The sequence below is a fragment of the Python bivittatus genome, unplaced genomic scaffold (genome assembly GCF_059951505.1).
Source record: "Python bivittatus isolate LINGU-HERP-01145 unplaced genomic scaffold, Pbiv_v1 ctg000040_np1212, whole genome shotgun sequence".
In the NCBI taxonomy this organism is placed as follows: domain Eukaryota; kingdom Metazoa; phylum Chordata; class Lepidosauria; order Squamata; family Pythonidae; genus Python; species Python bivittatus.
In genome coordinates, this window is record NW_028277032.1 from 2,427,873 (window position 1) to 2,571,446 (window position 143,574).

The 143,574-nt window shown below is 44.5% G+C and overlaps 3 protein-coding genes across 9 annotated transcripts; 2 read left to right on the forward strand and 1 right to left on the reverse strand.

Moving 5' to 3' along the window:
- Window positions 1-853: 853 nt before the first annotated feature.
- On the reverse strand, window positions 854-54,135 carry PTP4A2 (protein tyrosine phosphatase 4A2). Of its 3 annotated transcripts, none has more exons than XM_088153543.1 (6): window positions 53,995-54,135; window positions 22,393-23,074; window positions 18,205-18,297; window positions 8,461-8,591; window positions 6,822-6,896; window positions 854-3,279 (listed from the first exon to the last, which is right to left on the reverse strand). In XM_088153543.1, the coding sequence occupies exons 2-6, from the start codon at window positions 22,486-22,488 to the stop codon at window positions 3,171-3,173; spliced, it is 504 nt and encodes a 167-aa protein (XP_088009669.1). In that variant the 5' UTR covers window positions 22,489-23,074; window positions 53,995-54,135; the 3' UTR covers window positions 854-3,170. The 3 variants fall into 3 exon arrangements, with proteins under 3 accessions (XP_088009669.1, XP_088009656.1, XP_088009660.1); XM_088153530.1 differs by lacking the exon at window positions 53,995-54,135 and adding an exon at window positions 34,504-34,774; XM_088153534.1 differs by lacking the exon at window positions 53,995-54,135 and adding an exon at window positions 34,055-34,200.
- On the forward strand, window positions 53,534-87,803 carry KHDRBS1 (KH RNA binding domain containing, signal transduction associated 1). Of its 3 annotated transcripts, XR_015798374.1 has the most exons (11): window positions 53,534-54,067; window positions 64,442-64,566; window positions 66,785-66,901; window positions 70,475-70,621; window positions 72,849-72,982; window positions 74,002-74,215; window positions 76,569-76,636; window positions 79,453-79,511; window positions 80,883-81,074; window positions 83,971-84,020; window positions 87,360-87,803. XR_015798374.1 is itself a non-coding variant. In XM_088153523.1 (9 exons), the coding sequence occupies exons 1-9, from the start codon at window positions 53,731-53,733 to the stop codon at window positions 80,978-80,980; spliced, it is 1,299 nt and encodes a 432-aa protein (XP_088009649.1). In that variant the 5' UTR covers window positions 53,534-53,730; the 3' UTR covers window positions 80,981-82,182. The 3 variants fall into 3 exon arrangements, 1 of the variants encoding a protein (XP_088009649.1); XR_015798375.1 differs by lacking the exons at window positions 83,971-84,020; window positions 87,360-87,803 and adding an exon at window positions 81,376-82,182; XM_088153523.1 differs by lacking the exons at window positions 83,971-84,020; window positions 87,360-87,803 and having other exon boundaries at window positions 80,883-82,182.
- A 1,604-nt stretch (window positions 87,804-89,407) lies between these two features.
- TMEM39B (transmembrane protein 39B) lies at window positions 89,408-105,527 on the forward strand. 3 transcript variants are annotated; one of them, XM_088153552.1, is made up of 9 exons: window positions 89,408-89,557; window positions 91,327-91,515; window positions 92,933-93,152; window positions 96,984-97,076; window positions 97,901-98,055; window positions 101,209-101,545; window positions 102,333-102,520; window positions 103,567-103,687; window positions 105,032-105,527. In XM_088153552.1, the coding sequence occupies exons 2-9, from the start codon at window positions 91,388-91,390 to the stop codon at window positions 105,266-105,268; spliced, it is 1,479 nt and encodes a 492-aa protein (XP_088009678.1). In that variant the 5' UTR covers window positions 89,408-89,557; window positions 91,327-91,387; the 3' UTR covers window positions 105,269-105,527. The 3 variants fall into 3 exon arrangements, with proteins under 3 accessions (XP_088009678.1, XP_007436898.1, XP_088009687.1); XM_007436836.3 differs by lacking the exon at window positions 89,408-89,557 and adding an exon at window positions 89,566-90,736; XM_088153561.1 differs by lacking the exon at window positions 89,408-89,557 and having other exon boundaries at window positions 91,353-91,498.
- Window positions 105,528-143,574: the final 38,047 nt, after the last annotated feature.

A 143,574-nucleotide genomic window follows, 5' to 3' on the forward strand; every position in this document is an offset into this window, starting at 1 on the left:
CCTTTTAATTACATATAAAGCTATTTTAAAACTACACATAAACATTTGCTACACAAGATTTTAAAAACTACAGTATACATAGAAGCCACATAAAATTCTAAAAGCCAAAATAAAATTTAAAAAAGCTGAAATTTTGGGAGGCTCTAAACTGTAGGTTGTTTAGCTTATGCCTAAATCCGACACTGCGTGTGGTTAATTCATAGGCCAGTTCATGTCTTGCAAACACAGCAAATATTTTTTGCAACAAGTCAGTCTAGTCTAAGGGTAACTAGTGAATGCCCAGACCTTGAAGTGAAAGCTCAGCAATTTAAGACAGGGCCTGTCTGGGTAACACCTCAAGCTGATAAATTCCTCTGGGTCGCACAGCGTTTATGGGGCTCTTGTCATTACGTAATGGTTACGACTCACCATATCCTGAAAAAAGAGGTTCTGACAGACATCCCATACGTGCGTATTCCTCCTCAGGCAAAGAGATTAAGGCAGCATTCAAATATGCGCACACAAACCGCCTTCTTCCCCAGAGTCTTCTGAAGACCAGGTGATAGCTATCCAAAAACGTATCACGTTGGTTCAGAACCCTGGGAATTAAGAGAATTGATTGCTTTGCAGTTACGTAAAAGCAAGCCTGCAAGACCAGAGATTTGGAGTGGATCCATTTTCACTGAAATGCACGTTTGGCATTCAGTTATTGTTCAAAATATCTTCTCCGCTGGGTCCAACACAGAGAAAAAAAACCTTGAGCCTTATATATCTTCCAGAAGGAGGCAGCAAACCCTTAAGCTCTTTCAGTCTCTGGACTTCTGCCCTAACCCAAGAGCTGATCCTTGGAACAAATTCACTAAGAAGCAGGGAGGAGACTTTACAGTAAGAACTTTATTGCACTTTGTTTCGAGTGCTAAACCAGAAATTGTGCCTATTAAGCTCGGCTCACGTTGAAGCTCCAGCATTTCTATTCTATGACAGAATGTGTAGCCCTGTATACTGAACCGCCCCCTTAATCCGCTCTGTTAGGTTTGCAATACAAGCTAATATACTATAATACAACAAAGTGAAACTGAAAGGAGAGGGGAAGACAAAACTATACATAGGGAAAAGAAAAGAAAAGAAAAGAAATCCATTTATTCTACAGCCTTAGGGCAGTATTTTAGGACTTTTTTTATCCGGCTTCAACACATTATGTTGTAGCTATTACTTTTCTGTCAAAAGAACATTTTTGAGGAAATGAGATTAATTACAAGGATGTGCACTTTTATGGGCAGGAAACGAAGAAACAAGGAAGACAGGTCTAATTTTTTCTTCCTAGAATTATGCTTCCAGATAAACATCATCTTCCTCAAATGCAAGACATGCCACTCTGAACACTTGTATGTTTAACAACAATGTGAAAAAACAAAATATCAAGCAATCTGACATTTGGGGCTTATAGATTTACAAACTGAAACCGGTCAAGACTGCAATCTTACAAACATTCATGGGTGTCAATCCCACTGAATTTAAAGAAGTTTACTTCTGAATCAACATGCACAGGATTGCGCTCCGAGTCACCCATATTTAGACTGAGTGGCATATCATCGCAACCAGCTTTAGCACAAGTTTGTCAGGAAGCTTTAATGATTTTAGATTCAAAATGTTTAATAGGACTATGTCAAGTGATTCAGCACAATACACCATGAGATACCCTGTTTGGAGAGCTGGAAGGCCTTGTCTGTGTTCACTGACAGCAGCTGGAGGAAGAGGAGAGAGCCTGATGCTCTAGACTGAAGGACATAAATTAAAAATCTTCAGCAAACATATCTTCAAAAGCAAAACTGAGTTGGAAGACAAACAACTCAGTTTAATTGAAGCAATTTGGCAGAGAAGTCACTTAAAATGAACAAACTCATAAGCAAAACCTCCTGCCTTTCCTAATCAAATATAGAGCACAGTTCCCTCTATTTTCCTCTAAGACAACATAAACATATGAGGCATTGACAGTGTGTAATCAGCAAGTCTCCCTTAAGAACCCGGTGAAAAGTTATAAACAAGGCAATCAGTGGTTAAGGTGAGCTCTACAAGAGGCCGTTCTGGAAAAAATACCCAGAGGCATTGGGAGCTCGAGATGCCAATGGATGGAAAAGCTGCATGAGAACAAGACTTCATTCAACCGTATTCCTTGCAGAGTGGTGAGAACTCTCCAGGTAGGAAACGTGCCACCTATTCATCCAACTTGGATGATAGTTGGTGTTTTAACTGTTTTCATCAAAAACATTCCCAGTCTCTTTCTTTGCTGGAAGATTTTTTTTCTGCTTAAACTGCAGGAAGTTAATGTCTAACTCAAAACATTTAGATACAGGTCACTGTAGACAAATGTTGAGCAATATATCTCAGCACTGAAGACAACATTGGAAATACCTACCATCATGTAATTTGGACATCTGCATAAGAAGAGCATGAAGCTTTCCTGTTAAATGAATCACAACCTCCAGCATTATGAAACGAGCTCACGCCCCAGCCTTCTTCCAGATGCCTGTTTAGGTGTACACTGAATGATGCTTGCAGACGCCACCTGGTTAAGGGCTTTAACCCAGAATATGAGGTTTACTAATGCTGCCTCTCCCTCACTGGTACAAACAACCTGTTACCAGCAAACTTAGATACATACATATATCACACTATTTCTAAGAGCACCCCACAGGGTTTAAGGCTGCTGCTCACTCACATGTACCAAATGAAACTCCAATTCTATCTTCCAGGTTTCAACAAAATGAAAGAGAATTCATTTCTAAAACTAAACCAAAAAAAAAAAAAAAATCAGGCTAGAACCTAATTAGGGCTCCCCATCCTACTCCACAATTACAAGTTCTGCACAGCCTGATACGCCGCTGTTCCTCAAAACATAAAATCAATTTATTAAGGGTTTTTTCTCCTCCTCCAAAAAAGTTAAAAATACAGAAAGGAAACTCCCATTGCTTGGCAGATGATCAGACTGTAACATGAGAAGACAATCCTTCACTGAAATGTTTTCTTTTAATTTTATTTTTTTATCACAATCATTATCATTAGGACAAAGGCAGAGGAGCACTGACTCCATGACGGTCAGGATGTCGCTCAATTCTAGAATTACATTTCCAGGTTCCACGAGTCCAGAAAGACAGCCATGATAGTGTCAAGACGTCACAAAGGGACTTGGCTTACTGCACGATACAGTGCCCGTTGGCATCTCTAAAGCGTAATCGCATCTTCGGTCGGTATTTCTCAAGATAGAGCAGCTGTTTAGAATTGAATGCTCCTCTCCTCTTCCTGAAATACAAGAGCGTTCCAGGCATTAATATGTAAATGCTGAGCACACTTCTAAAAGAGAACAGCCCCAAGTGTGGACAGCTGGAACCTACTTTCTATCCAGCCCTTCCGCTCTACGCCAACGACAGCAAGACACGAGACAAAGCGAGTTAGACGCATGCGTGCACACAAGGACACATATATGGATCCATGGATTACATTAAGCCTGCTAATTACTTCTTGTGTTATCCTGACAGCAGGGGAGCCACGGCAGTATCGTTCCTTCTGCACTGTGAAGTAGCACAAAACATCCTTAACCACATAGGAGTGACCCCCCAACCCAATAATACTTACCCATGCTATCCCTGGGAAAACTGAAGTAAACATTAACACAGGAAGACATGGGTTTATCATGAGCCCTTTTTCTTTTGAGAGTCCCCAAGTTTTATGTGGTGGAGCTTGGAAAGCAGAATACATCTCTCTACTTTGTAATTAGTAAATCTTCCCCTCATTCAGAAATTTCAAGATTATAAATTGAACTCTCTCCCTTAACAAAATTGGAACTGGAAAGGAGAAGAGGGTAGGTGGCTAGACAGGTTTTGTCCATCTGCCAACAGCAGCTGCTATTTGGTGTTCATTTACTTATCTAATAAATTTATATGGGCACCCATCTCATATACATGACTCTGGGCAGCTAACAGTAAAAATAGGATAAAAACAGAGTAAAAAACAACCAGAATTAGAAACAACATAAATAATATAAAATAGCAGCTGAGAACACTCACAACATTACGTCTTCAATATAACCATGACCGAGAAATGGACTCGCCCATACTATCAGGGCCCCAGGGTGGATAGCAGAACCAGGTTTTTAATGCCTTGCAAGGGGCCAGCAAGGATTCCTTTGGAGACATTTCTGGTCTAATATTATGCCCCCAAGCACCAGGTGTGCATGTTCCCCCTCTCCTCTACCACAGCGGGGAAGAAAAATCAAGCACAACCTTTTATTTAACAAAGGGCTATTATGCCTGAACCAGAAAATCTGGTATAAAAGACTTCAGCTTGTTAACTAAAGCAGCAAAACTGCACAAATTTTTAAATTATCTTTCACTACTGATTGGAATTTATTTTAAACCATGATTCCTGGTTCACATGTTATAAGCCAGCAGTCTGCTAAAGTGAAACTGACTTCTGTCTGCTGATGTGGATGGAAAAAACCACAAGGCCTTTCTGTTTTTGCATATAATACTAATGATGGCACAGCCTTATATGCAAATGCAGTGTTAAGAGGCTCGGCTGCAATTCCAGTATGCAGAGGTAATCAAGGAATGTGGTCTGCATAGGGCTGGCCAAGGAAATCTCAAGATGCACTTTTTAATACACACATTTGCACATTCAGCAAAAGGACAGATGAGTAATAAGAACATTGGTTGTCTCAGTTGTTATAAAAGCTCAATTTTCCTCATTAATGAATTACACCACTCCTACTCAAAATCAGCACCTTTCCCATTTCTATGAAAAGAAAGTCTTGAAAGTTTGGAAGGGTGACAAACCAGAGCAAAAATAGATACAGATGGATATGCTTCCAAACAAGAGTCAAGATTGTTTATTAATTACATTTTTTTTTCAGAGTCTTCAGGACGCCAAACATAGCCGAGCAGTCCCATTTTGCATCCACAGCCACTTGAGGAGAGAGTGTATTACAAAGGTATCAGAACTGGCCAAATATAATCCATCGTGAATTTAATGGCTCAGAAGATTGGGAATCTTCATTTTCCCCATCCTCTATTATATTCCTAGGCAACTAAAATATTGACAGGTAAGTTTTAATCCAGTTCAAGTCTTCACACTCAAATGTTTGTTCCTTTTGCCTATTTCTTATCTGCTCTATTTCCAATGCAATGGAAAATATCAATATACTCTGCAATATACTATTTCACCTGGTTCGGGGCCTAAGCCTATCTCACCTAAACAAACAAACAAACAGCTCATGCAGGGATTGCACTGTAGAAGCTGTGACTCTTTCCAGAGAAGGCTAATCTTGATGGATTCATATGTAATTGCTAGTTTAGTGCTAGTTCTCACAGAGTCAGTAATAAGCAAGATGGGAACAAATCTGACCGTTGTTAAAACAAAGGACAGTTGGAACAAGCTGGCCTGCTCAAAAGAGGAAGCCGAGTAGTCAGTTAGCTAGGGCAGGGCAGAAAATGAAACATTAGAAGTTTGTAAGCTAGTTCTTGAGTAACTGAAGTTGCTGAAATTCTTCAGTAATGGCTTCCTAATCCCTTCAATAACTATTTATTCTCAGTTCTCGGATACAAGCTTGTCTAAGTGGTTCCAGTCCTGCTTCTAGCTGAAGCCTGATAATGGTCAGCCATTTCTGAAATCTCCAGTTTTAGAAATATTCTACTTATAATTTTCTACACTTCCATATGGTTAATACATTGCTCACTTTAATCAAGTACCATATATTTAGTTTCTTTTAGTTTGGGGGGGGGGGGCTTCTTTATGATCGGTTCAACAAGGAATAGAAATGGGAATTCCCACAGTTAAACCAAAACCATGTTTTGTATCCCTCCTGGTAACTGGTTACAGTTGTACAAACCAGTTCCCAATAGCTAAATTAAAAAAAAGAAAAGAAAAAGAAACCTCACTTTGAGCCAATCTCTTCTCTTTGCAAGCAGAAGGGAAGAGGAGAAGAATCTACAAGCCAAGCCTAAATAAGAATTGTTAGGATAAAATAGGCATGTTGTGGGGTGACCTCATTTATCAAACTCCTTAGAGCAGTGTTTCTCAACTTTGGCAGCTTTAAGATGGGTGGACTTCAACTCCCAGAATTCCCCAGCCAGCATAGCTGGCTGGGGAATTCTGGGAATTGAAGTCCACCCGTCTTGAAGTTGCCAAAGTTGAGAAATGCTGCCTTAAGAGGAAAGATAGGATGAAAAATAAATATTTTACAGGCAAGCTTGACTGCTCTGAGATGAATCCACAGGTTACGCAGCATGTGGAATATTAAGAGAGAAGCATGCTATCTCTGCTAGCACAGCCTTTTTCCTCAGTTAAATGCAACAGGAATTATCTCCTTAAAGGACACCTGCCTGCTCAGACAACCTGGGTTTTTCTGGAAAGGATGTATCCTGTCACCTGGACCAGGAATCTTAAGCAAGGAAGCCTTCCCAGGTAGTCTGGTTATATTGGCCAAGCATTCCAAGGGAGTTGGTCAAGACCCCAAGGAAGCAAGAGAACAAGTCAAGGCGGAGGTTCTCTTTTGCCAAAGCTTTAGAGGGCATCACCCACCAGCAGCCAAAATCCCAAGCCCAATCATTTTTTTCTTAATCACCAGCTGGGAGGAGGGTCTGAACCAAGGCTTTCCACAGCTGCCTCTGTCACAAGTTCAGAAGCAATAGCTTTTAACCAACCACTGTGACAAACAGAGACTTCCTCAAGATGAAAACTGCAACAGAAAGCAAGCAGGAGGAGACAGAACACCCCAGAAGATCAAATTAAATCATTATTATGATCACAGACCAGCATATCCCAGAAGATCAACCCCACTCACTTACTGTCTTATAAACTGCACAGCGTCCTCATACTTCATTCCACATTCAATGAGCGCGAGGGCAACCAGAACTGGGGCTCTGAAAGGGCAAGAAGTATCAAGACAGATTTAAATTTGGTCCAGTAAATCCTCAGAAATAAAGCCAATTAGCGTAGCCATTGGCCCAGGACAGCTTCTGTCTTGCAGCTACAGTATGCCACCTGTCTAACGGTGTCTGCCCTGGATTCAAGTCCAAATCAATAGCTTTGTGGGTGCCAAACAGAACTGATATACTATAGTTTGTATATTTTGCTGAAATAGTGCATTACAAATAAATGAAACATGAGGAAGAATATAAAGATGCCTTTGCTTTGCAATTAGTTAGGAACAATTTTTAATGAGCTGATTTAACAGCTTAACACTGCAACCCACATGGCAATCATCACAAAAGAGCACATGCTAACAGTTGCTGACACCCTGGGCTTAGCTGATCCATCCAAGATAATCCATCCACTACCAAGCACTCAGATATTGATATCTTAAGATTGCAGTATCATATGTTATCAGCATAAAAAGGCACCTGGGAAGAGGCAAAGCACTCTAATACCAAATCAGGCAACCCTCCACCAACAGCCCAAGGCTCAACACACTAACACAGATGAAAACTCCCAATTCACATATATCAACAGTGTGTAAAATGTTACACGTCTGAAACGTCCCAAGCTCAAAATGGATGTTTCACGTTTGAAACAGGTTGGTCTGACTTTACCAAAAATGTTCTCACCAGTCTAGAGTGTTTCAAGTTCTAGAGACCTGCAGTAACCTCAGACCAGCCTGGTTTGAAGCAATTGTTTCATGTTTAAAATATTGTCACACCTCTAATACCCATGCGCACCTAGGGGTACCTACTGGGAGCAGGCAGATTACCTAAAGGGGTACCTAAACTAAACTATTTTCAAGTTGCGCCCTGAGAATTATCTGTGTCCCCCTGAGGAGTATCAGGGGCCTGTACTTCAGCATTGGCAGATTGATTCTTGTGCTTTAGTATGTAATAAAAGATGGACGTTCTGATAGAGAATAAACTGGAGATTGAAAGACTTTACATGGCTGACCATTAGCTTTATGAAGGAGAAGAAAAAACAATGTATGTATGCCTCACTGCAAACCAGGTCCCAGAGCACTTCAAAGGGAAACCTCTTTGCCAGGGGAATACTGCTGTTCAAGTGGCATAGCTTGCCATTAGTTATATGAGCAATTGCTCAGAGGGCGGGCAGAAATGCATGGAGCTGACTGGCCACCTTCCTGCAGACAACCAAATGCCTACTGACAAACAGCTGCCTTTACTCAAAAGAGACTGGGCTACTATCATCCAACTGTCTCCGACACAAGGGCTGAGCAAATTTTGACAGCTTAACTGACAAAAGTGGGCAGGAATGTTTCCCATCAAAATCACAGTAAGTCCCAAATGGCTGGACCCATTACAAAGCAAAAGACCCCCCTCCCTCAGAAAAGCACACAAATAAATCTCAGCTCTGCTCCTAACCCAAAACACAGCCTCACTCAATTTGCCTCATTGCTCTGTCCCACCTGCCTCCCCACTCAAAAAACAAAAACAAAAAAACAGTATTACAGTTAGTTCTGCTCTAACCTAAGGCAAGGTTTACCTTCCCAATCCTGCCACGCAGTGCACAGCGACACAGCAGCCTGGCTCCTCACGGAACTTGGTTTTCAACAGGTTGAGCCAGTCCTCCACAATTTCACCAGGGGGTGGGGCTCCATCATCAAACGGCCAGTCCTTGGGAAGAGAAGAAGAGGAATGTGAGCTCCATCAAGGCTAAAGAGAAGGGAGATGCCATCCAATTTCTTCTGAGCAGGCAGAACAGAGTCAACGCCCCCCCTTTGTTCAATGCTTCCATCAAATTCCATTTGCAAATTGATGGGAACAACTTCAGACAGGAGGCACACGCTGTGAAGAGGAAACAATCAGAAATATGAAATTCACAGGTGAGATATCTCTGGGTAGGAGCCTCTCTAGCTGCTTCATTTCTTAGGCCAGGGGCAGCACAAAAATCAGCACCTGTTGAACCTGAGATCTCAAGTATGTATTTTATGCCCTGTATTTCATTCTGGTTCTGACCTTTTACTACAATTATAATTTACCTTTATTTATATGGCATTGGAGCAGATGATGTGCTTTATAGGGTACAAGAAGACAGAGACCTGTCCTAGTTTTACAACCTAAGATATGATACAGGAGAGGAAATGGATGCAAAAGTAAGTTGGGATGTGCTTAGGCTGAATTACACCAAGAATAGGATTCCAGGGAACTACAAGTTTTGAGGAGGGAGTTGGAGTGAGCAAGGTGGCCTCAAGTGTTCCAACATCCAAGGAAGCAATGGAGAACGGATGAAGTCCCAAGAGAGATGAGCTTCAACTGGTGGAGTAGAAGGAGTGAAGATTGTAGACAGGAAAGTATCAGGATATGAAAAAGGAAAGATAATGAAGGTCTTTGAAGACAAGGACAAGGGCTCGTGGCATAACCTGGAATGAACAGCAAGCCAACTTAGAGATTTAAAGGAAAGATAACTAGAATTAAATGGCTTTTGGTAATGGAACATTAGACAGAAAAGGAAAAGAATGTGCAGCACCAGAATGCTAAAGGAAAGGCTAGGCTAGGCTAGGCTAGGGATAAAAGGGGCATTCACCAGAGTTTCTGTCATTGAAAAAGAGGAAGGACTATTTTTGTTCCAGTTCTACAAATGGAGAAACAGTACAAGTAGGACTGGGACTAATCCTCCCAGATAGCAGAAGTCTTTGAAACCAATTTAATCAATGGAGAAGGTAGAGTTGAAGCCTCCAGCCTAATTTAGTGGGAACGGCATCTTTGAATTAATTACTGCATGACCAACAAGAAGAAAAATGGGATACAGTATCTTTAAAATAGCCTTGTGTTTAATTAATTCAATTAAATTAATTCAACTGTATTTCATCCCTAACAAGGAATTGAATACTAGGTCAGAAGCCTAGTCAGCCAAAAGAAAACGGGAAAAAGTATGAACCGTATAGCCATTTTAACAGAATTACATTCTTTTATTTAGCTGATAGTATCGTTAAGCAACCAAGGTTGAAAGAGCAATCAATCCAAACCATAACCCAAGAGTGCTCTCATCCAAATCAAGGATTACCATGCTGTCAAAGGAGCCCTGGGTCTATCTGTAACCTCAATCAAGAAAGGAGCCGGTGTGGTGTAGTAGTCAGTAAGCAGGGAGATCAAAATCCCATTTAGCCATCAGGCATCCTTGGCCAGACACTTCCTCTCAGCCCCACGCAAGATGTAGCACAGGAATAGCCCACGTGGCGTCTTGAACTGCTTAAGTAAAGGCGAGGATACATGCAAAGAGTGATGCCCTTTAAGTGCAATGCCACAAGACCCGGCCAGGAACAAGCTTCTGTTTCAGGTACTGCCTCCATCCCTCATACTGTTAAACAGAAATTTATTATTTACTGATCCGCACATGGAACACAAACTACAGGCTTCTCATGCAGATGCAACACACTATTCTAAGAGCATTAAGGAGAAGACAGAGAAGGGGGGATAGGTCAGTTGCCAAAATCCATAAATTAATGCCTGTGTTCAGGCTTAATCTAAGACATGGTACAGAAGAAAAAGGGATTGATATGGAAAGAGAGGAAGCAAATGTGGGCACTAGTTTCCAAGCCCAAGAGTTTTACCAAATCTCCAAACCAGACTGCCCTGCTGCTTGTGCTATTGACAGTACAAAAACAGGCCCCTAACGAATAGCCACAAATCCCACCTTGCCAAAAACAAATGCAGTGAAATCAGAAACCGTTGGCTCTCCAATGTAGGGCCGTGGCATTTGGAGGCCTTCCTGGAATCTACAAGCATCTGGACACTCCCATAATTGAACGAATAGCTCACCGAGTCCAGATGACACCCATCAAACCCGAAGCAGATGTTCCTGTTGCTCTTCCTCACAAGGCAGTTGATTCCAATGATCCCTATCCACCTAGTAAAGACAGCAGCAAGCGGAGATGGCCAGAAAGCAGATCTGCTTGATTTTCAGGAAAGCAGTTTCAAGCATTTCTTGTCAGACAAGACCTTAGTCAGGCATTGCAAACTGTTAAGTATTTTTTGTCCCTTCCTTCAAATTCTGAAAAAGGTATAATCCGTATTTTAATCCACCCATATTTAGGTCACTAGATCCCAAAAGTTAACTCCGTGATTATAGCTGTAACAGAGATGATTGCCCTTTGTACACTATGCTGCCAACAAAACAGCTGCCAATTTTTAAATGTTTAATTTCCAAAGCTTCTAAGAAAGGCATTCAATGTCACATTCCTTTGTTTTAATCCACGGAGAGCAAGAGATTTGCAGGAGTAGGCCAAAGGCAACCAAACTGGATGAGCCAAGATAACAGGCAAAGGTATGACAGCAAATAGGACAGAAAGACAGACCCACATGTCTTTTGTGAAGCACCATGAACAAAAGTCCGTGGAGAGGTCAAAGGGAAAAGCAGCAGCCTTGATGCAGGCATCCCCTGCTGAAATACATCCTGTAGAGCTTGTTTCATGTGAGCAACATGTTATCGGCAAGAACCTACCGCATACCACTGCTGGAAGTAAACCCAAGCACCGCAATGAATCAACATCTGTTCAGAACGCAAAGCCCAGTTTTTTTCACAGGTTAACAGCTACACAAGACCGTTGCTGCAATGGCTTATCAGAACAGATGCCAGCACAGAGGGACTTCCAACCCACAGAGAGTAGTACAAGAGCTGCGGTTCAGGGCAGAGCTACCAAAATGAAGCTGCCACTGATAAGTTCAGCTCAACTTGTCACGAGGCAGGAACTGAGACTTCTCTTAAGCCGCAAATGAAGCTGAGTAAGTTGCAAGGCTCATAAAATGCGCCCTTCAGTTGAGCAAATTCTGAAGGGGCCTGAAAGGACTGGAGCTGCATTCATTGCTAGTAGGAATATATTTATAGCTTGCTAAATTTGTTTCATGTTTATTTTTCTTCCCAAGTAGCCCAGGAACTGCCTGCTATTATTCCCCATTTTGCATGTTAGGGAACAGATTCTAAGCCAAGAAGAAGGGTTTTTAAACATATTTATTTGTTAGATTTATATCCTGTCTTTCCTTCAGGAACTCGAGGAGGCATATGTAGTATTCCTTCTTCCTATTTCACCCACAACAACGAGATAGGTTAGGCTGAGAGAATATGTCTGCTCGAAAGACATCAAAGAAGCTTCTGGGGAGACAGAAATCTAGACCAACACCTTTACCACTATACCATGCTAGCTTTTCAAGGCCACAATAAATTTAGGTATAAAAACCTGCAAATTAGTATCTGATCTTTCAGCCAAATTATTAGGCTCAAAGCTTGCTCTCAGAGCCTGCTAAATATAATTTACAAGCCTTTTCAACTAACCCACAACCATCAGAAGCAAGATATGTTTTGCTCCAGACACAGTGACTTCTCTGCGACACTTTCTAATGAACCCATTCTTAGAAAAGAATTTTGTTATCTTTAACCATGCCTGCTTTTCAAGCACAAGCTATTTTTGGAAGCCAACATATGAACTTGTGATGTTTCAGCAACTGCCATGGGCTAATCTCGATAAAACCCCATGACCACCCCCTTGTCTTTTCCTTTACTGAATGCTTTCATTATACTACTTTTAATGTACTACAATATAGTATACTACATTTAATTCCAATGCCCTCTTTTATAATCTGCCAAGGCAAGATCAGTGGATTGTTCTATAAGCACTTTGGGTCCATCCTACTTCCCAAACATATCTTCAAGACTGCAAGGGTAGTTTTTAACTGTAATTTTTAAATTGTTTTAAATTACCTTGTAATTAAGAAAGTGGGGAGTAGCAGCAAGGCCAAGGTCATCTGGCGGTTTGGAAGGATTTATGTTTGGGTCTCCCTGGCCTACATGTGCTCTTTAGAATTCACTGGATTTTCCCCACCTTAATGTGTATTATGTTCTGTCAAAGCTACATGATATACAAACATATCTCCTTTAATATGTTTTGTAACAATTAACTAACTTTAGATAGTGGCAATATAATTGGATCAGCCTGATAATTAATTCAACTCCATTCTGGAAGGTGGTAAAATATGTGAAGCCTCATTTGGGATCAAAGAAATGACCCAACTAGCGGGCGGGGGGGAGAGAATGAGGAGGTGAAATAAACCTATTCTTAAACCAAACTCTCTTAGAAGTCAGAATAGTCCAAAAGACTAAGAAAAGTGGGGGATGTCAATCTTGTCCTCTTTTCTTCTAATGGATTCTTTCCACATATTTCTGTACTATTTCTGTAAGTTCCAAGCAGATGTAAGACATCTGGGGGTACCAAAGAACCAATCCTTATACGTTCTGTGGATGGTTCTTTAGAGACTATCAGTGGTTGAAAGCCTGTGAGTACAGGACTGTAGGAGGAGAGAAAATGACCAAAATGTGGTGGACTGGTTCCTCTAGTTCTCTCAAGCTGGGGTCCCCATGCCCTTTTCCCCAATGCCTGTTGTTGTACCCACCAACCACCTTAGTGGAGACTGTTTGGTCACTGCCACCACTCTTTACAGAGAAAATTCTTCACTCCCCTCTGCTCTCAGCTGTCTCAACTTTCTGTAGCCCAGCAGAGTTGTCTGGGTGCTGGGTAGGTTAGGATCCTGGTCAGAACAAGACTGCTGACTTCAGAACAAAGTTGTTTATTCTGTAAATAAAGGAGCTGAGAACTGAAGACAATAGGAGAAAGGGAAAAAGAAAACCTCATGGATTCTGTAGGTTTTAATTCACAGCTGATCTGCCCAGGCATGTAGAAACAGTGCGGGTAGAACAAAATAGGACTAAGGAAATAAAGAAAACAGCACAGATCAATCCATAATATAAATTTAGAAGCTGATCCTAATTTGCATTTAGCTCCACCTTTCCATGGATAACTATTTCCTTCTTTCTCCAACCTTTCTCCAGATCAGGGTGTGTTTCTTACTTGGCGGGAGCCATTTTTGGGAAGCCAGATATTTCCCCATGGTGGAAGGCAGTCATAAGGTGCTATCATCGCCCTCAAGAAGAATGTGATAGAATGTGAGGGTGACCTTGGAAGGGGGGGACGCTGCCTAGGGAACGATCAGATAAAAGAGAAAGGAGTCCACAACAGAGTAACAGCCATAGAAAGAAACTTAGAAAGGACCCGCCCTAACTACTCAGGCAGTAAACAGAGAGGGTAGGAGATTTGTACTTTCAGACTTGCAAGATTCTGTTAATGTAGCCTTACAATTAAGTAGAATTAGCTCATCTGGTCATGTTTCCTGTCTGGTCTACCTGGTAAGGCTGACAAAGAATGCCATCAACCAGAAGATCAGCCACACTGCCATGCCATCATACCATCTATGATTGTTTGCCACTCAAGCTAAACAGCTCTCACCTATGAAATGGTGAGATAAGCCTGATCAGATAATTTTACAACTAAACTAAGCATTGACTAAAAATTTGCTTAGGGAGAGAGATCCACAGAATCTAATGACAAAGGCAAGAGACTGCTCCACAGAACAGAAACAAAAAAGTGGTTGCTTTACTGGAGAATCAACATGAAAGCGCATCAACTGGATCAATCTCATCTAAAATGGGAACGCATTTATGTACTTTCACTGTCTGAATAAACATCTCCAAGGAAGGTCAACATTATAAATCTCAGCCTCTTTATAAGAAAAATCATCAAATAAAATTCTCAAATACATTTATTAGACTAGACAGGATTTATTAATGTCTATGTTAACGGCACTTAAATGTAGTTAACTTAATGCATGCTAATTGAGAAGGATTTTTTTTTTTGATAAATCAGAGGCTTCTGGTTAGTATTGAATGTACTTTTTGCACAGTACAGGTAGTCCTCGTTTAGCTACCAGAGTTTGGACCAGCAACTTGGTCATTAAGCAAAGCAGTTGCTAAGTGAAACCGTAACTGTGCTTACAATCTTACTTCAGCTTTCCTTTGCTTTAAAGACCTGTGAAGGTTGTAAATGCAAGGATTGGTCACGAAGTTACTTTTTCATCACCTCCATAACTGCAAACAGTCATTGTACGAGGCAGTTGCTAAATGAGGACTACCTGTACATTTTAAAAACATTATTTTAACTTATTTGTAAAGTTATATTAATACTTAATCAAAATTACACTTTTTTTGAGCTGTAACACAGAGCTAATTTTCCTCATGATTATTTAAACAGAGTCTTTAGCATTCCTATGTGGTCTCAATGATATCTCAGGTTTATATTTAGTCTCTATGCTGACAATACTCTGTTTTTCTTTATTTAATCCACAAAACAAAATTCAACTACACTTGAACTATACTAACTATGGTTCAGTTCCAGAATAGAAAATGAAATCCCAGAAGACAGAATATGGTATTTAGCATCAATCAAAGCACAATTCTCGTGTCATATTTGGATATATAACTATAAAAACAAACTGTAAAAGGGTTTTGTCATATAATATAAATGTTTCATCCACACTTTTAGCCTCTTGTAAAAAATACTATAAATAATCTGAAAATACATTCTACTTTGTGTATATTATGACGGAGGAAACTAAAAAATTATTGCTCCATGAACCTTCTTACTTACTTTCTTTTGAAAGAGTTGTCCTTTCCTTTTGCATACAGTAAAAACATATCCACTTAAAAAAAAATCCACTATGTGAGGAGCAACGAAAGCACCTTCAAGTTTAGGAAAGTGAATTAAATTAAATTGCAAACAGTAATTTGTTCCACAATGATTAAATAATTCCAAAACACTACAGAGGGGGGGTTGTTTAACTGAGCAGGGTTGCATTAACTTTCCTTTGATTCACTTCCTATAGTAAAAAGACACATTATTAAAAACCCTTCTGCGGTCATGGTATTTAACACTGACATTAAACATACAACTCATGTGTACTGAAGCTATGTCTCAAAGATGGCAGGTTCCTAACAGACATTAGCTAAGTCTGAAAGCAAAGCAGAATCAGCTCCAAAAAGAATTTAGATGGGCTATTTCTAGGAATTCCAAGACTGGGAATTCCTAGAAGTAGGGAAGATGCAAAAATAGTCCTGGAAGCAAGCAACTGCTGCCCATTTTGGTAATGCTGACAAGAAAACTACTCAAAATTCAAGAAAGCCCCAAGCTGGGAATAGCTTGGATCAGTGTGGGTCCTCGCCTAACAACCAATGGGATTCATTAACAACAGCAATGGGGATTGCCAGGATTGCCGTTGCTAAGCAATGTGGTCACATGACATTGCGCGTTACAACCGTATCACTTAGCAACGGAAATTCCGGTCACAATTATCATCATTAACTGAGGACTACCTGTATACATAGACAGAGGAAGCCGAGCGTGAGCCCAAAGACAGCCTGCACCAGTATTACTGATCCCATCAAGACAACCGTAAGAATTCTGGAGTATGATACTGTGCAAAGAAACTCACTCTGACAAAGGAGAGAAAGGAGATTCTGGGAATCCTCCATATTAGAAGAGATGAGATTTTTATACGGGTGTTTTTTATTGGGCTGAAAAAATAGGCATACTTTGATCTGTTGAAATGAGAGATTTCTGCTTCAATGTATTGTTGATAAAATACTATTTCACTTATTTATTGTTCTGTTTTATAGTTTCTGTATTACAAGGTTCCATTTTGTGTTTGTGAGAGAGAGATTGAAGTAAAAATCCACTGCAGAGGCTGGAACAAAATATTATGTGACATTCTTGGATGTTACCACATCACTGATTAAGAATGATCCACAACTTTGGTTCTTGGAACAGAAAATTCAAATAATACGCTCCATACATGCATGAAGGAGGGCTCAGTCCATCCTCCTCTGCAACTTGCTGGGACTCCCTGCTGTTTTTCTAGCATCAGCATATAAATCAGCTCTGGCATTTATCACTCACTCAGGCAAGTATTTACTGACTATGATCAACCATCAGAGTAAGTACCCACCCTTCCTCTTCTCAGGTGCCACAACAAAGACTCCTTTTCTCAACACCAGGATATCACTATGAGATAGCCAGGATGATTTATAATCAGATTATGATATCCTGCCATGGCAGCTGGGACTATGGTGTCAGCCCTACACGGTAAACCAAACCAAAAAACTGTGTGCCTAAAACTACTTTGATTAAGATTGGCTATAGTAACAACACCTTGCATGTCTGAATGACCTTCTCCTACTCTCCCTTTTATACCTTCATATGAATTTGAGGGGGAGGACTGTCTGAGATGCTTTCGGATCCCTCCCCCCTCATCTGGGCTTCTGCAATGTTTATCTGCTTATTGCCTCAGTAATGGAACTTCCCTCTCTCTGTCATGGTCCTCCTCTATATTCCTTCACTAAGCCATAGTCTTCTTTAATCATCAGTCAGCAGCAAGTTAAACAAATCACATTCTGGTTTAATATAGTATATGACTTGAGCCACTCTCTCATTCATACCTGTGGGCTGATTTGCATCTCACAGCACATCCAAATAAGCTCAGCAGCTAACAAGCAATATGCTAGTATACACTACTCAGATCATGCCCATGATCTGCTAGTATAATATACATAAACAGTGTATATACAGTGTATATGCTAGCTAGCTAAACATGATCTGCCAGTATAATATGCTAGTATATGCTACTCAGATCATACCCATGATCAGTAAGCAGGCAATTAACCACCTGCGACTATTTCCTTTGTGGCTTCTTTACTTTATCCAAGAAGAACCAAGCTAGAGACACTGGTTCACACGGTGTGCTCAACCATGGCTGAGGAATCTGCAGCCCATCAAATGTCCACAATCCCTAACATTCCTCACAGATAGCTATACTGTTTGGAGTAGCTCTGAACTGCAGTTCAACAACATATAGAGAGTTACAGGAACCCCATTTCTACACTAAACAAACATAGGTAATCGGCAGCATCTACTCATGAAAAAAGACAATGGGTACAACTTGAGTATCATGCACCAGCACCCTGCCTGTTTGCTATGAGCACATAATGGTTCTTGTGACATATAAATATCCTCTTTCTCTTTAAAGAACTACCACAAAATTTTTTAAAAAAAGTATGTCTGCTGAACCAACCAATTTGCAATGTTTATCTATTTGTTTTGATGTGCACATGATACTACTTCTAGTTCTTCCTCTAAATGACTAGCTGTCAAAAGCTTGACTGGTTATAGACCTAAATAGAGAAAAATGCAAGCTGCTTTATGGCTCAGATTCCAAACCCATGTTACACGAGTGCAGTGTTATTCCACAGCATTCAGATACTTAATAATGATACTGAAAGATTGCCAAATCATTCAGAAATCAGTCCCATTCTGTTCATGACTGTATTCTTCAAAGATTGAAAAACACTTACCAGAACTTGGATTCCTTCTTTTTCAACAGGTGCTTTATCATAGGTAGCATCACAGACTCGCACCAAGGTTGTCACGCCGTATTTCTTCAGCTCCTTTTATGAACAAACAGGAAACATGTCCAATTTACTTCCCAAAGCATGGAGACATGCAGCTTTATTAATAACTATTAACAACCACCTACCAGAAGACGCTACTTTTGCTGCAACCTAAGATTGCTGTCCTGGTGCATGCATGTCAACAATGCATAAAAAAGAATATTGTACAGTGGCACTTAAAAATTGTGAACCCTTTCGAATTTTCAATATTTCTGCATAAATATGACCATTATGATCTGTTCTCCATACAAGTCCTAAAACTAGATAAATAATACCCAGTTAAACAAATGAGCTAAGAACATTGTTCATTGATTTACTGAGGAAAATTATCCAAAGCTACATATTTGTGTGTGGCAAAAGTATGTGAACCCCTAGGATTATCGGTTCAAATTAGAGTCAGGTGTTTCAATCTATGGAATTATATTTTATTTATTCATTTATTTATCAAATTTGTCACTGACCATCCCATTAAAGAATGACTCTGGGCGGTTTACAGAAAAGATAAATATTAATTAAAAATACAATATAACAATTTTAACAATTTATCCTAAATAAATAGTAAGTAATCAGGTATAATGTTTTTGAGTCATTTGTTTAATACTTGTGGAGAACAGGTCACATTTTAGGTCACATTTAAGGATTCACAAACTTTTAAGCACCACTGTAAATGTTGTTAGTTTTTCCTACAATGGTGCAACAGGCTGTTGAACCTTAGGAATGTAGTATCCCTTCATTTTTGCTTGTTTAGGAGAAACAGTCAAGTAACTTTTTACTTGAAAATAGAACTCTGAAAATAGAAGAAACTATCAGTCTGGTAGTAAAACAATTTTAAAATTAATATATTCTGGACTTTATCCTCCATCAATAAAGAAAGAACTAAGATTTATAACCAAACCAAAGAAAAGGGGTAGGGAGAAAGCAATGCGGAATACATATTTTGCTCCATTCTCTACCTTCTTAAGTGGTCCTCTATTTCCTGATTGGTATGAACATTTCCAGACAGACTAATTTCTTTTATATCTTAAGTATTTTAAATTCTTTTCCATTTTTAAAAAGTCTTTGGGAAGAAAGAAACAGAAAATCAGGAGCAGGGATGTTCTCTAAATTGCTCCAGGGTTTTTTTCTGAGTCTTTACCTTCTTAGGGGTTGGTTATATTTTCACATGGAACATGCTGAAATGTAGTTGCTCTTTTAACTGTAGTGAAAAGTAACTTGGATTATTTTAAAGGGGGATTAGACCAATTTATTGATAAGACCATCAGTAACTAATAACTACCACATCACTTGAAGAAATACAAATCCCTGCTTTCTGGTCCATGGTAAAAATAATCACATAAATACCTGCACTGTACTTGGGACTATAATGAAGAAACTGGCTTTTAGATAATTATATTTTACAGGACATACACACTAAAGCAAAGGCATTAGCTTTTCACCTGGAGTAAACTCTAACAGATGGCAAAAACTGTTTAAATAAATACCAGCCAAAAAGCAAATAACAGAAGCCAACAGGTTACAGTGACTTTATCAAGGCAACTGCTTTGTTTTAACATTGTTTACATTTATGGAGAAGGAAACAGACAAGCAGGCTTCATCAGCAGCCTAAAGGAAAGAATCTTTAAGAATGATTTTTTTTTAACCAGAGGGAAGAAAGGTAACAAACATGAAGTGTCCCTAACATAAACAAGAACCACATAATGAGACAAGAACCACACAGTGAGGAAGAACAAAATTAACACAACCACCTCCTAACCTCCTTTACGTGGAAGTGTGTGGTTGTCCTTTTGGACAGCCATCAAACTTTACTTGTCTGAAAGACTGCCTTGTTTTCTGACTTTCTGGTAATGTAGCAATAGTAATCTAAGGCAATGATTATTAGAGTAAGCAAACATTTTAGTTGCAAATCTTGTCATTAAAATAAATAAAGGGAAGCTAGCATTCTACAAAGCAAGCCATTTGTCTCAAGTTTGTTCTGCATTTCCAGCAATGCCTTTGGACCCCATTAGCAAAAGGAGATTCTTGCCGACGAACAAGTCTATGCAGTTTTCTTGGCAGCATTTTCAGAAGTGGCTTCTTCTTAAGGCTGAGATCAAATCAATTTTATTACAGCCCTAAGGCAGATACAATCAAAATATCTAATAATAGAAGTATTATATCTATCTATCTATCTATGGATATGGAAAAACAATAGGATCTAAAAATAATTGAGAACAGAGACACTAAAATAAATCAAAATAAAATACCATTATAAGAAATTCCAAACTTAAGGCTGAGAGAGAAAGTGACAGGCTCAAAGTCATCCAGCTGGCTTTTGTGCCTAAGGCAGGACTAGAACTCGTGGAGTTTAACTTTAACACCAAATTGGCTCAAGGCATTTTTAGAACAATAAAATGGCAATGGGTCAATGCTGCTTTCTCCCATATGGGCATATGGCAACCATTTTGTGAAATGTCCATCACATACTCTTAACATTCAAATCTATCTACCAAAAGGTTTGGGGAACTCTGAGCTGCAGCATCTGACCCAGAGGCAATGGGAGAAAACAGGGAAACATTAGTCAGTTTTGCAGAGTATTTAGGTATTAAACACACCGAAGTCAGGAAAAAAATCAACTATTTTCAGTCATACTCCCCTATTATGTAAGCTGTCAACCTCTGACAATTATGCAGGATCAATAATGGTCTCTTCTCAGCAAGTCAAAAGAATGGCACAGTTTCTTTAATTTAAAAGCTGAAACTGACTGACCTTTTTTTACCATTGAATAGTTAAGTGACTAACCTGGATATGGTGAAGTGCAACTTCTTATTCCAAAAATTGTACAGGTAGTCCTCACTTAAAGACCCTAGTTGGGATGGGCAACTCTGTCACTAAGTGATGCAGTCATTAAGCAAAATGTCATATGACCGCCCCGCTTAGCGACAGCAGTTCCAGCAATCCCAGTTGCTGCTGTTGAGCGAATCCCACATGGTCACTGGTGAGGACCACCCAGATCCAAGCCATTCTTGGAAGAAGGTAAGGGACTGCCTCTATTTCAACTCCCCCCAGCCATCTATCTCCCCCCCATCTCTGCCCTTTTGGCCACCCACCTACCCGCCGCCACCAGCTGTCATTACCGGCCAGGACCATCTTTCACGCTGACCTTCTTTTGTGAAAGGAGGACCTGACTAGTAGCGGCACGTGACACGGCACAAACACACCTACCTGTAGCTCTCACCCACCGGCACATGGCCAGGATGGTGACCCTAGCAGAGGGGAGGCAGGCAAAGATAACAAAGGTCAGCTGGGAGGGCAGTGGCAGCGGGGATGGTTGTCAATGCAGGCAGGCCTGAATTTTGTTCATGTGATTGTGGGAGGCGCTGCGACAGCCAGAACTTCGAGGACCAGTTGTAAATCCCGTCATTCAGTGCTGTCCTAACTTTGAACAGTCACTGAACAAATGGACGTTGAGCGAGGACTACCTATATTTTTTAACAGCATAAAACTGACAAAATCTCAGAAATAACATTTCTCATCCTTCTTGCAGAAATGTTCCAGAAATACTCTGTCTTAGGAAAGCTGGAATAGGTCAGGCAAAAGAACTGTCTTCCCAAGAAGCAAGCACTCACATTGTAATAATATTTGTTAAAATCTGTAGATTAATGGAAAGGTGATAATATATTTTTTTACCAGCCAACTGAAAGTTAAATTGGAAGAAAAAAACTCTCTACCAAAGATCATAATTCAAGCAACACAATTTACAGATCACTTATGGGATATTCCCTGTACCAAGTTCTTTTCTCTGTATTCTGTATCTTCTCAGTCTTGTTACCACTGTGCTTATTGGTTTCAGCATACCTATTATCCACTCCATATAGTTTCTATGCAGGAATGCCTTTTTTTCTTTTTTTAGGAACCCATGGGGGACCGGAAACAAGGCTGTACTTTTTAAAGAATTATTTTCAATAATGCAATCTGTGAACCAAGAGCATGGGGACTTTCATGCACGCACTACATAAAGTTATTCTTTTTTCTTCTTTTGATATTCCCTTCTCTTCCCCCTTCCCATTTCTAGTGCTTCAAACTTTATACATCATAGTTGGATATGCCTCTTACCTCTGTGAATTTGGTGAGGGTTGCATTGGTTGGGTTGTGGGTAATCAGGAAGCGCATAGTCTCATAAGTAATCTCCACTGGAGCAGGACGGTTCATAATGGCGAAGGGAGAAAAGTGTATGAGGACTAACAAAACAAAAATTAAAAATCAAATCTTGCAATGTTTCACAGCAGAAAACATTAAAGACCACTAAAGTGGGGACTGATGAGATCTTTCCTTATTTCCTTGGTTTGTTCTTCAAAATAACTTTTCACTTTAAGAAATACTGGCTTACTTGAGCATCTGCTGGAATTCAACTTCAGCCTCAATCACTGCAGGTGGCACTCCTTCAGATTTTGCAGGTTTCTACTACATGCAAAAAATAGGCAGCCTTGACTACATTTAGGCACTGGTGAGGCACAAAGAAAATGTCAGGACAAGTCTTCTCCCCAATGGGGCTCAGCCAGGCTTTGCTTCTCTAGTGTCACTAAGAGGAAGAGGTTTCCAATGTGCAGAAGATAACCCCATATATTTGAGGCTTACGTCTCAGTGTGTTGAGTCTTCAAGGCCAAGTTTAGTTACCGCACGTGGGACCCCGGCCTCCAGCTCACTTCTCAGCCAGGATGCTGTGCTGGGCCCGGCAGAAATCTGCCCTGACGCTCAGAATCGCCATAAATGTGTGGCGTGGATTCAAATGGAAAACCTAAGAGACAAGGAAGAAAGCATCTAGGCTTAGAAAGAATTATTCAGAGATTTCCAAAGAATATTTATTTATTTGTTTGTTTGTTTGTTTGTTTATGTAAAATTTGTATATGCATATAATATTTTATATTTATATATATATATATATATATATATATATATAAAAATAAAAAATTTGTCACCGCCCACCTCGTTAAAATGACTCTGGGCAGTTTACAGCAGAAATAAAATTCATTAAAATACAATGTAAAAACAATCCTAATAAATAGCTTCCAAGAAAGATGGAGAGTTGGCGAATAATGCAGGGAGCATCGTCAGGGCGCTAACCACCCCCAAGGACGATTAGAGCTCATGTCGCCCCATGCACACTGGTGTGCATGTATGAAAGAGCCAACTCTCGTATTACCTGACACTTATAGCCTTGTCTATAGCCCCAGATGACACATTGTACTATTCTCCTTGCGTGCAGATTCAGATCTGATTTTGACTTCCTCCAAAGCTTAATACAACTCCATGAATGAAGCTGCGGTGTTGGCAGATATATTGCTTAATGCACTGGTTTAAAAACTGTTACCTTTCACAGGCTGCTTATGGAAGATATAGTGTCAAGATATGAGAGCTGAGGGCTTCATTAAGTGCTCTGTTTGCCTCAAGCACATGTACACCAGTCATGCCAGGAGGAAGCTGAAAGCCAAGAACAGTTCAGCTCACATTTTCACAAGACAGAGTGTTCCATGACGCACAACGTAGAACAAATACCAGGAAATTCTAACCTGCCTCACTTCAGTGTTGATCTTTACCAAGGTTATGACGTACATCACCCAAGACAATATACTAAGGAAGGGACTGCGCTTCAGTAGCCTGTTTACACATTCCCAGGTAAACACTTGAATCGTGTCCTTAACCCCATTTGAATTTCTTACAGAGAGGATTTTTAATCAGAGACAAAAAGCTAGCCATGTCCTGGAAATGCTGGAAACACCTGATCTTTATGGATTGTGCATGAAAATGATTTAGCCCTTACAAGTGACTTCCAAGAACAGAAATGTCTGCAGCAGTTTATCATGCTCATCTACTTGGGAAATAAAACCAAATGGATTCTGCTCTCCTATAACCCACCACACATTACGGAGAAGATGGTACAAATATGTGCTGTGCTCCTAAGGGTACAGGGCCTTTCAGAATCAAAGCCTACTTTGAGGGAAGGAAAGACCCACATGCCAAATCCATGTGCCACAGAAAATTTCCCTCACATTTTCCAGCTTCATTACTACCAAGATTTAAAGCTCCAAATCATTAGATGTATGGGACCACAGCTCCCATAATTCCCAGGTAACATGATCTTCAATTGTGCTGATTACAGATTATAGCTGATGAAGTTCAATACATAGAAAATCCCAGACTGGCAAAGGTAGCTGTAAAGGGACACAGTTTAATAAAGGGTTGCTGGCAGAAAATGTTGGCAGGGTGAGGGGGGATTTCAAGGCATAAAGATTTCTTTGCAATGCTGTTGTTTAATTTTCTCCCTGCCTATCACTATGTGTAAAACATTCAGCTCCCCAGGGAATGTAAAACTGTCCAATAGCCACGGAAACTATATGAAGGGAGGTGAAGCCATTTTCTAGGCAAACAGCTTGAAACAACACTGAATGCAGAGAAACTGTCAATTGACGCTAGGGAATCAATTAACAATATAGTTACAAGTGAGAAGAGATGTATAGAACAGCTACTGCTAGCATAAAGGAATAGTCTTGCCGTAGCTCTCCTTAACAGTTCCTAAGGGATTGGACTTCTAATGGGTAGTTACACAATAGTGCAGAATATTAACCTCTTCTACTTTTCAGTTTTCCAACTGGCTGTGTCTCATAAACAATAGCACAGCCTGCATCTATCAAATATTAAAAAGATGTTTAATTAACGATAAAAATAAGAGCATGCCTCAAACCATAGTGACAGAGGAGGCCAATAGTGACCGAAGAATCATATTTACAAACTATAGAAATGTATTTGTTTTATATGTGACAACTATGTAACCACTACATAAAAGTACCACAGGCTAGCAAAGGAAACCCATAACATTAGAAACACTTCAGGAACTGAGATGGCTTTATAAGTTTTGTGAATCTGAAACTGCACTAAAAAAATACAAACTGGATAAACTACATATGATGTAACCTCAAATAGATTAGTACCCTGTGGAAAAAAATTAAGATGACTATTATACATATATGATTTTCAAGACCATCTCTGAGACAGAGATCACAAATTTTAGGAAATACTGGTTGGAAACCCAAGGTTCTATATTTTTTAATTTATGGGGATTTACTGTCTAGTAAATGTCAAAGTACAATAGAATATATAAAAGAAAACTATGTGCATAAAGGTCTTTCTTTTTTTGATCCTTTTCAAATACCCTGATTTCTTTTAATTTTGTTCCTTCTTTGCCTATTTATTTAAAATATTGTATTTTATTCTTCTAATAAGAAGAGTCATAAAGTCATTTATTTTTATACCAGATAAAACTAGCAGACTGGATTATCAAGCTTGATGAGAAGCTGAAACTATTGTTTCTGCCCGCCCACCCCCAAACTGTGATCATTAGCACTTTGATTAAACTCCAGGCTGGCCATAATCAAAAGAATGGCAGGAGAGCAGGAAGCAATATTTCCTCTTTTCTTGCTTGTGTATTAAAAGCAGCAAACTTAACACTGTTATAAGAAACAGTTACTAGGACAAAAATTATAGCAGTAAACAAATTAAATTTGAGGAGCAGCATTAATGAATTGGTTGCCTTCATCCTATTCTTCTCTTGGCTCTGCTGAGCAGAAGTGGCCTTCCTGCCATTAAGAGAATGTGCACGTGGCTTGTGTGTCGGCTGCTGAAGGAGAGATATGGAGAAACATATTTCCATTTTCTTTGGAAGTTTATTATTATTTTATCTATATAAAAGATTGTAGTATGTTAGCTTCTTTTGTCAGGCAAAAACCCCAAGAATTTGGAGAAATCTGAAATATGTAATACTTAATACTGTAATACTTATTTAATTCCTTCATAGATGGAAATTTATTTCATTACTTCTAAAATATATTATGAAGAGTTCATAATATATTTTATTATTTGCTTGTAAAAGTATGTTTGTTTATAAAACTGACCAGTAGGGTTTACTCAGACCATAATTATAAATATACAGATTTAGCATACAGGTAGTCCTCGCTTAATGATCGCAATAGGGACTGGAAAATGTGTTGTTAAGCAGGGCAATTATTAAACAAGTAGTGCCCAATTTTACAACCTTTTTTGTAGCGGTCATTAAGTGAATCACCACAGCCGTTGAGCAAATCGCACGGTTGTTAAGCGAATCACACAGCTGCCCGTTGATTTTGCTTGCTGGAAGCCGGCTAGGAAGGTCGCAAATGGCAATCACATGACCCCCAGACACTGCAACCGTCATAAGTGCGAGCTGGTTGCCAAGCACTCAGATCGCAATCACATGACTGCAAGGGTGCTATGATGGTTGTAAATGCGAGGACTGGTTGTAAATCCCTTTGTTCAGCACCACTGTAACTTCAAACAGTCACTAAACAAATGGTTATTAAGTGAGGACTACCTGTACTTCTTTACTGAGCATGGAGCTACAAGCTGCTAAACCCTAAAGAAATGTAACATCTCTTCATTTTTGCTCATTTAGGGGAAGCAGGCAGGCAAAAAAGCTTACTCTAAAAACTCAAGAGAACACCAGTTTGGTGTTGTGGTTAAAGGCACCAGGCTAGAAACTGGGAGACCATGTGTTCTAATCCTGCCTTAGTCCCTATTCCTAGTGCAGTACCTTTAACCACTCTAGACACCAGTACTTTTATTAACTATATGGGAACTACAGTTTCAAGTGAAAAAGAAAATCTTCAAAAATATTTTTTGTAAATTGTTTATGGGTCTGGCTGTAAAAAAAGCACACCTTTAAAATAATCCCATTAAAAAGAAGGGTACTATCTTAGCCAACAGCTTTTCATTTCCCCAATGAAATTATAGACAGCATTTGAATTAAGCTGCAGAGGCAAAGCATACAATCATCCAATCAGAGCTAAGTATACTGCTTAATCAGGATGACTTATTGAAGGAACTCTGAAAGATTAGTTTGATTCAACTGTGAATAGTTGGTCACCATATTCAGAATACCTATTAAAATACTACTTTTTCAAAAGAGAATTTGGAGATGGCTTTGTTTCAGTTATTTCACAGCAAGATATTTATCCTGTGATATCTATAGCAATAATGGTAGACCAATGCTAAAACAGTTTTAGTTGGTAAAATATTTGGAGAAAGAAAGACATTTCTTTGCTGCTATCCCTTTTTTCTCACAACATGAAATTGCAGATGTGTACGGTCAAGCAGAGCATATGGACAGAAGAGGTTGTATTTTCTTAAAAATTTAGTCACTGAACAGAAATCTAAAGTCTGCTTGCATAAAGGGAAAGTTACTAGACCTGCTTCCTAATTTCTACACTCGGCACATCTTTTAGAAATAAATGCAAATATGTTCCCATGGCCTACTATTAAGTAATTGCAACATTTAAGGGTCCCAACCTCCTGCCACGATTTGGGAGTGATCTTAGATTCACACAGCAGGTACAGGTAATTCCCGGGTTAAGAATGCATGGTTTAAGGACAACCCATAGTTAAGAATGGAGCCTACTGCAGCAAAATTCAAGTTAAACACACAATGATTCAAGTTCAATATACAATACTACTTATATAGTATTATACAATAATACTGTTCCAGCTTAAATACAAATTCGAGTTAAGGACAATCTTGGGAACAGAACTCATTCTTAAACTGGGGACTCCCTGTACACCATACAACTTTCAAACGTGCAGATAATTCCTGCGTGCTCACTTTTCTCCACAGATGAGGGCCCAAACCTGGACGTGCAGTCCAGGCTTTATTACTATTGAGCCAGAGTATAAATGAAGCTGTCTACAGGTCACCTGATATTTCTGGAGAATCCAGGATTTAAAAGTCACATTTTAAATGCTAATAGAAAACATGGGGCTCAAAGAAAGACTTCTCAGGGCTTTGAAAAAAATACAGTTCTGTTTTCACTGGAGTAGGAATGGAGATATAGTAGTTTTGGAAGTAGTAGATCAGGAAACCCAAAGCATGGGGATGGCATGACACGGGGATAGGAACATGGTTGAAACATTACCCGCTAAGCCATTAGTCTTACCTCATTACACAGTTTATCCCAAAACTGGACGGCCTCCAGCTGTATTGAAACTACAACTCAGAATTTCCAAGCAGCACAACCAATGGCAATACTAGTTGGAACTTTTGGGAACTGTAGCCCTAACACATCCTACACAGAAAAAGGCCAAGTTGACTAAAAACACAATCTAGCAAAGTCCTGGGACAGGTGCCGAGTTTCACTGCTGACAAGACAGAAAGTTAAACCAGTACATGTCCATCTAATCCAGATGCTCTGTACTAGTCACTCTGCACCAGTACTAGTCACTACTTTTTTTCTGCCCCTAACTTCTAATTCAGTCTTCCATCAAAACACCAATTACATCAAAATGTATTCCTTGCTATTAAAGACTTCTTTGGAACTTGTGTTTCAGTTTCTTGCCCCATCAGCTCTGAGGCTGTAAGACAGGCTGCAGCAGCTGCAGTTTCCGAAAGTTTTCAAGACACACAAACTTTGGGGGGGGGGGAATTATTCAGATCCCCTTTCAATATTACAAGTACAGAGCATCAAGGTACAAAGTAAAACTTGCTAATCTGTCAGCCAGTCATCGAATATTACTTTTCAGTATGTGTGAGCAACACCTTTAGCTTATCTGAACTCATTTTACTCCTTGCTGAATTCCACACTTCATTATTTTCCATGTGGGTAGCATGTCACATGAAATAGTGACATAAAAATAATTGCAGGGCTCTTCTTCTTGTCAGGGCAATAGAAATTTTCAGGGACATACTTTGAATAATGTCTTGTTTCTTGGGGAAAAAAACTTTGATATTTTAGAAATGACAGCAGTAGTCTTTGGAATGCTGTTAAATATATGAATCATGATCAAGCAGTATCACACATCTCAGCAAGTCCAGAATAAGTATGCACTTATGTTTGCCAGGAGTTTAAGCAACAGCCAGCTTTCCATCAGTTTCACACTGCCAGTTAGCATATTCTCATTGCATTCAGGCTCTCCTCCACCCAAACTTCCTATACACAATAATGCAGCCCTTTCGTGTTCAGAAATAGGTAACCTTTGCTTTGTTTCTCTTTTTGGAAATCTGACAAGTACTTGCCTTGTATGTGGACAAGACTAATACATTCTACTAGCACAAGCTGGAGAAATTCAACATTTCTCCATACTGTAGTTTTGAACTTGTGATCTTAGTGTAATTTGAAACCTTTTAACTTTTGTTACAAGGTCTGCTGTAGAAACCTGCAACAAACCTTTACAGTATAAAGATGCTGTTCTGCAAGAAAAAGCAATTTAATCATTCATTTCTAGGCTTCATGCTTCATATTCTTGTTCATTTCTTTTCACCTTCTCTGCCATGGTGTCTACCCTCTAGAATAGCATCCCCTGGATGCTATTCAAGCCCCAGTCCTGCCACTCTTTAAAAAGGCGTTTAAGCTGGCTCTTTCCCTGGGGGCTTGGTTAGGAAGTATGTGCCTTGGTGAGAATTGCATTACTGTAATGCGTTGGGTGTATTAGTCCCCAGATTATTGCCTTCTCTTTGTTTTTATTCCACTGAATGTATTCTTAACTTATACACTGCTCAGAGTCATTATGAACTGGGCATAGATTTGATTTATAAATAAATTTATAAACATCTTGGAATCCAAAAACAATATTATTACATAGACTTACTCTGCCCAAGTCATTCTAGATTCTAGGTGACTTACAATCAACAAAATAACATACAAATTAAACATTCAAAACTGCCTAATTTTACCCTTCAGTACAGAGGATGCTACTTGACTAGAAGCACCATTCAGTGGGGGCCTGATTGGTGTGAGGTGATGTTATGAAAGTTGTCCTATATTAAACAAAACTCACTATAGTGAGAATTTCACTGAGTATCCTTTTTCACTGGCTGTAAACACTGAGAAATTAATCTACATTTAGATTAATCATTAATCTAGATGTCAAGTATCTATAAGACTGAAATATTATCCAATAGTAGCCTGAAAGCAACTAGGAAAAAACAAAATACTGAAACAGAAAGCCTAATGTTACTGAAAAAAACAGGGGGGAGGTATACATATTCAGGGACTTATTAACACCTCAAGTTTCTAGGCTCCAATGCCAAATTTCTAGGAACCCAGATGGGTTAGGTGGTAGACTGTTAAGATCCTACCCCAAAGATAGAACATAACTTGTAAAAGAAATATACAGAATTGTCCCCAATATTTTTACACACATACCACAGCAGTGATGCATATTATCTACAAAGGGCTGAACTGGAAAATATTCTGGAAAAGTACACTATGCAAATTGTTCAGGATAATTTGCATAAGGCAATTTTCAGATTGCACTGGAAATTTTTATGATGCAAAATACCCTATACATGTAAGCCACATCAGTGATGCAGAACAGAAAATTTTCCATGGAAAAACAAAACACTGGAGAATTTTCCACAACACAGTAATCTCTGATTAATGGCAATTTATTTTCAATATATCATCTATATCAGCAATTTATTTTCTGTTGATCATCCATATCAAGCAGAATTCAGCAAATCCTACCTGATGTGGAGAAGCTGTGGAAACTGCAAATACAGAAGTAATTTCTGAACCCACACTAAAGACAACGGAAATAACGCATGCAACTAGTTCTGCTAATGGAGGAAGTTGGCGATTATGTGGCATGCTCCCTAGAATTTGCTAAAGGGATCCAAACAAATTTGATAACCAAATTAATTTAGATTCATAGAGAAGTTACTATAGGATATCCAGTTAAATACCCACAGTTATGAGGGAATGTAGTTCCAGTATATGCAGTTCCAGTTTGCAGAAGGGAGAGGTATATGGCAGAATGGAAATAGAATATATTTACAAAAACAACTCTATCTCAACATGTAATGCCTCAGGCATATTTCACGTGTCAGCCTCTAGAACCTGATGACCCACCATCTACAATTTTCTATGACCTATGTCAACAATTCTGTTTACCCAAATGACTAATTATTTGACATCCCTCCAGATCACACAAACAAGTTAGTATAATCTATTTTCAGAAATCAAGTTTACTGCTTTGAGAACTTTGTGAGATAAAGGTCAAAAATCAGCATTATAAAAGGCCATATATTTTTACTGAACAAGGTATTTAGCATCAATTCCATATTAGACAAGGTATCATTCATCCCACTGGCTAAAGTACATTTAGCTCAGCAGTATGATTATAAGAAGCCAATATGATACAACAAAGGAACAAATTTCCCCTCTAGTATCCTGTGTGTGGTAGTTAGAGATAGCAATTTTTTAAACAGATTTCATGCATCCAACTATCACCATCAGTAGCTCCAAAAGGTGAACATAATCTTCTATAAAATCATTATTCCAATGTAAAAATTATAATGCTGTATTTACTTCAAGATATACCTACTCTCTAAACAGAATTTTGGCATGCTATTTTTAATAAATCAATTTTCTATCTATATTTGTGCTGCTTTACCCCCATTTCTTTAGCAAAAATCACATTACCCTCCAATTTCAATAAGGTTTCTTATTCCCAAGAAAACACAGAGGAAATTGCGGCTTACCTCCTCCCCTTAGTAACAAGATAAAGATAGAACTTCTGTGCTGTATGATGAAAGGTATTTCCCCCACAGTTTTCTGGGGAATTTTTTAAATGGCACAAAATTTCTCAATTTTAAGAAATGATCACAGTAATATTCCACTTTCAAAAGAGAAAATGGAAAATTAAGCTGAAATTTCAATTCCAACCCCTCTCCCAAAGTTTGAAAACTGATATTGGATTTTTTTTAAAAAAAATAGTTTTTAGTATCAAACTAAATCAATTTTGTTATTATATCTAAGGCCAAATGCAATCAAAATATCTAATAACAGTAGTATTACATATAAAAACAGAAAAACAGTAGGTATTAACAGGATCTAAAAACAATTAAGAACAGAGATACTAAAATAAATCAAAATAAAATACTATTATTATATTTTTAGTACAGTACCTACAGATCAAATAAATTACTTATTGGTAAAACTGTATCATAGCACGTTAAAAAAGTTTAGCACCTTACTCCAGAGAGAATCACAAAATTAACTTCAATTTATTTATTCAAATTAAAAGTGACTTTACAACCATATTCTCCACCTTTCCTCCTGGCATCTCAACAGTTAACCAGCACAACATTCCACGGTAGGGCAAAGTACAGAGGCAGGGACAGAAGATAGATTATATTCACTTTAGCTTTATAGGAACAACTTTTTGTGACAAGTGTTCCTGTTGAGTCATACCCAACTCTTATAGCTTAAATCATCAATTCTCAGAGTTTTGGCAGCCCTCTTAATAACTTACACTCCGTTTTTTAATTTAGGTATACACTTTGATTTGTGAGCAAAATGTTTAAGTAGCTTAATGAGACTCAGAGGTTTTTGACAAACTACTTACACATTTTTGTTCCACAAATTAAAATATATGGGTAACTGATATCCACGTATTTCCTGTGATTATAGGATGATTACTTTTAAAGAAACATTTTCTCTTCAACGTCAGTGTCAAAATGAGTACCATATTAAAAAAAAAAAATCCTAACCTTTAAGCAAGCAATTGAAAATAACCCATTCAATGTGTAAATGTTAAGAGGGGAAAAAGCAGACTTCACTATTTTTTAAATTATAAACGACAAGGGAATTTTGAGCCAGCACTTTATCTGGTCAAAACAGACTCAGTCTCTATTATGAAAAAAGAATAAGCACAGAGTAAAGTTCAAATATTCTTCATAAACTTTCAGCAGATCTCCGAAATGAATCAACAGGCCAGTGTTCTGAAGATCCTATCATCCTCTGTTCCAATCTCACAGAAACAAGCATCAAGAGCAGACCAAAGCCCATTTCTGCACTTTGAGTCACAGGAGGAGGTGCCTAGTTTCCCTTACTACTGCAGTTCTGAGTCACAACCAGTTCTGCTCATTCAACAGGAAGTGGGCAAGTGTTCTCTTCATTTTCAATTTACACAAGAGTGAGCTGAAAGTAGTAACTTGTTCACGGACACTGAAATCAACCTCAGACAGACATCTCCCAAGAGAAAAAGGAGTCTGAAACAAGCACACCTGGGAGCCAGCAACTTAGTACAAATACTGAAGGGTTTATGCGCACGTTTATTTCCGGGCTGCTAAAAGACCCCCATCCCTGGGGACGTTTAGCCCTACTAGACTGCCTTCTTGAGTCCCCATTAGCTGACTCCCTCACCCATCTTTGCGATCCCATTTCTGACCGTGCAGGGCAACTACCGCCCCCCAACCTCAAGTTCTGTTTCCATCCTCTGCTCCCCGGCCTTTCCATTCCCGAGGAGCACGTGCACATACAGCCAGCGCTCACTTCCTCAATGCCTTAAGCTCCAGTCCCGATCTCCTGTTACATAACCGCCATCGCCTCTTACCACACTGCTCCAGAGCTGCAACTCCCCTGTTACACAGCTGTGTTTCCAGTTAGTCTGCAAAGCTCTTCCTCAACCCCGCGGCCTCCTGCCCAGACCTCCATTTTGTCTTCCTTCCCAAACTTGGATGCCGTGCCACAGGTGTCTCGGTCAGGATCTGGGGGCTGCTGGCCGCCGCTCCCCTCGGAGAGCCCCAGGTACAACGCCCCTCGGCCCGAGCCACCCTCGCCTCCCTCGTTCGAGCAGCCCAGGGCACCTCGGCTTCCCTGCTGACCCGGCTGCCATCTTTGCATACACGGGCAGAAGCGCCGAGAAAGCCCGGCTCTCGGCCGGGGGGGCCGGGGGGTCACTCGCGCACATTTACCGGGCCTTCCGTCGTCCCAAACTGTTGCTGTGCGGCCGGTTCCCACACCGGCTCCTCCGCCACCTTCTCCCTTCCCGCGAGGCTGTCGCCCCCAGGACTCCAGCAGCGCCTCCTGGACCCCCGTCAGCCCCTCCCCAAACAGCCCCCGGCCCCTTTCCCCACCGCGGGGAGAAGCCCCGGCCCCTCCGAAACAGGGAAGCCGAGGAAGGAAAGCGCCGCGCGCGAGGGGCGTCCCGTCCCGGGCATGCCCCCGCGGCCGCCGGCGGGCGTCCCGCCCCCACTCCTCGCGGCGCCCGGACCCCGCGCGCCCTCAATGTCACCCCGGCGCCGCCGCGCGCCGCTCGCCCCCGCGCAGCCTCGCCCCACAGCGGCGTCGGACCACGACCCCCCGGGCCACCCGCCAGGCCCGCAGCCCCGCCAAGGCCTCCGCGCCCGCCGCGCTTACCCACCGGCAGCATTGACGGGCCAGGCGCTGAGCGGGCCGGGCGCCTCCCACACGGCCTGGGCGGGGAGGCCCCTCTGCCTGCGTCAGGACGCGGACACGGGCCAGAGCCGCGGCCGAGGAGGAGGAGGAAGAGCCGGGCCGGGCCGCCTGCCCGCGACGCGACGTCACAGCCCAGCCTCGAAACCGGCGCTGGCCGGCGGGAAGGCAGCAGCAGAAGCGGCGGCCGCGCAGCGCGACTCCCCTCAGCCGGCCCAGACAGGCAGGAGGCCGCCCACCAACCACAAGGCCCGCCGGGAAAACGGCCCCGCCCGCCGCCCTCGCGCAGGCGCGCGCGCCGCGCCCCGCCTCCCGCGCCCCGGCCAATGGGGCTGCCCGCTCGCCCCGGCGCCGCCCCCGCCCGCCTGCGCGCCACGTTTCACGCGGACTCCGCCCACCCCTGCCTCCTTCTGCCCGGGCGGAGGCACGTGGGCGCCCTTGGCCGCGCGCTCTCGGAGCGGGCAGAGCCGGGCGGGGCTTGGATGGGAGGCCACCCGGAAATCCTGGGGCTGGGAAGTCGGGAAAGCATCTTGGAGGGAGACGAGGTCGAACCTCTTTGCAACTGAGACTCGTGGTTCCTGATCTCCTGTCATAGGGCCTCCTCCATCAACCTAGCCACGCGGAAGTCATTGCAGAGGGAAGCCAGGCTGGTCATCTGGGGCAAAAGGTAGTCTTGTGGCACCTTAACTGTTGACCGCACCTGCAAAGTTCTGGCTGACATAGGCCTCTTCCCCAGGTGCATGGAGTAACCCTGTGACAGGAGTATTTCTAGAGCTGTAACATTCCCAGAAATGCTGAAACCCCAGGGGAAAAAAAAAAAGAAACATTTGCAGCCTGGGTGAAGAACGGCTTGGGCTGCCCAGCTTCCATCCCAGTACTGAATTGTTTTGTTTTTGCCCAGCACAAAAAGAGCCAGTTTGGTGTCGTGGTTAAGGCCCCAGGCTAGAAACTGGGAGGCTGTGAGTTCTAGTTCCGCCTCAGACATAAAGCCAGTTGGGTGACCTTGAGCCAGTCGCTTTCTCTCAGCCCTGGGAAGCAGGCAATGGCAAATCACTTCTGAAAAACCTTGCCAAGAAAACTGCAGGGACTGGTCCAGGCAGTTGCCAGGAGTCAAGACTGACTCAAAGGCACACACACACACACACACAAAAGCCTCTTGACGAGAAGACATCTGCTGCTTTCTGCTACTTTAGGAGATGCTGCCACGATGCCTCCTAACCCAGGTGTGCAGACCCCCAGGTGCTCACCCTCCAGTGTCCTTCTCTGGCCCCCAGAGTTGGTGGTGGGACCAGATGTTTGGACTAATGTATTGATCCAAATGTTTAGGGCAGTGTTGTCCAAACTTGGCCACTTTAAGATGAGCTTCCTTCTGATGTGGTCCCCAAGTAGGACCATACCTTTGGTGGAAACTTAGTTTAAAAACCAATTGATCTCAGCCCCACTAGGTAGACCTGACCAGGAAATCAACTCCACAGAAGACCAGAACGGTATTTTATCGAGATTGGCTACAATACAGAATCTTGCAAGTCTGATTGCGCTTCTCCTCTCCCTCTTATCCCCAGCGTGGTGTTTCTCAACCTTGGCAACTTTAATCTGTATGGACTTCAACTCCCAGAATTCCCCATTCCCCAGTTGAAGTCCATACAGATTAAAGTTGCCAAGGTTGAGAAACACTGCCCTGGTGAGTCAGGGAGGTGTTTGGGTGAGCCACTTCTGAATATTATCATCTTTCCCAGGGCTTAAAGAATGTTTCAGCCCCCTTTGCCTAGGGAACGGTTCTTGCGTATTTCTATCAAAGTAACCCCCCTTTACTCTCTACACCAGGTCAAACCTCTAAAGCTTTTGATATAAGAACAGTATACTCTTATGACAAAATATTTAAAAGTCTTTCAAACTCATTATTATGGTTGGTCGCACAGTCAGCCAGAGGTTTAGACTGGATTTGGCATTTTCATCCAGCTACCAAGTCCTTCCCAAAGACCTGGGATAGCCAGATGTTGTGGTTTGATGGTATTAAAGGTGCCATCACAGGATGGAAGCTGTTCCAAGTAAAGCGGCCTTTTGCAATGGACCGATGGTGATTTTGTCAATGCCGATGGTGTTCAAGGGGTGCTCCAGATGTTTTGGGATTGCACCTAAGGCACCTATAACTATTGGTGGTGGTGGTGGTGGTGGTGGTGGTGGTGGTATTATTATTATTATTATTATTATTATTATTATTACCTCTCCCTGTTAGAGTGCTTGTTAACACCTGCTCTTGGTACAACCTGTAAAACAAGAGATAGGTTGCAAAAGGCTCTCCCTTGCTGAGATACACTACATAAAAATAATCGCTTTTCCAGCAGAGCACCATAAATCAACCACGCTCTTTTTTTTAAAAAAAAAAACAGCTTATGTGTGAGAGAGCCCAGTTTTGTTGGTTTAAGATACTAATGGCTTAAAGTGCTCTAAATGAACTTCCTAGGGGATATGGTCCATCAAAGGTAATGAGACAAAATACATGAAGGATTGCTAAGACAGTTGGGTATTGGATAGCCTGTTCAAGGCAGCCATCCACACGGCAGAAAAAGCTTGGCACATGGTTGAAAGGAAAAACAAAAAAACTCTCCCCCTGCAGCGCATCTGTTTGCAACACTGCCAATATGACCAAAATCCAAAGAGCCTCCTAAAGCAAGACTGGCCAGGCCATTAGGACAGGGCCAGACCACTTCCCGTTGGCTGGAAGGTCGTTCTCGGCACATCCAGGGACGTGCTGCAAAAGCGGGTGGAGCCAGGGGCTCTGTCAGTGGCTTCTCCCACCCTTTGGAACACTTTGCGTCACCCACCCACCCTCCCTAAGGTAAGGAATGCCCTCCAACCTCTGTCCCTTTTAGAAGGTCCTAAGACATTCATGTACCCCTGAGCATTTGATCACTGATGGTACATGGGTGCTGCCCTGAGGCTACAGTGCTGGCACAACTACTATAAGGTGCACAATTGGGGCCGGTACCAATTTCGCCTCAGTGGAGAGGGTGCGGTCTAGACTTTTACTAAGATCAATTCTGTGGGTTCCTACACGTGTCTCCAACGTTGCAGTAAGATTGGAACTGGGCATTGCAAGACTGGAGGCTCCACTCTGGCTGTCATGCTGGGGCACTGGTTGAACTGACACATAATGGTCTGTGGGAACGGCCTTGGGAGACAGGAGGGAGAGCCTCAGACTGGCATGTAAGAGATGTCTCAACCCACAGGAGGAGGGAGGCCATGGGAAAGGTTTCAGAAGGGACCCTCCCTAGTTTTCCAGAGAGCAGAAGGAAGGGAAGGGAGAATTGCAAGATTCTGTTAATGTAACCTTACAATATAGAGCTAGGATTCATTGTTGTGCTTCCTGTTATGGACTACCTCGAAGGGCTGACATGATGTTTAATCCAGCAGGGCTGGGCTCCGTAATAAGGAGAGATGGCTTTCACTTACAGTGGAAGCCAATATGAGGGAAGTATGGCTCGTCGTGGGTAGCCCTGCGATGACTGGGCTGTGACCAAGCCAGAAAGATCATAAAAGAACCTTTGGCGTAGAGCAGCGTTTCTCAACCTCAGCAACTTCAAGATGGCGGGACTTCAACTCCTAGCATCCCTGAGCCAGCATGCCCTTCCTCTTGTAGAGGGGTATGATAAAGATTTCATCTTTAAGTTCCTGAGGAATGGATCCTTGCTTCCAAAAAGACTGGAATAACTCGAAGAGTTTCTCTATAAATACAGGACCACCGATTTTGCAGATCTCTGCAGGTTTGGCATCCTGGCCCTGGGGCTTTGCCACTGGATAACCGGCTGACAGCTTTCGTGACTTCAGCTGCTACCAGGAGATCATCCCTGGTGCTGTTGATGTCAGCCTGGGGAATTGCCTCATCATCAATAGATGACGGATGGTTGAGAAGTGGGAGATTCTGTTCTGTTAGCATTATCGTATGACGAAGAGCATCTTTCTCTTCCTGGTGTGGTAAAACTCGACTTTATAATCTGGGACAGATTGTTTCCTGTCTGACATCAGTGGAAAATTACAGGAGGCACCTGCTTGTGTAAATAAGTAGAAAACAAGTTTGCCCTAAGGTTTAAAAAAAAAAAAAAGACTTTCCTTTTCCAAGCTAGCACATCCTAAGCGGAGAGAGAGTGGATCAAAAAAGGGTTTCACTTTCTCTGGTATTTCCTAAATTCAGCTGCAGGATTTAATGTATTTTAAGAACTTTTCTTGGCAAGGATCACTCATCTCACCAAGTTTCAAGCTTAAGTTGTGCGACACCCTCCCATTGTGGTTTATAAACTCTAGTTTATACTGTAAAAACCCAGCTTATATTGGTTATTCGGGAAACTGTGCTTAAGTGTCATATGGGTTTTATTTATTCATTCATTCATTCAATCAATCAATCAATCAATCAATTTATATAGCCGCCCATCTCAAACCAGTGACTCTGGCTGGCTAACAACAATAAAAACAATCAACATTAAAAACAGTACAAAAAATTAAATATAATATAAATGCAGCCAAGAGATCTTATAAAACCATCAGTACCAACACAACCATGAAATGGGGCCCTTCACACACTCGGGACCCCAGGCTTGGGCATAATGCCAGGTCTTCAAGGCCTTCCGAAAAGCCGAAAGGGTCGGGGCCATCCTAATCTCAGGAGGGAAGATGTTCCAGAGGGCAGGTGATAGCAGAAAAGGCACGTCTCCTGGTCCCCGCCAGCTGACATTCCTTGGCTGACAGGACCCGGAGCACGCCCAACCTGCTGGACCGGATTGGACGGGTAGAAACAACTGGGAAAAGACGGCCCCTAAAGTAATCCGGTCCCAAACCATGAAGGGCTTTATAGGTGACATCCGGCACCTTGAATTGCACCTGGAAACACACTGGCGACCAGTGCAGCTCCCAAAGCAGTGGTGTGACATGTGCCAAGTAGCTGACACTATTGACAACCCGGGCAGCTGCATTCTGTATCAGCTGAGGCTTCCGAATGCTCTTCAAGGGCAGCCCATGTAGATCGCATTGCAATAGTCCAAACGGGAGGTCACAAGGGCATGAGTGATAGTGAGTAGAGCCTCCCGGTCCAGGAATGGCACAACTGACGCACAACCCAAAGGTGTGCAAAGGCCCTCTTAGCCACGGCTGCCACCAGCTCTTCCAACAGGAGCTGTGAGTCCAAAAGGATGCCCAGATTGTGCACCGGTCTGTCTGGGGCAGAACCACCCCATCCTGAACCAGAGATGGAAGAACTTTGCTACTGGGAGGCCCAAACACCCAAAGCCACTCAGTCTTGCTTGGGTTGACCCGAAGCCCATTGCATCCCATCCAGGCCCCTACAGCCTCCAGGCACGGCGATAGGACATCCACAGCCGGGGAAGAGAGATGAAGCTGGGCATCATCAGCATCCTGATGATACCTTACCCCGAACTGTCGGATCACCTCACCCAGCGGCTTCATGTAGATGTTAAATAAGAGGGGCGAGAGAACTGAGCCCTGTGGCACCCCACACAGTAGGGGCCGTGGACTGGACCTCTCCCGTCCTACCAACACTGACTGGAACCAACCCCAGAGGAGCCAGCACAACACAGTGCCGCCCACCCCCAACTCCCAAAGCAGTCCAGAAGGATACCATGATCAATGGTATCGAAGACCGCCGAGAGGTCAAGAAGAGCAAGGATGGAAGCGCTGCCCCCATCCCGCTCCTGCCAGAGGTCATCCAAGAGCGCGATCAATGCCATCTCAGTCCCATATCCCGGCCTGACTGACAGGGGTCCAGATAATCCGCTTCATCAGAGCCCGTGAAGCTGCCGCGTGACCACTTTCTCAACAACCTTCCCTAAAAAGGGGAGGTTGGAGACCGGACAAAAACTATCCAGATTAGTTGGGTCGAGCGATGGCCCCTTGCGGAGGAGGTGTACCACCGCTTCCTTGAGAGCTGGCAGGACCACCCCCTCCCTCAAAGAGGAATTAACCACCGCCCAGACCCAATTACACATCCTCTCCCGAGCAGCCTTGACCAGCCAGGAGGGGCACGGATCTAACACAGACATGGCCGAACTAACAGCTACAAGAACCCTGTCCACTTCCTCAGGTTCAACGGGCTTGAACTCCTCCCAGACAACTGTGCAAGATTCAGCCCCCGTAGCCCTCGCTGGCCTTGCATCAAGGCTGGAATCCAACGCAGAGCGGATGCAAGCAACTTTACCCACCGGATGCTCAGCACATTCCTCACAACAGCCTTGAAGGTAGACCCCCGAAATTACTCCCTCCGAGGAGGGTCCGGGTCACCCGGAACAGGGCCACTGGGCGGCTATCTGCAGATGCAATAAGGGTGGAGAAATAATTACATTTTGCCACCCTTACCACCGTGAGGTAGGCGCTAATCGCAGCTCTAGCTCGTGTTAGATCGTCTTCGCTCCCCGTCTTCGGCCGGCGGCGCTCTAGGCGTCTCTTAGCCCTCTTAAGCCTTCTCAGCTCTCCCGTATACCACGGGGAGCTACGGGAGCCATGGGCACGGAGAGGCCGCTCAGGCGCGATCCGATCCAAAGCCGTGGCCGCTCTCTCGCTCCATGCGGCCACCAAGGCTTCGGTCGGGCCGTGCAGCAGACTTCCCGGAACAACCCCAGGCTCCCTCTGCAACCCAGCTGGCAGTTAGCAACTGAAACCCATCATGACGTTAGTTTATTTAAATATTTCCATCATAATTGACATTTGACTGCCTTTAAGTTTTTACGGTTGGGCTTTTTACACTGCACTAAGACACGGTTGCCTTGGGTCCCATTTTGCACTCAAAAGTCCCAAACACCACACCCCCCTGGAAAGATTAACCAAGAAAGAACACTGTGTTTTGTTAAGCCACTGTGGCCTCCCATCTATGTGCTGGAGAGAAGCAACACAGCCAAGCAAAGGCTTAAAAGTTGGAGGTCACAGCGTCTTCTCCCCCAAATTCTCTGAGTTCTGCTTTCTGCCTTGGTGTACTGGTTTGAGAGTTATTTATTTAATATTTATTTATTTATTTATTTATTTAATAAATGTATAGGCTGCCCATCTCATATACATGACTCTGGGCAGCTAACAAGTAAAATTGAGTAAAAACCAGAATTAAAAACAACACCTAACTCCCAGGGTAGGGCCAAGGAGCTCAGGTAGGGAAGTTGCTGTGCAGCCGGGAGGCTGGTACAACAGCAGCAAACTCACCTGATCCCTAGAACCCGACTTAATGAGCTTAATGAATGAGTTAAAAGAAGGCCCAGAAAGTGGCCTGGCCTTTTTCTTCCTAGGGCTGAAAGCGATTGACTGGCCCAAGGTCCCCCAGCTGGCTTCATGCCTGAGGCAGAAGAACTCATGGTCTCCTGGCTTCTAGTCCAGCACCATCACCACCACACCAGACTGACGCTCATTGCTTTCAAGTCAAACTTGACTCCTGGTAACTACATGAAGAAGTCTCTGCAGTTTTCTTGGCAAGATTTCAGAAGTGGTTTGGCCTTGCCTCCTTCCTAGGGCTGAGAGAGAGGGACTGGCCCAAGGTCCCCCAGCTGGCTTTGTGCCGAAGGCAGGACTAGAGCTCACAGTCTCCCAGTTTCTAGCCTGGTGCCTCAACCACGACACCAAACTGGCTCTCACAATAATAATAATTATAATAATAAATAACTAATACATAAACACAAAATAAAATCAGCCCCTCTTCCTTTGTCCTTAATTTCACAGCGTATCAACAGAATCAAGCTTTAAAAGAAGAAGGAGAGAGAAAATGTAAACATCTCCTTCCAGCTCTAAGTAGTCCCATGTAAAATATTCAAGGGCAAAGGAGATAAAAATACAGAATTGTTCAAAATCATGAGTTAAAAGATCTCCCATAGAAAATCTATAAAGTACAATATAATGCTCTGGGTGGAACCATGACAACTACTTCCCCCAAATTTAGAGGCGTTCTGCTGAAAAGATTCCAAGTTGCATAAAAATACAGAATTCACCGAGCATGAACAGAGAACAAATGCCAGAAAGAATAATCACCAACATCAACAGACTTAATGCAGAGAAAAAGAAAAGTAACCTTATGCAATTGTTCTGCTTAAAGGTTTTTTTTCCACCTATGCTTTGAAAGATAGTCATTTTTCCTGAAACAGATTTCCCTCCGTCTCAATTCTTCCTGGACTCCCCACAAGTTCTCTGGGGGTTCTGCTGGAGAGGTGGAAGGTGCCTGTTTCAAAAGGACAAACTGTTTTTCTCTCTAGCAGAAAGGGAGGCGGTTGGGTAACATCTCTTGGTTCAACTGTCTCTTGTCCAAATCTGTACAATATTGAGGAAGTCTGTCTGTGAGGATATATATTGAGACAAACTTGAGTTCTGCCAGCTGGCATGAGATCCTGGTCTGCAGCCAAGCCACAAGAGTCAATGTGAGCGTCGGGCTTGCGTGTCCATTCGCCGCCACTACGCACCGAAGTAAACCACTGCCTGGGTTTGCATTACACGCTGAATCATAAACTAACCACATTAGCTGCATTCACACAGCACAGATTAACATTTTCATGTTTTATTGTTTTCAAGCGTTGCTAGAGTCATTGGGCTGGTTTTATGAAAGACGGATCTTGTTACTGTCTTGTAAACTGCTTTGAGTGGTAGAGGAGAAGGGAGGAGGAGGAGGAGAATTAGAAGGAGAAGGAGATATTAATAAAGTGTGTAAGAACAGAACACTGAGTCACAAACATGCATTTTTCTGCATGCTGTGCTAATTATTCTCATGCAGCTTTGGAGAAGGGTATTTCCAAAAGCCTTTTCAGAGTCTGGCTACAGCATTGTCTACCAAATCTCTCCTGCCCAGAAGTTTCAGCTTGACAGTTTCATTTGAGCATGTTTTCCACAAATTAACCCAGAACACAACATTCAGCTCTTTGTAACCTCAGGGATCATAAAGCTAAACTCGGGTGAGAGCAAGAGCCGTGTACCACTATATACAAATTTCCTTTGGAGTTGGGCAGCGCCAAAATCAAATTAAATCAATCGACACATACTCTGAGGCCCTATGCAAAATACACAGATAAAAAAAATAGAATAGTGAACAAAAGAAGACCTCTGCTGAATGAGACTCAAGACCAGTCCACTTCAACATCTGTTTGAAATAGTCATCAGCCAGTTGCTTCTAAAATCAGAGCACCAGTATGAACAGGTGTCCTCCAGAAGGCTTTATCTCACCCATAGCAATGGACATTTAAGGAACAGCATGGCTTGGCTCTCCTCTTCCAGAGGGACCCAGCCCATCTGAGTTTCCTTGTCCTAGCTGGTTGTGCTGAGAATACCTGGCTTATGACTTCTGGTGAGGAATGGCAAGCTAGCATGACTGGAGATGATGTTGTGGCCACGACTGAAGGACTGGCGAGTAGACCGGTCCCACGGAATCTCTCCAGCTAGAGAGGATGGGAGATTGCCCACTTGTGTCCTGGATGGCCACTCCTTGTGAAAAGACCACAGGATAGTGGTTTCCCACAGGTGTGAACACCAGGAGACAAAAGGAAATGATCACGTGTCAAACGCAGTGGAGCCTTTTAAAGGACACTGGGCTTGCTAACCTCACTTTCTAATCGCTTTCAGAAATTACCTATTTAACTCTATTAGAGATCTTCAAAACAACAACTTTGCAAAGCCACCTGGTGAGTTTACCTTCATTCCAGAATAAAAGAAAAATTAACTATAAGCTTATAAGAATTTAAAGAATTTGAAATAAACAGCAAAGAATAAACAAGACTTTAATCCAAGAAAGTTATAAACGAATGAAGGGGCCAGACAATTTTGGAATATTAGGACTTTTGCTATAAGGTTTTGGAAATATAATTATATAAATAAACAGTGCCTTTGTGGGAACTAAATTGTTTAGTCTACCTTAAGTCATAACAGAAATTCAAGACTTCATGATTTTAGAAATTGGACACTGGAGGGGACTAAAGATTCCAGCCATTAAAGGAAAAAGAAAAAGAGGGAAAGAGAAAAAGAGGGAAAGAGAGGCTTGTCTTTTGTCTTTAGTCAGCCTGGAGACAAAATGACAGAGAGTGGCCTGACATTAGAAATACTCCAGGAGATATTTGAGGAATGGGGACAGAAACTAGCAGCTACAGTGTCAGCAACGATGTCTGTCCATAGTCTATGGATAGGCTATGTCCAAAAGATGTTAAAGAAGAAATGACAGGTGTGAAAGAGAATACCTTGGAAGATCTCCAGGATAAAGAGCTGAAACAAACCTCATCTGAAGCAGAAATATTAGAATATAAAGAAATGGTTGAAAGACTGGAAAATTTAAAAATTGTGGACTATGAGACAGAGATGACAGTTAAAGTAGAAATACAAATGACAAGCCAAGAGAATGACCTGGATAAGGGCTCCCTACTGGATTTGCAAAAGAGGTTTGCTAAAGCCTTGAAGAAGCCTTTGAGATGGGAAAAAGAAAAACTGAAGAGACATCAAATCCTACAACAACATCTGAATGAATTAAAGATCAAGATTGCTAGAAGCAAAAGGAAGGGGTATGAAGTTGGTTTGTCTGACCAAGATTAAAATAAGACGTGTTTCTATAAAATTCTGGGAACCCTTTATGGGCTTTTTGCTGATACCAGGGCTGCAATGTTAATGATTTATGGATTTGCATATGGATAAATGATGGGTTATGGGAACAAGAGATACTTGCATGTCACCTAGCAGGGGGTGAAGAATTACTAAGTTTGTTTATATTTGTTGTGATAAAGATTGGAAGTCACTTCTTTAAATATTTCTTTTCTCTTTTTCTTATCTTTTCCTCTTTCTCATCTTTTTTTCTTTTCTCTTGCTCTTTCTATTCTTTATTTTTCTTTTCCTTTCTGAGTTTAGTTTGTATTGCTTTTTATTATTGTTGTTAAAAATTTGTCAGTAAAAATGATTTTTTAAAAAAAGAATACAGTACCAGGATTACATGGGGCGGGGGGACATCACCAGGGCCCCAGAAGTTGTGCTTCTCTTTTGGGGCTCCCACTTTGTGGCGTAGACTTCCACCAAAGGTCAACGTGGCAGCAACGCCACCATCTTTTCGGAAAGGCCCCAAAGCAGAGCTCTTCTGCAAGGCCTATGAAAACCGAGGTTGCCCAGCGCCAGGGTGATGCTGCGGACTGATGGATTCAATTTATATAACTGCCCAATCGACATGCAATTCCAGGTGGCATATACAATTAAAAAAGAAAAAGCCAATCAGAATTATAAAAATAAAACCTAATACTATATAATAAAAAAATCTTGCACTGGGACAGCTCAAGATGCGCTCATAAAACCAGTGACCCAGTGTTAGAGCGACTGGAGTGTTATGATTAATGTTTTATTTCCACTTCTGCTATTCTGAAATTGCGCTGGCATTTTTAATGGCTTCTGTTTCAGTGTCTTTTATTAATATAAATGGCCAACAAGTTTATGGTTTTGAAGTTTATGTACATGAAATCAATAAGTAGATAAATAATGCCTGCCAGCTGGTTTTGTCAAATTTTCCTCCTCCACATCCTGGCCAGAAACCGTTAATCTCCAAAATCAGCCTAAAGGTTCTGATTAATGAGGTTTATTAGAAAGAATGGATTAAGTTACAGTTCAAGAATACCAGTGATTGATTTACTTTCAAATAAAGCCTCTTTCTACCCTGGCAGCAAATCTTTCTCTGTTTGTTTGTTTGGATTTTTTTTCGGTGCTCTTGCGATGCATCGAGCTGGCAAAAAGGAGGAGGCTTGGCCAAACTCTACCTCTTCGTAGTTTGGGTAACTGCCGATTCCCTCATCAGCCTGGAAAATAATTCTCACATGTTTAGTAGTCAGGTTCTTAGTAAAACCATCCACATCTCTGTGTGTGATATGTCTATCGATCAATCACAGTGTTTTTCAAACTTGGCAACTTTAAGATGTGTGGACTTCAACTCTCAGAATTCCCCAGCCAGTACAGTGTGTGTATGTGTGTGTGTGTGTGTGTGTAAATAAAAGAAAGGTGGGGTAAAAATCTAATAATAATTTCCACCGTTTTTATCAGAATGGAATGTACATTCCACCTTCCCTGATGCTCTCAGAGACAGAAACATACAGATGTTACATTATGTCATGCCCCCACGTAGCAGGTTTACCACAACTTCCATACACACACCCCACCTTGGGGGGTGAGTAGTACAGGGAGTCCCCAGTTGAAGAACGAGTTCCGTCCCCAAGATCTGTCCTTCCGTCGAATTTGTATGTAAGCTGGAACACTATTACACAACAAGTGTATAATACTGTTGTGTATGTGTATAAGTTGTACGTGTATAAGTAGCATTGTGTAATGAAGTCAAACCATTGTGTCTTTAACTTGAATCGTTGTGTGTTTAACTCAAATGTTTTGCTACCATAGGCTCCGTTCTTAATTATGGGTCGTCCATAACCCGGGCGGTCTTAACCCAGGGACCACCTGTAATATAAAATCCTGTAAAACCTCATATATGTGGGCATGATATAACATGGCATCAGTATCTCTCTCTGAGAGCTTAAGGGAAGATGGATGGTATATATCATTCTGATATATAGAATTATTATAGAATAAGAAGGCAGACCCTAAGTTTCATCCTTATTGGGAATCATCAGGTAAATGTAGCCAGATGTTGTTCTATGGGATTCAAACCCTCTACTGAGGGATGAAATATATAGATTTCATCCTGCAACACTACTGAGCACTGAGACCTGGATAACTCCTAAAAACAGTGCGCTGATATAGTCATCTAAAGTGCAGTGGTCTGAGTTCAATTCTCAGTAGAGGGTTTGAATGCCGCAGAACAACATCTGGCTACATACACCTGAAGATTCCCAATAAGGATGAAACTGGTCACTTAAAGTCTGCCTTCCGGCGGTCCATATAATTTTCACTGGTTTATCCATCAAAGTAAACCATGAACAGTTTAGTTTACTCTTGACTTAGCACGATGAATGAGCCCAGCTGCTATGATTTGTAAACCATGATTTACAACTGAACATACTGTATGAATGAATCCAACCCATTGTGCTATATTACTCAAATTATGGCTAAAGGAACCACAGCTAAACACAATGTTGTTACAAATTGGGGCTTCCTACAGCATCAGTTCCAGCAGGACCTTGAACACTATAGTTATTAAATAGGTTCCTGAGTTCTAGGAATCAAAAAAATAAAAGCATAATTAATAACCAATAAAAACAATAAACAGCAAACTCAGGGAGGCAGTGAAGGACAGGAAGGCCTGGCGCAATATGGTTCATGGGGTCACGAAGAGTCGGACATGACTTAACGACTAAACAACAACAACAACAACAACAAATACAATAAGCTGCCATATGTAATAGCCAACAAACCTCACTTCCTCCACATTAGAGCACAATCACAATCACAATCAGTGATATTACCTAGGAAGGTAATGGAAAGTCTTCAAAAAGGAAATGAAGGTCAGAGAGCATCAAGAACCCAGTAAATGTCCTTCTGCTATGTCTACCGTTGCCTTGCTAAAATTCAACCGCTAGCCACGCAACAACTTAGTTTGCACTCAGAAAGGTAATCCTTTAATACTATTTTATTCATGGCTTGGCTGGAATTGAGCCAAATTGGGGGTAAAATTTAGGGAAGGTGGGAGGAAATTGGATAATAGCGTGTAAGCAGTGACTGACACAATTCTCCATAAGCGTATCTCACTTTAGAAGAGACAAATGTGGGTGAAGAGTGTCTATAAAAGTTCAACGTCCACTAGATTGCTAATGGGATTTTTTGAGCTAAAAACCCACTTGTACCCAAGCAACCCTTTTTAGCGGTAGCAGCAAATTCCCATTTCGAGAGGAAGCCATGAACATCTTGCACCCCAAGGTAAGGTTGGCCCCCGATCTTCTAGCCTTCGGGAAGAGTGTTAAGACCTGGCTCTGCCAACTAGCGCGGGGACTCAGCGAAGGCACCTAGCGCTGGGGGTGGCACTCTCCGTCTTTTAACTCGGTATATTTTTGTAAGATTTTTACTGTTTTTTATTGTTTTTATTTATGAGCCGCCTAGAGTCACTTATATAATGAGAAGGGCAGCGTATACATTTGATTTATAAATAAATAAATCAACATTCTCCAGACTGATTCAGCAAATAATGGGCATCATCCATTGTTTGGAGCAAAGTCTGTGACTGCTTGAAATGTATGACTTTCATTTTAATTTCCTACCATGCCCTGGAGTGATACAACCTTGAAAAATTAGAAGTGTGGTTTGCGGCTGCTGGATTATTTACGTCAGTGTTTCTCAACCTTGCCCACTTTAAGATGGGCGGACTTCAACTCCCAGAATTCCCCAGCCAGCCATGCTGGCTGGGGAATTCTGGGAGTTGAAGTCCACTCATCTTAAAGTGGGCAAGGTTGAGAAACAGATTTATGTAGCTCTTCTGGCCTAAAGGGAGGGGGATCTGCTAGAGCCGTTCCACCCAGTAGGATGTCCTCCAACTCAAAGCCAGTTCGGTTCACTGGGTTCGAACCACTTGGTCTTCTGTGCAGGGCACATGTACAGTGCCCCAGGTTGTCGCCAGAAGGCTGTCAGCTTCCCACTGTAGCCCAAAAGACTTAGCTACAGCACAGTGAAAAAAAGAGGAAGCAAAGACAGACTTTGTCTTTCTGCCTGTGCCAAAATTTGAGCGATGTGCTTAACTGACTTCGGATTGATCAACCCAGTTTTCTGCGTCCACCGTGATACTATGCACCCTAAGCGAACCACACCACCCAAGTTCCCAGAACACAGCAGATTCAAGTCCAGGGAGGGAGCTTCTGGTCTGGTGTGCACCATCACCAGAGATGGAAGGTCACCAACCTGCTCGCCAACACCATTTCAGTTTCCGCCACCAGTGGAAAACGGCTTTCCCACATTAACCAAAAGCTAAGACTTCACATCGGTCATACTGGACAACCAAGGATCGGACGACACTCGTTCTGCGCACGTCAAGAACACTGAAGGTTGCAATGGTAGGGCGGGCTGGGAGTGTTGCTTAGACATTGGGGGGGATGGGATTGATCGGAAGGTATTGGAGGAGAGAACTGTTGCACGCACAGCTTGCTGGTGTCGGGGAGGGGGGTCGAAAAAGGCAAGATGGCGGATACAGCATCACAAATGCAAGCCCCCTTTGGTATGTGCACATCAGCACTACTGAAGAATTTGTCCACTGAGGGTGGCCCCTATGAGGAATTGCCCTTCACCTCCAACAGGAAAATAATTGGCCCGCCCCTGTGTTGGGAAGAAGTCCTTCTGAATGCAGGGGGACTTACAGATCCTCCCAAATGAGGTTCGAGACTTATTGAGGCATTTATTGACCTTATTCACATGCTGCCAATTTCCAAAGTTTCTGGGCCGTGGCTAGCAATCAAATTCATTTCACAGTCTAAAAACAACGCCCTTAAAACCTAACACGTAAACCCATGTGTGGTACAACCAAAACGAACAACAGTATCAGAGTTGTTTAAAAATATACGAAATCATGCACCCAGCCCCTTCATATTTCTTCTCCTTTCTGTCACTGTTCTATATCCAAGTATTGCAAGGACCCTCAGACTCGGTGTATGCATCAGAGGGGGAGGAAGTTGCTCTCTCTGCTGTAGGACTGGTCTAGGAGGGGTTCTGCAAAGGCAGGAACTTAAGAGGCTGGATGGGAAACCCCAAGGAAATGCCCAGCTGGAGGCTAGACTGGGAAGCTTAAGAACATTCTAGAAGAAGGTCAGTGGCAAACCAGTTCCATACAACAGGCACCGCCTTGCCTGCCCTGGGCTGTACATGCATGTCCAGGAGGAACATCTTCAGGGGACCATTAAAAGTCCCCCCCAGCCAACAGAGGTTAAGGGGAGATAGCCCAGGTGGCAGCCCTTTTCTGTTGTGGCCCCCACGCTTTGGAAAATCCATGCGGCCCCCTCCCTCATGGCATTTTGAAAAGCAGCCAGGGCGGCCCTCTTGCACCAAGCTTTTAGCCCTAATTACAAGTAGCCTTCAAGTTATGACAGCAATTGGGACCGGGATTGCTGTTGATAAGTGATGTGGTCGTAAAGCAGGACGTCACGGGACTGCATCGCTTAGCAGCAGCAATGCCAGCAGTCCCGGTGGCCATCGTAACCCAAGGACTATGCAGGTCATCAAGTGGGAAGCGGTGGGGGTCCCTGGTAAGGAGCATGGGGGGGGTGCCATGGGGGAGGCCCTGGGATGCCCAGTGCAGGCCGTGCGTGAGCGCAGGGAGGCCGGGGGAAGCAGGATGTGGGGCCACCCGAGAGCAGGGAGACCGGGGAGACTTATCGGAGTGACTTGCAATCTTCCCTGACAGTTTCCTCGTTGCTTTTCTTGTGGGAAACCCGCAGGGAAGGTTGCAGATGGCGATCACATGACCATGAGCACAAGCAGGTTGTCAAGCACCCAAATCGCAATCAGGTGACCACAGGGGTGCTGGGACAGCCCAGAACTTTGAGGCTCGGTCATAAGTACCATTCGTTCAGTGCCACGGCAACTTCGAATGGTCGCTGAACAAGTGGTCAGTAAGAAGGACTACCTGTTCTACAAGACCCACCTCAAGGGAGGCATTTAAAGTTTTCAGCTGAATGTTGATCTTTAAAATTCTTTGTATCATTATATGTATTTGAACCCAAAAATTTCTGGCTTTTTTACAAGTCCACCAGGCATGATAAAATGACCTTTCATGTTGTCTATATTTCCAACATAAATTTGAAGTACTTTATACATTATAGACAATTTTTCTGGAGTCATATACCAACGATACATCATTTGATAAAAATTCTCTTTTAGGTTATAACATAATGTAAATTTCAATCCTTTTAACCACATATTTTCCCACTGTTCCACCAGTATAGCGGTAGTTCTTGAGTTACGACCGTTCATTCAGTGTCCATTCGAACCTATGGCGGTGCTGAACGAATGGTACTTACACCCAGTCCCCAAAGTTACGGCCATTGCAGCACCCCCACAGTCATATTGAAACCTTATGAAAAAGGGCTCCCAGTTTCTCTCATCTTTAATTTCCTTACATTTGAAAACCAAAGGGATAACAAGGAAACTGATGTTCATGAGCCTTCACACATTTCCCTCATTTCTCTTATGTTGGAGGACTTTAGGCAGACATCCGGTCTCCTTGAGTGTCGAGGCCGTGGAGATGTGGGAGGAGGTGACCCTGGTCTGCATTCTGGGAAGCAGTGGAGTTCGGAAGATCGGAGGGGGTGCCCCCGAACTCTGACTAGCAACCAATAGGTCATCAGGAAGATAAGTTTCCCCCAATAATGAGGAGGATCCAAAACTTACACTAATTTCAGCCAATCATTTGTTAACTGCTGTATCTCTTTGTAAGAAACATGTACAAAATCTTCTTCTCTGGGTGTGACCGGGGCTCTTCTCTGTCTTAAGGGGAGACCCCAGCTGACTCTATTGGCAAGCTTTCAATAAAACTTTAAAATCTCAGTTGGTACTTTCGTGTCTCATCTTCTGCCGGACTGAATCCTAACTGGGGAGAGTCAGAAACTCTCAAATTTTGCTAACAATATGACCAAAATTCGGTCACTTGGCAGCCCACCCTCACTTACAACCACAGGGGCACTTCATCTCCCCCATCCACCTATCTCCCCCCCACTCTCTGCCCTTTCGGCCACCCTGCACAGTGGCACCCGGTGGCGGCATTGGGGCTTAAGTAGGGGCCAGGGCCTTCAGCAGTCTCAGCCAGCCGCCATTGCCCCCGGGCCTCTACTTCAGCCACAGCACCTCTGCCAGCCACCTAGTGCCATGGTGCAAACCCCCTGCCACCCTGCGCTCCGGAGGCCCTGCCGCACCCAGCTGACCTTGGCCGTCTTCCTCCCACTGCTGACAAGGTGTGCCCGGCTTGTATCCCCTGCCACCAAGATTTGTACTGCTCCCACCCAAGCCCTCTTGAATGGAGCCCTTGAGAGCTGGCTGGGTGAGTGATGGACCCCCGGTTTTTTAAAGGGTTTCTGATTTTCTCCAGATTATTTTTCGATGGTCTCTTCTGCGGTGTTTCTATTCTCAGTCTTTACGACTGTTGCGTTTTGCAAGCTGCCTAGAGTCACAGCAGATTGGGACCGGCCATAAATTTTATAAATAAATAAATAAATTGTGATTGCCCGAGTCCTGTTTTGAGGGAGACTTTATACCCAGCTAGATGGCACAGCTTGCCAACCTCGACAGAGCTCAAATAAGCGAGCTGGACTTAGGAAGACTGCAGGGTGGGGGGCTACAATGGAGCAACGAGGAAGCGAGCAATGATAAACCACAATGGCCTGCTACCAAAAAATCCTGCAGGAAAACATCTCTGAAGTCGCCGGAGCTCGACTACATGACCTTACAACGGTGACTGCTTCTTAATCCTCTGTTGCATATTAAATAAACGGTTTTTATGGGGCCGAAAACAGCCAACGAAGCAGATCGAAATAAACTAAGCTTTATCACATGTGGCTTTCAGTCCAGCGTCTGCACTGCATCTACAAGGCAGGGCTCCTCAACCGTGGCGACTTGAAGATGTGTGGACTTCAACTCCCAGAATTCCCCAGCCAGCATGGCTGGCTGGGGAATTCTGGGAGTTGAAGTCCACACATCTTCAAGTCGCCAAGATTGAAGAGCCCTGGTCCAAGAGGACGCTCTGGTCTCAAAAAGTATTTATGCCAAGTAACAGCGACCCTGTTTAGAAGGACAAGGCATACTTTGGGGGTTTTGATGCAAGAAGAGCCGGGCCTTGCAGGCTCGACCAGCCTTCCGCAGCCCCCGCCCCCCCAGCTGACTCGGGCACGCAATTCCCAGACAGACGCGAACGGGAGCGGCTGCCAAGAGCACCACGTGCTCCGCTCACGACAAAGGGATCTCGCTCGGCCCTGGTGCGCTTGCGCGCGGGGCGTCGCCGTCCAGCTCAGACGGCGCCTGCGCCACTGCTCCGGGGGCTCGCTTTTCGGCGAAGCGGCCCTCCGACGCGCCTGCGCAGAGGGAGCCTCGGCGAGTCCTGCGCAGGCGCGGTCGGGCGTTGACTCGAGGAGCGGTTGGCGACGGGCGCACTTGGCGCGCGGCGGAAAGCAAGGCCGGAAGCGCGAGCGCGGTCGCCGCGTCCCCCTCCTTCCGCTTCCCGCCCCGGTGGCCCCGGCGCTCCGTCGGCGTGGCAACCCTGTTCCCTCGCGCGCCTTTGCCGCTCCTTCGGCCGCGGATGCAGCGCCGCGAGGACCTCGCCGCCGCCGCCGCCCGCCTGGGCCGGGCTGCGGGCCCCGCCGCCGCGGCCCGCCTCCAGTCGCCTCAGGCGGCGGCTTCCCCGCGGAGGCCGGCGCGCGGCGGCGGCGGCGGCGCGCGCGGGGCCCAGCCGCCGCCCCTCCTGCCGCCCTCGGCCACCGGCTCGGCCCCGCCGGCGCCCAGCGTCGCGCCCACCCCGCTGATGCCCGGCACCGCGGCCAAGGCCGAGCCCGAAAACAAGTACCTGCCCGAGCTGATGGCCGAGAAGGACAGCCTGGACCCCTCCTTCACCCACGCCATGCAGCTGCTGCAAGCAGGTAACGCGGCGCCGGCGGGATGCCCCGACTCGACTCGACTCGCACGTGGGAAAGGCGCCCGGGCGTGCGGGCGCGGCCCGGGGAGGGAGTCGGGGGCAGCGGGGCGCCTCTCGGGTCGGCCCTGCGTGCTGCGCGACGGGCGGCCCCTGCGACTTCCCCTTAGCTCCGTGGTCGGGCGGGCTCCTGGGCCAGAGCCACGGGTTGGGCGCGGGCGAGGAAGAAGCGCTACCCGCGGGTGGCGTGGAGGGCAGGACCTCTCTCCGGTCAGCGTCGCGGTGAAATGGTCTGACCCCAAGGCTGGCCAGCGGGGCAGGGGCCCGTTAGCAAAGCAGGGTCCTCCGCCCGGCCCTGGTCACGCGCTCCTTAGGGCTTTCCGAGGTTCCAGGATTTAGCCTGCGGCCGCTTTGGAAGCATGACAGGAACGGCGCCGAGTCTTGTACCTCTTCTGACAATATCCCGGACTGCCTCCTTAGCCCGGCAGCGCCAGTACAGACGGCGGTGTAGTTACGGCTATAAAGCGCTGAGCAGCGTAGTTCTTTTTCGTGTATTAAAATCTCCGCAGTAAATCCGGGTTTAACCCCAAAGATTCGTTTGTAGTTAGGAACAGCAGTCCAGTTCTAGGCTCCTAACAAACTTGGGTGAAGTTGGTTCTGGGTTGCCTGATTTTCCTCTGTGTGAGGGCTGGTACTTGAGATTCTTATGGAAATAAGTATTTCAGATGACAAAAAAGGTTCTGATTATAATCTGTTTGCTTGGTGATGACTCACAATGCTGCATTCAATGAGGAACATATAAACTTAGACTCATGAATTTGTGAACTCTTGTGTTTGCATACACAAATTTAAGCTGCATTTGTTTGTTCGTCAAATTTTCAGGCATCCAGTCTTCAAATGTAAGAAGATATATTTGAACAAACCTCTGTGTGTGTTGTTATAAGACAAGCTTTTGTGGATTAGAACACAAACAGATTTAACAAAGGTCTGGGATCAAAAGGTTCATTTACCAAATAGTATACAAAGAGAAACAAATGACAAAATAAACACTTCTGTACCTATAGTGATAACACAGAAGACAATTTTGATTTGTATTATTTTTGCACTTAAAAGAAAAATACATTTATTGGGTGAAAGATTATGCCATAATGAATTGAGTAACCTTATGGTACTTCAAGACTCCTTTTGTTGCCATAGACTAATCCAACTATTTCTCTGGAAAATCTTTTTATCTGCTTCCCCTGCCAGAGACACTACACTTTAATCTCTTCCAAACTGCTTTGCTAAAAAAACCCACATCAAAATAGGATTGTGCAGCAGTGAGATTGAGAGATACTTAGGTGGTTTTGTAAATTGGTAGCAAATGGGTAGATGTAGATGAAATATGTCTTTTGTTCCTTAGATTGTATAGACTATTGCACTTCTTAGCTGCCTTCTTCCCTTAGAAGAAGGGGATGACTCCTTTCTGGAGAACATTATGATCTTAGTTTGATCTGTTACTGTACTTCCATGTTGAGCTCCGCTCTTTCAGCTGGAAGCATGATCCAGGCTATAGGGCCTTTCTCTTCCTGGTTTCCTTTGTGCTTTTTAAGCACGTAATTTCTTTGGAAGCAGTGCCATGTCACCATTTTTTCTAGGGAAGGTGTTTTTACCTGTTTTTTTTTCCTCCAGCAAAATCTGTAATAACAATGGTTTTATCTGTTCTGAGGAATTATAATAGTTACACTAACAGTTGGTGTAGAAAAGCTGATGCTAATTGGTGGTCAAACATTGATTTAAAGAGACAGAACTAAGAATTCCTTTATGTTTTAGAGAAGATTTCAAAGCAGATATTTCAGTGTATCCTCTTCTCCTGCAGAGACAGACAGCTTTGTAATCTGCGTATCTGCATTAATCCTTGTTTCATGCTTCCCCTGGAACCAAATGGAGTGGAAATGGCAGTCTTTGTCTCACTAGCACCCCCTTCCCCATTTTAATAAGATCTAATCGCAGCAGTGCAGCTGCTGTGCTTTCGGGATCTTCTTACATCAAATGAATCCAACTGGCTGGAAATAACTAGTCAGAATGTAGAACAAAAGGCTAGGGTTTGTTACTTGCTTTGTCCCGTCTCCGCCCCCCACCCCCCCCAGTAAGATGGAAGTGTTGTTGTTCTGAGGACCAATCAAAATTCTATATCAGAGGCCATGTATTTAAAGCAAATTCATTTCCTTCTCCAAACTAGTTGGAAGATCTGTGGTTTAATTTGCTGGAAGATAGTGCTGTTTATTCATTTTCAGTTTTATATTATATTCTTGCACATGAACATAGATTCTCTTAAAGTGTCTGTGGAGGAAATTAGACACCTCACAACACTAAATTCCATCTGCTGAAATACTAATGTAAAACATGCTTTAGAAGAGTCATCCATGTTCTGCTTATTCTGCAAAGAATCTGACTATCCTCAGTTTACCAGCTCTAATAGAGCCCCTTCAGATGTGCTGGATGTCATGCCTCAGTATCTTGGCCCTTTCCGACTAAGGGGCTAGGGATGAAAAGAGATGTAACCTAATACTGTATATGGGTGTGTTCAGAGAAGGCAGCTCCAGGTTGATAGTTCATTTATTAACCATTATTTTATTTATCCTATATTGTTGGTTTCTCAAGTTATCTTAACAGTCATCACCCCTTCTCCACCAGCTGCTTGTTGTCCCCTGTTATCTCTTTGGGTTGCTGGAAGACATGATAGAATGATGTCAAAATGAATTCCCTTCTGAGAGTCTCATGCCCTTTTTAAGGCTTGTTGCCCTTGGCATCATCACTTGCCAATTAAATTCCGTTCCTACCAATAATGTGCAGCCTTGCTGGCTCGAGGACCCGTGTGTAGTTTTACCTCCTTTTATAACTGTTTATTCAGCCACAACAAACAAGCTTTTCCAGCTCTTTCTTTCCTTGGGTCCCCTGCTTTTGGACTTTGCCCTGTTTTTGAATGCTATCTGCCCAAGTGTATCTCCATATATAGCATGTAAGTTGCATATCAAGATAGGGCAGCATATTCAGTCGTCAGGCTGAATTGGTGGTGAGCATGTATGTCAGGAAGTAGATGCTAGCACTGGGTGGGATCCTGCCAGAGAGGGTGGGTACCCTCCTCCCCTATTTCCAGGCATGCTGCCATATAGATATACTGTATGCACATGCTTTATCTTACACAAGATATGTTTGCAAACACCTGTTTCTTCTCTCACACTCTTTTTCACACATGGAAGTGCACTCTGACAAATAGTTCTCAAATTTTTCCAACCCTGTATAGCAACTATTCTTTAAAGCAACTTCTGCTAATACTACTGGACGGTTCTTAAAAGCCTAGTTGCTATGAATTTTTTTTTTCCATGGGGAAACTGTGGGACAGGGGAGAGACAGCTTTTCTATTGCAAGCAGCATCTACCTCTGTTTGAAGAAAGCTCCCCCTCCCCTTCATAGCATTTAGGATTAAAAATAGCCCCATTACATCAACAAAGGCTATATTAAAGAATTGCTGATGGCTGAACACAGAAAGTTTTCTCTTTTCTTGCTGAGTTGAGATGTGAAGATTGGAGGGAAGAATGGTGGAAAATTTGGTAGTCTTGCTTATCTCTGAAGAATTAGAAATAAGTTTATTTTTCTGAAACCAGAAAGCCTTCTTTATGTAGAAACATCAGTGTTCTGATGCTTAGGACATTGCAATACCTAAGAGGGAAAAAATATTTCTTCCTCAAGGAAACTCATCTTTGACCATGGGCTCTCTTGTTGACTTTTGTAAAAGTTGCTCTTCCTTTTAATCTGATTAGGCCTCAGAATGCAATAATGTAGACTACAACCTTTTTATTCTTGTAGTGTTTAGAAGCAAATAGTTAATTGTTTTGTTTGCTCAGGATAACAAAGTTATCTAAAGTTTTTGCATTGAAAGGAATTCCTCCTCCTCACCCTTTCTGAGTCCCATTAAATCCAGAAAAGAATAGAGCTGTGCAAAGGAGCCAGAAGGAAGCACTTGGTTGAAAAATATGAGTTTCAGACTCAGTATGATATATGTTGGATATTTTATAGTTATGGAAATTAAAATTGAATTCTTATAAATTCTTAATCCAGTTGTGGGGATATCACCCAACCAAATACACATTTGAATTTAATGTATGAGCTATGAGTTTTTGATCCAGCCAAGATTCCTGATGTCTTATTTATACAATGCGATCTTCCTCTGCCCTTCCTCTCTGTTTTTCCCGCTTTCGTTTCTTTTGGATTCCACTCTCCTAGTTCATAGAACCTTCTTTCAGATTCCTTATCTCTGGGTGGTTTTGGGTTGGTTTGTGTCTTTCAGCTGCTTGTATATCAGCTTGTCTGCTGCTCAAAATCTGCTGGTTGAAAAGCCTTTCTGTGTAGTCTTCCTGGAGCATGGGTAAATAGGTCATGAGAAAGGGTATTTTTGATTACCGCATGCAGATTCTGAGGTGCTCTGGGGCCTAGCTTGACCCTCTCTCTTTTTCACTGGATGTTGAAGACTTTACTTTGGCAGACCTCTGCCTAGCTGGATAAATTTTGTTTGTGTCTAATTTTTATCTTAAAATTATCTTAAACCCTTTTTCATCTCGCATGCTTTTTTTTAAGCATTGTTGCTTTATTGTGATATGATTTAAGCCACCTTGAGTGATGGGTATGTGTTTGAAAAGAATATAATTCAGTATATAAATCAATAAATATAGACCCAGGCCTATCTCCAATTTTATTTTCCCTGAATAAATTATTTGTTGTTCAGTCGTTAAGTCATGTCCGACTCTTTGTGACCCCATGAACCATATCGTGCCAGGCCTTCCTGTCCTATCAATTATAATGATAGATAAATTGACAGCTTCCATCACAAACTCTGGACTTCAGTTCAGGTTCTCTAAGCAGCTTAACATTCTGTGTCATCATACCAAATAACATCTAAAATCAATACAAATACTTTCATAAGCTGTCTCAAGTCAAAGGGTCAGGTTTCATGTATAATTTATTTTTTTATGTTTTGGATCAAACTTTATCAGGCTTTCAAAGCATAACAGCATATAATAAATAACATATTGTTATAAAACAAAATCCAAATTAAAAATCTTACTGACACTCCCATGCTGTGTCAGACATATTTACTAGTGCAAAGCATTAAAAAGAAGTACTTTGCAGTGCAAATCATTTAACTTTTTCATTGTTTGCAAGACTCATGACTGCTTCAGAAGCTGCTTCCAACTGTCTACATGTATGTGCACACAAAGCCACTTTGTTTCATAATAATGCTCTTTGCTTTTTTTTCCTCTTGTTTGTATGTATGCAATTATATTTCCTTAAAATGATTCATGGTTGGCTGTTAGGATTTGCTTAACCTAGCAAGTAGCCTTTATTTCATTAGCGCTGGTGTCTAGAAGTTTCTTTTCTAGTGGCTATATGAATGCCTTACATGACTGAGCTATATACCTGGATCATGAACTTGCTAATTTATGCACAGAAAATGGTATTCTGTCCTCATTAACAAATTCTAGGGTGAGTAGGACTTGAAGCGTTATATTGAATGTTTTACTCTTTCAAACAATGAACAGAATATTTTGCTTTTTTTAAAAAAACCTTGATTTTAAACATAGAGTTTTTAGTAATAAATTGAAGATTGGATTAGGATTTTTTGTCCTTGACAGAACATGACAGTGCAATATGTTCCTTAATATTTGGGCATTTTCTTCAGTACATAATGTGCTTTTCACCACTCAAACTAGTGAGTACAAGTTATAAACTGCTGATTCAAACCACTGTCTGCCCAGTTCTGATCTTTTTAGGTATAAATACATCATGGCATCTGAATATCTTTTCCATGGCCTTCATTGCAACCCTACCAAGGGCTGATCTTTGGAATATTTCTTGATGCTGGTTCCTTTACTGTTGACAATCTAGTCAGATGCTATCTACTATGTCAGTATCTTCATTGTCAGTTTTAAGGCTGGTTGCTGTACCTGTTGCCATTAGTTTAGGTTTCTTTATATTTAATCTTAGTCCTATTTTTTTCTCTGTACTCCTTGATTTTTATTATTAGAGCTTGCAGATTATTTGCATTTTCAGCATATTGACTTTTTGCTATGCTTTAATTTTATCCATGATCCTTCAGGCATCAACAATAATGTATCTTGTTCCTTGTCTTTTTGTAAAACCAGCTTGAATATTGGTCATTTCCCTTTCCATGTAGGGTTCTAATCTGCTTTGGAAGATCCTGAACATTATTCTGCTAGTGTACAAAATTAAGGCTATTGCGTGACAGTTTGCACAATCTGTTAAGTCCCCTTTCTTTGAAATTGGTATGACTTTTTCCAGTCTATGGGCCACTTTGTCATTCTCCAGTTTTGCTGGCATAGTTTGGTTAGAACTTTTACTGATCCTTCTTCTGTTGTTTGCCACATTTCTGTAGACATTCCATCAATTCCTGTAGCCTTCTGATTTGGTAGTGACAAGATTACTGATCTAACCATCTTCTAGTACTAGATTGATTGATTGATTGATTGATTGACTGATTATATGCCATCAAGTCATTGTTGACTCCTAGCAGCCACATAGATAGTTTTACTCCATGACAATCTGTCCCTAACCTCAGCTTTCAAGTCTTCCAGCAATGGCTCCATCCCCCTTGCTGCTGGTCGTCCTCTTCTCCTCTTTTCTTCTACCTTTCCCAGCATTAGAGCCTTCTCTAGGGGCTGGGTCTTCACATAGTGTGTCCAGAGTAGGATAATTTGAGCCTGGTCATTCGTGCCTGGAATGAGAACTCTGGGTTGATTCCTTCGATAATCCAGTTGTTTGCTTTCCTGGCTGTCCACAGTATTCTCAGGAGTTCTAGTACTACAGGTTCTTGTGAATAGGGAATATCTTCTAAGATATTTGAATGATGGCATATATACTATATAAATTTCAGCGTGCTCCTTCCATCTTTGATCTTCTTTGAGTAACTTACTATCTGTTCATTGGCATCCTTTAGCATATCAATTCAAGGTCGAGATCTCATTGTGAATTTGGAGATTTTTTGGAAGACTTTGCTTGTTTTTCCTTTCTCTTTCCATGTCTGTATGGGCATTGTTGAAATACTGCTTCTTGTCTCTTCTATGAAATTCTTCATTAAATTTCTTCCTAAGATTTTTTGTCTGTCTTGGCTTTAGCTTCTCTTTTTGGTGCTTTCCACTGCAGTATCTGTTCTGAAGTCCCTAGCATTGATTCCATCTGCTCTGGGTCTTTAGCAATCTCTTTTCATACTCATCCTTAATACTTCTTTGATTTCATCCCACGGCTCCTCTGGTTCCCTATCAGTGACGTTCAGGACTTCAAAGTGATGGGTTCTCCCATGCCCATCCAACCATTCCATGTTCCTGCTTTAGTTCTGTCTTTGCAGCTTCACATTTTCTTTTCCTGCATGGCAGCCTCTGCAACTAGTTGGCCCAAAGGCTTTAATCTAGCCAAATCATAAACACCATTAATATTCCAAAAGCTCTTCCTCAGTAGCATGTTGAATGCCATCATCTGGCACTATGTCATCAGTCACTTCATCTTGTTTGTCTGTGTGTGTGTGTGTGTGTGTGTGTGTGTGTGTGTTTTTGATAAAATACAGGAGTTGATTTATCATTATTTTCTCCCATGCATTATGAAATGATGCCTTTGCTATTGTCACCAAAATGTTCATCTCCCTTCAGCATCTTCCTTTATTAATGCTGCCTAGGTGTCTCCTTGCTGTAGCTGGGCAGCTGGGGTGACCTTCATGCCTTGGGTGACCCTGCTGGAAGTATATATACTCATCCCTCCCGGGAGCATTCCACCACCTCAGTAAGACAACACAGCAGGACTGGGGTGGGGCAGGGAATGAACACTGTGTATATCTGTCTAATACATGTAGCTTTTACTGTGTACATATTGAGAAGCTGTAACTGATCGCAGCTTTCTAATACTAGATTGGGGGATGTCCTGATAGTAAGTACAATCCTGAATAATCTTGCAAAATTCTCCCAGAAATGTATCAACTTTGAACTCTCAAGCTTGCCTGAAGCCTCCAGGTGCTTTCCTGGCAGAGCCAATAGTGCCACCCTAAGCTGTCTTTTCTGGACAACTACACCTTGATTATCTTTTGTAGCAGCAAGAGGTAGACATCTGAATTAAAAAAATAAAAGGACTTGGAAAATATCTGTGCTTGTCTGCATCCTTCTGAAAGTTTCCCCTTGAGTTTCTTTTGAATTCTTTTCAAGCATGTTTGTTCAGAAACAGCACAATGGACTTGCTTTTGATTGTGATGAGTTTGCCATTTTTGAGTGAGAAGGACTCTAGTTGCAGCCTACAAACTTTGTTGTCCCCACCCTGTGTTGAATTCACACCACTATAGCAAGACTGTTGTCTTTTAAAGTAGCATTTATCTTACCACATAAATGGGTAATTTCCCTTCAAAATAGTGTGATTCAGTTATTCTGTTCAGAATAATTTGGCTTCTGTGCATGGATGGTTCAACAAAGTTTAATGCTTTGTGATTTTTTAAACAATGTATTTATTATTTTGAGGCCACCTGACTCCATAACAACTCTGGGCAGCTTACCAATACAAAATTAAAAGAAAGCAAAATATATCAAGACAAGAAAGAAGACAGCTAACCAGAAACCAAAAACCCCAGAAGCCAAGCAGGTAGCAATCAATCAAAGGGGTTCAACCCCTATCCTAACCTAGAGCCTGGGAGAGCAACCAGATCCTAAGCAGCTTGTGAAAAGTTAGAAGGGTGAGAGCAGTATGAATCTCCAGAGGGCTATCATTCTGCAGGATAGGAGCCATTACCAAGAAGGCACGTTTCCTAGGTCCCATTGCTTGATAGACAGGACTTGGACTGTGCCCACTCTAGCTTACCTGATGGGACAGGTGAAAAGTTATGAAGAGTACCTCAAATAACCAGGCCCTATGTCATATCAGTCATAACCAGCACCTTGAATCACACCCAGAAGCAAATTGGCAGCCAGTACAGCCCATGAAGAAGGGTATCAAATGGGTATACCAAGGCATGCCCGTCACTTCTCATGCTCCTATATTCTGGAACAGTTGAAGTTTCAAAGTGGTCTTCAAGGGCAACCCCGTGTAAAGTTCATTGCAGTAGTTCAGCCATGGGGTGATTAGGGCACAAGTGACTGTCTGACGGCCTCCCAATCCAGGAAAGGGCGCAACTGGTGCAACAAATGGAGCTGTGCAAAGGCCTTCCTGGCCACAGCTGCCACTGGCTCATTGAGCAGGAGCTGTGAGTCCAAGAAGACCCCCAGATTGCACCCCAGTCTTGCATGGGGAAGTGCAACCCCATTAAAGTCTAAAGATGGAGGGCCTGTAGAACCAGAGGGATCAAACAAAGCCACTCGGTCTTGTCAGGATTGAGCTTGAGTCTGTCCCTCTCCATCCAGGCCTGCACAGCTTCCAGGCACTGGGTCAGGACTTTGACCGCATCACTTGGTTGGCCTGGGGTCAAGATATACAACTGAAGGTCATCAGTGAATTGATCATACCTGACCCCAAACAGGCAGATGCTTTTTATTCATTTTTCCAAAAAAAAGAAAAAAAATATTTCAGTGAGGCCTATGAAAATGAACATAATATTCAAAAGCCTGAACATTTGTAGAAGAATTGTTCAAGGTTATAAGAAAGAGAAAGAAGTAAGGTTAGCAGATCACCTTCTCTATTTTACTTTTTAATTAGAGTTGTCCTTGATTTCATTTGAGTTCCCTGTCTGTACCTCGAAAATGTTAATGAGCCTGGTATTTTCATTCTTACATTCATTTTTGTTTGCTCTTAGAGCTTCTGTTTGGGTGTATTCACTCTTGCAGTGGTACATCGTTTTATAGAAATTCTTTCTTAAATTATAAGACAATATGAATTTCAGTCCTTTTAACCACATTCTTTCCCATGGATCCTTCTGTATATTATAATCAAAATTCTTAGCCCATTTTATCATGCACTCTTTAAATTTTCTTTTCAAATCTCAACAATAATTTCTACATTTTAGCAATAATCATCATCATTTGTACATCATTCCCTTTCAAATTCTGTTACATGTTGTTCTATGCCTGGTAACTTTTTATCCATATTAAACCTATCCCTTAATTGTGCATATGAAAACCATTGAAAAGTAAATCCTTCTGCAGTCAGTTGTTCTCTTGATTTCATCTTAAGTTCTCAATTTTCCTGTACCAACAAGTCTTTATATGTTAACCATTTTTCTTTGTTGATACAAAGGTTCCTAATAGCTGAAAAGCAATTAAGCTGCCTCTTTGCACCAGCCATTTTGCAAGTCATGCACTTCATTTTGATGGTAGAAGTCAACTGCTGTCTCAACTGAAGTTTGGTTTGTCTTTTTTAGAAATTGACAAAATTCAAAAGGGTGAATCAAAGAAGGATGAAGAGGAGACCTATCTGGACTTGTTTTCTCATAAAAATATGAAGCTGAAGGAACGAGTTCTTATACCAGTCAAGCAGTATCCCAAGGTGAGATACCTGTAACATCTGGAAAAGGATTGCCTTCACTTTCTGCTATCTTGCTTTATGCCTGCCTTCCTGATTACAAAACTGTAACCATTTTATTAGCATAAAACTGTCCTGAACCGAATGTTTCCCAAATAGGTTGGATTGCAGCCTACATTGGCCACAGTTGTAGAGGGGAAAGTGAAGCCTCAGAAAATAAATTTCAGAGGTAGAAAAAAAGTGGGCTGAGGAGCAGGGAAGGAGGTTGGCATCAGCACCCATTCCTGCAGTGAGCTCTACTGGCAGATTCAAGTAAGGGCCATGTGCATAGGTTTAGCAGGGAACAAAGCAAATGGGCACCATAATAATAGAGGTGGAAGAAAATACTGGAAAACGGGGAAAAAGATGAGGCAGTATGGAATTCTAAGATATGAGGACTTGGATAGGGAGGAAGATAAAATAAGTGTAGCTTTTCAATATATAACTCACAAGCAAATGCTTCTCTAGACAGTTATTGATCTCTCCTAATTGTGTCCTGAACCTGAACTTGGTTCTGTTCTTTTAGGTCTTAATGTAAGTTTGGTAGGGAAAAATCAGTAGTGCAGCGATGCTAATTTGGAAGGATTACGAAATATGGTGAAGAAATTATGGGTTCAGAGTGGGGCGTGAGCTTCTGGTGGGGATTAATGGCAGGCTGACGCTCTCCAAAGCGTGGAGAGAGACACCGCAGTTGAGAAATGCTGGCTGGGAGGCAGATTCCAACCCAGTCTTCCTGGACCAAGGAAGATCGAGAGATTAACCACATGTGTTTCAGATAACAGTTCCTTCTGAATTAACTGCAGAAACTGAAAAGTTTTGCAGCCAGCTCAGGAGTTGAGCTACCGGGAGACCTGGAATTCCATCTAGGCTCCTGACTGTGGTGGAGCCAGATGGACATTACAACTTTGCTTCTCCCCACTTCTTAACCACCTTGTGAAGTAATTAATTACAGATGAAGAGAGATTTCTTCAGCAGCAAAGATAAGACTCCTTGCAGTGAGTTAAACCTTCTTTTGAGATTATAAAAATAACGCAAGAGAGACTTTGATTTAAAGATTCAAGAACTATTTGCAAAAAACTTAATTAAAAGAAGAAATAAGAAATTTTTTAAAAGCAGGCAAGAGGACAATTTTTTTTCTTCCTATTTTTCTATTTCTATTTTTATTATTTTTACTTTTGACAGAAGTGCTTTGCTATAATTTTTCTTAAGTTAGCTAATGAGATTAGCCTGGTGTGGGAATGTTACTAGCTAGCCTTAAAGAATCTATGGGATTGGTGGAATCGGCATAATAAAAGATAAGGTACAGACAGACTCTGATGTTTAGTTGCCATGGAAACATGAGCTTTGTTGTGAAAGTTACTGAGTGCTAATAAAGTGAAAGTTTGAAACAAGAAGATAAGGAAAAAAACAGAGGCTTCTCTTTATTTTGCTGGCTTGGGACTTTTTTGCTTTTGGATTAAAAATGAATTCTAGAAAAATGGCAGAAGAGGGCAGAAGAGGCTCACTAGAACAACCCACAGAAAAAATAATTACACAAGATATGCTTCAGAATTTTTTTAAGCAAATGGGAAATAAATTGGATGCCTTTGAAAAAAGAATGGATGGAAGATTTGTACAGCTAGGGGATGAGAGAAGATGTTCAAAAGATGGAAGATTCTATAAAACAAATATCTGGAGAGGTAAAGCAAATTAACAATAGAGTGGAAATTTTAGAGAGTAAATCTGAGGTTCAAAGCTGAGAGATGGAAAGAGAATTGGATAACCTGGCTTTACTGGAATTGAAAGAGAAAGAATTCTGTTTGAGATTTATTTATATTTATTTATTTATCAAATTTGTTACCGTCATCTCATTGAAAAGTGACTCTGAGCGGTTTTAGAGTCGTTCCAGAGATTCCAGGTGAAAATATTAGAGAGAGGCTTATTAATGTTTTGGCAATTTTGGGGGATTTAGAAGAGGAAGATACGGAGATGGAAATCGATAAGATTTATAGAATAAATTCCAGATTTGCCAGGATGAAGAATGTCCCTAGAGATATCTTGGTGCAATAAGAATTGTCTTGTTGCTTTCCTGTCTATACAAAAATTCAGAATGTTTGTTTCTCTTTTTGGTTGGAATTCTGAAGTCAGCACAGTTACTACTTAGGTAAAGTTGTATTTGCTACCCACTGTCATGTCAACTAAGGAAAGGTATCTTTTCTTCCAGTTCAATTTCGTTGGGAAGATACTGGGTCCCCAAGGCAACACCATCAAGCGATTACAGGAGGAAACTGGAGCAAAGATTTCTGTCCTAGGGAAGGGATCAATGAGAGACAAGGCAAAGGTAGGACTCCCTGGACTAGAATTTTGATTTTGGGCATCTACTGCAGCATTTACTACCTCTCCCCTTTTGTTGTCTGCAGACTAACACTGTAGCTGAAGACTATGTAAATGTATTTTCTTGAGACAGTTCTTGCCCCAGCCCCCAGAGTTTTCAGTGTGGCCAAGGTCTGAACTGATGTTCATTCCTCAGTATACTTTTCCAGGTTCATGCCTCATGAAAAGATTTTTCTGGCTGGACTTAGCACATGCATTGCATGATATTGGGTCTATGAATGGATTAGCAGAGTACAGAAGGCTTGTTTGGACAAATAGTTTCTGAATTACCTAAGTTTTCTTTTCTCCACAGAAATGGAGAAAATGGGTTATAATTTCAAGATGGCTGCTTCCAAATTTAAAAATCCTCAAGCAGCCCCAGTATTTTGCAGTTTTACAAATGATCTGGGCTATTGAGATACAGAATATGTCCTATTCAGGCTTTTACTACCCATGGACATCAAACACATGAAGTGGCCAGTAGGAATATGGAAGGACTGATCTCACCCCCTCAATGCCACTTAAAGCAGCCTTACCTCCCCCACCCACTCCCAATAATATGTAATTGGCATCAGTCTGAAGTAGGTTTTCATCCTTGCAGAAGACATCCAGGTTAACCAGGATTCCTATCTCATGGAGGAAATTCTTTGTGTGTACAAGGCTCTCTCTTCTGACTGCCAGCTTTCAGTTATCAGGAGTGAGGCCAGCAGTCATATCAGTGTTGCAGAAGTGAGAAGAGCTGAAAGATTCAAGGATTATCATGATCCTTCTAGCTGTGCTGTATTTAACGTTCAAGGTCTTAAATTCAGATTGGTGATCTCTAATGTCCTGAAGTAGCCTTACAATGAGAAAAAAAAAATTTTTTTTTATAAATCTTTATTGGCTTATAAAATTTAACACACACAAATAGCTAACAAACATAAAATGAGAAGAACAAATACAGATAGAAAAAGGGGGGGAAAACACCACAAAGCCACAAAAAACATTTTTTTTAAAAAAAGGGTTTCCTTCTAACTAAACAGTGAGTTTTAACTATTTACATGTCTTCTTTTCTTGGTTCCTTCATCTTGTCTCTGTTTCTATTTTATTCATAGTTCTTACTTTTAACTCTAAATGTTCATCTGTATGCAGTATGTCGTTTCCATATAGCCAAAAAAGGGTTTCCAATATGTTATAAAGTCATCAACATCTTTATCTTTTAGCTGGTCAGTCAGTTTAGCCATTTGAGCAATTTCCAAAGATTTGAGTAACCATTCCTCTAGGGTTGGTACATTTTCCTCTTTCCATTTAGCTGCATAGACAACTCCAGCTGCGGTGATCAGGTATAGTAGAAGATTTCCATGTTTTTCCTCAATTTCTTTGTCCATAAATCCGAGTAGGTACAGTTCAGGTTTCTTAATAATTTCCATTGACAATATTTTGTAAATATTTTTATGTATTGACTCCCAATATTTTTTTACTTTTGGACATGTCCACCACATATGGTATAAAGTACCAATTTCCTTTTTACACTTCCAACATACATTTGATATTGTGTTATACATTTTATTTAATTTATCAGGGGTTATGTACCACCGGTACATCATTTTATAAAAATTTTCTTTCAAATTATAATTTAATGTAAATTTTAACCATTTTTTCCCATAATTCATACTCAATATTGTAGCCAAAATTTTTCTCCCATTTTTTCATACAATCTTTATTTTGAACTTCCCTCCTTTTAGCTTGTAATAAAATTTTATGTATTTTGGCTATCATATGATCATTATTTGTATTGATTTGAGTGTCCCACCATGATGATTCTTTTGTAAATCTATAATTTTTGATATCTGTTTTGAATTGTTCTTTCAATTGAAAATATGTGAACCAGTGGCACAGGTACCCCTCCTTTTCCAGTTCTTCTCTTGTTTTTAATCTATATGACAATCCTTCCAAATTTAATAATTCTGAATATCTCAACCATTTATAATTTCCTACATTATCCCATCTTGTAAAAGCTTCTTGTGGAGAGATCCAGAGCGGAATATTTGGTGTTAAGATAGGTTTATACTTATTCCAAATTCTAAAAATTGACTTTCTTATAATATGATTATTAAAAGCTTTATTCATTTTAATTTTATTATACCATAGGTATCCGTGCAGCCAAATTTTAAATCATGTCCTTCTGAATTTAATAATCTCCAATTTTCTAATGTAACCCAATCTTTTATCCATAGCAAACTACTCACTTCGTAATACAATCTTATGTCAGGCAGTCCCAAATCTCCTCTTTCTTTACTGTCTTGTAATAATTTAATTTTTATTCTTGATTTCCTCCGCTGCCAAATAAATTTTGACAGGTCTCTTTGCCAGGTTTTGAAAGTTTTATCCGTAATTAAAATTGGGATAGTTTGGAATAAAAATAATAGTTTTGGCAATATATTCATTTTAATTGTAGATATTCTTCCTAATAATGATAAATGTAGGTTTTCCCATTTTACTAAATCTTGCTTAATCCTATTCCATATCTTTACATAATTGTTTTGAAATAAATCAGTATTCCTTTTTGAAATTTCTGTTCCCAAATATCTTACTTTTTTTACATTTTGAAAGCCTGTCTTCTGTTCCAATAGTTCTTGGGTGTTTTGTGGCATATTTAAATTTATCATTTTTGTTTTTTGATTATTTATTTTAAATCATGCCAAGTCTCCAAATTCTGATAGAGTATTTAATAAATGCTCTAGGGACTCCTGTGGATTTTGCATTGTAATTACTAAATCATCGGTGAAGGCTTTTAATTTGTACATTTCTTGTTTTATCTTTACCCCTTGTATGCAGTCTTCTTTTCTAATACCTTCTGTTAATACTTCTAAAACTAATATAAATAGTAAAGGAGATAGAGGACAACCTTGTCTTGTTCCCTTTTCAATTGGACACTTTTGTGTCATGTCTCCATTTACCACTATTCTGGCTTTTTGTGTCGTATAGATTGCTTTCACCGCATTTAAAAAAATCTCTCCAAAATCCATTGCCTCTAATGTGTTGAACATAAAATTCCAATTTAAATTATCAAATGCTTTTTCAGCGTCCAAGAATAGGAGCGTAATTTGTTTTTCATTATGTATTTGTGCATATTCTATTAGATCTATAACTGTTCTTTTATTATCTTTTATATACCTCTGTGGTAGGAAACCATTTTGATCATGGTTAACTATTTCTTGTAATATAATTTTTAGTCTTTCTGTTAAGATTGAAGTATATATTTTATAGTCATTATTCAAAAGGGATATGGGTCTATAATTTTTACAATGAGAAAATAATGATGACCAAATCCTTTCTTCAATTTTAAGAGGCGGAACTATCCTAATTCTTAATTCCTTAAGAGTGGCACAAATTTTTGCCTGTGCTTGATGGGTAGATATTCAGAAGCTCTGCTGACACCTTTGGGAAAGGAGAACAAATCTGACCTATAAGCAGCTGTTAAGAATTAGTGTGTGATTAAGAATGGTAAAGTAAAATTACCTGTTTTAAAATCCTAACTATAGTTTTTTTCTGTTTTCAGGAGGAAGAATTACGCAAAGGAGGTGATCCAAAGTATGCTCATTTAAATATGGATCTGCATGTTTTCATTGAGGTCTTTGGCCCCCCTTGTGAGGCTTATGCTCTTATGGCCCATGCCATGGAAGAAGTCAAGAAGTTCCTTGTTCCAGTACGTAACTACTTCCCCCCCCTCAAATGTTGACATAAAAACATATAGGTAGTCCTCGCTTAGTGACCACAATTGGGACTGACAACTCCATCGCTAAGCATTGCGGTCGCTAAGTGGAAAATCACATGACTACGATCGGCTTACAGCATCACTTCCCATTTAGTCGTTAAATGAGTCACTACCATCATTAAGAGAAACATCACATGACTAACCTACAATTTCACTTCTGCATTCTCCATTAAGTCTGCTTATTGTGATCACATAAAGAGTGATCACATGACTGTGGGATGCTGCAGCAGTCGTAAATGCAAGGATTGGTCACAAATCTGGGTTGGCTTTTTTTTACACCATCATAACATCAGACGGTCGCTACACAAAGCAGGAAGCGAGGACTACCTGTATTTGGTATGTTAGTTGTCTATGTCTGTTTAGCCTTGGGAATTAATTGGAGTCAGCCCAGTTCTGGAGAAATGGCTTCTGAGCATCCAAAGACACAAGAGTTTGAAGTGTTTTGGAAAAAATGTTGAATTACAGATAGTACTTTGGCAGGTGTTTCAGTCATGTCTAAGTTTAAAGCCAGTTCTTTGTCTACATGTTCCTATTATACAGTGAAATGAGAAAGGGGATTGTGAGAGAGGCTTTACAATATTTTTGAGAACTATAATTAATTCAGACTGTGTCCAAGTAAATCAGCAAGCAAATGATTTGTAAATACATCAGAGGTAAACATCTTAATGAAATAAAGAGGGTAATTCAGAACCTTTGGATGGGAGACCAGAAAGTATCAGAGATGTAGACTAGACAGGGAAGTTAAAAAAAAAATTAGAGAAAAAAGGAGTGGTGAACCATTTCTGTGTTGTAGCCTTGAAGGAGTGGTGATGTGGCTCTTCTAAAGATTCAGTTCCTCAATCCAACAGTACTGCCCTGTCTACAACCTTCCTTTTGGGGAGAATTGTTGGGGATTCACCAACAGAGGATCTTGGAGGAAGTAGACTACCTGGTTCCCTTGCTGTCAGGGTTCAAACCTAGATATGGGGGCTGAAACTGCATTGCTCATTCTTATGGATGACCTGGAGGAAGGGAATGCAGTCCTTCTGATCTTGCTAGATCCCCCCATATTGTTTAATACCATCAGCCATGGCATCCTTCTGGACTATTTGTGGGGTAGGTCCAGTCAGGTAGGGTGATGCGAGGTAGAGCCCTTGGCCACTCTTACGTAATGAGTTAGATGCTGGCCCTGATATGAGTGAGGTCATCTGCCAGTTCAGAATGAGGGATAATTGGTATGCTTTTGATGTCCAGTTGATGACCAAGCAGGAGTTCTGGTGGAAGTCCCAATCTGGTTAAATCCCAGTAAAACAGTGGGGTTGTTCATCCAGTAACCATCTGGTTCTCCCAATTCCAACTACAGTTCTCGATGGGATCGCACTCCCCTGGAAGGAGCAGGACTTGTGGCTCCTTCTGGAATAGCAGATGGAGACCATGGCCAGGAGAGCCTTTGCCTATCTGAAGCTAGTATGCCAGATGCCACCATTCCTGAAACAAGGTGCCATCAAGTCACTCGGACCTTTGTCACCTCACACTTGGATAGTGTAAGGTTCATTGTGAGCCTATTTGGTGTTGTGATTAAAGGCACCAGGCTAGAAACTAGGAGGCCATGAGTTCTAGTCCTGCTTTAGGTAGCTGGGTGACTTTGGGCCAGTCCCTCTCTCTCAGCTCTGGGAAGAAGACAACGGCAAACCATTTCCAAAGCTCTTGCCAAGAAAAGTCACCAGGAGTTAAGACTGACTTGAAGGCACAACCCACCCACCTCCCTCATTACATGGGGCTGCCTATTCATAAACTACAAGTGGTTCACAACATAACTGCCTGCTTGCTGACTGGGCCTGGCCATGGTTCAGCAGAATAACACCCCTTTCATAGGAGCTGCTTTGGTCACCAGCAGAATTCTGAGTGCTGGTCATTAAACTGTTTATGGTGCAGGTCCTTGTCATCTATTGGGTCACCAGCAAGTCTCCAGCAAGTAGAAGTAGTAAGTTTATAGTAATAAGACTTCTGAAAGCAATGGAATGACAGCAAACCTAGAAATTCTGAAGAGGCCAAAAATGTTTTGCAACAGCATGACCTGCACCTGTTTTGCAAGGTTTGCTGTTCACTACACAAAATGGTCTTTCAAATTAAAACATTCTGCACAGAACAGAAGTTAATTCTCTTTGTTTCTGTATAGGATATGATGGATGACATCTGCCAGGAACAGTTTTTGGAATTGTCCTATCTCAATGGGGTGCCAGAGCCAACACGTGGTCGGGGGATCCCTGTCCGAGGAAGGGGAGCAGTGCCCCCACCTCCACCCGTTCCTAGGTAATAAATAGATAAATGGATAATTAATTTGAAATGCTTAAGCATTAATATTGGACTTAAGTTCGAGAAAATGAGCAGGCGCCATTAAATAAACAATGATTTTTTTTTTTTTAGGATATTTGGGGAAGTTACATCTGCGGAATGGGGTGGTCCTGGTAAAAAAGTGAGAGGCAGTAGAAAAGTTGTGTTCCGTTTAGACAGCAGATTTGGAATGTTGATTTAATTATAAAGTATATTTCATTTGTCCTGTAACTGAATACCTGATACATGAGGGTGGCCTGATTTTTCTAGCAGGGCTCTTGCCATTGTCTCTAACTGCAGATCGGTTTTCATTATATATAGTAGTTCCAAGATATTTTGCAGTGAGTAAGGGTAGAATTTAGCATTCTGAATGGACACTTTCTGTTTAGAAAGTCTCCAACCCTCAGGCTACCTGGTTTCCAAATTGGATGGAACTCAGCGTCCACTGCCTGGGGATAGTTTTAAGGGTGCTGTAGAGCTGGCTTTTAAACATTTTTAAATAGCTATATTCCTTTAGTCCCTCAAACCATCACAGTTTCTGATCTGCTTCCTGTGTCCCTTATTCACAGATTTGCCTTCCCCTTTGATAATTTTGGCTTTACGTTAAAAAGTCCCAGTTGATTCAGAAATTGAATCTTGGGAAATAAACTCTTCTGTACCTTCAGGTAATAGAATCTGAGTCATGCGTTTTGGCAGCAAGTAATAATGCTCCCTCTTTCCTACCTATATTTTCTGACCAAGTAATAAAATAAATTCCTATACCAGTGTTTAGAGGTTCCAGGCTCCTCTTAGCACTAGAATTAGCACTCTGGTTTAACTTGTCTTTGAAGCGACTTTGGTAGATACTTAACCTTATTGAGACTGGGTTTCCCATCTGGGCATTTTTTTCTCTGCTTTGAGAAGATCATCATTTTTATAAGTTTGTCTTCCTGAGAAGCAACAGATCAGCTTTCCTGTGCAGACCACCCACACCTCTTTTTTCTGCCTTTTCTGAATAGAGGACGTGGTGTGGGACCTCCACCACCGCCTCCCCGTGGAGCCCTTGTGCGGGGTGCTCCAGTGAGGGGTGCGATTGCAAGAGGAGCAGCTGTGGCCCGTGGTGTTCCCCCTCTTCCAGCAGTGAGAGGGGCCCCTGCCCCAAGAGCTCGCGCAGCAGGCATTCAAAGAATACCACTTCCTCCTCCTCCTGCACCAGAGACCTACGAAGATTATGTAAGGAATATTAAATGTTGCATGCTTTACAGTTTGAGAGCATCTTGGAAATGTGGGGCCCCTATTCATTTTGGATTTGCATTTTGAGAGCGTGTTGTAGATCGTTGGAAATAGTTGCCAGGGAGGGGGGTCTTGCCCATTCACTAAGTGGCCAGCAACTAAATATCCATCTACCAGAAGAAAAACTGGTTTGTCCCCCTGATATTTCTTATAACTGCACTATATTTGGGTGTAAGTTTGCACATGGCTGAACAAAGCACTGATCTGTAGTTACCCATCATTTTATTTTCAAAGACTGTTTAGGAAACCTACATTAGGCATAGGAGCACTGGAATGAACCGTTGGAGTTGGTGCCTCATTTTGCTCACAGCGCTGGTGCAGACAGCAATATCTATTTATCTGTCTGTCACAAGGTAGGGTCCTTGTTGTGCCACTGGCCACTATTTTGGGAAGTTTCAAATATGTTTCCTTTGACATTGGATGCCTACAAGAAATGCGGATGATAGGTGAACTTCACTTTGTTTCAGGAGGAATGAAACAGTAGTGAATAGAGTTGGGTTTTTGGCTTGTCCATCTTTGAGCCTGCTTCAGGCAGTATCTGTTCCTTACGCATACAACCGAAAGCCCTGGTACATGTCATACAGCTGGACCAGAATTCTGTGAAGGACTGCTTGTAGTTTAATGGAGCTGAATTCCTTGCCTTATGAGTCCAGTAGGCTAACAAAGGGAAGATGGATTATGACAGTAGTCATTGTGCTTCTTTGAGAAGTATTTCTGTAGATAATGCATACCTTTTGCTATAGCCATACTAGAGATTATGGCCTGATTAAGACATAATTGTCTCCCTGTGTGCCTCGTTTTTTGTGTGTGCTATTATGAAAGCCTTCTTGGGTTTACTAACCCAGAAATGATGGTTTAATTTTAGACTGCATACTAGGACCTTGTTTTTTTACATGCTGGTTCAGTCACAAACTCAGTCAGTTTCTGTAATCCCGGAAATCTATCAATAGAATGTACAGGGGAAAGAAATGTAGAATGAATGCATGAGCATAAAAGTACTTATCTAATAGTCATGCTGAAAATCAGAAGAAAGCAAGTTGAATGAATGCATCAGTAGTAAAAGTTATTGAATTTAGTGTTCTTAGGGAAACCTACAATCACCTGGTGGAATGACCAGTATACAACAAAGAAAATTTGCATCGAAACTATTTTGTATCAGACATCGTAGCTTAGATCTCACATCTTAAATTTTGCTATACTTGAATCATTGAGAATTGCTGATCTGCAGCAAATCTTCCAAATATCTTCCAGGAAACCAAACCTATGTTCTGTCCACTTTTGCCTAACCATTTATTAGGTGAAAATGACACCTGAATTAAGCCGTTATCTTTGGCCTGATGAACTAAATTACAGAGTTGAATTATATTGTGTTTTGTATATATGTGTGTCTATTTTCCACTTCACCATTTTGACTTATTTTTTGGAAACAAAATGTCCTAACAAAAATACAAAGTTAAAGAAGGGACAATAATCAGATGCAAATGAAAAAGAAAAATAGTAATTTAACAGTATAAATATATGAATCTGAATATACATGTGGGCTTAAGAAGACATACAAATAGTTTAAAGAATCATATTCAGTATTGGTATCCTATATGACATTTGTACAGAATAAATAAATTAGGAAATCTACTGTTAATACAGGTGATAATGGATGGCCAGATTTGAATAGATTAGTTGAACAACTGTCCTTCACCATTGAGTTTTTCAGTGTTCTTTTATGTGTTAATTTTTGTTAGAGCAATGTCATATACTTTCAAATACAAAAAAGGGATATAATTTTTCCAGTGTTTTCCTATAACAATTTGGCAGTTAACATCAGGAAGCAAATCTGTTAATTAATAAATATGGTAAATATTAATATATTTACATTGCCCTGGGAAATATGAACAATGCACCAGTCAGCCTTGCAGTTTCCCTGTCTGCAAAATCTTTTTACCAAAAGAGCAAACCAACTGGGCCTTACCACTAAAATTGGCAATCTATTCCAATTTAATTACATCTTCGGCCCTGTTAGAAAGGTAGTTACAACTACATACTGTGATTTTAACCCTGACCTTGAATTATCATCATGGTCAGTTCTGGATGATGTGCTAAAATAAATTTAAAAGGAATTCTATTCCGTGAAACGTTCCTGTGTGGTTCATCAAGTTCAAGTCCCAAATCATCCTCCTGGTACTCCGCGTACCAGATTGGATTTGATCTTCTTAGAAGACACACTCTTCCCTTCCCTAATGATACCTCCTCTCCTGTGGCCATAGCTGCTGACTCCCTTCTTCTTTGTCCATTTCAGGGCTATGATGATGCTTATGCTGAGCAAAGTTACGAAGGGTATGAAGGCTATTACAGCCAGGGTCAACAGTAAGTGCTCCTTTAGCCTCTTTAATTCCAGCTGTTTGGTATTTCCTAAAGAGTCTCATGATTTGCTTATTTCTCTTTTTACCAATTATTGTCAATACTAGAGATACTGGGCTAGAGAACTGCTTTGCTTCTAGCTTTGCAAAGAACTCTAGAGTCTGTGGCATTGCAAGAAGCAGTGGTATACAGCAGATCAAATTGGGACACGCATATGTGCTCCTTGACCCTATTTCCTTTCAGGATAAATAATTATGCAAAATGTTTAAAAAGGGTGAGAAAAAGTAGACGAAAGAAATTAAAGGCAGGAGACTAGAGGAAAGGAAAGGAAATATAGCCACATCTAGTTGCATCAATACACACTCCATTTATTTCTGTCCTTGCAAATCATCCTTGTTTCTTCCACATCCATACAGCAAGTCACACATTGCCTTCTCTTCTTTAAGCCTCCCACCTCCTTTTGAGGAACTCATCAGCTCCATCCAATCCCCACTGTCTCCCGTATTTGTTTTGCAATGTGATCCTTATTCGTTCTTTCTATATGACCAAACCACTTTGATACACAGTTCATGAACCCTTGATAATGACACCATACCCATCACTTCTGCCACATTTGGGCTGATATGTCACATTTGTTAAACCAATTAGTTGAAAACATATTTGTTCATTCATTTATTGAGGAAAATGATCCAAAGCTACCTGTTGGTGTGTGGCAGAAGTATGTGAACCTGTAGGATCATCAGTTCATTGGAAGGGGAAATTAGAGTCAGGTGTTTCAATCAATGGGATGATAATTGGGTGTGAGTGTGAGAGGTCCTGTCTTATTGAAAGAACAGAATTCTGGGTATTCACTATCAAAGTCTGATCTTCACAACGCAGGTATGTGGAAGTGTGTCATGGTTTAAACAAAGATTTCTGAGGACCTCTGAAAAACCATTGTTGATGGTCACCAAGCTAGAAAAGGTTACAAAACTATTTCCAAGAGTTTGGACTCCACCAGTCCACTTCAGGCAGATTGTGTACAAATGGAGGCAATTGAGCACCATTGTTACGCTACCCAGAAGTGGTCAACCAATCAAGATCACACCAAGAGCAGGGTGTGTAATATATCAGGAGATCTCAAAGAAGCCCACAATAATGTCTAAGGTACTAAAGGCCTCTCTTGCATTGGTCAAAGTCAGTGTTTGTGAGGCCTCCCTCAGGAGAACACTGAACAATGGTGTTCATGGCAGGGTTGCAAGGAAAAAGCCACTGCTCTCCAAAAGGAACACTGCTGCCCATCTACCGTTTGTGAAAAACCATGTGGATAAGCCAGAAAGCTATTGGAAGAATGTTCTGTGGGCGGATGAGACCAAAAGAGAACTTTTTGGCTTGAATGAAAAGCATTATGTTTGGTGAAAGGCAAACCCTGCATTCCAGCATAAGAACCTTATCCCGTCTGTGAAACATGGTAGCAGCAGTATCATGGTTTGGGCCTGCTTTGCTGCCCCTGGACCAGGACAGCTTGCCATCATTGATGGAACTATGACTTTTGGATCGTACCAGCAAATTCTACAGGAAGGTGTCAGGGTATCTGTCTGTGAACTGCAGCAAGACAATGACCTAAAACACACAAGTTGTCCGACCAAAGGATGGTTAAAGCAGAAGAAAGTTCATGTTTTGGAACGTCCAAGTCCAAGTCCTGACCTTAATCCTATAGAAATGTTGTGGAAAGACCTGAAACTGGCGGTTCATGTGAGGAAGCCCAACAATGTCCCTGAGTTGAAGCTGTTCTGTAAGGGGGAATGGGCTAAAATTCCTCCAAGCCGATGTGCAGGACTGATCCAGAGTTACCGGAAACATTTAGTGGCACTTATTGCTGCCCCGGGGGGCACACCAGTTACTGAAAGCAAAGGTTCACATACTGTTGCCACACACCAATGGGTAGCTTTGGATCATCTTCCTCAATGAATCACTGAACAGGTATAATGTTTCTGATGTTTCAGGACATGTGTGGAGAACATACTACATTTTAGGTCATATTCATGCAGAAATACTGAAAATTCAAAAAGGGTAATAAACTTTTAAGCACCACTGTACTTTCATACTGGTTGGTCACTCTTGCAGTCAGCCCACCTTAATTCAGCACCTGTGTTTCCTTGACCCTATCTCTTCTTGCTTTATCACACACACTCATTAAATAACTCCTCCTGCTTGCATCCAACTTGTGTGTTTCTCCCGACATACCCAGTTCTAATTTCTATATAATGAAGTGAGCAGAAGCACCCAGCCGTTTCCACTTCTTCAGTCTATTTTTCGCAATAGGCTAAGTACTACTACTTCTGTTTGTCTCCGCACTTCTTAAAATTTCTCTATCCATTTTTCTAATTCTGGTGAACATTCTCCCAAGCTATACAAATTAATCTTGCTCTTAATTTTTCACCATACGTGTATATAGCTTACTGCTTTTCACTGTCTATGCCAATAAACTGTATGTACCTTTTGCTTAGTGGGATGCAGGCCACAGAAGGTTGGCTTTTAAGGAAGTCTTTCATTCAGAGATGTTACCTTGTGTCGTATGTTTGGATAAAGTTGGCCTTTGGTTACAAATATGACATAATGGCCCAAATGTGGCAGAACTGATGGGTAAGGTGTCATTATCGGGGAATGCTGCACATACGTGGGTAGGACTGAAGCTGGTAACCTAGTCTACTGTTTCATAGCCTTATAAAAAGTATTCTACAAAAGCCTCAGATTGGGTCCTTTTGAGTAACAGCAGTATAATGCCTAGAAAAGGTCAGCTCCACTTCAAGGAATAATTCTGCCTCCTCTTGCTTTTGCAGGGAAACAGAATATTACGACTATGGACACGGTGAAGCTCAAGAATCTTACGAGGCGTATGGTACGTCTGCATGTTAGGGCAGAGGAACACAGTGATGATTATACGGGTTAAGCTTTATTACATTAACTGAATTTGGGCATCAGATGATTTGCAGTCCGTTCAAACGGAGGTCCTACCTTGAGTGTATAACTGATGCTTTTAGGGACCACTTTGAGAATATGCTTACAGCAGCGAAAAGCAGCTTCAGGGCTTTATACAAGAACTTCAATCTGGAATTTATCCCAGATTGGGCAATACCAAACTTCAGGGTATTTTTCAGCACAGTTTCCCCATTTTGTTTCAGCTTCACACAGAACACCCCTCCCCCATTGCCTGTGCCTTTTTGAAATCACAGGACTGGCTTCATGGTCCAGCTGCAGGGCCTGCATCTTTCTGGACACTGGGCCTAGACACGCTTGCATTAATTAGTTTGGTAGGAGCAGATGTTTCCCCTGGTTTCCTGCAGCCATAATGAGAAAAATAAGGTCTGTGGAATGCTGCAGGGAAACAACAGTGTTGATTCTAGCACAAGTAGTTTGTCCATGGGGTATTTGTTTTGAAGATATTTGGTAGAAATCTGTTGACATTAAAATATAGTTTTTGAAGTTTTAGCCAATCAAAAGATGATGGAAACAGAAACAGCTTCCTTCTGTTTTACCATCCTAAGCCTTTGGTTCCCTCTCCCTCCTCCTCCTCCTCCTATTAAGTACTTTGTTTGGGTGAATAGGACTGCTCCCTCCTGTGTCATCTTTGCTTGGGCCTATGAGAACACATAATACAGTCCTTTTGCTGATGCTAAGCAGGTGTGAGTATAATTGCAGCTCCTAAGCTCCATACAAGCCACCTTAATTCCTAAAGGGAGGACATAGCATACTAAGTACGTAGCTTAAAGGAAAAACAAAATGGTTGGGTGAAAGCTTGAGAGCAGCGTTTAAACCTCACTGTTAATGCCTTCTGGTATGAGCAGAGGAGGGGTGTGCAAAGTTCACCATTCTGCTGATCTGGAACATTTCCAGGAGGCTTATTTCTACACAACTATTAGACCATCCCCAGAACAGTTTTGCACACAGCTAATGTAGAGAGATACATTAAGAAACTGCTTCTGGGCAGAAATAGACAGACTCTGGTCAATTCTGTAGATAGAATGCATAATTCCATTCAGGAACGTGCAGTCCACACATCTTAAAAGTTGCCAAGGTTGAGAAATACTGCTATAGAAGCTGTCCAGTGCTAAATATCACTAAATGCATGGATCAACCTGAAAAGACACTGTTTAGTGGCCTCCTGGAATCTCTTTAGGAGAGTATTTGTTACCGTGATCATTCTTTAACCCCAGAATTGCTGCTCTTTTCTCTTGACTAAGTGGGCCAACGTGCTGTTTCTTTCCTGCAGGTCAAGACGACTGGAATGGAACCAGGCCCTCTCTCAAGGCCCCTCCTGCTCGGCCAGTGAAGGGAGCCTACAGAGAGCACCCCTACGGACGCTATTAAAACATTCATGAGGGGCAAATCACCCTTTTGAACAAACAGTTGTTTCTGATTCTAGTGTCTCCCAGGATTCCTCTTGCTTTACCACAACAGACAAGTAATTGTCTCCCTGATTTTTCTCTGGCTCCCTTTTTCTCCCACCTCCATCCTCCCCTACCACTCGACCCTACATTCTGCTTCTGTATGTAGTATTTTAAATAAGTTAGAGTTAGAAAACTGAATTCAACTTTTAAGTGTGTAGACTGCTTTTCTTTCTCTGTTTAGATATATAAAAACAACTGTACCTTTAAAAAGAAAACGTTGAGATAAAATGTTAGTTTCCAAAATGACATGCTTGCTTAACAGTTATGGAATTAAAGTTTGTTAATCTTTAAATTTTTTTTTGTTTTGTTTTTTAGGCAACCCATAAAAGTTCTAGTTGCAGAATCCCAAAGTAGGCTACATTTCAAAATTCAGGGTTGTTGTTTTATGAATTAAAACATAAGGTAACTGTAGTGATTGCTACAGTTTAAAAGTAAGGTCAAATGTCAAAATTTTGCCCTTAACAGCAAATTGCTTGATTAATCTTAAATTTAAACGTCAATAGAAAGGATCCTCCATAACAAACTAAATGGTGGGGCTTTTTTTCTTCAGTAGATTTAACTTTTTTAAAAAAATTAGGTTTGTAAAATGATTCTTCCAAAGTGGGTATTGAAATCTGTCCCCAAATGCTGAGATGCTAACGGCAGAGGTTTTCAAGCAAAAGGTGTTCTTAGCTTAATTGTGCATGAAGACATTTTAAGAGAAGTGGACATCTAGCTGCTCTGTAATTTTATATTGCTCTAACTGCCCAGTGTTTTGATATTAGGAAGTATTAAATAAGTAGCTGTGCATTGTGTCTTTTTTTTCCTTTAACGAAGAGCTAACACATGAGTGTTTGCAGTACATAATATAGCTCAGGCTTAAAATTGGCAACACTGTCAAGCTTTAGCCATTCCAGTGACATGTTTGTGTGTCTCAACACTCGCATTATGTTAAAAAGGGACATTGCAGCTGAAAAACCAAGGAGAGCTTATTTTGTACATAGATTTGTACACTGTCCTCCCATTTTGTTCTTGGAAGATTAAATGCTACTACATGTGTAAGCTTGCCGAAATAGGTAGCTAAAATTTGTCAAGATGTCTGCAGCAGTTTGTCAATAAAGTTTAGTCATTTTTTTAATCAAAGTAAATGTGATGAATTGTCATTTTTTTTAATTCTGGTCAAGCAGTAAAATAGATTTTCCTCTTTCAATAAAATTTAAATTAATGTTAAAGAACATGGTCTGTTTTCTTAAAAAAAAGAGACACTTAAAATCAGAAGAGATAAAATGGTATACTATTCTGAAACTTTAAAACTTTATGAAGCCAAGTGAGCTTAATTTTAAAACAAAATTGTTTTTCACCCCCTGGAAGTTGAACAAGGTTTCAAGCTGCTGCATAAATGTTCTGTTTCACCCTCCTTCAACCTGCTGTTCCTGGGGAAGTACTAGATTACGGCTTCCTTCATCCCCAAGTTGGGGATGGTAAGAATCGTAGTCCAACCCTCCCGGAGGGCACTGCCTAAGGAAAGCCTTTTCTTTCTCTGCCGGCTCTCGACCTTCCGCCTGTAGGAAGCGATGATGGTGCCGTCTCCTTGCAGCCAGCGTTGATTTCAAAAGGGCACAGCCCCATTCTTCCACCAGCTCCCTTCCTTTTGGGGCTGCTTGCTCAAGGAGTAACCCCCATGGATTGCACCCTCCGCAGAAAGCCTGGGACGGTTGATCCGAACCATTGTCCAATTTGTGCAATGTCCCAGAAACTCTAAAAGCCCTTTATACTGAAAGAAAAGAGGCCTTGGATGACCTTCCTTGGGACCCAGAGCTCTTAACAGACAAAAGTAGTGACATGCTGAGTGCAGGCAGATGGTTTGCTGTGGCCCACAAGGAAAGGGGCATAAAACAGAACGTTGCAAAGCTGGCCAGTCCGCCCAGCCTCAGGCCACTGAATTGTTGCCTCCAAGGAGAAAGAACCGTCTCCCTCTGGGAAAAACCCAAGCCACCATCAGCTATAAGGCTAAGTGGCTGTTTGCTCCTGGACTAAAAACAGAATAGGCGGCTGTGTAGAACCGTGGCTTGTTTCTCTGCTCCCTTCTCGGCCGTTTTTTTAAAATCGGATTTTCACTGGGGAGGAACTGCTTGGGGGTGAAAAAAAAATCCACTGTTACTGTCAAATTGCTCATAGAAGTGCATGATTGAGGGAAATTACTTTTAAAAACCAAAAACAAACAAAAAAAAGGTTGTATTTGTAGATTGTTATTTTAAAAAAATGTAAATAACTGAATTTTCCGCAACGGTTTGGAGTCAGCTTTCAGGGCTTAATGTCTTGCTTGATGAAAAGATCGCCCAAACCCCCCTTTTAAAGGAAAATTATCGCAGGAGAATTCAGGATGTCTTAAAGCTAACATGCACCGAAAAACTCAAAAGGTAACCTAAATGTCTGATTTTAATAGCACATTTCTTTTACATAAACTGTGACAGCAACTTGCATAAACTATTTAGTACTGAAGAAGTTCTTCAAGTGTTAATTTTAATGTAAAAGTTGGTAAAAAGAAAAAAAAGATGTATTAAAAATAGATAACTTAAAATATATCCACTTGCATCTGCATAAATTAGTGATAATGTTTTAATACTTGTGCTCTTTTGTCAATGTAATGAACCGTAACCTTGGGCAAAAGCAAAAAGAATTAAATCTTAAATATAAATATGGATGTAGCTAGTCCTCTGTGTTTACCAACAAAATCTCAGTTATCCAAGTAAAAACTCAGCCCTTATTGACCCATTATTGCTGTTTACTATCTTAAAATGCCCATTTTTAGGTTTTAAGTTGCATGTTTCCTTTCCCTGCAGTGTTTAAATTGCATGCAAAAGTTATGTCAACATTTCTTTCAAATTGTGTGTAGCTGTGAGGAAACTTACCCTTTTTCTCCATTTGCAGGTGGCGCTCTGCTGTTTGGGCCAAAGTGCTATTTGATGAGAACAGGTTGGGTATGTTATTTATCTATTTTTGCTTGTCTGGTTTTGAAACAATGTTCTTGCAGATTTTGTAGCTAGCTTTTGTGTTGGTTGTCATCCCATCATAGAGTTTGAAGGGATTTTAAGAGGTCATCTGCGGGATCACATCTCCCCATTTGAGTTGGCCTGGCTACTCATTTCCTGCTAGGAGAAGCAGCTGGTTGTCCCCCATTTTTGGGAGGTCGGGGGCAGAAGCCCAGAAGCACTGTTTTTCAGTGATGGGGCTTGCCCTCTAGAGCGGCCTCTCAGAGGAGATTCCCTTTTTTCCCCAACATTGTCTGCCTTCTGGAAAAAGCTGAAGACGGAGCTTTTCTTGGGGGTCCTGGGGCCTAATGCCACTTATTTCACTTGGGCGTTCTCCATCTTAAGGCTTTTTATGTTCGTTGTATTTTACACCTTGTTAGCCACCAAGAGTTCTGTGATTGCATCAGCATAGAAATTTGATTTAATGATTGAGAACCTCCTGCTTAGGGCAGGATCCACTATGGCATCTCTGACAGATGACCATCCGGTTCCTTTTTAAGACCTCTGGCAAAGGAGTGCTCTTCACTCCATGGGGCAGCCTGTTCCGCTGGCTGACAGCTTGTGCAGTCAGAAAGTTCCTCCTGATGTCGGCTCTCAGCCTCCCTTGTAATTTTAACCCATTCATTCTGGGAGGGAATGAAGAATCCCTCTTGTGCGTGACAACCCTTCAGATATTTGAAGGCTGCTATGATACCTCCCCTCAGCTGTCTTTTCTATCGGCTAAGCACACTCAGATCCTTTAACTGTTTCTCATGGAGCTTGGTTTCCAGACCGTCATTATCTTGGTAGACTCCTCTGAACTTGCTCCAGTTTGTCACTGTCCTTTTTGAAGTGGGGTGCCCAGAACTGGACACAGGACTCCAAATGGGATCAGACCCGGGCAAAACAGAGTGGAACAGTTGTGCATCCTGTGATCTGGACTCTCTGTTCCTGTCAAGACACCCCAAGATAGCAGTTTCCTTTTTAGCAGCTGCATCACACTTGCTGGCTCATATTTGCTTCAGCTCATTTATTTTATAAGCACTTGATTTCAGACTCGTTTTGAAAAAGGACTTAATACAAAGCACACCTGTATATTCTGCAACAGCAGTTAAAATCAGAATTCACTTTCTCCATTAATACTAAATCCTGCAACACGCACCAGACTTTGCACTGCATTGCTGCATAATCCTATACATACTGTACGTGCATACCCTTCATTCTGTTCCCTTTTCAGATTAGCAATATTATGTAAAGCACAGAAAAAGAGTAAAGAATAGCAAGACAAAGAATTAAAGGTGTGAGATGCTTTTTTAAAAAAAATAAATAAAATGTTGTGTGTCACCACGACTTTTCTGTGTGTTCGTGAGATCATTGCGTGCAGCAGGAGTGGGGGGCCTGTGGCCTGCTCGATCTTGTTGGGCATCTTGTGGTCTCCAGCTCCATCATTTCTGATCACTGCTCACGCTGGCTAGACCTGGGAGGCCACAAGATTCCCCCCGTCCACAGAGAGCTCTACTGCAAAGCCTCAAGTTGTTTCATGTGAACAGTGCCGACACTACCCACTCTGTGTGTGCGCACGTGTGCGTTATTTTAACCCTTACTTGGTTCTGCCTAAGATTCCAGGGGTAGCTGAGAATTAAGGATTGATTGCTGACAATTCTCAGTGGAAAGCCAGTGAAATGCACAGCCTGTCCTATGGGTAGCTTGTGTGGCAAAACTGCACTCTATTTTTTAAAGTTGAGGAAACGAGACGGGGCAGCTAAAATGATAGAGAGGGCTGAACTGGACTTGGCAGTTAGGTTCTACTGTAGTGTCCACCTACTTTCCTTCTTTTTGGAAATCTCAGGCTCTAAGCCAATATGCCAGGTACTCCCTAGAAGACTAATGGCATGCAAGCAGCCGTGGGACCAGTGGCTCAGCAAAGCGCGTGGACTTGAGTTCTGGACAGCTTGGACTCAGGATGGCAATCTCGAGTGGGTGGCAAGTCTCAGCCCTGTAGTAGAGAAGCTCCTAGTGTGTGATTAAAGCACACTCCCTTCTCTTTCACATCCAAGTAAAAAGGTATGATAGGTAACACTGAAAGCTTGAAATGGCCCAGTGAATTGTTTAAAGAGCAGAAATACAACTGGACAGCTATTCAATACAATTTCTGAGCAGTCTGTCTAAAAGACCTCAAGGGCTCCGAGTTAGAAGAACTCAAGTCTGGGAGCTGATGCCATATGATCTAGCCCAGGACAGCGAAACAAAATTGTGTGCCAAAACACCATACAAACGAAGCATACCTTTAAAACAAACTGGGCAAGTCATCTTGGCCAGCTGAAAATTGTGGGAATTGTATTTTCAACACACACACACACGAAGGACCCCACATTGGAGAATAAACCTCAGAATGCTATAGTGTGGACTTTTTTTCTCTCAGACTGGCGGGAGAGTACAAGCAGAGCAGCATAGAGGGGCTTTAATCAATGAACATCAGAGCTGCAGACATTTTATACATACCAATGGTTCATGGACATTTTCCTAAAGATGACACTATTTTGTTGCATCTGTTCTTGGAGCACTCTGTTTTCTTGCTGTTTGGCCATTGCATGGAACCACCTCTAAAAGCCTTGCGCATTAACAGAGCTGTTTCCCTTTAATCATGAATGGAAGGATCTATAGCAGTGTTTCTCAACCTTGGGCACTTGAAGATGTGTGCACTTCAACTCCCAGAATTCCCCAGCCAGCCATGCTGGCTGGGGAATTCTGGGAGTTGAAGTCCACACATCTTCAAGTGCCCAAGGTTGAGAAACACTGATCTATATCTTAGTAAGCTCTTTGTAAGACATCTGGTAGCACCTTTTCTGACTGACAAATTTTATTCAAAGGCATAAGCTTTTACGACTGCTTGCAATCAGTAGCTGCAGCTCACACGAACGAATGCCTTTGAATAAAATTTGCTCGTCAGAAAAGGTGCTACCAGATTCCTGATTCTTTTCAACCATCGACTCACAACTCTCTTCCTACAATGGGTTCTTTATGTGTCTGAAGAAGCAAGCTACTTCTTAAACTGAAAACTGGTGTGTTTCTTTGGTAGGTAGCTGGAACAAAAACACCCGTCGATCTCCAACATTCTTGTCTTTCTTCATTGAGTTCTCAAGGGCAGCTTGGAAACATGAATATTGTGGTTTTTGAGCTCTGGGTGTAAATCAATAACAGTAAATTATACCGTGCCACTGCTTAAGAGCCATTGGCATATAACTGTTGAAACACCATCAAGAATTAAGTGCTATATTTCAATAACGTTCTCCATTTTCTTCCAAATAGGTGGAGTCTTCAAATCCAAGAAGGTGACCTGGAAACAACTTTTATAATAGAACATATTCTTACCAAGTCTTTGGAGAATTTCCAACCTTTTTCAACTATATTTGTACTGGACTGGGACTTCAGAGGCTTGTTTCATAGATAATTTGGTCCTTTTCATTTAGCCTATTTTGCCAAGTCTTGGCTGTAAATTTGGAAGTGCTGCAACATATTGCAGCCTGACTGGCATAGTATGCCTACGTAAATGTGTTTCAACCAGATCTGAATAATTTGTTGCTCCATAATTGCTCTGTGCACTTCCCTATTTTAAGGGAACGCACTGGCTTTCTAGAAATTCCTCTTTTGTATGGTTGCTGCTGGAACAAAAGGGTGTGATTTGGATCCATCTTTATGTGCTATGGATAGTACAGTACGTTTGAATAAAGGTACTTTTTTAAAAATAAAAAAGTATGATTTCATGTTAATCATTTAATTAGTTGGAGCAACCATATGAACATTCATCTGAACTTTATTTTTAAATTATAATTCAGCCTTCATAGAGATCGGGCAAAATCACCTATCACAGTATTGAAAGAAATAATATGGAAAATTGGAACTCCAAGTGTTACTGGGTAGGTAACAGAAGGGGTTGGATTTGATTACAAAGGCACCCTTCCTGTTTGAAATGAAAGTAATTCTTTCCCCACAACCGATGTTTGGAAGATAGACTCCTCCTGCCAAGGTGTTCTTGATTCCTTCTAACTTCTCAGGATTACTAGAAACAACAAAAGAAGGGTTCGCATTGCAGCACTGAAACTGAGTGTGGTATCTCTTTTCTCCTCTTCCCCTCCCCTTTTCCTGCACAGCTCTGATTACAACAGAAGGTCATAATATCAGATATACTTCCACTTTTATCATCTTCACAATATTGACCCTTTGAAAAACCAATCTAGAGCGGTGTTTCTCACCTGGGCCAATCTTAAGATGCATGGACTTCAACTCCCAGAATTCCTCAGCCAGCACAGCTGGCTGGGGAATTCTGGGAGTTGAAGTCCACCCATCTTAGAGTGGTCCAGGTTGAGAAACACTGATCTAGAGACTAAAAAGTATTATCTGTTTGCTTAAACATTTAAAGCACATGTATATTTGTCAAAGTAGATGCTGAGTCCTGACTGATCCAGCCCGTCACTTCTAGGGATCAAACAGTGTTTGAAGTACACAGCCAAAGCAAATTTAAATAATCCAAGGATGGAATACTCTTTCAAACGTTGTGGAGAGCAGGTGAGACCACAAAACTGTGTAAACAGAACATGCTCAGCTCTGGAAAATGCAAGTTGGTGATTCCAGTAATATGCAGGCAATGTTTCCCGGCATATGTTTCCCCCCTTTGGCACAAGTTATTTAAACTTCAGGAGGGTGCCGCTGACTTTCCATTTCAGAAATCAAAATCAACGGATCCTGCAGTACTCCGTTTTTATTTATTTGTGACTATTTTCATACAGTACATCAAGGAGTTCTCTGCTGGCATGCAAAGAAAATCACAATCCTAACGCTGAAATGCTGGCAGGATAGGTACTGATCAAAGAGTCTACGGTAATGGGAAGCAGACAACAGCTTCACTTCATCGGGCAGCTGGAGAAATGCGATTTCAGGAGTTAAGGAGTCTCCATTAAAAAGTAGCTCAATTCCTGCTGACTTCATGGACGCCTCTGTATAGTTTCCTTGGCAAAAGTTTGCCACGGTCTTCCGGGACACAGCATTTTTTGCCTTTGCTGCGAGATTTCCTGGTGGTCTCCCGTCCAACCCTGTTCTGGGTTCCAAGCTCGGGTGCGCCCTGGCACCTCTTCAGCACAGCTCAATTGGCAGCACCGAGCGGCGCGCGAGGAGCGCCGCCTTGCCTAGACCGGCATCCTTGGAGGGGCCGCCTGCGATGCCTTCGCTCGGGAGCTCCGAAACGAGCCGCTGGAGGCCGGGAAGCCGCCCCTCCCGCTCCGCCGGGGCGCTTGCCGGGCACGCCGCCGCTGCGCGCGCAGGCTCCGCCAGAGCTCGCCCCGGGCAGAGGGAGGGGCGCCGGCCCACGTGACCGCCCCGGCGAGCGCGCTCCAGGACAGGCCTTTTGTCTCTCGCCGGCCGCCGTCGCCTTCCCAGTGCCGAGCGCGCGCCGCCCACCCGCCATCTTGTTTCCCGCGGCCGCCGGAGCCGAGTGAGCCTGCTGGCGATGGGTGAGGCGAAGGCGGCGAGACGCGGCGGGCCGCTCGGGCTCGGGCAGCGCCTCAGCCGCGCTCCGTCCCGGGGGAGGCGGGGCCCTCGCGTTGCTCCGGCGCTCCGGCGGTGCCGCTTCTCGGCGGCCGCGGCCTCCTCCGGCGCGAGGATGGCGCTTTGCCCCCGTCCCGTCCCGTCCCACCCGCCCGCCCGGCTCCTCGCGCGCGGCAGATCGGCCGCACCGGGAAAGACCTGCGGGTCTGGCCGCGGCCTTCCTTCCTTCCTTCCTTCCTTCAGAAGGCCTGAAATCGCGGGGCTTGGCCCGAGGAGGGCGGGGGCGCGGGGTGGGTTGCGGGGCGCCTCGGGCCGGCTTCGTCTGTGCCTCTTCCGCCCTCCCGGTGCCGCTTCAGCTGTTTCCCTCAACGGCCCCTTTTCCCGGGTTCCAGTAATGTATAATGGGGTCAATAATGACCCCCCCAATAAACAACCCCAGACTGTTTTGCACAAGCGCCTCGGTAGAGCCCAGATTGGATCCTCGACTCACCCACAAGCCATTACAGATGGCTCCGTTACCCCAGGATGGGCCCAAGCCACCCCTCGGGGGCCATTGCCCCCAGTTCCAGAGCCACCGCCCCATCCCCTGGCGCTTTTAGGGGCGTCTTGACTGACAGTTCATTTCTTTCCTCCTGGACTTATCTGTGGGCACTCTCCAAGCCAGGGTGTTTCGAAGTTGGGCCCTTGAAGATGTGTGGACTTCAACTGCCAGAATTCCCCAGCTGTGACTGGCTGGGGAATTCTGGGAGTTGAAGTCCACATCCTAAAGTGGCCAAGCTCGAAAAACACTGCTGTAAACGCTGCTGTATTGTGTGGCTTCTTTTACACTGTGGAGTATTTTCCTGTCGTTGCAAAAGGGAGGTAAAAGTGTTTCGGAACAAATGACTATAACTGGTCGATTTTGCACCCCACTTTTCCCAAGGTAGTGTTAGTAGCATACACCAATCTCTTTCTCCATTAATTTCTTTTCCCACTCAGAATTTTACTATAAAACAGGTTACTTGAGAGCAAGTCGCTCCAGGAAGTGAGATTTTTAGAAACCAGTTTTGAATTTTTAAATGTAGTGATGCTCTTTCTAGATCCATGGGCAAATATTCCTGGAGTGGTAAAATATTCAAAAATCGAAACAGGATTCAACAAAAAAGGTATACAGGTTTAGTCATGTATCATTCAAGTGTGTCTGTCTGAAAAAACTGTAGGATTGTTTTTGAAGTAGAACTCACTATTGCAGCTTCCCACAATTTGGCATCTTTGACATATTTTATTTATTTATTTATCACGTTTATATCGCCACCCATCTCACACAAAGCGACTCTGGGTGGTGTATATATTATACATATCTTAGACATTCCCATGTTTCCCAGTCAGCCAATGAAGCAGGAGAGCACCAGGTTAAGAAAGAGTGCTACAGAAATGGCAGACTGATATATGAAACATGCTACTGTAATAAAGCGACTAAGAGACTGAAGTGAGCTTCAAGAAATCTCTGGTTTTAACTTTGAACCTTGGGTGTAGCCCTGACTCTTATCTCTCATCTACAATTTAGGAACAATTTTATGGTGCTCCATTCATCATTGTACAGATTACTAAGATGTTTTTGTAATGTTCAGATTTGATGTTGTGCACCAATCCTTCATATGAGATGCTTTTTTGAAATGGTAAAGCAATACAAAGTTTTCCAGATATTCTAGGAATTACTGTAACAAGGCAGGCCTAATAAAATTTTCATTTCCAGTTCATAGAATCAAAGAAATCATTTGAGGAGCGGGACTGCCCCTCTTTGATTGCCAGGGGTTATGGCAGGGGGAAGAAGGGGACCTAACCGGACATCCTATTGCCGCAATCCTCTCTGTGAAACTGGAGCTCCTGGTGGTGCCAGCCATTCCACAACTTCTTCAGTTACTAGTGTGCGTTCACGTACCAGGTACAGCTGTGCCAGAGAGAGTTCTGTGAAATCCAGAGCCACATGAACCAGCCAAAGTAGGCCTAGTATGAAGTCCATTTAAATATTTCCATTTGTTGGGAAACGGAGCGTGGCCTTGACAGTGACAGAAAGCCCCAAGGATTGTAAACCCTGCCTAATTTACATAATGCTTGGTTAAGAATGATTATGATCTCTATACTATATGTTACGAGAAGTCCTCACAAGGTGATTTGCAATAAAACCATTCCCACTCTAAGGCTACAAGATAGGGGCGCAGATTTCTTTTTGAAAGAAATGTAAGACCACCAATAAAAAAGCTTTCTCTCTGGTGTCTGCATCTTGATCGATTGTGATGATGAGTCAAAAAGTGGTTAGTTTTATAGCCAAGAAAGATTAACACAGGTACTTGCTGTCTTCAAGTAATTTGGTTCCAGATTCTTCAGACCTTTAAAACAATTGCCCTTTAAATTGATTCTGGAAATTATTGATGACCACTGGTTGATGCAAAGTATTCTCATGGCCAAAGTTTGCTGTGGCTGAAGGTTCTAGAGCATCTTAAAAGCTATCTGTGCTTTTATTTATTTTTTTATTTTGTGTGTGTGTGTGTTTTAAGAGCTGTAGCTATTCTGTTGTAGCTACTTTTCTTGGTTTTACTTGTTCTGTGTAAACTATCTTGAGATATGCAACAGGTACCATATAAATGAATTAAGTTGAAGTATCTTACCTTTATTGTTGCTTTTAACAGCAAGTGGTACAGAGAAGATGATAGTTCTAAACGATCTTTAGAGGGCATTGTAATGGCAGAGAGGAAGAACAAACAGATTGAGCATGAAAGTAGGGAATGCTAGTAGAGTAGGAGAAGGAGCGGTGGGGAAAACAGGTAGATTTGTACAAATAAGGCCAAATTTCATTAGTGGTATAAGGGCCATTTCTGGAAGTTGGAGTAAAACAAATACCTGAACCAACCTGCAAACTACCAAGGCCCCTGAACTCACATAAGCCACTCTAATAGCTTGCTCAGACAATTACAGATCCTATCTCACCATATTTCAAAACAGCACTTGTATTTTTAGATGGGAACTAGGAAGTAACTAACCACAACAGCTGACTTGTGTCAACCTCCACTTTATTCATTGTGTATTCTCACTATAAGCACAAAATCTAAAATCAGAAATAAGATGATTGGCATTTGACGTTATTGATCAGCATTTATTATGCAGGTTGTTTGTACCCTCCTTAAGTGGTTAGAAGGTTGTGGTCTGTCCCCAGTGCTGTTCAGATAAACTTGGCTCAAGTAGATCATATGGTCTCCACTCAGCTGGGACATGGGGAATTTTCCCCTTCAGAGCAAAGCACATGAATGTCTACAAACCTCTTTTTTGAGTTGACATGTTCTGTTTTCCTTTTCTCCTCACAGAAGCGGTTCAGGGACAGGTCTGTCCAGCCCTCCTTTGGCAACCCAGACAGTGGTTCCCCTCCAGCACTGCAAGATCCCAGAGCTGCCCATTGAGAGGAGCATCTTGTTTGAACTGCAACTCTTCTTCTGCCATCTTATTGCCCTCTTTGTCCACTACATAAATATCTACAAAACAGTGTGGTGGTACCCACCATCTCACCCTCCCTCCCACACTTCATTGGTAGGTATTTTATATGTGATTGCCTCTTTGCAAGATTTTAAAATCACATTTATAAAGCTAGTAAATATTGCTGCCTTGAGATTGTGAGAGATGAAGTCCAACACATTTAGAGGGCACCAGGTTGGAGAAAATGGCTGCCCAGATTTCTTTTTAAAAGACTTCAAATAGCTCAAATACTAAACTTAAGTGCATAGATGTGTAACTTAAAGTGTGGTCTGCCTGTGAATCTGGGGGAAAATATCAGGGCTGCAAGTGAAAGCTACATTTTTCTTAAATCCGGTCTATAAGTTAATGTTAACCTTCTATACTGTCTAGCCTTCCCATTCTAAAAACTGCTAATGTTAATTTGAAGGGACTTACAGAAAGTCAGCAACAGCTAAGGAGGAGCCATGGGTTGTGCATCCTCAGGCATCTATGTTGTGGCATAAACTCTGATGGACTTTATAAGACGTATCGGTCATTATAATGAGAGGGAAGTTTTATATACAGGTAGTCCTTGAGTTACAACCATTCGTTCAGCGACCATTTGAAGTTACAACGGTGCTGAAGAAATGGATTTACGATTGATCCCCAAAATTACAGCTGATGCAGCACCCCCACAGTCACATGATCATGATTTGGACACTTGGCAACCCATTCGCACTTACGACTGGTTGCCAAGCACCCCATGATCACCTGATCACCATCTGCAACCTTCCCTACTGGCTTCCCACAAGCAAAGTTAATGGGGAAGCTGGCAGGAGAGGTCGCAAGTCGCTCAGGTAAGTCTTCCCCACCCATGCTGGCCTTTCTTCACTTGCACGCACCCTCATTCCCCCCTTCACCTGCACGAGTGCACACACTGCGCCTCCTTCCCCCTTCACTCACATGCACTGCACCCCCTCCATGCTGCGCTGCAGCTCTGGCTCTTTGCAGGAGGAAGGAGAGAGCCTCATGAACAGCCAGCAGCTTCCAACATGAGCTGCAGAGCACTCACTGGAAGCACCCATGGAGAGTCCTTCAGTGCCCAGAAGCACCCCTGGAGAGTCCTCAGGTGAGCGAAGGAAGAAGGGTGCGGTGCGTGCGTGCGAGCAACCGAAGGGGGAAGGAGGGCACTGGTGCATCTGAAAGGGAAGGAAGGTGCTGGTGTGTGTGAGCAAAGGAAGGGGAAGGAGGGTGCTGGTGTATGCGAGCAAGTGCAGGAGGGTGTGTGTGCAAGCGTGGGAAGGAGGGCGCAGTGGGTGCAAGTGAGGGAAGGAGGGCACTCGTGTGAGCAAGGGAAGGAGGGCACAATGCGTGCGAGCAAGTGAAGGAGGGTGCAATGTGTGCAAGCAAGCAAAAGGGGAAGGAGGGCACTGGTGCAAACGGAGGGAAGGAAGGCATAATGCATGCAAGCAAATGAAGGGAGAAGGAGGGCCAAGAAGCCCCTGAGCCGCAGTGTGGCAAGCAGCCCCAGAGCCACATAGTTCTGGGGCTGCTTGCCACCCTGTAAGGCAGGGTGCAGGGCAGCAAAAAGGACAGAGATGGGGGGGGGGGGTGATAGGCAGGTGGGACGAGTTGGAAGCAGTCCATTACTTTACTGAGGCTCAAGACTGGGAGGGACCAAGCCCAGAATGGCTTGGATTGGGGTGGGTCCTCAGCTAGCAACCAATGGGATGGCAATAGGGAGTGCTGGGATTGCCATCGCTAAGTGATGCAGTCACGTGATATCTCACTTTGCAACCACATCCCTTAGCAATGGAAATCCTGGTCCCAATTGTGGTCATAAGTCGAGGACTACCTGTACCTATGGTCTAGAGAGAGAGAGAGGATTGAATTGTAAACACATTAAAGAGAAAGGTAATGCTGGCATTATAGTCAGTGCCTTCCTCAAAGTATCCATTCACAAGTGTTGCACTGTTGTTCCCATATTTGTGAGCAGAACAATATAGGCAGTGTGATAGGAAATCTTGATTGTCTCTCTAATCTATGGCAAATAATGTTGAAACTGTTCATGAATTCTGCTCAGGTGTTGCTTTATTAATTTAGTTGCTCATAAACATCTGTCTTGAAGTCAGTAACCGAGTATTTGAAATGATCCCCTATGGGATTTGGGACATTCTTGATTTCAGAATGGGGCTCATTTAGTCTTTTGCATAAGTCCTGGCCAATGAAGAATATAACTGCTAATTAAGGATGGTATATTTGAAGATGAAGAGGTATCTCAATCCCTGATATTGCTGAAGACATCCCTATGTCCTGTACAAGCAGACTCGATACAGGGCTAGAGTTGGCATCTGAGTCTTACACAAGATGTGGTTGCTCAGTTTTAGCATGGTGGAACAGTCTCTTATTGCTGGTAAACCTGAATGGTTGTAAAGAGATTGTGATTGTCCAAGATAGGCTGTAGGTAATATTTTAGGTGGCAGCTGTAAGTTGAAGTAAGTGGCCTTCTGTAGTTTTCTGGGTCTGCCTTGCAGATTTTTCTTGGGTATGAAGCTGTACGTTGATCCAATTTTTCCTTCATTGTGTGGCTGAGTCAGAACTGATTGAACAGAAGAGCACTGGGCTTGGCTGTAAATAATAGGTTTTGTGCTCTGTCTGGGTAGACGTGTTTAACTATGTTGCAGAAAGTGGGTCCATGAGTGGTGTTGGTTAGTCCATAAGGTAGTTTCACCATAGTGTCCAGAAAGTAAACCCATAATGTGGGCTGGTCTTAATTTTGGTAAAGTCAACGTTTACCAGGCCATCCCACCCATGAATCCAGTGTATAAAAATTATATCTCAGGTAAAGAAGACTTCTTTGGGGGGAGTAAGAGCCAACGTGTTGGTTTAGTCAAGAGGGTGCTGGTTGGCATCATGTGGGATCAAGGATAACTCTTACAGTATAACTGATTCAAAGATAGTTGTTCTTCAGCAGAAGTAGCTGTAGATGAATCCAGGGTGACAACTCAATTGCAAGAGAGAGAGAGATGTAATTTATATGTATATTTATATTTATATGATTTATAGAGCTGCCCATCTCACAGCAGTGACTCTGGCTGACATAGAAAGATTAAAGCCACCATAACAATATATAACTCATGATGCCCTGATTAAAACAACAGTCCCCAAAGCAAAAAGCCACATCACCAGCACAGCTTGCCTAACCTCCTGACCCAAATGCCTGGTGGAACAACCAGGTATTCAGATATGCTGTGATGTCACTAGGGATGGTATTCCTGATGGCTTGTAGCCCATTCCCTGAGTGAAATTAGTGAAAATAAAGTTGGTGCACATCAGTGGTTCTTCCAAAGCCCCTCTAGAGGTTGTTTTTCATTTTTAATGTGACAGAAAAGCGAAACTCCGAAACACAAAATTGGTTGGGGACCCCAGTGCATAAGGCTGTAATAGTAGCTTGTTGTTTCCTGGGGAAGTCTGTGGCATCTTGTTTACAATTTGGCCACTGTTCTGAAAAGGGGGTCCATGTAGCCAGACACCTGAAGTGTAATAGCAGGAAAACCAGAAATAATGGGACACCCTCTGGCTGTTTCTGGAATTGGTGTTATTACAGTAAATAAGCAGAAATACGCAAGGCAACTGCTGTTTTATGATTGGTTGCTCTTAGTGCCAGAGAAGGTCAGGATCAGGCATGGTTGGGTTTGGACATTGTAAATGTGAAACGAGGTGTTGAGCTGTACTTTTGCAAGGACGTGTACACGTACAGCAGTCATTTCAAAGACTCACTGAACACAGCTAAGAGAAGCGGATATTCCCAGATCTTTATTTTCCTACATTTCCTAATGCTCTCTGGAAACCCACTCTTCTTGCTTTTCAGCATTTGTAAGATTGCTGCTCTTAGGCTAACCAGAGCCTTCTCTTTCCTTCCTGCAGAATTTTCATCTCATTGACTTCAATGTCCTGGCAGTGACCACCATTGTTCTGGCAAGGAGACTGATAATTGCTATTGTGAAGGAAGTGAAAGAGGTAGAGTTGCCCCACGAGATGCAGGAAGTTTCTGCTTCCAGTTATGCTTTGGCTGCTTCTTACTCACTCTCACTAGTTCCAGGGGCTTTCCACAAGGTGACTAGCCAGCGGGTAGGGACTGTTGCCTCCATCCCGTAAGTAAGCAGGGACAACCAAGCACATTTGGTAGAAAAAATGTTCAGAAAAAGAAAGTTTGGCACTCTCGTCCTGCTTTTCCCTCCCTTGTAAAGTGCTGTCAGTGGAGATGGCAACAGTAGATATTCAGTGGATGATCTCCCTTGAGGATATTTTTGTGCACAGTTGGCAGATGGTGAACCACATTTAGCTCATGAAGAACATCAGAATTACACTGCCAGAAGTCAGCAGTAAAATGGTCAACTTTCAGTGGTGCAGTCTTAGGCACAGAAACTCTGAAGTAAGTGTAGAAGAGGCAAAATGTGCCCATTTCTATCCTTTAGCAGCCCTCCCCCATCAAAGAAAATGGGCCAAGATCTTGCTGCCAGTATTTTCAGACCAGCCCCCTGATGCTGCCTCAGAGCATGCAAAGATTGCACACCCATGAATGCCCCCATCTAACTTCTTTCCAGGGACGATGGGGTTCCAGATTCCCCAGCCAGCGTGGCCTTCAGGTGTTTGCCTCATACGTTGCAGTCCTAAGCATGTTTACTCCAATCTAAGTCTCTTTAAATTCAGTGGGACTTTCCCCATACTTAGGAGTTACCGCCCCTCAGAAATCAAATCAAATCACCTAGAATTCTGGAGCATTGTTCACTTCCCTCCCAAACAGAAGTAGTCATATCCATGTTATTTTTTTGTCCCTTTAGGCCTCTCATTCTGGCAAGGTCTCCTTGCCGCGCTCCATCTTCCTGGTCACCATGCGCTTTGCTGTCCTCACTGGGGCAGGCTGGAGCCTGTGCCAATCTATAATCCACCTCTTCAGATCATACTCGCTCCTCAACCTCTTGTTCCTCTGTTATCCGTGAGTACCAAAAAGGAGTTCCCGGCTTTCTGCTTCCTTTGGGTTCAAAGAGAGTCCCAAAATGAAACCATCTCATGGTTAAAAACCAGGAATCTGGTAGCACCTTTTCCAGCTAATAAATGCTATTAAAAGGCATAAACTTTTGTATGCTAATGCAAGCTAATTAGCTAATAAAAAGCTATTACCTTTTAATAAAATTTGCTGGCTGGAAAAGATGCTACCCCACTCCTAATTTTTTGGCTACCATGGATTAACTTGGTTCTCCTTCTACAAGATCCTTGGCTGGATTGCAATGAAAGAAAGTGTTTTGTAGTAGAGACATTGATTTCTACACCATATTAATTACATTTTATGTTCAGAAAAACTGGATTCTTCCACCAGTTCATTCCATATGATGATCCTACAAGTTTCTGCTGTTTGCACAATTCATTGTTTTTTCAGGACAGAAGTCACCGTGATAACCTTATTATTCATGAATTTGTGTAAACTCTTTTAAAGGTCAGAATTGTCCCCATAGCTTGTGGAAGGAAATTCCATATTTATATTGTTTTAAATTATGATTGCCACCTTTGGGGAAAGAGGTTGCATATAGATATTAGGAAAGATTTATTCCAGCTCCCTGGTAATTTTACTTCTCCCTTGTTTTCTGTTTTTTAATATCCTTTTTGAAATGATATCATTATTATTATCATCTCACCTTCATTTTTGGCCAACTCTAGGTGACGTACCTTGGCTAACAACTCATTAGAACACATATCAAAAGCAATATGAACAAAAGCATAAAACCCTTTTTCTTTTTAATGAGAGCATACCCAATAAACACTTCACAGTAACAGTTAATTTCACGGGACATCTAACCTCCCAACTGCCATACTCTGGAGCACATCCAGATCTTCAGCGCTTTGTGAAAGGCTGGCAGGATCAGGGCCAATCTAATCTTGGAGTTATGGTGTTCCAGAGGGCAGGACAGAAAAGGCCCGCTTCCAAGGTCCCATTAGATGGCATTTTTAATTGAGGGGACCAAGAGTGTACCCCTCTTGTGGGATGGGTAGAAACAACTGGGGAGATATGGTCCTGAACCAACCTGATCCCATGGCATGAAAGGCTTCATAGGTGGCAGTTAAATTCCACCCAGAAGCACACTGGGAATCAATGCACTTTGTGGAGAACAGGTATAACATGGGCTTACCAAGGTGCACCCATAACTGTCGGTGCTGCTGAATTCTGACTGGTTGCAGCTTCCAGATGATCTTCAAGGGCAGCCCCAAACAGAGCACAATGCAGTAATCCACTTGGGAAATGACTGACGTGTGGGTAACTGCGAACTGGTCCAGAAGAGGATGCAACTGGAGAACAAAATGAAATTGTGCGAAAGCCCTCCTGGCCATGGACACCACCTGCTTTTCAGACAGGAACCGTGAGTCTAGGAGGACCCCCAGATTGTGTACCAGTTCTCCTTGGGGTAGTGCGACCCAATCCACTAAGACTCACAGCCACTCAGTGTTGCCAGGGTTGAGCTGCAGCCTGCTTTCCCCATCCAGACGTCCACAGCCCATGGCATCACTTGGCCGGCCTGGGGCACAAATACAGAGCTGGATATCACCAGCATACTAATGATACTTCACCCATCATTACACACTAGATACCTAATGTTCCTGTCTCCCATTTTCCCTAAAACAACAATCATGTGAGGTGGATTGGGCCAAGGGAGTGTGATTGACCCAGAGTCACCCAGCTGGCTTTTATGCCTAAGAGAGGACTAGAACTCATGGTCTGCTGGTTTGTAGTTCAGCACCTTAACTGCTACAGCAAACTGGAAGTATGGTGACTAGAATGCTCCAGGTTAGTCACAGCATTACAATATTGGCAATCTTTCCAGTTCATTTTCTGATACCCTTCTGCAGAGCAGCTGCAAAGTCTGGTTATCCAAAATCCTTTTATGCATGTATGAAATTAGGACGTGTTTAGTTCCAGTTGCTTATATTGAATTTCATTTGCTGCTTTAATGCCCCTATGCACCATTTTTGAGATCTTGGAGCTCTTTATAACTCCTGAGAGAGAGTATATGAGTGAGTTATCAATTAAGTATTGTCAGAGTATTTCATTGTCCCAGTGATTATTTGTAATTCTAGGGCACTTACAAACAAATATGACCCCAGAGGGACCTTGCAGCTTACATCCTCCATAGAACTATTCATTTATTCATAGTTGTTTCAGGTGCTTTAATCCATTTTTAATCAATAAGGTAACAGTACCTTATCTCTTCCTTGACTGTTAAGTTTGCTCAGGGGTGTTCAGCAAGAAACTTGAGAAAAAAATATATATAATCCAACTGTAATGTTACTTTTGGCTCACCCCTATTCAAAACTTGTTGACGCTCTTGTACATCTCTAAAATATATCGAGGCAGGACCTACCTTTAGCAAAAAGTATTTTACAGATGGTCCTCACTTAATGACCACTTGTTCAGCAACCAGTTGAATTTGCAAGAGTGCTGAATGAGTGGTACTTATGACCGGTCTAGGTGCCCGGCTTGCAATTACTTTGCAGCGTCCCACGGTCACCATGTGTGACCTTCTTTGCCAATGTCCTACAAGCAGAGTCAATGGAGAAGCAGGGAAGAGGTCGCAAATGGCGACCATGTGACATCTTTGCTAACAACGGCTCTGGATTTGCTTAATGATGGCAACCATGCACTTTATGACCACGTCGCTTAGCTACAAAAATTCCAGTCCCAGTTGCTGGGTTAACCAAGGACTACCAGTATTAAAGAATGAAGAATCTGTAGTCCTCCAAATAATGTTGGGTTTCCATTCCTTTCAGATCCAGTTGGTTTGGTCAGTGGCCAGTGATGATATAGTTGTACTCTTGTACATTTGAAAAGTCATTTTAATAAGCTATTCTACCTATACCAGAATAAGTATTAAGCTATGTTACTTGTAATTTCTTGGGTTACTTTAAACAGATGTCTGACATTAAGCTGGCCACTTCCCAGTCTCTTTCTTGACACGTTGCATACTTCTGTTAATAGAGCACCAGTTTCAGATTGAGAACCCTTAGATGAATGCCAGCTAGATGATAAGTTGCTCAGGTTTTGGAAAGTGTTGAATACCACAACATAAAAGTTGCTTCAGAATTGTTCTCCTTCTTCAAGGTTTGGCATGTACATCCCCTTCCTGCAGCTGAACTGCGATTTTCGCAAGACCAGCCTCTTCTCTCCTGTGGCCAGCATTGGCCCTCGGGACACAGGGGATGTCAGCTTGAGGGGAAAGGACTACCTCTCTGTTCTCAAGGAGACCTGGAAGCAGCACACTCGGCAGCTCTACAGCATGGAGACAATGCCCACCCACGCCTGCTGCCTCTCCCCGGATCTGATCCGCAACGAAGTGGAGTATCTGAAGGTGGATTTCAACTGGCGCATGAAGGAGGTGCTGCTGAGCTCCATGCTCAGCGCCTATTACGTGGCCTTTGTGCCAGTGTGGTTTGTGAAGGTAGGTGGCTGTGGACTGGAGCTTCTGCAGGACAGAGTGGAACCCAGGGGGCAGAACTCTGGGTCAAGGATGGGCCAATCCCCAGGGGGAATTGCTCTGTCTTCAGAATGGGGCCTTTTAGAAATGATCCAATTTTGACCTCTTTATGTCTAATCCAATCTCATTTGCATTTGACCCCATAAATACTCCGTCACTTAGTTGCTACTGGCAGCTACTAATCTCTTCTGTGTAGTCAAAATCAGGAGGTTTTATCCAGTTCCCTTTTTCTTCAGCACCATGGATTTAGGGATCTCAGATGTGGGTTGAGACCTTCTGGGGGGTCATGACCCAGTCATGGGGAGAGTGTCAGGTTTGATGTCTTGCTCAAACCTATTGAAAGAATCAGCTTTATGCCTTGTGGGAGGTTGTACAAATTTGTGTATTGTTTTAGAGGGTTGCAATATGCAAAGTTTGAGATGGTTCATATACATTTACCAGCCTGTAAATGCTTTTGTGGTTTTATTTACAAGTCTGTTTTGAAGTCATTCTCCAGATCAGGTTTTAAGATTGAACGTATTTGGCACATTCTGGTTCCCAGAACCACCGGGCAATAGAAGGGCTTTGGCCGTTGGGCAGCCTTGTTGGACCAATCCCACTGCTTTAGACTTCCCAAAACAATTCCTGTTTCCCACTCATCAGAGAGCTGCCCCCTGGATGACCAGGATACTTCGGGGAAATGCAAGTCCAACTCCGAAAGTACAGCTGTGTACCTCATCTTTGTTCCTGGTCTGCCCTTGCCTTTCTACAGAGCACTCAGTATTATGACAAGCAGTGGTCTTGTGAGTTGTTCCTCTTGGTCTCCATCAGCACATCCGTCATCCTCATGCAGCACCTACTGCCTGCCCGCTACTGTGACCTCCTGCATAAGGCCGCAGCACATCTGGGTTGTTGGCAGAAGGTTGATCCATCCCTTTGCTCCAATGTGCTGCAGCATCAGTAAGTAGCCTCCATCTTTTAAAAAGCTATTTGTTAAGCAGCCTTCTTAACCTGGTCCTCTTCGGAGGCTTAGGGTTCCCAACTCTCAGAATTTGCGGTTGATGTAGCCCAAGGGCGTGCTCGGCTGGTGTTTCTGGGACTTGCAGAACTGAGGGTTCCAAGCTACAAACAGCCACATTAAGCAGTGGCAGATGTGGGTGGAAGGAACAAGTAAAATGTGTCCGAGTTTGGTCTGACCTGATGGCTCCTTGTTTTAGAAACATTTTGACCGTTTTTTTTCTGTCCAACTTGCTAAACGCTTCCTGGCACCCCACCAGCTGGCATAAAGGCCAGCTCCTTCCTCTGCTCATAGCTTCTATTCCCCCTTCTTCCCAAAGCCTAATATCTAGGGGCTTCCCACTTTCTATGGGATCTTCCATGGCCTCTCTGAGATGCTTTGAAAGGTGCCAGCTAAATCTGTGGAGCCTTCTGACATTGTGCCTTCTGTAAAAGGACCTGAGCAAAGCCAGTTTGAAAAAAATAACAACTGGCTACCCTAAAAGGAAGCTTTCTGTGCAGACTTGAAGTCGTGCTGCGGCTGCACTTGTGTGCCATCTCTGGCCAGCACAGTTCTGTACCTGGAGGATCTGTCCGTAACATTAGTTCATTTTCTGTACCTGTTTGTGTTGGGGAAGCCCAGCGAGTTGTACCTCCATCCAGTATGTGATTCTCCAGCAGTGGAGAGTAGGGTTCTAGCATTCTTAATTGTTCTCAGTTGTCTGTCCAATTCAGGACTTTTGATTCAAAAGACAACCTGCTGCATTCCTCTCTTCTCCTCCTGCTCCTCCCAGTGACTGCAAAAAAAAAAAACATCCCTCTCCTTTTTAATGATAAACTAGTGAACTCCTGCCCAGCATCCCTCAGTAAGAAAACAATCCCTGCACTGCTTGGCAGTGCTCTGACCTCGCCCTTGGAAGTCAGCGCCAACAAAGGGGGAGGATCAGCAGCTGAGAAAGGCCTGGTCTCACCTTCTGCTCCTCCAGATGGCTTCTGAACATATTTTTCAGGTGGACGGAGGAATGTCTGTGGCCGCAGGGGGTGCTGGTAAAACACAGCAAAAATGTCTACAAAGCAGTGGGCCACTCCAATGTGGCGGTGCCTTCAGATGTCTCCCACTTCCGCTTTCATGTAAGCTGCTCTCCTTATACAAACGTTGATGGTGGGTGGCTGCCATTTGGTCCTGCCCTTCCTCCACACTGGTTTCATCTTCAGTGACTGCATGGGTGCAGCCAATGGTTTCTCAGGGGATTTTTTTCTTTCAACCTCCCTACAAACCCTGGGGTTTCCTGGTGGTTTCCCATCCAGAAGGTAAACAGGCCCCATTTTTGCTTTGCTTTCAAGCCCAAAGGATTCTGGGTGAGTGTTGCAGAGGCAGCTTTCCCCTACATGCTGCTTGATGTGTTGGACGTGCCTCTGAGCGCTCTTTGAACAGAGGATAATGTTCTTTTCATTGGATCTCCAGCCAGGAAAATTTTTGCTGGGATCATTCTATAGCCTCTTCCTTCTCTGCTATTATTAATTTCAGGGTGTTTTTCGATTCTGGGGTTTGTACATTTATTTAAAAGCAAGTCAAGATTTTCATCATTTGCCTAAAGAAGAGGACGTGGAGAACTTAGTTCTGCCACCACCAGGAAGGCTGTGCTGTAACTTTCTGATTGAAAGAGAGGCCAGAGAGCAGGGCCAGTGATGCTGCTGCTAACAACAGGGAACTCTTAGGGTCAAGAGTTGTTAACAGGACCGCAGCGTATGAAAGTGAAGGCTCTTCTGCAACTGCATGTTGTGTTGGCAGAAGGCTGGTTTTGGTCAGTAAACCTTTTCTGAGATGTTTGTCCATTGCTCCTGAAGATGGTCTGAAAATCACCAGCTAGAAAGTTGGAGGATTTGCCAGTTGTTGGCAAAAAAGAGCTGTCAATGAGCATAACTTAGAATGCCTGTTGGTATTGTATGCCTCTAAATCTGTTGGGCACTGCCACTGCTCCCCCAGGCTTCTCCTCTATGCCCTTCTCCTGTATTGTCACCCACAGTTTTTCAGCCCCACCCTGACAGCCAAGAGAGCCACACAGCACTGATGTGACTGCAGCATTAAATAAAAAACCATTTGTATTTTTAAGGGTTCCTCCCCCCCCCACTGCCGCAAAGTGACTGCATTTTCATTTCCCTTCTGCATTCTTGTGAAATTCAAGGTGAGAATGGCAAAAGATCTGACGAACTCACAAGATTTGAGCCATTTAATCTGAATATTTCAACTTTTCAGATTCTGTTTTTGTTTGGCTGGCCACTTCTGAGTGCTCACCAGAGCAAAAAGGTGGGGTATAGATAAAATAAATAAAGAAATCCATGAATGTTGAATAATACAGTTTTATTCTGATGTCTGGATCGGGGGCATCTGCAGTACCATTGCGAGCCCCGGAGCATTCACTGGGCACCAGGAACTGCAGGCTGCTCACGCAGAGGAACATCTCTCCCCTCTAGTTCTTCTTCAGCAAGCCGCTGCGGATCTTGAACATCCTGCTTCTCCTCGAGGGGGCCGTCATCTTCTATCAGCTCTACTCGCTGATCGTCTCAGAGAAGTGGCATCAGACCATCTCGCTGGCCCTGATCCTCTTCAGCAACTACTATGCTTTCTTCAAACTCCTACGGGACCGGCTGGTGCTGGGGAAAGCTTACTCGTACTCAGCCACCAGAGAGACCGATCTGAAGCTGAACTGAGGGCAAGGCGCAGAAGGTAATGGAGAGAAGCACCCTCAAGTGTGGTTGGGGGCCACCTGAGACTGCATTTAGGGGCCCCTTGGCTCCCTGCACCGCCCTGCAGGAGAAGTGTTTCCTCACTGGGTCACGGAGCATGTTGGAGCACGGGGCTTGAGAATCATGCAGTCAGGCCGGCCCTGAGCTTTGTATGTCTTTTTTACCATTTCGTTTGGTTTGGTTTTGCTTTGGTAAGGAAAATATCTTATTTTTATACTCTCAATTTCTGTCAGCCTGGTTTGTTGAGCAGTAAGAGCTGTCACATCCACCCGGTCTGGCGAGTGTTTCTTGCTGATGTGCTGAGGGCTTGTTTGGAGTCTGTGTTTGTAGCAAAAAGTAAGGTCTGTAATCTGAGCTACAGTCCTTCCTCTGCTGCCTGCCCCATCATCTCCATAGAAAGCACCTCGGTGCTGCTAGGAAGACCTGTGAATCTTTGCAGCAGAAACAAGAGGGGTTTCTAGCAGCTGAAAGGCAAGGAAACGTTCAGTTGGGTAAGTTGGTACATCCTGAGGAGGCAAAAGTCTTGAAATGACTTCAGCTAAGTGGGGAGGGAAGGATTACCCTTTTGAAGAAAGCCAGTGGGGAAGACAGGGAGGCTGATAAACATTCAGAAGGAGTCTGGTAGCATCTTTTCTGACTAACACGTGTTATTAAAAGGTTTATAAAACTGCAAAGGATACAGATTAACCGAGGAGCCACAGGCACACTGTTCAGGGATTGGATGGTATCTCCAGTGTCTCCTCTTGTGTAGCAGTTGCTTGAAGCAAGAACCCTCGGGTGCAGAAAAGAGAACTTAAATGGCAGAGTGCCCTTTCGTTGAAGCAGCCCTCCTCTCCCTGGTTAAAAATTAAGAAGAAATGCACTTAAGACAGGGATAGTAGATCAGGGGAGAGAGTTTCCTGCCAGTCAAATCTTCCCTGTTGTTCTGCTCTCCAAAGAACATAAGATCACGCTGGGGCAGGTCAAAGGCCTCTCTAGCCCATCGGCCTGTTCCTTCTGTGGCCAGCCAGATGATGCTGGCAGCCCCCAAGCAGAACATGAGCCTAACAGCCATGGCTGACTTGTATTCCAGTCACTGAGTGAGAGATGCTGCTGGGGGTAAGCCCAGGATAGCAGCGCCACAACCACCTTGAGCCTTTTGCCCTTCTCCCATCCTCCCCATAGCACTGGTCACCCGCTCCTCCTGGCCACCTCTTTGATCAAATATGTATGCTGTGCATTTGTGCACTTCCCAAGGAAATTCTTACTGTTGCACACAGCAACAGAGCCACGGGATGGGTGAAAGTCCGTGTTGGGCTGATTAGAGGGGAGGAGACTCCCACTTGATTGGCATTTTAGGTCCTGGACCTGCCTGCCTGCCTGCATGCCAGGAGGTGAAGCCTATGCAAACTGTCTCCTGCCTCTGTATCCACACAGGTTTGTGACCTGTTGTAAGCGCTCTTTCACCACTTGTCTTTATGTTAGACATATGGACTGTTTTGCCATTTCCACTTGCTAAGAAAAGCATGAAGGGTTTTGTTTTTTTTAAGAGCAGTAGTCCCACTCTCAGAGTTCTGGCTGCCCTCTGATTTCTAAAAGACACGCAGGAGAGGTGCTACCAAAAGGGAGGAGGTTTCAAGGGTAATGGGGGTGGGGGGAGAATCAGTGGTTCGTCATCAGGGATGGAGAAGCACTCTTTGCACGGTCATAGGATCAGATTTTGTTCTACTGTCTTTCAGAACCAACATACATATTCTGGGGGAGGTAGGGAGCAAGGAATGAGCTGCAGGGAGCCCTCATTTAAATTAAGCCTCTTCCCAACTGTAATGGCACACAGTGGGAGAGCATCAGATCACCTATATATTGTAGCTGGGGGATTGACCAACAGTGCTAAGAACACCATTCCTCATCTCCCATTTGTCTTCCCTTCTGGGTCTCTCCTACCTATCCCCTGCCTACTCTGGAAACCTCTGCCCCCAGCTCCCACCCCCTGTGTCTCCAGCTCCCACCAAATGTGATCCAGACCTAGGGGATTGAGGAAGGTAAAGGGGCTCGCCCCACTCATTAGCAGAGTCTTGGCTCATTTTGCTGTCTCCACAGCTTGGGGTCTCCTGCTGGCCCTGGAACCCACCAAAGTGCCATCTGCCTGTGGCAAGAAAACCTACAAAGAAGCCAAGGGTCTTGCCCAGAGATTAAAGGTTCTGTAGACTTGGACATCCTTCTGAAAAGGGTTCTGTCCTTGGTGCTTTCCTCGAGCCAGCCTTTCACGGCCCTAGTCCAGCCTCCTTTCACCCATCAGGTTGGACCGGAGACACACATCCCAGCATCTCCTGCAAGGCTGCCTTTGCGTTATACGACTGACCAGGGGCTATCAGCCAGAGAGACGCTAAGGGGAGGGCAGCCTATAGGTCCCACATGGGGACCCTCGGAGCAGTGCTGCTGGCGCAGTTCCGCGTTCTGCCATGGTGGAGGTTTATTTTGAAAATGAAGCGCTGAGCTTGAAGTTTGCTGGATCCAGCCTGCAGTCTCTCACTGGGAAGGGCTCTCAGGTGAGCATCACCAACAAAGGGCTTAATGTTGTTGCGCTCCAGGATTGTGCCTTGCTGCAAACTAGCACAAAGTTGCAGAGGGGCTGGTGCTGACACTTGGTTATTCAAACATGTAGCTAAAAAGGCAGAAATTCCAACAGACACACCTGTTCTTAAATTCTGTAAGAGAATGGATGTACCCATGAAATAGCCTTCATTGGCATTTTCCTATCAACTGTTCACTGCAACAATGCCCTTACGTGTATGTTTAAAACAAATGACCTGTAGCAAGATGTTGATTCCAAATCTCATTGGATTAGGGTTTTTTTATTCCCCTTCCTAGAGGCGCAGGAGATAAACCTGCCTAGGAAAGCCCATGTCCAAATCCGCTGACGGCCAGAGGGCTACCCTGTTCTGTCCTAGTGACACAGAACAACTGGCTGTGTCACTAGGGTACATTCCCTGTACATTCCCTGTCTTTGAAGCAACAACGTAGACATTCTTCACATCAAAAGACAAGGATACTCTTACAGAAACAGTCCAGAATTTGAGATGTAAATTGGGCAAAGCTAACAATGTAGATTTTTCTTCTCTAACTGCTGCTTTAGGGTACTTTTACTGAAAGGTTTTGGGCTATAGTTCAGCAGGCTATGCTGTGAAGATCTAGTGCCTGTGTCTAATCTGGACCTCTGGTCCATGAATATCAAATCATGGCTTTCATTGTGTTTTTTGAAACCAATGATATTGATTCACATCTTGATTGTCTGTTGCCAAGCGTGTACTAGAAGAAGACGTGTAGCAAACCCAGCAGCCTGTCTGCCTCTGCACCTCTGACCATTGCAAGGGGGAGATTTTGCCTTGATTAGGACATTCCCTCATGGCACCTCTTTCAGAAGTGGCTTCTAAACAAAAGCAGTGGCACAGCCAATTGCTGATGGATGTTGGCAAAGAAGGTGTTGACTGCAACAGCTGAGCCCCAGTTTACGTCCAAGATAATTAAAATGATCCCAACCTGCTGAGTCCCTCTGGGTTTTGTGGTTAAGTTCCCTCCTGCCCTACAGCTGCTTTGTTTTCCACAGCTACGAAAGTGACCCTCTTGCTAAAAGTGTAGCAAGAGGAAGGTATATTTATATCTTGACAGCTCTTCAAGGTAGACAAGATTAGGAAACAGGAGTCTTGGAAGGAATGTTAACGCAGTTAGGGTATTGTAACAGAAAGCTGTCGAAGTCTCTCTCTACTTCAACTTATACCTAACACAAAGTGGAGTTGTTTGGGGTTTCTTCCCACATCTTCTAATTTACCAGGACTCAGATAATCTTTTCTACGATGACTTGGAGTTCCCCTCCCCCTTTCCTGAATCAACCCCCCCCCCCACTCCTTCACATAACTTCTTAAGCTTTCATTAAATGTAGGGCTACCATGTCTGGGCAGCAAAAAGCCACCAAGTGGCACGTTCTTGATATCTCTGTCTTTGCTGCCAGTTAATGGTCATTTGGAATTTTGTAACCTAGATAAGGTAGCCCCAGTCCATTACCCATCCTGGCTTGGCAACTAGCCGTCTCCAGAAGGCATCCTGAGCTATTTGTCCAATGCACTAAGCTATACAACATTCTGGCTAATGGTGATTAATTGATCAAGACCAGTGCGAATTTAGTGTGAATTTAGTTATCCAATCTCAACAAGTGACTCTGGGTGGTAGAATAAAATAAAAATAATTATAAATGTTACAAAAGTTAAAATACACAGTGGCCAAGCAACATGCACCCAAATCACTAGCATAACCAAGAGGTGGGTCCCTGCACACCCTTGGGGCTCCAGGCCCAGAACCAGGTCTTTAGGGCCTTATGAAAGACCAGCAGGGTCAGGGCCATCCTGATTTCCAGAGGTAGAATGTTCCACAAGCTGGGCGCTATGGTAGGAAAGGCATGTCTTCTAGGCCCCACCAATTGACATTCTTTGGCTGATGGGACTGGAGCACACCCATCCTACCTGGCCAGATTGGACAGGTAGAAACAACTGGGGAGAGAAGGTTCCTCAAATAACCCGGTCCTAAGCCACAAAGGGCTTTAAAAGTGACAACCAGCACCTTGAATCGCATCTGGAAGCACACTGGCAACCAGTGTAGCTCACAGAGTAGTGGTGTTATGCAAACCAAATAACTGGTGCCATTTACTGCCTGTCCTGCCACATTCTGCGCCAGTTGAAGCTTCCAAATACTCTTAAAGGGCAGCCCCATGTAGAGCACATTGCAGTAGTCCAGACGAGAGGTGACAAGGGCATGACTGATAGTGAGCGGGGGCCCCGGTCCAGGAATGGGTGCAGTTGGGGCTGTGCAAAGGCCCTCCTCGTCACAGCTGCCACCTGCTCTTCAAGCAGGATCCGTGAGTCTAAGGAGGACCCCAGATTATGCGCCAGGTCTGTTTGAGGCAGTGCCACCCCATCCAAGACCAACAACGGAAGGTTCCCGGCACCAGAAGGCCCAAACACCCAAAGCCGCTCAGTCTTGCATGGGTTGAGCTAAAGCCTATTGCACCAATCCAGGCCCCCACAGTCTTCAGTCACTGGGACAGGATGTCCATGGCATCACTCAGGCAGCCAGGGGTGGAAATATAAAGCTGGGTATCATCCACGTATTGGTGATGCCTCACCCTAAACCATTGAAGGACCAAGCTCTGCGGCACCCCACAAAGTAGGGGTCATGGACTGGACCACTCCCCCCATCAACACTGATTGGAACCAGCCCCGGAGGAAGGAAGAGAACGAGCCCAACGCTGTGCCGCCTACCCCAGCTCCTGGAGCCAATCCGGGATACCATGATTGATGTTACCGAAAGCCGCTGAGAGGTCAAGAAGAGCAAAGATGGACATACTACCCCCATCCCGCTATTGCCAGAGGTCATCCAAGAACGTGATCAACACCATTTCCATCCCATACCCCAGCCAGAATCCCAACTGAAAGAGGTCTAGATAATCCGTTTCATCCAGAGCCCGTTGAAGCTGCTTGTGCGACCAGCCTCCATAACCTTCCCTAAAATGGGAAGGTTGAAAACTGTCCAGACAAGTTGGGTTGAGTGATAGCCCCTTGAGCAGGGGGTGCACCACCACCACCACCTTAAGAACCAGCGGAACCATTCCCTCCCTCAAGAATTAACCACCGCCCAAGCCCAATCACGCATCCCCTCCCAAGCAGCCTCAACCAGCCAGGAGGAGCATGGATCTAATACAGAGGTGGCTGAACTAACAGCTCCGAGAACCCTGCCGGCTTCCTCAGGCTCAACAGAATTGAACTCTTCCTAGATATAGACATATCTATGTGCAAGACATAGCCCCCATAGCCATCACTGGTTCAAGGTTGGAGCCCAATGCAGAGTGAATCCAAGCAACGTCAGACGCCTAGCATATTCCTCACAGCGACCCTCAGAATTGCTCCCTCCAAGGAGGGTCTGGGTTACCTGAAATAGGGCCTCCAGGCAGCTCTCTGCAAATGCAATAAAGTAGAGAAGTAATTGCATTTCATTGCCCTTACTGCCACAAGGTGGGCTCTATCAGCATCTTTCACCCACATTTGACTGGGTTTGTTCCTTGTCTGCCAGCAGTGTTCTAGGCAGCTCTTCACCCACTTCATCTCCCTCAGCTCTTCCACGAACCACAGAGAGCTCCGGGATCCATGGGTGCAGAGAGGCTGCTCAGGCGCGATCCAATCCAAAGCCTCAGCTGCCTTCCCATTCCAGGCGGCCACCCAGGCTTCAATCGGACCATTCAGCAGACTTTCTGGAACAACTCCAAAAATTTAGTCATGGTCTCCCATTTTGTTGGCAAAACAGAATTTTACATTATGAAATTCAAAGTATTTCATTTCTGAAACAGTCTCTGGGTTGCCAGCCCTGCTTTAGACAGACTGAGGTTCATACCAATTTCTCTGGTATGACCAAGAAGCTTCTGACTGGCACAAAGGAGAACCCCTGCCAGTCAGTCTAGACCAGGGACAAATGATGTCTAGACTTAAGAGGAGTTGAGCTTCCAACTTGGTCTTCTCCAACCAACATGAATAGTAGTCAGGAAGCATTTGGAGGACTACAAGTTGTCTCTCCTTGAAGGAAACTCTCCTGATTGAAGCGGTCCATAACCTGGCTTGGAATAAGGCACATTCCCAAAGTGGTTTAGGGCTTAGCTCGATATTACCTGAAACACAAACTTTGCTTGAGCAGGCAAAGACCCCTCTGGACCCTGTGGGAAACAACAGCCAGTTCACAGAGCATGGTGGGTGACGACTGTGTTTCTGTACATCACATATATATAGGCATGCCTATTTAATACATAATACATATAATGCAGGTGTAGAACATACAGGTAGTTGTCACTTAACAACCACAACTGGGACTGCCAACTCCATTGCTAGGTGATGTGGTCCCTAAGTGAGACATCACATGACTACAATGGACTTAGGATGTCACTTCCCATTCAGTCATTAAGTCACCACAGGTCATTAAATGAGACATCACATGACTGCGATTTGCAGTTTCACAGCTGGGTTCTTCATTGCCTCTGCTTGTCGGAAGCTGGTTGCGAAGCCTGCAAATGGTGATTGTGTGACTGTAGGAGACTGCAATGGTCATAAATACCCACCAGTTGCAAAGTGCCTGAATCTCAATTGCAGGGACATTGCAAAGAGTCATAAATGCAAAGACCGGTCATAAAGTTACTTTGTCAGTGCTGTTGTAACTTTGAACACTAAACTGGGTGTTCATTAAGTGAGGACTCCCTGTATAGCCATGTCAATGCTGCAAAGTTAAACATTAAGTCAGAATCCTAAAGTTGGAAGGTTCCCCCAGAGCTCACCAAGACCAGCTGGATTCAGTGCAGGAGTCCAGATCAAGGCATCCTTGACAAACGTTTGTCCAGAGTCTGCTTGAACACCTTGAAAACCAGTCTTGACCATCCCCCGTGTCTAAGTACATCTTCAGGAACATGGAAATAACTACTGTATCCCCACTCAGTTATTTTTTCTCAAAGCTAAACATGTTCTATTCTCTAGTTTTTCCTCATCAAACTTCAGCCTATAGTTGTTGCCCAGTAATCAAGGGAAGGGAAGGGAGGAGGGGAACTTTTTGAATATGAATACAAACCAATTGAAGTATAGGCCCGTGATTCTAGCCATTCAAAATCCTTTCTTCCCTCCATGATAGGGAAGCAAAAGCATCATCTGTTGGGAAATTGCCCCCAGCAATCTGTGTGTCTGGGAATGGGATGGCAAAGGTTCATGGTGCAAGACCATGCTTGCCTCCTGGGAAGTGCTCCTGGGTGCGGGCGCTAGAGGGCAGCAAAGCATTGTTCCTGCTTCTGCGAGGAGCCGGGCGAGGGAGGTGGCATCTTTCCGTCAAGCCCCCACAGAGGGAGGGACCCATAAGCCTGTGTCCCCAGGGTCTCTGAACAGCCATGGCTAAGGCGTGGAAAAACTAGTGGGGAAGGATGTGGACAAGGATACGAAAACGGAGAACAGGCCCCTACGTCAAAATCCAGAGGCGCGTGGGTGATGCTGAAGAAATGCTTCAGGATCCCCTCACCACAATTTCCTGTCCCAGATTAACTGTCAGATAGCAAGTTTATCAGCAAGCGACTGCTGGCACCCTGCTAGGAAGTTGGCAGATACTCCATGCTGTCACCGCCAGATCGACATCAGCTAGGACTCGCTTGGCAGGTGGCTAGAAGACAGACCGAGGCTGGCTTTCCCTCCTTCCCTGTCGTGAAGCTTGCAGCAGAGAAGGAAGAGGGGTGGGTTTCACTGCCCCAGCTTGCGAGAACAGGTCCTCCCCTCCTTCACTTCCAGGGCTGCCCACGGGCAGGTGAAAGAGGTCGTGCCTCTGTGTCGCGGGAGTGCTTCTTCCTCACCCCAGAGAAACCAAAGCCAGCATTCAGAGGAGAGTCTCCAGATCAAACGACGACGTGGCTTCAGCTTTCCCGTCTCTCGTTTGATTCTTTGCCAATGGCAGGGCGCAGCACTCTCCACGCCCTGCCCCAGCCAACCTCCTGCAGGAGGCTTGCAGACGTGACGGGCCTTGCTGGTGCCGCCGCAGGGTGGCTGCGAGAGCCAGTGCTGATGGCTGCTCCTCGTTCCCAGACAGAGGTGTCAGCCTTGCGCTTGATCTGGCATGTTGCTCCCGCGATGGCAGCAAAACCCACGGGCGCTCAGGCACAGCTGCCAGTTTCTGTCCACGGATCTCCCAACTTGCTCCTGGCTGCTTTCCCCAGACGAGCATTTATAATTAAAGCTTTTTTGGGATCTCTGGTGCTGGGCCAAGCCTGAGGCAAGAAGGGCAGAGAAGGGACTCATCTTCGCTTGAGCGGCAGACCCGTTCTTCAACTCCTGGCGGACGGCATCTGGAATCCTGCCTTGGACGCGGCCTGCGCGCTCCGATTGGCAACAGAAGGGCAGACTGTGTGTGGGAAACCCCGGAGGGGAAAGGATTATGATCATAGTCAGCTTGGAGGAAGAAGATACCACACTGAACTGCGAGCTAGAAATTGCTTGCAAGTATCTTCTCGTTCTCTTACTCAAGGGCTTCAGTCACACCGCTCGGTATCTTTGTGGCGATTGGACGGGCATCAGCCGCTCTCCCACCCTGGCCCTTTCTCTTTGACATCTGCTCACCCTGCCAGGATACACATCTTCTTGGGATCGGCTGTACGAGATGCTATAAGAAACATTTGGAGTAGGAAGAGCAGCAGAGCACCCCTCTTTGGGTAAGCAGCTGAGGACGCACCAGCTTTCTCCTGGAACAAGAGTGCCTTGTGGCAGATCACGGACTGATCTCTTCCTTCACAGATCTCTCTTGGTAGATGTCATCTTTCCCTCTCTGCTTTTTAAACAAACCCGCTGGTGGCAGTTGAGAGATCACAACAGTGGGTTATTTTTGCACAGGAATCACCTCTGTTCAAAACAGAGCTAACGGTTTGCAGAGCGCTTTATTTTCACAAGAGTGATATCCCTTAATCAAATGCTGTTTCCCTCAATCGTGGACCTTCAGGACTGGCTGTGGCTAGCAAAGACCCCCTCCTTCTCCGGCCAGCCCCCCATCTGAAGAAAGGAAGGCTTTGGAAAGTGCCGGTGGGAAGACGCGGGAAGACCCTTCTCTGGCCTTTGGCTTTGTAGGCCCATCGCTGGCCTCTCCTTCCTTATGATGCCGCTCACCTTCCCATATTGATCTCACCGAAATATCACACTTTATTAAAGCTAACATTTTTGCAAGCATCTCATGTCATTGCTGAGGATGAGGCAGTGGTTGGAATCACAGGTGAAACGTTGCACGGAAGACTACCGGTGACAGGCTGGCTCTAGAGGCGCCTTTCTTTCTCCTGCTGATCTGCCTGACTCTCCGCCAGCCAGCCAGTCACAGCCAGATCAATTTCTGTTCTTCCTTCCAGGAAAACGCCCCCACCCCCATCCCCCCACCCCCAGCCTGGCCTCAGATAAGCGAAGGAAAGCTTGCACAGGTAAAGACCCCTCAGGTTCTCATTGCCGCCCGGAGCTCCATTGAAGCTTCCCAAGTGAGATGCCGTGGCTTGCCAACTAAACCATGTTAGCTGGCGGCTGCTTTCAACACGCAGAGCAAAATGCATGCATGAGCAGCTGAAGGTTTGCACGCTTCTGCAAGTGGCGTGGTCACCCGCTAACATGTTTGCCGTCAGGCTCCTGCGCAGTCAGAGTGGTTGGCCAGCCTCTTTCTGGGCAAGTGCTGGGCTCCCACGCGCCATCTTCCCTGGGAGTGGAAGAAGGGAGTTGGCGTGTCTTTGCCTTCTCGCCGATCCAGCCTTTGCTTTGCTTTGCTTTGCTTTGCTTTGCTTTGAGCTCCCGAGAGCAGCATTGCAGCTCCGCCGCCTTCGAGCCAACCTGCTCTCCTCCCACTTGCCAGCCCGCCTGCTAAATATAGCTCCTCGCTGCAATTAGAGCCCAGGGCGCCTTTACCTTTCCAAGCGCCACATGCCTCTTGCTTCTCTGCCACTTGCTAAGCAGAATGCCCAGCTGTGGCTCCTTCCACTACCAGCCATGCCCGGACTCAGTCCGGCCCCAGAGGCCAAACACAGGCTGTGGGCATCTAAAGGATCGGATTTGTGGAAACTCGGGAAAATCGGGGCTTGGTGGCCCTTGAATTCTGCCTGAGCGGCTGTCTCTAGTCCCCCTGCTGAAGGACACCGCTCCTTGGAGCGCCATGGCCATGAATTGGGGGTCATTCCCCAGGGCCCTTTGCTGCAGTGATCAAAATAAAATTCTATCCCCACCCCCACCACCCCCCAGCAACTTCTACCTTGAAAATATCTGCCACCACCTCCCTTTGCTGGGAGCCAGCAGAGGTGAAAGGAATAGCAGAGCTCTCCCCAGAGAGCCCCTTCCTACGCCACCCAAGCCTTTCCATCAAGGTGGGAACCCTGCCTGGCATTTGAACACCTCCCTCTGGGTCTTGGCTGGTCCTCAAAACTGATCCACCCAGAGACACGATTCCAAACCCTCGCGTTCTGCCGCCTACCTCTTCTGCCATCGCCCTCCATTGACCTTCTCCTCTCTGGAACCAGGGACGAACAGCCCCTCAGCTGAAAGTAAGTAGGCTGGGCAGCCTGGGGCCTTGTCAGTCCCAATGTCTGCGTTTGCACAAGAGGGTCAAGCCAGCCCTCCCCAAGAGAGTCCCTTTGCACATGGTCTTGAGAAATCCAGGGCTGCTGCTGCCTGTGCCAAGCCCTTCGGGCTGGGTGAGGCCTTCCTCTGCCCAGGTGGCCAGCAGAAGAGTCTCCCCGAAGCCCGAAAGGCAACCAGGCTTTTGGTTATTTTATGGTGATGGCGGTCGTGCAAACCCGGAACCACATTGAGGGTGTTTATGAACTCTGCCAATATCGGCATAATCATTAGAACAAACATAATGTAACAATCATACTTTTAAACCTAGTAGGCAGAGAACCAAATTAGTCTTTGCTAGCCAGAAATCAGAATGCCCATTTTTATTAAAAGGCATAAGCTTTGGTGCCTTCTGACTTTTGAACCCAACAAGGGACAGGTCAGCTGTTCCATCTCATGCGTTTGGGGCATTCGCAAAGAAGAGTGCCCTGCCAAGCTGTGGCCCTTCAGTGACAAGCCTTGCTGGGACTCAGCATCCCGCCTCCCATCGCCCCCACCCCTCTGGCTCGCTCCTTTGCTGTGCAGCTCCCCAGCCAGGCTTTGGGGTCCACCCTTTCTAACGTCAAGGACGGTTCTGCCCCCTGCAGCTTCCAATCCCAGCCAAGACCCCTAAAAATGCTGACTGGTGGCTGGATTCCTCCTAATTAAACACCTGCGATTGTCTGTTCTGTTAAGACACCCCACTGCAAAGGGGTGCTGCGGTGGGGGACACGTTTTGCAACGATGGGATGGAATTGACCGTGCAAAGGTTCTTCCTTCCCTCCCCTCTGCCGCTGCTCATCTCATGCTGGCCCAGGCCGTGATCCAGCCTCACTACCCGGCTTCGCTTTTCCTTCTCCCTCCTCCAATCTGGGATTGCTGACGACAAACCAGCCCAGACCCCCGCCCCCACCCCCCCGCGCCCAGCACGCCTCCCTGCTCCCAAGCCGTTTGTGCATCACTTTTGATGCCCTCTTTGGTAGCGGGGCCGGGGGGGGGGCGACGAATGGGGACAAGAAGGCTTTCTAAGCCCCTGAATGGTTGCCATGGAAACCCAAGGAAAAGGTTCCCATGGTTCCCATGGGAACGGCTGTCGTCAAGACCCCCTACCATGGTCGCCGCATCCCACCCCTCTTCCTCCTTCTTCATGCAGATGGGAAGCGGGAGCCGATTGCAGAAGAGACGGAGATCTGGAGGGGGCGAAATTCCAGGGAAGGAGAGGAAGGAAGAGGAAGGCTGGGGGGCCAACCAGCCTCTTACTTTGAAGCAGGCCCCAAGGACGGGTCCGTGCAACATAATACCAGATGCACAAGGCCTCTGAGCCTGTGCAAAGTGCCCCATCCTAGTGGGTTGAATAAGCAGAACCCTCTCCTGCGTCAGAAGGGAGAGGGACGCGGTAGAAAGAGAACGAACAGCTGCTCTTCAGCCGAGGGAGGGAATTTTGGCAAGCGTGACTTGCCGTGCGGGGGGTGGGAGGAAAGTGGACCACGAGTGCAAATTGCCCATACAAAACAGGTGGAGCTTGGACTGCACCAACGGGGCCACCATCTTGCCTTCTTCGATCACACCCTGTGGATACCCCCGGGGCTGACCTAGGAGGAAACATCCTGCATGGAGGAACAGTTTTGAGGGCGCTTGCCTCCCACTCCTGCCCCCCCGCGAGGCCCGAGGGCTTCAGAGACAGGCCAGGTGACTCAAAGGTGCTTTTGAGGTGACTCAGAGGTGCTCGGCAGGGACCCGGGACCAGCAGGCTGACTCACTGCCCTTCTCTGGATTGCCCAACACGGGTGTCTGCGTGTGCCAGGATTGACTTTTCCTTGGGAGTTTAGGAGAAAAGCATGGTGGGGGGTGGCGGGAGTAGCAGTCAGCCCTACGAGGTAGACCAGACAGGAAACCAGCTCTGCAAGAAGGCTAAACTAAGCGTTACGGAGAGCGGCTCCAGTAACAGAATCTTGCAAGTCCGCTTGTGTGTATGTGTGTGTTTTTTTTGTAATTATTATTATTGCTGCTGTTGGTCACACAGTCAGCCAGATGTTTAGACTGTATTTGGCATTTTATTTTATTTTTTTATTGTGTTTATTTTTCTTATATCCTGGTGAGTCAGGGAGCAGCCTTGCCTTTCCCGGGGCTTAAGGAGCGCTCTGGCCCTTCTGGGCATTTCCCCCAAGGCCACCTCCACAGCTCTCCACGGCTCTGCTTGTTCCCAGATCGGGGCTCCTGGCACCAGGAAAGCTCCAAGCCGCCCACTCGGTCGGATCCTCGATCCGTTAAGGCTCGCGGGTACCCAGACGTACGGGACGAGCACTCCCGTAAGCCCCACCTGCGTTTGAAGAGCCCTCTCTGCAGGGCACCCTGGGGACCCACCCCGGGGTCCCCTCCATCAGCCACGTGGGCTGCACAGCCTTCCTTTGGAGACTTTCAGCACAAGGCACTTCAGCCCCTCCCTTAACTCTGGGGGCCAAAAAAGGACAGGAAAATCATGCCAAGAAGGTGAGGCTGTCTCACCCATGGCTCCCCCACCCACCCGCCCACCCCCCAGTTTTGGACAGGCAGGGGTTCTTTCCTCCTTTTTAACCAATTTTAGACATGGTGCTGCAGCCTTCCCAAATACGCTGCGGCTGCAGCCCCCGCCATCCCAGCCGCTGCCATACGATTTCCAGACTTCCGCTCCATCCTCGGTTTGCAGCCACGGCATGGTCAAAAAACGCAGAGGCTTCAGAGAGAAAGAGAGATGGGATTAAGGAGCTGGGCACAACTTTCTGCTCCTGCCTTAAAGCGCCGTTTCTGGACGTTGCGCCACAGGGCCGGCGTTTCGGAGGGGCGGACATGTCTGGATTAGGGAGGCCGTCCCCCTAGACCCGTCGGCTATTCTGTGCCCGTCGCCAGGCCGTGGCTTCCTCCCACTTCTGGATCAGCCAGTGTTTCAGATCCAAACGTTACCTTGCTGCTTCTCATTCATTCATCGCTTGTCCTGGGCAGAGCGCTCAGAAATCTCATTATGCAATGGAAGGGGACGGGGAGGCAGTTGTTCGCCCCCCAGCCACCTCCATGGCTTTAATTTCCATTCTGCAAGGAGGCTCAGCTGTTCATTTCGTTGTCTTTAGGTCCATGTTTCTCAACCTTGGCCGCATGAAGATGTGTGGACTTCAACTCCCAGAATTCCCCAGCCAGCGTTGCTGGCTGGGGAATTCTGGGAGTTGAAGTCCACACATCTTCAAGCGGCCAAGGTTGAGAAACACTGCTTTAGGTAGCATGGCTGAGCTTGACTTGAGTCTGCACCTGTTGTACTCCTGGTCTTTTCAGTCACTGCAAAGGAGCCCAGCACGGAACCTGGGTTCAAGGAGCAGAACCAGGAGAGAGGGGAGCAAGAAGCAGCGCCAACCCAGGAGACAGGATCATGCCTTACCCAGAGAGGTCCTGCTACCTCTCCATGGGTCTCCTGGCTCCGTCATCTTTCTCTCGGCTTCCTCCTCGACTTCCAAACCGCCTCGCACCCTTTTCCTGCTGCTGTTGCGCCATGCAAACCACAAATCACCGCCTGGCACTTGTCCCCAGGAGCAGACCTGAATCTGCTGGGGCTTCCCACCTTGACTTGACTCAAATACGACTTCACACCTCTCCTTGTCGTTCAGAGGCAACCAGGCCCCATTCTCAGCAGCCCAAATCTGCGGCACGAGTTGGAGGGCAGTTGGAGGGCAGTCTTTGAATGGCCAGGAGCTGTGCTCTCGTGCCCTCGATGTTGAACTTAAGTTTTGGTCCAACTCTCCCTCTGTTCAGATTTATTGGAGGGCTTGGACCGTGATGCTACAGAAGTAAAACTTTCCCCCAACCCTTTTTAATCTCTCTGGCTTCCCTGACTCACCTCTCTTCTCAGCCCCAAACAGAATGGTAAAATTGGGGTGCTGAGGCCGAGAAGCAATTCCTTGAAGGGCTTCAACCCCTGGGTCAGCGTAAGGACTTTTTTTTCTGCACCTCCTGTGTTGTTCGGTACGCCTAGACGGGTGGGAACGGAATCAAGTCTCTCTTGAGCTCAGCTCAGCTTCTGCTGATTTCGTGGACGCAACAGGTCCTCTTTCTTCGGTAGCAGTACAGAAGGAGGTCGCCGTTGTCCACCCTGGGATCTCCTGGAGGTTTCCCATCTGAGGGCTCACTAAACCCAATGCTCCTTGGATTCAGCCAAGATGAGCTAAGTGCTCCCATGTTCTGTGCCAAGGGGCAGATCGGCAACCTAGGATAATCTGGCCGCCCAAGGAAAACACTTTGCCCTTGTTCATCCTGAACTACGTTCCCCCTTTGAAATGCCTCTTTTCTTCATTTGGGGAAAATGCATTAGCAGCATTTAACAGTCCCTTTTTTGAACCCCAAGAAGGAAGCGTTCCTTTCTCCTTACAGAGAAGCAAGTGAGCTAATGGGACGTGTGCGTGTCCTGAAGGGCGTTGCGTGTATCGTGCATGTATGTAAGACAGAGGCCCTGGCCTCTATTCTCCGGAGGCAAACCCTCCCCTGTAGATTTCTAAGGAGCAGGGGTGTCAGAACCTCGCAATTAAGTGCCTTGATTAATTGCAACTGCTAGCTTGCTCAGTTCTGCCATCTGCAAGGGGAGGGGGTCAAAAAAGTCAAGAGAGTGGCTGCAACTGTGTGATCAAAGCATGTAAAGAAAAGGGGGACAGGACTTTGAGTACACAGTCGTGGCCACCCTCTTGACTTTTTTGACCTCCCTTGCAGATGCCCCTGCTAAGAGACTGTTACAGGTCTGATAACCAGAACGGCCAGCTTGGTAGGGTCTTCAAAATAAACACATTTATTGCAGCCATGCTGGCTGGGGAATTCTGGGAGTTGAAGCCCACACATCTTCAAGCTGCCAAGGTTGAGAAACACTGCTCTAGGATTTACTGCATCAGAGGCAAATGGGACTGGGGAAGTGGACTCGGGTCCAGAAGGGCTGATTAGCCATGACAAATCATGACCATCTGCCATTTGTTTCAGCAGCCAGGGTGCCCTTGTGGAACAAGGACTGTCGACGTGGATGCAAAGCCAGGGTCCCCCAGCCAACCCCCCAGCCCCTCGGAGGACGCCTACAAGCACAGGAGTCCTTTCTCCCACAATGGAGAGGAAGCAGGGTCCCCAACCCTCCCCAATCCCCCCCCTGTCCCGTCACTGGGTTAGCCCACGCCTTTGCCCCTTTGCCCGGGCTGAAAATCCCACCACGACCCTCCTCCTCCTCCTCCTCCTTCTCCTTCAGCCCATTTCCTCCTGGGCTGGGAAAGTCTCTTTTTCCCCCCATTCAGCTGCTGAACCTTGGGAGCTGGCCAAGAGTGGCCCCTCCCAAGCCCATTGTCTCGGCCCAGGCCGCGGCCACGTCACTGCTCTTCAGGCTGCCCTGCAAAGCGAAGCCTTTTCAAAGTAGCCATGGCCACCGGCAGCTCCCTTGGGGAACTCTGCCCTGCCTTGTCTGAGAGAAGAAGAGCTTCCTCCATGCGCTGTGGGGCAGGAGGCAGAGGGGCTGGCCAGGGCGCTGGGAAGCAAGTCCCGCGGCTCAGGATGGCTGCCACTGAACGGAAGGGCTTGGCGGGATGAAGGTCCTCCCAGAGAGCTGGCCAAGAGCGCAATGCACTCACTTCCACCGATATTGCCATCTTACTGAATGCTGGCAACTTAAAAATGCCTGCCTGCCTGCCTGCCTGCCTGCCTGCCTGCCTGCCTGCCTGCCTGCCTGCCTGCCTGCCTGCCTTCTTTCTTTTTCCTTCCTTCCTTCCTTCCTTCCTTCCTTCCTTCCTTCCTTCCTTCCTCTGTCCTCCCTCCCTTCCTTCTTTTTTTCTTCCTTCCTTCCTTCCTTCCTCCCTCCCTTCTTTTTTCCTTCCTTCCTTTTTTCCTTCCTTCCTTCCTTCCTCCCTCCCTCCCTCCCTCCCTCCCTCTTTCCTTTCTCCCTCCCTCCCTTCCTTCCTTCCTTCCTTCCTTCCCTCCTTCCCTGACTAGCCTTTTTTTGACCAAGTAAACTGGGCGGGATCCAGACGGGGCCCATGTGCCGTCCCAGCCACCCTCAGTCAAAAGCTCGGTGCAATGGCTGCCGCGCGTGCCACCTCCTGATCACACATTGTTCCCCGTTCTGAAGCAGAACATTTCTAGACAGCATAATTACTGTTGTGCATCAGATGCACAATTGGCTTGATTGTGCATAATTAACCCACCCATTTTTTAAAATACCAGACCACGATAGCCAGACATGACCCAGCTGCCTCTTCAGGACCGTCATCCACAATGTCTCTTCTGTCTTTCTGACTGAAGGGGTGATAAGCCATGGATTATCCATGGCCTCTTTGCATGCAGATTTTAGAACTGAGCTTAAGGTCCCACTCCTGGGAGAAATCCAGGTTTCAGTTGCGTTTCCTTCAGTGTCTTTTGGGACCTCAGCTGAAGTCCTCCTTGTCGTTGTTCCTCCGCCTCTTCCCAGACAGTTTGGCTACCAATTCAGAACTCCTCCCAGATGCTCCAAGGCTTCACCCAGCCCAGACGGCGCTCATCCCAAGAGGGAGGAACAGACTCTGCCCCTTCCACCTGCCGCTGCCTCCCCTTTGGGGTGGAAGAGGGGCCTCCTGGTGGCCCTGAGCCTGGCGATATTAGAAGGCAATGGGAAACCGCAGCGCCAGCTGCAGGGCGAGGGCAGCTCCTCACCCCTTCAGGGGCCTGCAGGACATAGTGCCCGGTGGGAGTGCTGCTCCAGCTCCAGAGGGGTCGAGATTCTCCTCACCTTCAAGCTTGCTGGAAGCCCTCTGAGCAAAGTGCTTGGGGATTTGGGGCTGGTGTGGGAACTCTTGAAATACAATTTGCACCGCAGTGCTAATTGCCAAAGTGCACGGAAGAAGTTGGTCCTGGGCATTTCTCTAGAGGTTACCACACAGAGGCACGTGTTTGGTTAGCATGACTTATCCACGTGCTCCCCCGTTAGCAACAAGTGCTTGAAGAGGGGCCCGAGGCGACGTATAGCCCGGCCTTTCGGCCCCACCGTGCTGGACTGTCCCACACGTCTCTTCCAGCACGGCGGGGCGGAGGTTGCACACAACCACTTCCACTTCTGAGTTAATCGATCGACGTCCAACCTCGGGGAACTCCGACCAGACAGTGGAACAGAAACTGAGTTGGAGTGCAGCTGACAGGCATTTCCCTGGTTTCTTGGATTACAGAATCACCAGCTAGCCTAATAACAATCGATTTTACAATCTGGGGTGGTGTCAAAAAGGTTGAGATGGCAGTTGTGACCACACAGTCCAAGCCCCACCCCTTGACACTCTCCCCGTCAGTGCTCTGACATTATTGTTTTAAGTCGGAAGGGAAATTATATACTGCTTTGTTAGATCTTCCATAGTTCACTTATCCCATTAAGCTATACTGTAATATTGTTGGTTCGGTTGGGGCTTAGCATGTTGTATGAATCTATGGGGCTTTATAAACCATGGTCTATGGCCAAGTGTTGTGCCGGCCCAGCTAATTTGGCTTATTCAGTAATCCACAATTCAACCAGCCATGGATGGCTGCATCATCTAAGGCAGTGTTCTTCAAACTTGTCAACTTTAAAGCATCTGGACTTCAGCTCCCAGAATTCCCCAGCCCGGATGCTGAGTTGAAGTCCAAACATGCTGGCTGGGGAATTCTGGGAGCTGAAGTCCACATGTCTTAAAGTTGACAAGTTTGAAAAACAGTGATCCAAGGGTACCATTTTGTAATTATTTTTTCTATAATCTGTTCTGAGATTTCTTTTTCCACCATGTGACCAATGGCGGGTGCATTCCTGAACACATATATATATATACATAAATATAGTCATTGGACAGGGATAGCAAGTTCCAAAACAAGATGAAAAACAAAGATTCATGTGACTAACTACAAGTAGTCCTTGTTTAGCAACCACAATTGGGACCAGCAACTTGGTCATTAAGCGACGTGGTTGCTAAGTGATCACAGTCTGACGATCTTATTTCAGTTTTCCTTTGCTGTACAGACCTGAGGCAGATGCCAAATGAGGAGTACCTGTAGATAGAACCCAACCCCCTTGCAGGAAGCCGAACTTGCTTGCCCCAAGATGACACAATTCCCACCACCTTCAGCTTGCAAAGATTCTGTTGGTCTCATTCAAAAGGCAGACATGAAAAGCCAGACAGACATGCTGACCTTCCTTTGGGGCGCATGGCTGGGGGGGAGGGAATGCCAGCCCAGCCTTCCCAAGCAACATCTGACGACCACTGACCCTCGGCAGTTACAGCCTCTTTGCACTGATGGTTAGTGGCAACAACCTGGAGGGGTGTCGCAGCCCCCAGAGGCTTTGGGGGCTCTGGGTGGACGTTTGCCACAGCCGGGGGCCTCTCTCAGCTTCTTGTCCGGGGACGCTCAGTCTGATTGATCAGGCTGGGCACATCCTCCCGCGCAGCCTTGCAGAACGAGGAATGCCTGATTCCCGGGAGGAAGGGGGGAGCCGTGGGTCCAGGCAACCTTGTTCACAAGCCGCTGGAGGAGGTCCCCCACCCCCAGCCTAGTTGATATTCTGGGCAGGGACTCATCAAGTGAGCAAGCCACGGCAGTGCGTAGCTCTGAAGCCGCAACTGCGCACGAGGGGGCACGCCGATCAACAGCCCCACGTGCAGCTCTCCCCCCCTTGCACAAACACACATTTCATGGCAAGGGGGGCCTGGAGAAATCTTCTGTGATGTCTCTGCTCATCGATCGATTGTCTTCTTTCCATGCCCTCCTCAGCCGCCTTTCGTGAATGCAGGGCTGCCCGAGGGGTTTACAGCACCCAACCCAGGAGCAAGGAAAGCAGCTTGCTAAATACCAGGCCTGTTTTAAACCACATTCGGAAGAATCCAATTAGAGCCAGCCAAATCCAAAACATCAGCACCAAAAATATGAGACAGATCATTGTTAAAACACACACCTTTTGAAAGCCAAAGAAAACACTGTAGAATAACAGAAGGGAGAGGATTATGCCGCGAGCCACCAGCCCATAACCTGTCCGTGCCCCATCTTCACTACTTGAGGAGACGGGGTGGTCAAAAAAGTCAAGGTGACAGCCACAATAGTGCAATCGAAGTTCCACTGGCTTTTCATGCGTGTCACAATATCGCTTCCCCAGCTAGCCTTCCAAGCCCAATTCGAAGTGCTGGTTTTTATCTATCGACCCCGGATGGGGCACCAGCAGGAGGCACCGGCTCCTCCAGATGGATTTTTCTGCCTGTCTCCACATGGCCATCTGTCCAGGCCCCTTGGGAGGTGAGGGAGACCTGCAGGCAAAGATGGACTTTCTCCATGGCAGCCCCGACCCTCTGGAACCCCTCACGCCCAGCAACGGGCCAGCTGCCTTGCTTTTGGCCTTCCACGAGGGGATAAAAATTCTTTTTTTTAGCCCCGAGCTAATTTTGGGGGTTAGGACTGAACTTCACGTGTTGGACGTCATGGGTGTTTTTAGGTTGGATTTTCTGTTTCTTTACTCTCTTGTCGTGTGACGGCCCTGGAAGGACAAAGTCTGCCCCGGGGAGTTTAATTTTTCCACCGTAAAGACCGAAGCAGCGGGGAGAGGGCAAGGTCAGGTGGGGAAACAGCCAACGGGGAAAGTTTCACGCCCTTCCAGGTGTTCTTCTGCCCAAGGTTTTGCTTTGGTTTAAAAGGATGGCCAGCCTTTTCCAGCCCGGTGGCCTCCCGATGGGGCGCGTCTTTGCTCACGAGCCAAGCTCAGCGGCGCTCAGCCCTTGCAGGAACGTGGCATCTCATCCTCGATGGCTTTCGTAACCCTCACTTGCAATTTCCCGCTGGCTGACCCAAGGCAATGCAGGCGGGTATCCGTTGTAAGGAGCTTGACAAAGAGCCGAAGTCTCACGCAATCACGCCCCCCTCCCCAAGGTAAGGCACTCTCTCAGGTTGACACTGCTGGAGCAAGGGAACTGACCGAGGAGCATCAAGGCTGCGCATGAAACGCCTTTCCAAAGAGAAGGGGGAACATGCTGCATCCTCCCTCACTTGCGTGCTGTGGCTCAGGAGGAGGAGGACCCCACAAAGCCCTGGAGCGAGGCTGGGAGCGCCACAGGGTCAGGGTCATGCACACAGGGGCTAAAATTGGGATTGCTGGCGGGTTCTGCCGATCGCTAGTGGGGAAAGCCTTCAAGGCGGCCGAGGCAGGCGCAATTAAACCGGAAGACACCAAACTCCACATGGTGGTTTGATCCCGTCCGGGTCCTCGGGTCAAATAATTGCTTTCTTCCAAATGCTATCCATCACACCTACCCTTCGAGCCCAGGACGCAGTGATCTGAAATCCAAACAGAATTGCCTCCAGGGAGAATCACAGGGTTTGATGGGATTTAAAGGTCTCAATCCCGGGGCAGGAATCTTCAGACCATCCTGGACAAGTGACCCTTTGCTTGTAAGGCTCCATGACTCCAGGAGACCCCAGGCCAGTGTTTCTCCACCTTGGCAGCTCTAAGATGTGTGGACTTCAACTCCCAGAATTCCCCAGCCAGCTAGGCTGGCTGGGGAATTCTGGGAGTTGAAGTCCACACATCTTAGAACTGCCAAGGTGGAGAAACACTGGCCTAAATAAAGGGGGAAAATACACATTTCATTCCAATCAAAGGAGTGACATAAACAGAGTTTCCAATTTCAGCACCTCACTATGATTGGAGCAGATTTTTGGACAGGAGTGTCCCCAGAGGGAGGGGTCAAAAAAGTCAGGAGGGTAGCTGCTGCTGGGCTATTGAAGCTCTGCCCCTTTTTAAGTGCATCACAACCTCTAAGAAAGGGGCAGGGCTTTAACTGCAGAATTGCAACTGCCATCTTGACTTTTTTGACCCTCCCTGTGAACCTCCCGTGGCCCCACATCCACCCAAAGAAATGGCCAAAGAAAAGTGTAGCTATATATGCGGATATGGTTCAGATTCCAGAAATCGATTAAAGATACAGCGACCGTTAGCTGGTGAAGGCCAAGATTTGCCATTGCTGATGTCTTTACAGATAGGTGGAGGAACAAAAAGCAATCTTAAGAAAGAAGGAGAGTTTTTGGAAAAATGCCGAAAATGAAACACATACAGAATCGAGACCACCTACTAGGATGCGTATATAAATTGCTGTTAAAATATGACACGGAGGTAGACCGAGTAAAAAATCACAAGTGGCTGCAAAATTTAAAAGAAAGAATTACAATACAACAATGGGAAGAATTATGGGGGGGGAAAATCAATACAATTTACCCCAAGCTATAGTTTTAAGAGAAAACTGGTATAAAATGTTTTACAGATGGTATGTAACTCTGGCAATAATTGCAAAAAATAGATAAACCGTATAATACAAGATGTTACAAATGTCGTGATATAGAAGGAGCATCTTATCATATTTGGTGTACAAAAACTCAGAAATACTGAAAAGAAATGCACAGTTAAAAACACCTTAAGTCTTAGAAACAAAGCTTGAATTGAAACTTCAATTTTTTTATAATTCAGATTTCTCCCAGAACACATAAATAAAAACACATTACAATCTATTAAGATATATGCTGAGGCCACAAAGACAAATCTGGTTTAACACTAAAAGAGACACTTTGCCAAACACATCAGACTGGGAAGTCAGACTTGGGGAATTCGCAGCAATGTTTTTTGAGGGGAAAACAATTAACACAAGGACTTTAATCAGAAATAATTCTGAATGTTTACAAACATGTTGATTGTAATTATCAGCTGGGGTAGAATGGGAGGGAATTTGAAATCAAGGAGTATTTATTTATGTATCAATCCTTTTTAAAAGAAGAGGGGGGGAAAGAGCAAATGAGCAGACTAAAGGAGAAACTAAAAAGAAATCGTTGATACAGAAATATAATATCAGTAAGTGGACAAAGGAATTCCCAAGATCGTACCGCTAGTGCTCAGTATATCATTGATGAGAATCTAACCACAAAAAACGAAGTGCAATATTTGTAGACATTTAATATTTTTTTGTGTTTCTGATTTCAATTCTTTGGTCAGTTCTTTTTTTCCCATTAAAAACCATACTCTAAATACTTGCTGGGTAATCTATACGTAGTATATATGAAAGCCATTCTTGCTTAAATTTGGATCAAGTCGTTTTTTAATCATGTTTTATTGATTTTTCTTTTTTCTTTTTCTCATTTTTTTCCTATACGATTAGGTGCATTTATCCTTGGAATAAAGATAGTGGTGACATTAACATCTTATTCAGAGTTGTATAGAAAAAGAAAGGAATGGCTGGAGAAGGGTCTTACCAACCACCTTACTGAAGGTAGCATATACCCACACAAACATCTTTATCCTCCTGAGCTTAACGTCCATTTTGCCATCTAGAAACCCCTCGACCCCTAAATGCAACACACTCCTCAAATATCACTAGAAAACTTTTCTTGCTGACAGGAGCGCGGTAGAAGAACTGCCATTGTGTCTGCAATGTTGCACTGCGGGGCATCTCTTGTAGATGAAGATGATGATCATTTCTATGGTCATGATTATCATCACAATCTGGAAAAACTGCTGCTCGTTGCAAAAAAAACCCAAAACCCAAACAAACCAACAAACCCTGAAATGGTTTAAAATGCGAAGATAAATTCATCTCAAATGGCTAACTCCATCAGTGCATCCATGCAGCTGTTTTCACAACTGTAAAAAAATTGCAATTTGTGCAAAGGGGTGGCGGTTCAATTGCACAGTTGCAGTTACCATCTTGATTTTTTTTTACACACACACACATGCTGATACACAAGGGCTTTCCATGCTTCCTTGGCTCAATTCAAGTTGAGGTCCCTGCAGAAAAGCCGTTAGATTCATTGCAGCTTGGGATGAGGTCTGGATCTCATCCGCCCCCTTTCACACACACACACACACACACTCCAGGTTTTAGCCTAACAGATAGATTGCACAAGCAGGGCCTTGTTCCCTCTATAGGGAAAGGGGATCTCTGAGCGTACTAAGGGAGGTTGATGGGAGTGGTAGTCTTAGACATACCCAAGATGGTGGTCTGAAGGAAGCTGCAGCAGCCGTAGAATCACCTCCAGACCAGGTTCTGTCTCTTGACCAACCTCTTTGGTTCAACCTTCAGATAAAGCCGAGCCTCACCAGGCAAAGACGGCTTTCTGACTCAGAGCCTTGGCCTTCCTTTCCTCCCGGGAGGCGGAAGGAGAGACTCCGGGCAGCTGTTCCTTAGACTCAAGAGCTGCGCGTTGGCAGGGCGCATTCTCTTTGCCTGATGCTCCAGGCTCTTTCTGGGCTCAGGAACGTCACTCTCGTGCCCCCGGGGGGTTCAGCTCCGAGGCGCATCCCCTATACAGCCAGCCCAACTCAAGAAAAGCAGCGGCACATTTCCATCACACACCCGCGGCCAGGAATCTTGAGGGGTCAAGGATGGGAATGGACATCTTCTCTTGGAGACGTAACATCAAACAAACATGTCAACTGAGCCCATGGAAAGCTGAGCCCCAGCGCATCATGTTCTCTCGTGCGGTTCAGTCTTCTGCGCATGGGCCACGGTGCTCCCTTCTGCGCCCTTCACTTTGTAAACGATGCAGGAAGCCATGTTCAAGGATGCACGGCTGTTGCGACTGCTAGAAATGCAGTTCAGGGATTGGAGCACGAACTGGATTTGTCTGAGTGCTGACCCATGTTTGCTTGAAATGAATTGTCCACATAACTTCAGAACAATTCCCGCTTGTCGGGGATACATAAACTAGTTTAGTTTAGTTTATTATGACTGATTAGCCATTAGGCCATATCAAGATGCAGAGAATAAAACATATAAAACATAAGACGTTATTAAGACCATATGTTAAAAACAGGATAAGAGAAACAGATTAAAATTAAAATTGAAAAAGAAAGAAAAAAGATGCAAATCATATTTCTGTATCACCCCTATAATTTACTCCGATCACATCCACATAAGCAGATCTGAACTGTACTATTTTGTCCAAATAAAGAGCCGTATTATATGTAATTTTTGAATTCTGACCACACGTTAAATATGTCGTTTTAATACAAGGATCCCAATAGATCAGTGTTTTTCAACCTTGACAACTTTAAGATGTGTGAACTTCAACTCCCAGGATTCCCCAGCCAGCATGGAATTCTGGGAGTTGAAGTCCACATATCTTAAAGTTGTCACGGTTGAGAAACACTACAATAGATCATTCCTCTAATGTGCGGTCCAAGATACTGATCCCAAGGGATACATAGAGTAAAACCATGATCATAAACTGGAAATTATTAGGGCCCATAATGCTAATGGGAATTTGTCAAGGCATCCAGAATTGAGGATTTGTCATAGATGGTTATTATGGGCTATTGGAAGGCCAGTGCTGGACCCGGTTTGCCACAATGGTTTGTGAAGGTGTGCCATTGGTCAAGGACTGAATGACTCCATCTGGTTTGGTGTGGTTTTTTTAGCAAAGACAACAAGAAGGAGGACTTGGGAACAATCTGGTAAATTTTTCCTCAATTGTTTAATTTTTAACCCAAATTCCCGCACGTTCTCTTTCACTGGTCTTTGCTGTTGCAGATTTCAGTCTTAAAAGACAGATGGGCCATTCCATGATCAGCCAGGAAAGCCAACAACTGGATCATAGAATAAGTCAGTCTAGAGTTCTTACTTGAGGCACAAATGAGCCGCTGGATTTATCATATTTTGGACACATTATATGAAGATTTGGCTCTCTTGCAGAAGCCCATAATGCCAGGAAATGTGGAAGGAAAGAGAAGAAGAGGAGGACCAGCAACAAGAGGGAAGGGCTCAACTTTAGCAGCAACGGGGCATCATGGCAGGGCCGGACTGGGGACAGATTGTCTGGAGGAAAAATCTTTGTGGTCCCTAAGAGTCCATACCAAAAGTAATCTTTGATTGATTACATGACGGCAGGTAATCAATCAACGATTACTCTGTCTTTACCTACCTGCAAATGCACCCCAAAATAAGAGGGAACTCCCTCTTTGGAACGCAGGGTTGATGCCCACTACGGGCGCCAATGCCCGCCCCCCGCCCTCCCCTTCCCAGGAGCTCCAAATGGAAGCGAAGCCTTCCCAGATGAGCAAACCTCCCTCCGGAGTTGCTTCAAGGGCTTTCTTCCCGGTCAGGGAAGTTCCAAAGTCTGTGGTTGCGTGCTTCATTTCTACAAAAATAAGCTGTCATCTGGAAGCAGTGCTTGTGTATCTGGAAGACCTACCCGGAGGAACCAGAATTAACTAGTTATTCTGCAGAACGAGCCCTCTGAACGTACTCGAGGGCATTTTCGCTGAGGCGTTTTCCCTGCAAAGAAGCTTTTGAACAAGAGCTTGGCCACCGCTGGCCTGTGCCCGGAGGCAGCCGTGCGTGCATAAATGCGGAACGACTTTGGCTTCCTTGCAGGGTTGCTACATCGAGTTTCCCCCTTGTCTGCTGCTGGGCTGGTCCCATTTCCTTTGGTTGGGCTTCCCCTCCAGCTGTTTTACTGAAAACCACCCCAGTTCTGGTTTTTGCAGCGCTCTGAGGGTTCCTTGGTGGAATTCCCCCACTTCACTTTCTCTTTCACTGGGGGATGTCAGCGCCCAGAGATCCCCAAATTGGGCAAGGCTTGGCAGAAGTGAAGCATGCTGCATCAGCTTTCTAGCACTGCGTATTTTCCAGGAGATGGCTTTTGCTGAAGCGGCAGGGAGAACCGGAACGCTGCCTTTCCCCGGGCAGGCAGGGAAGGGCAGCAGGGAACAAAAGCGGAGTGATGGAAGTGAAGGGAGTAGGAAGGAAAGTGGAGACGGGCCAGGAGCTGGGAAGGCCGAAAGGTCTAGACCCATGCAGCTAAAGTAGGGATGAGGGAGAAATTCACCTAAAAACGAAGCTTACCCAACATAGTTGTTTCAAGCCAATCCGTGAACCTGAACTTAGTCACTATTCCCAATACGTACTTCTCCTCATTTTGCAATGCAATTCACCAATCATTCTAAAAATATACAAATAGGAAACGCCTAAACGAAAATGCAGACGTTCCTAAAAATGGCATGCATCACTAGGGAAATGGTTTGCAAAATGTGTACCGCAGGTAAAATAAAAATTTTAAGAAGCCGGTCTTCAGAGAAATGAGCTCCAAAGGACAAGCGAGTGCAAACTTTTTACAAACAAACTCTTAAGGCCAATCAACTGATTTTGGCATAGTTGCCGAAAAGCTGGATTGGCATCTGCAGGAGGGTCAAAAATACATGTGAAAAGGGGTGGGCCTTCAATCACATGGTTGTGGCCACCGTCTTGACTTTGTTGACCCCACCCCACCCCCTGCAGGTGCCCCTGCATCCCTAAATCTGGGGGGAGAAGAAATACTTTGAACTTGGGAATTGATGCCCTGCAGGCAACCACATCGCCCCAGGGACCCTTCCTCTGAGAGAAAAAACGAGCAGCCACATTTCTGTAAGTGACTTCGAAGTGTTCCTTGTACTCCTGCGTGCAGCGCTCGTGAACTCATATCCGTGTGTGGACCGCCGAATTTACGGCGAATGCCGGCAGAGAATTTTAACTTAGGGCTGCCTCACAACAAGCTGGCCGAGTGTTTCAAGTCGGAGTGAGATGGCAAACCTGCGGGGAGCCGTCTTGCCCGACACCCTTTTCTCAAGCAGGCTTACGATCCTCTCTTCCGCTACTTTCTGGATCTGGCATGTCAGCGCCCCAAAGCTGTTGCCCCGGCTCTGAGAGGGCGATGCTGGCCGAGCACGAAGCCCCTGACCTCCTTTGCCCCAGGAAGATGGCTGTAGTAACTTTTCCAGCGCCTGCAACGGTGGTCACTAATGCTTGGTGGAAGGATGTAGGAGGTACATGCAAGAGGCTGCCAGGTGCAGGAAATGTGTGGCCTGCCACTGTCCCTTTGGCCCCTACCAGGCGAGCAGGGAGAGGTGGAGGTCAACAACTTGTCCCTTTCTCCATCTGGAGGGATTGGGGAAATCTAAGGGGAGACTTAAATTGCCTTGCCAAGGCTTCCAGTACAAGTAGTCCTTGTTTAGTGACGACAATGGGGATCAGCAATTCAGTCGTTAAGTGAAGCAGTCGCTAAGTGAAACTGTGCTTACGATCTTCCTTCAGTTTTCTTTTGCTTTACAGACCTGCAAAGGTCATAAATGCAAGGATTGGTCCCAAATTACTTTTTCATCACTATCGTAACTGCGAACGGTTGCTAAACAAGGCAGTTGCTAGACAAGGACTACCTGTACCCATTTTGTCCCTCTAAATACACCCAATTCCGAACCACAAAGACCGGACCTAACTTGGGACCTGGCCCCACCCACTTCTGAAGTCCACCTTTCATGTGCAATGAGAGGGTGGGGTTGGAGGTCTTGGGAGGAAGCTCTCCTCGTACACCCATCTAGCAGCACTTACAGAATTTTTTTGAGCGAGGGAGATGTTTCAAAGCAGCAGTCTTGCCTGTTTTCTAACTTTCCTAGGTTTTCCCACCAATTATCCATTATTCTTGTTACCCCCAAAGATCCGTGAAGGAAAGAAAGAGGGAACAGGAAGGAAACACAGGGAGCTCTTGTGGTGGTGGTGGGGAGCCAAAGAAGACAGAAAAAGCAGTGGGAAAACACAGGGGGGTTATGAATGGAAGACAGAGACAGAGCCCCCAATGTAAGTCAACGGATGACCCAGAGAGATTGCACAGGAGAAGCTACAACTGAGAAGACCCAATTACTTTGGGTTGGTGCTGCTCAAAATTGCCCATTAGAAAACATCCCGAGGGAGCTGCCACCCAACAAACGGTCGTGTTGAGTTCAGATTTCTCTCTCACCTCTTCTCTCCTGCACACACACACAAGCTGAATCCCCAGTGCTCCTTGGAAGGAGAGAATGAGATCGAATCACTTCTAAGTAGCTAGCATATGGTTGATTAAAATAATTTACCAGTTTAATTAGCACTTATAAAAGGGAGAGCTGATGTAGGTGGCAACATCTAACCAACCAAAACAGCTAAGCAGAGCTGGCTTTGGTTAGTATGTGGGTGGGAGAGCTGGAGGCTAGAAGGATGGCCTGGAAGTCCACCATGGCCAGCCACTCCATGCTGCTCCCAGGCAAACCGCATAGTTGTGCCTGTAAAGCTGCAAAGTGTGGAGTCTGAACTCGGGGGAGTTATGGAACCCAGGACGGGCACCTTAAGGCCTTCCACCCCACTCCCCAAGATGTTTAGCCACCACAGTTGTTGCCTTAAAAAATGAGACACGATGCACTTATTTTGAGTAACTGTTCCAAGCCTGAAAATCAAGAAGGGTGAACAGGTTGGCCCCTGCCATCCACCACACCATCTCAGCCAATTGGAGCCTCAGGTTCCTTTTAAAAATGGACACCCTGCAGCAAAACAAGGTCTTGTCCCCCACCCTCCCTCGACCTGTAGCTAGAGAACCACTGAGTTTGAGAAGGAGTGGCTTACAAGCCCGATTTGATGCAGAATTTCTAAAGCTGGCCATTCGTAGCCCTGGAGGATATTCTGGAGGCACCAACCCAACCTAACTTCTGGGTCCTGTTCTTGGGCAAATTCGTACCAGCCAGAGTCAGAGAATCAGCCTCCTGGCCCATCGCTGAATGATTGCCGGGTAACAGAATTGCCATCCGTAACTGGGAATTATCCGTTTTAGGAAATATGCATGTCCCCATGATTATTTGGCTGCTAAAAAAACCAACAAGCAAAAATGATTTATTGAAGATTTTGTTCAGAAAGTTGATGTCTTTTGGATCACCAATAATGTTATACAGGTAGGCCCCAGTTAGCGTGGTTCATGAATCCCACGACATGGTTGCATTATTCAGATTTGCACCATTCAAAGGCTATTTCTATGGAAAATATGGTAATTGGTCCCAGCTTGATGGAAAGAGGCGATGAAAATGTTTAAACCTAAATGTGTACATGTGTATTGACGAAACATTGCAATAAAGGATAAAAAGAATATACTTATAATTTAAATGTATGGTTAACAAAGTCACCGAGTAGTTATAGAAAGCAAAATAAAAACAAATAAATTCTACTGTAGATTCCAACATCTCCGCCTATTTTAGGGTTGCTATGGCCACGCTCATGTCGTTCAATTACATCAGATTTTTGCTCTAATGTGATAAAGATCCTCTTCTCTTTTTTAAACTTGCACTGTTTTCCTCTGATGGAATCTTCTTTTTCTCCGTCTTGCACACCCAAAGATTAGCAGTGTCTAAAGCCACAACCCCGACTGCACACGCGCTGGCCTCAGTCGCTCACACGCTCGCCTCACGTTAACGGAATTTTGGGTTGCATTAAATGCGACCTGGTATCAATTTACAATTTGCACGAAATCAAATATTGCATTATTTAAACATGGACTAATCACAACCTACCTGCAGATCGTTCAGTTTTATTTTAAAACTGTACGTCGTCTTGAGACGCCTTATTTGTTGTGAAGAAGGTTTGAAACTCCTTTCAGGAGAGTCTCATCGTCATCAGTAATGGCTGAAGGAACTCTGCCTGGGTGAAACTGAGCTTGCTGTCATTAACGATGCAAATAATATTGACATTCTCATTTTCACTGCTCTTACCTTTCTAACTGCACTACGAAGATGCCTTACCTCTTTTCTCTCTTCTCTCCCGCTAATAAAAATGAATTTAGCTTTCTTGATTTCTTTGCACTTTGCACTGTGCAGCAGTTCTGGATATTTTACCATTTTACACCGTTGGCCATTAGTCGTCTTAAGGCCATTGGCGGCCAAAAGCAGGGTATAAATTCCTCAATTAATTAGTAACGGCGTTGCATAAAGGAAGTTCTGCATCCGTATGTAAAACGTTGCCAGTAGGATTCCAGGATTAACGTCGTGAATGGCGGCTTCTTCACAAGAAGCAATTTGTGCTTTCCACATCACAATCCAGGTTGTAGGGATGCTTGTGGAGCAAAAAATGAGCTGGGATGGAGGGTGGAGGGTTCCACTCCAAGGGCACATTCAGAGAAAAATCTGGCCAGCATAAATTTGCTCTGCCCCCATAGCAGATCCCGACTCTGCCCCATTAAGGAAGCTGCGGTGTCCATGGCGGGAGTCAAAAAAGTCAAGATGGGGACTGCCCCAGCATGATTGAAGGCTTTTGAAACACGTGACAGATGTTTAACCTTAATTGAGGCCTCCTCAGGCCAAAATTGGAGGGGGGGGCTGGAGGTGCCGGACGGCGTGATGCAAAACCATTCCGTTTTCTTAGGGCAGCAAGAGGACAGAGGCACCTTGTGGCACCACTCCCAGGAAGAGGGTCTTGGTGGAAGTCTCCATGGGGCATCCGTGGCCCCAAATCCTTTGCTGGGCTTGTTCTGATCCCCGGGGTTGACGGCTGAATGGCAGGGGGCAATTTGCAACAGGTAATGCAGTGTTTCTCAACCTCGGCGACTTTAAGATGTGTGGACTTCAGTTCCCAGAATTCCCCAGCCAGCCATGCTGGCTGGGGAATCCTGGGAGTTGAAGTCCACACATCTTAAAGTCGCCGAGGTTGAGAAACACTGGGTTAGAGATTTGAAACAGCAGCCTATTACTGCTAATCTTGCATTCAGGAACATGGGGGGGGGGGGGGGTTACATTGGAGTCCTGCCCTTTTCTTACACACACACCCCAGCCGATGCCCCGTCTGCATTTCTGCCTGACGTGACGAAGCCCGAAGCCTCCAAGCCTGGGGCACGGGGTGGGCACCAGTCCTGGCACAAGACACCGTAGCTCAGCCGGGCTCCCCGTCTCCAAGCCCTGATTCCAGTCACAAGACAACCATCTGTGGATAGAAATTGATCCGAGGCCGACTCGCAAATGAAGGATTTAAATGAACATTTCTCAAGTGTAACCCCTTCCCCCAAGTCTATGTGAAAGAAGGCAGCGAAACCCTACATTCTGGGGGGGGGCTGTTTGTGTAATGCCCCATGCAGAGCACAGCAGGCAGCTCGTATTTATTCATTTATTTTTGCTCCTCCGGCACAACGAAATGGCAAATAGCTCATTAAACCAGCGATACTCCCTTTGCCTGAGTTAAGTGCAAGGCTGCAGGGCTTCAAAGGCAAACGTTTCTGTCCCCTAAATCAGCATTTGCTGTGTGAAGTCCGGTGTCTGTGTAATGCTCCTCCTCTGAACAAATCTTTCTTATTCTCTCTCTCCGGATGTGTGTGTGTAAAAAAAAGTCAAGATGGTGTCCGTTGACCATGCCATTAAAGCCCCATCCTTTTTTCTTTTTTTTTTAATGCACAGCACATGTGAAAAGGGATGGGGCTTTGATGGCATGGTCAATGGACACCATCTTGACTTTTTTTACACCCCCCTCTCTCTCCCTTTGCGAAGAGAAAGGAGCAGGAGCAGACAGACAACAAGCAGGAGGAGAAGGAGAAGGAGAAGGAGAAAGGAGGAGGAGGAGGAGGAGGAGGAGGAGGAGGAGGAGGAGGAGGAGGAGGAGGAGGAGGAGGAGGAGGAGGAGAAGGTTCCCACGCCACAAAAACATCAGGGTTATCCTCTACTTCAATTCGAATTTTTTGGCCACACTTCTTTCATGCACCAGTCACACTCTGGACCTGGTGTTCCTGTGGGAGCAGTGGCCATGTGGTCTGAAACTGGGGAAGCTTTTGGTGTCTCCCTTGTCATGGTCAGATCATGCCCTGATTACCATGGGATTCTCCGGTGCCACCATCCACTGCAGGGAGGCTGGACCTGTTGGACTGCTCCATCCCCGGCGACTGATGGGCCCGGAGGGGCTCCAGAGTTCTTGCTGGTCTGCTGCACGGCCCATCTGAAGCCTTGGTTGCTGCCTGGAATGAAAGGGCGGCTGAGGGTTTGGATCGGATCAAGCCCGTGCGGCCTCTCCCCTCCCGTGGATCCCATCACTCCCTGTGGTCCATGGAGGAGTTAAGGGCGATGAAACGAGAGAAGAGACGTCTGGAGCGTCGCTGGCATTCTACGCGGGACGAACTCGACCGGACACAGGTTACAGCCGCTATTAAGGTCTATCTTGTGACATTAAGGGCAGCGAAGCGTCAGTACTTCACCCTTTTGCATCTGCGGAGAGCTGTCCTGCAGCCCTGTTTCAGGTGACACATGCCCTCTTGGGTGGAATGGGCTCAGAGGACCTCTCGCAGGGGCGTGCAGAAGAATTTGTTCAGCGCCTGTCAGACAAAGTCGCTTGAATCCACTCACAGTTGGACGCTGGCTTTGTTGCAGGTCCAGAGGAGATGCCCGGGGAGGAGTCTTGCCCAGTCATCTGGGAATGGTTTGAACCTACTGGGCCCAGTGAAGTGGACAGGGTGCATAGGACTGTGAGCTGAACCGTGTGCCGCCTAGAGCCATGCCCCCTCTGACTTGTTAAGGCAGCCCGGGGGTCTCGCAGTAGTGAATTCTTCTTTGAGGGAGGGAGTTGTTCCATCACCTCTTAAGGAGGCCTTGCTTCACCCTCTCCTCAAGAAGCCATCGCTGGACCCCACCATACCAGACAATGTTCGCCCAGTATCTAACCTGCCCTTTCTGGGGAAGGTGGTTGAGAAGGTGATTGCGCAACAGCTTCAGAGGGCCCTGGATGAAGCAGATTCTCTGGATCCCTTCCAGTCGGGATTCAGACCCGGGTATGGGATGGAAATGGGATTGGTCGCCGTTTGGATGATCCCTGGCGTGGGCGGGATGCGGGTGGCACATCCATCCTTGCCCTACTTGTTACATGTTATGCCTCTGCTCCGTGAGCTGCATCGGTTACCAGTCTGCTTCTGGGTCCAGTTCAAGGTGCTGTTTTGACCATTAAAGCCCTACATGGCCTGGGACCAGACCAGCCGAAGGGGCAGGTTGCAGACCCCACCGGTCAAGGAATTCCGATTGGTGGGGTCTAGGCAGAGGGCCTTTTCTGCTGTGGCTCCCGCCCTATGGAACATCCTGCCTCCCGAGGTCCGGTGCGCCCCCTCCCTCTTGGCCTTCAGGAAAGGGGTTAAATCCTGGCTCTAAGGCCTGGGGGCCGGATGGGGGCTCGCATCTGTGGAGATGGCTGGTGGGGTGATGGGTTTGGTTCCCCCCCCACCCCAGCATCTTGAAGATTTTAAGGCTAAAAATTACAGAGGGGGTTTAGGATTTTTAATGTACGTTTTTATTTTTAATTATTGATGGTTTTAGCCATTGTTGGAGGGATTGACGTTTTTTCCTTTTTTGTTATTGTGAGCCTCCCAGAGTCACCCGTTGGGGGAGATGGGCAGCATACAAGTTTAACAATAAATACATAAATAAAATAAAATATTTGAGGGACCGCCTCTCCCCAATTATATCTGCCTGTCCCACCAGCTCCAGCAGGGAGGGTCTGCTGTGGGTCCCGTTGACTAGGAAGCCACACTTGGCGAGTCCTCGGCAGCGGGCCTTTTCTGCTGTGGCCCCCGCTTTATGGAATATTCCTCCCCCTGAAGTGAGGCTGGCTTCTTCCCTTCTAACTTTCCGAAAGTCCCTCAAGACCTGGCTGTGCCATCAGGCTGGGGACCCCAGGGGACTGGTGGTCAAGCGGTGAAGGCCCCAGGCTAGAAACCAGGAGACGGTGAGTTCAAGTCCTGCCTTAGGCACGAAAGCCGGCTGGGTGACTTGGGGCCAGTCCCTCTCTCTCAGCCCAGCCCACCTCACAGGGTTGTTGTTGTGGGGAAAATAGGAGGAGGAAGGAGAATTAGGTATGTTCGCTGCCTTGAGTTATTTATGAAAAGAGTAAAGGCAGGATAAAAAAAATCTTTAAAAACATTTTTTGAGATGGCTCCAGTAGAATTAACACTGTTCTTCACCCAATACTTTTTCATTCTTTCTTTTTAGCTTATGCCTTTTACAATCTTAACGTTTTTAAATAATAATATTAACCATTCTTTGTATAAATAAATTGCTTTTAGCTATGTTGCACGCTGCCCAGAGTCACCTGTTTGTGAGATGGGCGGCCCTGTCAATACGGCAAATAAATAAATAAATAAAATCAGCACGTACCAGGGGTGATATTTTTCCCAGGAACCGAAGCCTGAAAACCTGTCCTTGCGGTTCACACAACGCGCTAAAGCAAAGGCTGGGACCTCACCCCACGCTGAAATGCAAATAGCCCAACCCCATTTAGCCTGACTCTCCAGCGCGGTGTGGGGGTCAGTAAGGTAATACAGGGGCGAGGAGGAGGGGGTCTGGCTTTCTTCGTCTAGGGAAGTAAGGGATTTGCCTATAAATGGGGCTTTTTCTTAGGCACCCCATGCCTGTTTATCAATAAATCCAAATATTATAGGATGTCCTAAACCTGCAGTGATAGGCAGGCCATATCCAAAGGGCAAGTGGGTCGAGTCCTTGGGAGACTCTGTGCGTGTGTGTGTCTACAAACAGGCACCAACACACGTTTCTCAGCCCTGCCATCCGCGGGAGCCCAGCTGCTGCCAGGATCCATTCCTCCTCCTCTGCGTCGGGTCAGGCACCACAGAGGGAATATAGTTTTTCAGAGTCCACAAATGGAGCCCTCAGGGACTGTGGCTATTCCTGAAGCCGTGTCCAGAGCTTTTAAAGACAGGGCCAGAGTCTGGACTGGCAACCGACTGACCGACCGGCCAACTGACAACGGGAAGCTCCAGAGCATCGCCAGAACCTCTAGCGAGGATTCAGGAGAATGATGTTTCCTGAAACAGCCCTCTTTGTGGTGAACTATATCCTGGCTCGGTAGGCATCCTCCTCATACTTTTCTTGGGCAGAGGGTGGGTGGGAGATACAAAGGCCAATTGTTCAGAAAACACGCATGCTCAAGAGCCTGGTGAGGATCGGTTTGTCTGGAGACCATTTGCAAAGCAGCTCTCCGTTTAGCTTGCACGCGAAGCGAACCACCCCAATCCGCAGATTGCTATCAACTGCAACTAACTTAGAGAGAGAGAGAGAGAGCCTGATGTAATGGTTAAGGGCAACAGGCTAGAAACGGGAGACCCTGAGTTCCAGTCTTGCATCTGGGTGACTTTGAGCCAGTTGCTCTCTCTCAGCCCTAGGAAGGAGAGGGCAAAGGCAAGCCCTTCTGAAAAGGTGCCTCAAAAACAGCATAGACTTGTCCCTGTAGTCCCCAGAGAAGCTCAAGAGAAGTTCAAGAGGAAGAATAAACAGGTTCAGAGGTTCCTTGAAGAGGTAGTTTCAAAGTGTGTGATGACTCCCACATACAGCTGCACGCCCAGGTGTAAGTGACAGCTGTGTACGGCAGGCATTTTTGCACAGTGGAAGCAGGCATGCTAAGGGTGGGTTGCTCTTCCTGGAAAAAGCCAACCGGGCATTTCTCACATTGCCATGGCCACCTCTAGACCAGACTGTTGCCAGGTCCTTTGGTGGGACCGTCTTTAACAAGGGCTCAGGAAGGGCAAGAGGAACAGGACACTGGAGCCGAGTGATCAAGGAGACAGATATTTCAATGCACGCACGCGCCTGTGGTTTTATCCGCTGGCTTTTTTCTGCTGCTCTCAGAAAACCGTCCACACCCGCTAAGATGAGACGGAGCTCCCCCTCTCACCATGGGCTCAAGTAAGCTGAGATGGGCCCTTCGGATATTTGCACCTTCCCCTTGAACCGGTCCTCCTGGCCCTTCTCTTGAAAATGTGTTGGAAAGCACCTTGTTTCAATGGGGGCAGTGCCTCTGAGGAACCCCTGCACCAAATGATTGGTGATCAGTAGATCCTGGTAGGGTCAGGATCCCTGGAACGAATTCAGGCGTAGCTTCTTAGATACTCAACGCAGCAAGGCTAGACAAGAAGACTTGTTCCATGCACAAACGACGCCATTCAAAATAGTTGATTGCCTCTGCCAGTGTTGTCCAAACTTGGCCGCTTTAAGATGAGTGGACTTCAACTCCCAGAATTCCCCAGCCAGCCGTGCTGGCTGGGGAATGCTGGGAGTTGAAGTCCACTCATCTTAAAGCGGCCAAGTTTGGACAACACTGGCCTCTGCGAAATGTTGGGTGAGTCCCTTCTTATATCTCCTGTACTTTAAACCAGTGTTTCTCAAACTTCCTCAACTTTAAGATGCGTGGACTTTAACTCCCAGAATTCCCCAGCCAGGGAAATTCTGGGAGTTGAAGTCCACACATCTTCAGGTTGCTGAGGTTGAGAAACACTGCCTTAAACCCATCGGTACTTTTCCCCATGATTTAACAGACTTTCCTCAGCTGTGGTGCGATGTAGCAGCCAGTTGTTGACAAACTAGACATCCCTGCCTGTAGGAACTCCTACTTCCATAGCATTTCCTATGGGTAGGGCTATTTAAAAAAAAAAAAAAAAAAGCAAAAAACAGCCAAACGCTAGATGGCAGGAAAGAGTCCATTTTCTGAATCTCTTTGCTACCCCCTAGTGACTGGCCGGATATGGCAGCCCTAGATCCGGTTGGGGGAGCGGCAGTGAGCGTGCCCAGCATCAGCAGGCAGGCAGACAGCAGCAGAGGGTTGCTGTGACTCACCGAAACTGACCCGGCTCATTCCAGCACCTTTTCTTGTACTTTGAAAAACATTAGCAGAGGAGGTGCACTCACCACCCCATCTACTAATTCTTGGAAGGAGATGATGAGTCTGTCCTTTCTGGAAAAGCCATTTCTCCCCTGGTGATTTGTGTCTTCTCAGCTGAAGTTACCCATATGACTATCTAAAAGCAGGGGCGGGGGGAATAAACTATTAATCCATGGCAGGGTTTCTCAACCTTAGCAACTTTAAGACGTGTGGACTTCAACTCCCAGAATTCCCCAGCCAGCCATACTGGCTGGGGAATTCTGGGAGTTGAAGTCCACACGTCTTAAAGTTGCTAAGGTTGAGAAACACTGCTGGAGGAGGAGGAGGAGGAGAGATTTGGAAGGTCTCAACCCTTGGGGCCTTCTGGAGGACCTGGCTTCACCCTCAGTCTTCAGGGCTAAGATATTAGGGAGTCCCATTTACACACCTTTGGTTTGTGAAACCGTTATAGAGTGCCTCATTTTTCTCTTCTCTGAATTAGATTATTTTTAAATACCCTTAGATCAGCATTTTTCAAACTTGTCAACTTTAAGATGTGTGGACTTCAACTCCCAGCATTCCCCAGCCAGCCATGGCTGGCTGGGGAATGCTGGGAGTTGAAGTCCACACATCTTAAAGTGGCTCAGGCTGAGGAGCCTCAAGGCATCTGTTCCTCTAGAAGCAACAT

Bases quoted from the DNA above. Each gene is read 5' to 3' on its own strand.
- PTP4A2 (XM_088153543.1), bottom strand. From the start codon at position 22,488: ATGAACCGTCCTGCTCCAGTGGAGATTACTTATGAGACTATGCGCTTC. The intron at 18,298-22,392 runs GTAAGAGGCATA...TGTTCATAAAAG, and splicing joins CCCTCACCAAATTCACAGAG to GAGCTGAAGAAATACGGCGT. The intron at 3,280-6,821 runs GTAAGTGAGTGG...CTTGTATTTCAG, and splicing joins GCTGTGCAGTTTATAAGACA to GAAGAGGAGAGGAGCATTCA.
- KHDRBS1 (XM_088153523.1), top strand. From the start codon at position 53,731: ATGCAGCGCCGCGAGGACCTCGCCGCCGCCGCCGCCCGCCTGGGCCGG. The intron at 70,622-72,848 runs GTACGTAACTAC...GTTTCTGTATAG, and splicing joins TCAAGAAGTTCCTTGTTCCA to GATATGATGGATGACATCTG. The intron at 74,216-76,568 runs GTAAGGAATATT...TGTCCATTTCAG, and splicing joins CAGAGACCTACGAAGATTAT to GGCTATGATGATGCTTATGC.
- TMEM39B (XM_088153552.1), top strand. From the start codon at position 91,388: ATGGCAGGGGGAAGAAGGGGACCTAACCGGACATCCTATTGCCGCAAT. The intron at 101,546-102,332 runs GTAGGTGGCTGT...GCCTTTCTACAG, and splicing joins TGCCAGTGTGGTTTGTGAAG to AGCACTCAGTATTATGACAA. The intron at 103,688-105,031 runs GTAAGCTGCTCT...TCTCCCCTCTAG, and splicing joins TCTCCCACTTCCGCTTTCAT to TTCTTCTTCAGCAAGCCGCT.